General features: G+C 43.1%; 2 protein-coding genes across 4 annotated transcripts; both read right to left on the bottom strand.

Moving 5' to 3' along the window:
* Window positions 1-29,062: 29,062 nt before the first annotated feature.
* Window positions 29,063-74,098, bottom strand: PWWP2B (PWWP domain containing 2B). 3 transcript variants are annotated; one of them, XM_063132841.1, is made up of 4 exons: window positions 73,982-74,098; window positions 69,964-70,388; window positions 44,715-46,371; window positions 29,063-29,613 (listed from the first exon to the last, which is right to left on the bottom strand). In XM_063132841.1, the coding sequence occupies exons 2-3, from the start codon at window positions 70,113-70,115 to the stop codon at window positions 44,733-44,735; spliced, it is 1,791 nt and encodes a 596-aa protein (XP_062988911.1). In that variant the 5' UTR covers window positions 70,116-70,388; window positions 73,982-74,098; the 3' UTR covers window positions 29,063-29,613; window positions 44,715-44,732. The 3 variants fall into 3 exon arrangements, with proteins under 3 accessions (XP_062988911.1, XP_062988913.1, XP_062988912.1); XM_063132843.1 differs by lacking the exon at window positions 73,982-74,098 and adding an exon at window positions 71,775-71,808; XM_063132842.1 differs by lacking the exon at window positions 73,982-74,098 and adding an exon at window positions 70,753-70,830.
* Window positions 74,099-92,960: 18,862 nt separating this feature from the next.
* On the bottom strand, window positions 92,961-143,082 carry LRRC27 (leucine rich repeat containing 27). Its single transcript, XM_063131602.1, has 11 exons — window positions 142,867-143,082; window positions 142,429-142,559; window positions 141,680-141,738; window positions 135,366-135,512; window positions 131,482-131,604; window positions 125,570-125,810; window positions 121,276-121,407; window positions 118,931-119,030; window positions 100,897-101,036; window positions 94,702-94,828; window positions 92,961-93,113 (listed from the first exon to the last, which is right to left on the bottom strand). The coding sequence occupies exons 1-11, from the start codon at window positions 143,080-143,082 to the stop codon at window positions 92,961-92,963; spliced, it is 1,569 nt and encodes a 522-aa protein (XP_062987672.1).
* Between the last annotated feature and the right edge of the window lie 1,097 nt (window positions 143,083-144,179).

Below are 144,179 nucleotides of genomic sequence, written 5' to 3'. Positions count from 1 at the left end.
CATTCCTGGAGGTTGTTCCCAGGATTACCGGAATGGCCAGATATCTTTGGAATACACAGGATATAGACTGTGCCTATTTTTGCAGAGCATTTCCAAGAAATGTACATATCTGCAGAACCTGAGAAGGATGCAGATTCCTCTGTCAGCCCCTGCTTTTTCAACTCTGCCACCTGGCGTTCAGAGGTGCTACATCCTGGCGGGGCTGTCGCTCAGTGGAAGAGCACGCCCTTGGCATGCTGAAGGTCCCAGGTTCGATCCTTGACATTCCCAGGTAGGGCTGGCAAAGATCTCTGTCTGATACCCTAGAGCTGGTGTCCTCCAGGTGCTTTGATTGGAACTCCCAGCATTCCTGACCATTGGCCATGCAAGCCAGGGCTGATGGAAGCCCAAAACATCTGGAGGACACCAAGTTGGGGAGGCCTGCCCTAGACATCAGGTACTAAACAGGGTAGACAGTACTGAGTTAGATGGGCCAATGGGATGACTTGGCATAAGGCAGTGTTGTGTTCCTATGTTAGTCCTGCTGGTACAATTAGCTCGAAGAGACCCATGATGGGCTATGCGATTCTTCCTGCTGGTTTATCATGTCACTGTGGAGATATTCTGAGGGGGAAAGAAAGCTGCCTTAGATGGCAGTGGACCTGTAACACTCCCAGTATTATAGTGGTGGGTAAGAGACCAGAACTGGGCTGTCCCCTGCTTTCAGTAAGTTTTTTCTCCAATAAAATTTCCCCCCACGCTTTCCCTGACATGCTAACTATGGTTAAAGCAAACAGGCAGTGCTGGATTGAGGAACAAGCCAAGTAAGCCATGGCTTAGGGCCTCATATTATGAGGGGCTCCTGAACATTTTAGAGATAATTAAGATTTATTATAATTGAAATCGCTTCAGCTTAAATAACTTCTCATATAAAATCCGCCAGCAAAACTCTGAACCCTGACCCTCCCCATCCCAATCCACACTCAATCCAGCAATTTCCCTTCCAGTATTAATTTTTCATTACAAGCTGCATTGCTACTTCCATTAACTAAGTTCTGATCTCTGAATTTGCTCCTATGTTTCCATAAATTAAAAGTCTTCGGTTTCATATTTGGTAATTAAGAAATCATAAGACAATAATCCAAATAAAGCTTTTGCAAGAAGTCTCTTATATTTAGTTGCTTCTCATTGCATCTTTGCCTGTGTGGATTTGCAAATAGAATGTTTTACCTTCCATTATAATGTTTTTCTCTTTACCTTTTATGGTATGGGGCCGCTGAATGTTGACATAGCTTAGGGCACAGAGCAAGACAAGATGCATGCAGATGGGATGTTAGGAACATAAGGAAACTGCCTTAGGTCCCTCTAGCCCAGTATAGTCGACACTGACTGGCAGCGGCTCTCCAGGGATTCAGGCAGGATCCCTTTCCTTGTTATACCTGGAGACGCTGGGAATAGAACCTGGGGCCTTCTGCACGCGAAGCACGTGCTTTGTCACACTGAGCTATGGACCCACTGTTGTTTTGTAGAAGCTCTGTTGCCTCTTTGAACTTGGATTTAGGAAAAGGGGATATTTTCCAAAACCAGCCAGGAATAATCATCAATGTTTGCTGAATGTCAGTTTCATTTACAAGTATTTTATGCCATTTCTATATCGTGGAATTCAGAATGTGATGCATGGGGATTTTTACTTGAAAAATTCTGCAGTTGCTAAAATAATGTTAAAATTGAACATTTAAAATAATAGCTTAGACAAAGACAACACAATATACAACTATTGCTATTCTCCCTCTTACTTGATTTTTTTCTTTAACAAGGAAAAGGTGGATTGTGCATTCTAACAGTGTATTTCATGCTTGTTCTTCTGAAAAAGAAAAGCATTGTGTTGGCCCAGAGACAGAGGGAAGGAGAGATGTTCTTTTTGAACTACTAGGACCAGCAGATTCATTTTTTTCCTAGCGAGGGGGAAAGGGGAGGTGGGTGGTGAAAGACGATTAAGACGACATACAACAACATAATCCAGTAAGAAGATGCAACGGAATATCAAGAAACTGCCACCTTCTGATGTGGGGAAGACTAATCTCCTGGAACTTTATCTTTGACAGGCCAGCCCTGCTAAGACAAATTGGAAAATAATGCATTGCTGTACAACCTTCCAGCTGTGGAAAAGCAGGCATATAAACTGTTATTTGGAAACATTGGTTGTTGTTGTTATTGTTGTTGTTGTCTTTAAAAAATGTTGCACAGAATCTAGAAAAACCTTCTCCAATCTGGCACCCTCCAAATGTGTTGGATTACAATTCACATCATCCCCAGCCAGGAGTGATTGGAGAGGTAGTCCAACTCATCTGGAAGAACCCAGGTTAGGGAAGGCTGGTCTAGAACAATACAAACAACAGTTAGGCAATTTATGCCACCTGGACTCCTCCATCCTTCTAACATAATAAAACTGTCTTTTAAATATTTAGATCATTCATAAAAGATTATTGCCCTGCTCAGAGCCTCTGGCAACAGTCTGTTTAGGGCTTTAAAGGTCAAATTGGTAACTGCTGAATTGAGCCTGGAAATGAATTAGAAACCAGAAAGCAAACTGGTAACCAATGCGTCTGATTACCTTCTCAAAGCTGATCTGGGTGGAAATTTATTATCTTGTTCTACGTAGCAATTACAGTAGCCTTTGAATAACTCATTTAAAAGAGAAATGTTAAATTTTATTCTCCACATTAAAGGTGCAATCCTATGCATGTTTAGACAGAGAAAAGGCCTAAACTCCTAGCAAGCCCCGCTCTTGACCATTGTCACCACCTGGACATCTAGGAGTAGGGCCAGTTCCAGAGGTTCCCCCAGCTATGAATCTGCTGCTTCAGAGGAAGTGCAAGCCTGGCAAAGCCAAGCTGAACTCCTTTGTAAGGCCGCCTTGTGTCCATTTGTTCAATCTCATCAAATCCAAAACAGTCACCAGACATGGATTCAGGCCTTCCACTGCCTTCATGGGATTAGTATATGGAAATGAGAGACAGAAAGGAGGAAATGCATCACTCCAAAAGAGGATGCACCATTTCACATAAATTACATGCATAGGTGCAAATTTAGAAGTAATGATTACAGCTGAAACAGTAATACAATATATCTCACCATAGCGGATGTCCACTTCAAGACCCCTGTTGCTCTCCATCCTTATGGTTCTTTGATTTGAACTAGACACCTCTTCAAATAGAGGACACCTTCAGCTAGAGGACTGTCACCTGACAACTCTCTAAAATAGAAGTAGGGCATGTAGCTACAAGAGCTGGGTGTCATCAACATAGTAGTACTGACACCCAAGCTCAGAAATCTCTGAGCTTGAATGTCACTACTATGTCGATGACACCCAGTGTATCTAGGTGACCTACCTGCCCCAGGGGTTTCATATACATGTTAAAAACAAGATAGATTCCTGTGGCATCATATTTGCCAAAGACCATAGCTTGGAGCAACAATCCCCCAGCAGCACATTTTGGGGTGTGTTCACCAGAAAGGACTAAAGTAACCTTAACATGACACTCCAGCCCCATCTCTGCAAGGCACCCAAAAGTAGACCATGTCCAAAGTATTGAAATATGCTGAGAGGCCAAAGAGAACCAAGAGGATTGCACTCCCCTGTCTACCCCGGTACATGCCAAAACAATTTCAGTTCCAAATGGAAAAGTCTGAATAACCAGCATGCTAAAAAAAGAAACATTTGCACAAGGGAGATCTTTAACTACAAGGTATTCTTGATTAGGCAAAAACAGTCAGGAACCTTGTTGCACCTTAAATACTAATAATTTATGATGGCACAAGCCACTCCATTCCATCCTGAAAACTGAGTCTAGTCCATGAAGGCGTATGCCCAAAGAAGTGTGTTAGTCTTTAAGATACAAGATTTGTTTTTGCAAAACAGACTAACAATTACCCCTCTGGAAGTGGATCATGGCAATTACTTATTAATTTGTTCTGTGTAACAACTGCAGTAGTATTTGAACTACTCATTTAAAATAGAAACATAAAAAAAAATCCCCACATTAAGGCTCAGGGTGAGCAATATTCATTATGAAGCCTTTCTTTAATTATTTAAAAATAATTGAAAATAAATAAAATAAATGTAAAAATATAGAAAAGGGTTAATTAAAGCACAAATAGAGATCTCTCTATCTCTCTTACACAGATGGACACACAGACACACACACAGTCATGAAATGTGACTATTCCACATCCACTAAAACCTCCAAGAAGATATACAGCCTGAAGTGTAATCATGCAAACGCTGGTGCTGTTCTGTAATAAGGACTAATCAATACGAGTCAATGAAGGGTGTTTGCCCATTGTTTTTGGAATTACCCAGGGGAGAGCAGACCAAGGCAGATGTAGTGCCTGAATGGTAGTCCTGTTGCTGACACACAACAATGAAAGGTAGAAGGCAAGGCAAGCTATTGATTTATTGCCACCTCTTACGGTTACTCTGCCAGCTGTGCTGCAAAGTAAGAGAACAGAACAAAGAGGGTGGATTTTTTAGTAGGCCACGTATCCTATAATAACCACTCCTCAATTTGCTTCAGCATCTTTTTCCTTTTTTAAAAAACAACAAGATAACCTTCCTCCCTTCCTTTTGAACGCCATCAGGGACCCCCTTGCAGGACTGTGTGTAAAGCAAGCAGAAATGGAAAAACAGTTTATGGGTAGTCACATTTTCCCCCAAGGGCTATTGTCTTTTCAGGGTAGCTCTCCGTGGAGCTAGTTCTAAAGTCAATATCTCAAATGGGCCTCAGGGCGCAAACGATGCAGATTGTCCAGGAGAGCTGAGGGCTGGGCAGGGGGTAGGATTCAAACTGGAGATGGAGAAGAGACTCTGCACTTCGACACAGGGCCCTGTTGCCATGCTGAGATGATGTTTTCTGCTGCCTGGGATTTACTGTTTCACTGGTGCCGTTTAACTGCCATTTAAAAACTACGCAGGCACAGAATCATGAGTCAGAGAGAGCCAAAGAATATTGCAAAGGAAAGAGGGGTGGGGTGGAGAAGCTGCCAGCCAGGGGGCAGTCCAATAAATTTTGCAGCCTCAGGCAGACCAGCAATAGCGCCCTTCTCCCCCCGCCCAACCCCCCAAGTCAAGGCGCACAGTACACAAAGTTGGTCATTATTTCTGCACCTGAGGCAGAACATCCCAAAACTATCTCTTCCCTTTCCTGGCAGTATAACAAACAAATAGCAACAATACTAATACATTAAATAACTACCGATTTGCTGCCCTTTCGTAAGTCCCAAAACCAATTGACTCAGGCATCCAGCTAATGGTAGGACTGGCCCAGTTGCCAGCAGTTGCATGCAGACTGGAGTTTCATTTACTCCCAGTTAAGGCCTATTTGGGTCTATCTGAAACATTCTACATATTAGCAAGCAATAGCATTTTGCACCCAGATAATGGGGAAAAATGGGTGTGTCCACTCCATGGATTACTATGCCCTGTTTTAGATGTAATGCTAAACCATATGCAAGTGCTTTGTGAAAAACAGAAGCAAGAATTGATTTCCCCTCACCTCCTTGGACACAACCGCCAAGAATCTGGAAGCATCCAATTCCTGTTTTGAAGTAATTGTTATTTATCATTACATCTGAACTGGGGAAACTCTGGTTAGTAAACTCTGGTTTGTTAAGCCAAGACCATAAATCGTTTTTAATCCTGGCTTGTTTTAAAAACACACACTGTAGTTTTAAACTAACCAGAGTTCCCTCCATTTTGGACATAATGGGAGTTAGTTTAAAAGAGGAAGTGGATACTTGTGATCTCCTCCTCATGGCCATGCTGGAGGAAGAAAGGGTAGTGGGGTGCGGTGGGGTGGGTGAGATGGAGAATGACTGAGCCTAAGGCTTGTTGCAGCTCATAACACTAAACCATGGTATCTGTGTATGTGTAAAGAAAACCAGTGTGGGTTCATTGATTTGGGAATACAAACCTGAATTTATGACCAGTATCCCTACATCATGCAAACAAAAGAAGGTAAATATTAGCGTTTTGCAGAAAGCCTAGCTAAACGTCTCTGAGAGACAGTCAATCTAGGTTTCTAACTGTCTAGAAAAAAATAGCCTCATCCTGTTTGTTTGGTTTCAAAACAGTTGCCTGAAATGTAAGGGGCAAGGCTCCCCCCACCCTCACAACCAAACGTTTATTTAGCAGTACACCCTTAGGTGTACTTTTGTGCTCAGCTTTGCCTCCAGGCCTGCCAATAAAGGCTGGGCCTGCGCTCCACCACCAGCACTTCTCTGGGCTTCCGAGCCTGAATTCCAGCAGCATACTTTTTCCTTGTTTGCAGGCTGCACACACCAGTGTGGATGCATCAACACACACATGCTTGCTTTGCCGAAGGAAAGAACCGGAGACGAAGCATAGATTAACAGAAACCACCAATGAGTCAGGTGGGTTATCAGAACACAGGGTACTTTTGCTGAACTGTACAATCTGCTTTGTAGAAGAGCGGAGATAGCATGATGTCAGAGCAGCTAACCCAATGGGGATGGGACACCTCTCTCTGCCAGACAAGACTCACAGCCTTCAAGCTGTGACTGTTCTGGTAGTTTGTTTGTTTGTTTTTCTATACCGCCCAATAGCCGGAGCTCTCTGGGCGGTTCACAAGTTACATAGCAATTGTTAAGCAAATACAAATAATATTGAATTTGTAGGGTCTCCCCCACCCTGCCCAAATGTATTAATCCACCACAGCAGAATGGGTTAACTGGATTAGGAACTTTAGTCAGCCGTGAAAGAGCATATCCCTGTTAGAAAAACCACATTCCTCTCCCATATAAAAGCATTAGGGCACTTAGGTTACAACCATATCCCACTTATCTTGGAGTAAGCTTCTCTAAAATTCCTGGGGCTTACTTCTGTGTAGAAATACATAGAATTGGCCATGTGAATAAAGTTCTCTAATGATTTAAAACTTTTAGGATATTAAAGTTTCTTTAGGTTTTGTGGAAATGTTCCTTTTTATATTGGGCAAAATATCTAGCTTTCTATTTTCTAGCATTTATCAAAAACAGAGAAATTGTATCATTAGCTAATTTGTGTTAAAGGGGACTTTAATAAGACCTCAAGGTCAAAGACAAAGCAAACGCTAATTCAGAAGATTAATTTTTGAAATCATCTTTCTATAACATCCACAACCCAGTGTAACCCACAGTTCCTGAACAAAGAGTGTAAAAAGGCATAATCAATCATATAATCCACTGATAAATCACTAATGCTATGAATACCATCACAATTTGTAATGGAAAACTTAAACTATTACTTTTTAATAAAGATCAGAGTATACACTACACTAGTACAGCAAAACAGGTTGGTGTAGTTTCTGCTGGTCCCACCAACGGAATGCTTCCATCGACAGAATTGGGGTAGGGGTGGGGATATTGAGAGGGAGGGTCTCCCTTCTCCAGCCCCCCCCCCATTGCCTCAAAATCTGCTCTAGAGGGTTGGGGGAGTGCTTGCACCATCCTGGATTGTTCCCTAAATCTTAAATTGTATTCGTTGGGATTTCTAAAGGCGTTATCTAAAATAAGAATAGTATTTGGACATTCTTAAACTAAAGAAACTGGAATGCTTCTGAATTCGCCCTCTGAAGCCCAACATTGTGTCAAATAGTGAAGACAAAGCTGTCAGCCACTGCATTCATTGGTGATAGGAGGGAAAGACAAATTGCTCCTCTCACTGCTGCCATTGACAATACGACCAATCTGATACATTTTAATTGGCACAGTTAATTTATACATTCAGAGCACAATCCTATGCATGTTTAGACAGGATAAAAAAAGTCCTACGGCTCCCAGCATGCCCCAGCCAGACATCATCAATAGTATGGCTGGCTAAGGAATGCTGGGAGCTGTAGGACTTTTTCCTGTCTAAACAAGCATAGGCTTGCACCCTGAATTTATCATTTGTCATTATTTATATCATTAACTTATCCTTACATAATCTATTATTTAATTAATTATACATTATACCTTTCTTCAGCACCTTGGATGCCTTCTTTAGAGTCCTGGCTGGTTCTGACTGAAAGCCAGGATGGAATCCTAGCCCCACTGAAATTAGAGCCACCAGCCTCCATTGCTCAGTGGTCTGCAGTTTATGCTTCTGGGAGAAAAATGTTTCACAGGGGGTATTTGAGCCATGTTTCTTTCCTAAAGAGATTACATTAGTCTAACTGATGCAGGCACCCTTTGTCCCCCATTACATCCAATAGGGTTTGGTAGTGTACACCTCCCACTGGTGGGAAATCAAAGGCAGAGCCCCATTTTTCAATCTGCTGAAAACACGGCAACCTAACGGCGCAAATCTTTGGCAGCAATGGGTTTGTTTGCACCTGTTAATACTCCAGCTTTCAAACAATCCAAAGCATCAAATCTAGGGAGAGTCGTGCCACTGGCCCGTGTCATCTCCTCGGGTCATCTTGGAAATACATCAGCAGGAAAGCTTCAAATATTCCTAGTTAACAAATGAAAGTGCTAATGGCAGCTGCCTCTCCATTCCTGTGGCCTCCGGTTCTTGGGCTGGCTGCTGTGGACACATCACATCACAGGACAGTGGAAGTGTTGAGTAAAAGCCCTGCTTAAAATTCCTACTTTGCTGCGAAGCATGATGGATGCATTATCTGGGGAAATAAGAAAGCTGGAAGGGGGAAAAAAGAGGGATTAGCAGGCCAGCTCCTTTATTAGAAAGCATTCAGATCATAAGAGCCAAATAAGTGAATTATGGGAGAAGAAAAGCAAAACTAGAGAAAAGAAGAGAGAACAGTGAACAGTCTGGTTTTCCCCCATTTTATCACTTTTTCTTTTTTCAGACTTCATACTGAAACGGTAACACATTTTTTTCTTTCACAGAAAAACAACCAGAGAAGAGATCCTCAATAGTCAAATCTTAAGAGTTTAAAATTTAAACAAACATGTATGCTCTGGTTAATAACACTTTAGGAAAAGAGCAACGTATCTGCTGATCCACGGATTCGTAGTGCAAGCGTTTAATAACATGTCTAATCTTATGTATAAAGGTTTTAAAATGTGTGTTTTTTAATGGCAAACACAACCCTGACATTTAATAACTGACTCAATTCAGAATTTCAGTTTTCCTAAGACCCCAGTACACATGCAGAGTAATGAGATTTATGGCAACTCCAAAAGCTGTCTTTTTATAATCATCAGCACATCATGACAAAAACATGTTTTAATATTTAGCTCTGGCTAGAATGCTCTGGACTAAATCCTTCTTCATTCTTCCCCATCCATTTATTTTAATGAAAATTAGATTCTTTATATTTGCATACACTCCAAAATCCAGTTTCCTCCAAATCCACTTAGTTCAGTACTGAAGTGTCCAGTACAGAGATTAGGAACATCTATCCATGCCATCTATGTTATTGGTTACATAATGCAGGACAGATCTGCTTTGGAATTCTAAATAGTGGTTAATTATGTTGGAAATTCAGACTTACTGGTAGCTATTTATGTAATTTAACTTTCTACCTTCTAACATTTCACAGATGAAAAAAAGTTTTCTTGTAACACCCCTATCTGCACATCAGAGATCATTGGTGCCTGAGCATACCCATTGCTAAAGACTCTTCTCTGCAGGCTGTACACTGTATTCATTTATTCTGCAACAGGCTGTCCTGCAATGACTCCAGAAACAGGGTGTGTTAGTAAACTGACCATAACATTCTTTTAAACTTAAGGATGTTTAACAGGATAAATGTTTGCAGTCTGCATGTTGACTCAGAAATGTACCTAAGATTTCAGCCCTTGGTAAAACAGTGGGCGTTGTCTCATCTCTTTCATGCCAGGGTAGGTAAGCAATCATGACTGCATTCTTATGCACTTACTTTGGAGTAAGTCCCACTGAACTTGTTAACTTGCTTCTCCCCAAAAAGCCAAAATGCGGGGCTGTTGCTTTAACAATGGGAGGTATTAGAACAGCATTTTTCCAACCCGATGTGTTCGAATATGACCTTCATCATTTCCAGCCAGGTGTTGATAAGAGTAATAGTCCAAAACATCTGGAGAGCACCAGATTGGGGAAGGCTGAACCACAAAAAAGGGTTGTCAATGGCAAACAGAAGCAGGTAGTTTTATTTAAATATGGTATATTCTGTTATCATTACCTTGTAGTACAGTCAAGGCATGACTCCTAATATTGAAAATAGGCTCCAGGTTTAAACTGTGAACAAATCTGATATTTTACTTTACTAAATAATTTGATGACAGTTCTACTAGGAATTCCCAATTTATGCAAAAGTTTCCCTAACACAGCTGATTATTTTACCCTACATCTTAGTTTTCTGATGACAAAGAAGTGATTCAGGTGAAAAAGCTGGATAGACATACCCACAGATGTGAGGGACATAATTAGGGAAGGTTATAGAGGTTCCCCGGGGTTTTCTAGTCTACAGTCACATGGCACGTACTAAACCCATCCAAGATCAAGCAGCTGGTCTGAGCCAAACTCTAGATGAGGCATAATCCTTAATCCCTATTTACAGCTGCTTTTTCAATTCTTGGGAGACTTAGGGAAGGCGGATTGAAGCAGTGGTTCCCAGACTTAGGTCTCCAGACGCTGGACAGCTCCTCCCATCAGTGCTGACCATTGGCCATGCTGGCTGATAATGATGGGGCTTGTCTTCTAATATTCATCTAATTACCCAAAGTTGAGAACCACTGGATTAAAAACTGCAGAAGTGAGCAAGTGGTATGATTTCCTTTTAGGATCTTTGTGGATCTTCCACAAAACCCTGAGAGCACCCTTCTTAGGAAGTAATAGGCTATTTCTACACCTGCCTTTTCCCCCCGGGATCATCCCTGTGCATGCAAATGACACACAGGGGATCCTGGGAGCAGGGAGGGATGATCCCTCTATTTTCCTGGGATAATCCTTAGGTGTAGAAAGGGCCATAGCTGTGGATTTCAGTGGAACTCCTGACTGGTTTACATTCTCAAATTCTTTCACATGATCACATGCATGGGTATATGACCATGTGGAGAATGTTAGTGAGTACTGTGATGTACATGTTGTGAGCCATGATCCCAGCTTGATCCTAAAGTTCTTCTCTCTTGCTTTCTAAGAGCCTATCCAGCAATAACTTTATGCTACTAAATTTGAAATATAAAATGTATGTACATCAGGGCCAGCCTTGAGTAGTGATGCTGCTGAGTTGGCTCGTTGTTCAAAACTTGTCCAATTAGTTTCCGGGTGAAGTATAAAGTGTTGGTCATCACCTTTAAAGCCCTACATGGTTTGGGTTCAGGCTACCTGCAGGATCGCCTTCTCCCATACAATCTGCCCCACACACTCAGGTCCTCTGGGAAGAATCTACTTCAGTCAGCCAAATCTAGGCTGACCTTCTCTTCTGCTGCTCCCAGACTGTGGAATGGCCTGCCAGAGGAGACTCATCAACTTAAAAGGCTTTTAGCATTTAAGAAAGCTATTAAGACTGATCTCTTCCAGCAGGCCTACCCAGTGGAATTTTAGGATGTTTTTAGGATGTTTTAATAAAGTGTACTATGTTTTTAATAAATTTTATGTATTTAAACTTATTGTTGTTCCCCGCCTCGATCCAAACGGAGAGGTGGGTAAGAAATAATAATAATAATAATAATAATAATAATAATAATAATAATAATAATAATAATTATTATTATTATTATTATTATTATTATTATTATTATTATTTAGAATGCTCCCCTTGGTAGGAAATCTTGCTCAATGATTACGAATTCACTATTAAGTTCAGAACTGATTGCGAGCTTTGGAGCATGAGCTGTGAAGTAGTACACAGACTCCCCTCCTAAATTTTCAGTTGTCCCACCACCTACACCCTCCACACCTCCAAATTACTTGAAACAGTCTCATTAGGTCTATCCTCACATACCAGTGATCAGCGATGGCAGGTAAACTAGGGCTGTGTCTACACCAGGCATTTATTCTAGAATAATATCGGTGTCGTCCCTACCAGGCCACATGACACACAGCTGATCCCGCCGTGATCTCAGCTCCACCACTCAGTTATTCAGAAATATTGCTGACTGCTTTCGTCACGGTTTATCGGCTCTTTCGCTATAATCCCAAAGTCTGCAGCTGTTGCTGCTTGGCCCGAGCTGTGAGCTCAGTGAACAGCCAAGCTGCTGTTGGGGACGTGTGCATGGGCATCAGTGTGTTTCATCGCTGAGTGTTTTTTTAAAAAACACAAATCTATCTCTGCAGAGCAGCACATTTTTGACACAGTACCTATCCCCCCCTTGTGTTGCTACGTTTCTGTGCTGGTGCACATCTCTCAGGAGTTATTAAAAATAGATATATTCCTTACCCTGTACCCATCTGCGTAGTCCCGCCCACTTCTGCCGATACATATTCGGAACCGCCATAATGAGGCACATGTTCTCCTGCAACAGCTCTCCTTTACTTGTGGGAAACATCGCTCACGTGTGCCCCATGAGTGCCAATCATGGAAGCAGGGAACCATTGCAATTATCCCTCCTCCATTGTGAAAGGGTTGTAGGTGTAGATTAGGCCTAGGACACTGTTCAGGCAGCACACTAAGCCATTGTGGTTAAGCATTTGGAGCCAAATATCGGGCCTGTTCAGACGACACAATAAGCCATGGTTAGGCCACTAACCCTATTGCAGCAAACAGTTAGTGAGCATGGCAGGATCTACACTACTGCTTTAAAGCACTTTAGAACAGTCTTGAGAATTGTTGGGGCCCAGGACACACTCCATATACCATTTTCAAAACTGTTATAAAGCGCTTTAAAGTGGTAGTGTAGATCCAGCCCTAGTGTTTGAATTTGAATGAACGCGCTCAGAGTAAGTTTGCCAATCAGTAGCCTTCACATGAATCCTTACGGTAGGGCTTGCCTTCTGTTGCTGTCTTTTGTAGTACCACGTCAAGCTAGACAAACCATGACAATGTCAGAGCAATCCTATGCACATCTACTCAAAGGTAAGCCCCATTGAATTAAATGGGCTTACCTGGGCTTGCTCCCGAGTAAGTGTGCAGGACTGCAGCCCAAGATGCTCAATTAACAACCCATAGAAGCAGAATCACAAAATATATCAGCTTCCTGGGAATCTGTGAGCAGGCATTTCCCTTTCATCATTTTGGTATGCTTTGTTCATTTATTATTCTTTCACTGGCAGACTGCAATTTTGCAGCAAGTAGATTATGGATATTGTTTTTAGCCATTCTTTCTCAACCCTTTATTTGGAATTTTAAGAATGCCTGTCTGTGGACCACAAAAGTCACAAGGGAGAAACTATCATAAAAGTTAGCCAAAATAGATCTGATTTAGGAGTACATTCCTTTGACAGGAAGTGACCTAATGACCAAGAATGTGTTACACACTTGCCATCTGATTTCATACGAGTCACTTTAGTCTATAATTCTCTGAACCATGATGATATACAGTAGCAGGAATAAGACCAATTTCTTGGGTATAATAAGGAAAATGCTAATGATAGCCTCAGGAGGTATAGAAGCAGCACAAATAAATTGAAATGCAGTGTGTTCCCATTGTGTGAGCAGCAGCTCATAACTCACTGCTCATGACTAGTCCACATATCTGTAAACAGAAGAGGGAAATAATTGCAGTTTATAATTATTTTCTGCAGTAGGGTGGTGGTGGGAAATGGTTTATTAGTTAAACAAAGCTGAATCAGTTTTACGGCCCTAGTTGCTTTTAGCAAGAGCTGGGCTAGCAAATCTTGTCATTCTGAATCCTTTCACAGACAATGACTCTTGGGTGGGGACAGAATTAAGAAATCATAAGAATGAATATGAAGGGAAATATTTAATTCAGCTGTGTAAGGCTCAGTCCCTGAGTTTTCAGTGGTATGTGCTTTTTTGCCAGGGAGAGCCAAGTCCATTTAGAAGATTATCATCATCATCATCTGTTACATTTCTATACCGGCCCATAGCCGAAGCTCCCTGGGCGGTTTACGAAGATAATATGCATGTTTAGACAGAAAACGCCCTACAACTCCCAGAGATTCTTAATAGCATGGCTGTCTCAGGGAATCCTGGGAGCTGTAGGACTTTTTTCTGTCTAAACATGCATAGGATTGTGCCCGAAGTTCTTCTGCACAGGCCTCACAGACATGGATAGGAGCTATAGAAAAGAAAATGCCATGCTGACCCGGATATTTTTCTCCCTCTCCCATGTTAGAAACTGGGGTCATCGCATTTAGCTCATTGTTCAGAGATTCAGGACAGATAGAAGGAAGTAGTTCTTCACACAGCGGATAGTTAAACTAAGGAATTTGCTACTGCAAGGTGTAATGGGTGGCTTTAAAAGGGGGGCTTTAAAAAGGGATTGGACAAATTCCTGGAGGAGGCTATCAATGGCTACTACTCCTGATGGTTAAGTTGCTACCTCCAGTATCAGAGGCAGTAAGCCTATATATAAACCACCTACTGGGGAACATGGGTGGGAGGGTGCTATTGCACCGAGTCCTGCTTGTGAGTCCCTGGTTGACACACTGTGTGAACAGAGTGCTGGACTAGATGGACCCTTGGTTTGATCCAGTATGGCTCTTCTTATGGTCGTTTTTCTGAGTGGCTCTCTGAGGATGTTGTCTGCGTTTTTCCAAGACACAGAAACTTCTGGGACATGAGAAGTAGGTCTCCGATCAGCTATGTACACTTGTAGGGCACAGTCCAGATTCACAGCTTGTTTGCCTGTTAGGACTGACCTTTTTTTACACAAGCATGCAACTCTGAGAATTCAAGGTGTGCTGCAATGTACTCAGTGATGCAGGAAAATGCAAATATTTATGGTGGGGCATACATACCATACCTGGAAGCTGCATATGCGTTAACATCCTAATATCATATACATAGACAGAAAAATAGGAATCAAGCTGCTTGTGCATATTATGATGTACTGCTTAATCATATAATTTAATTTCTCAAATGATTTGAAAAAACAAACTAGCTCATCTTATATAAAGAAATAGGGCAAGGTGTGTTTCTCTAGCTCAGTCTTCCCCAACCTGGTGCTATCCAGTTGTGTTGGACTACATTTTCCATTATCCTCAGTCATTGCCTATTCTGGCTGGGGACTGATGGGAGTTGTAGTCCAGTACATCTGGAGGGCACCAGGTTGAGGAAGGCTGAGCTATCTTCTATAGCAAGGTAGAACTCCTTAAAAGGTGTTGGGATGGCACCTGCCTTTTGGGAGAAGTGTGCAGAGGGTGTGGCTGAGCCGTACAATTCCCAGTGTGGGGCAAGAAAGTGACTGGCATTGAGCTAGGAAAAGTTACAATTCAGCATGTTGTGGCAATGACTCTTTCCTGTCTGCCTAATGTACATATGCATGTATGAATGCCTCCTGCTCTTACACCCTGGACTGGGGTGCTTTTGTTGCTCGACAACAATCACAGTTAAAGGGGAAGGGTTGTGTCTCAGTGGCAGGGTGCATGCTTTGTACGTTCAATGCCCCCAGATTTTCCAATTACAGCTAGGAAAAGTTCCTGCTTGAAATCCTGTAGTGCTGCTGCCAGTTGGTGTGGACAGTACTGAGCTAGATGGACCAATGGTCTGATTCAGTATAAAGCAGCTTCCTATGATCCTATGAAGTATGAAGTATTCCCAAGCTTGGTACCCTCCAGATGTGTTGAATTGCAACTCCCACCATCCCCAGCCATGGTTGTGGGAATATGTCCTTTTCTTTCACTGAATTTGGTCTGTCCCAAGGGAGGAAGATGGTCCTCCAAAAAAGGAAAGAGAAACACAGCTCTCCAATACACTTTATAAGGTTATAAATAGTTTTGAGATAAGGCAAATTAAGCAGAAGATGAGTAACAGAGCCAGGGCAATTAACATATGCATGAGGTGTGCAATGAAGCAGGAAGCAAAACCAATTGCTTCCATTGCAGATGGGACACTGGGTTAATTAGCAATTGATACATCGTCTAGATAGAGTTACTCACTGCCATTATAAGTGGGTATTTTAAAACATAATTACTATCATTTTAAGCATGTTGTTGGTGTATTTGTGGTGCAATGTAACTCAGGCACACCTGGCTTGTGATCCAACAACTTGCAGCTTTGAAATAACTGAGAGTGGTTGAAAAAGAAATACAGTGTAAAACCAAGGAATTAATGCATATATTAAGGAAAGGGAGGGGCAGAGGAATAGGCTTACGGTGATTTCTCAAAGTTCGGTGGCTATTAGGGGTGTGCCCTCGACACCGAAAATCCAAGGGTCCGACAGTGCTCTGAACTTTCAGTGTGGTTAGGGGAGGGTTTTTAAAAACTGGCAGATACCCGTGGCGCAGAGCAAAGGTTGTTCAGAGCTCCATCCCATTTTCAGAAAACTGCTTCATTATAGGCTATAGCAATTAACCAAAATGCTTACATCTGTCATTTTTAAAGCTAAAGAGATGAAACTTAGCAGCATGGTAGCTCTTAAGGAGTGCTTTAGGCATGCCAAGTTTGAAGCAGATGCCTTCATCCCTTGCCTTCTTAGGATTTTTTTTTAAATTTCCCCTCTCAAACCCACACCTGATTCTGCATTAATTCACCCCTGCACATTCATGGAGGGAGTAAAGGATAAAAATAAAAATAAAGGATAAAACTCCCTCCATAAATGTGCAGGGGTGGTGGCGGCAGCAGAGAAAGCTGGCATTCGCTCGCCTTGGAAGGAGAATTCAGCTTGCAGGCCTGATCACTTTCAGTAGTTCAAAAGAATGTTTTTCATATTTTTTTTCACCAAGATGCAAACAAAATTAAACAATGACAGGGAAAAGGCAGGGTTAAGAAATAAAACCATTGAAGGAGGAAGAGGTTGAGGAGAAAAACATTCCAGGAAAGCAATAAGCAAGGGTTCAGAGATCAATAATACACCACCCACTTTGCCTTTTTAGGTGGATGAACATTACGAGTTTGAACAGCGCACTCCATTCAGTGCTGCATGGAACCACAGCTGCAATTCTGCTTCCAGATTATTGCAGAAAAGCAACATCTTAGCAATGGTGAAGGGGTCTAACAGGGAGAGGGCCAATTTCTTGGGAACCTGCCATGGGCATTACAAATGTTGCAGACATTTTCAAGCAGGGATTTTCCTCTTTTACTCCGTAATAGCAGAACATAGGACAGAAGATACCAGAAAATCTTTAACAAACTTTTCTTGCAATAACCATTTTAAGTGGTTGTATTTTAAAGCTGGTGCCTTAAAAAAAATGGGTAGAGGTGATTGTTAATATAAAGTACGACGCAGTAAATGTTAGGCATGCTTAATCCCATTAAATCAGCCCTGCCCAGCCAGGTGCTTTCCAGATGTGTTGGACTATAACTTCCATCATTCTCAGCCACTGATCATGCTTTCTAGGGATGATGGGAATTGTAGTTAATGCCTCTGTTGGACATTGGGTTGTGGAAGGCTGTAATAATTTAGCATTGGGGAAGATCACAGCAAGAGGAAATTGTGATGATAGGAGCAGTCCTTCATCTTGCTAAATAAAAGGTTTTGTGCTTTATTAGCCATAACAGTATAAATGATCATTTTGCAAACTTTTTCTGACAGAGCGTTTTACTTTCATCCTGTAATAGCAGAAAACAGAGCAAAAGAAAACAGATGCATGCAAGTGTTCAACACGAATATGCCAATAAGGAGGACAAACCAACCCTAAGCCTTAGAATTGACAATGAAAAATAGCAAGCCAAAACCTAAATATAGGGTTAAATTGCTTGCCACATTGTCATCTGACTAGTGATCAAAAGCGTCATCATCCCACAGAGAAATCTGAGTGTGAAAGATGACTTTGTTTTCTAAATAAACCTCAGTAGATGCATTGCCTATGACGTAAATAAAGGGAGGGGGAATGAGAAATGATGGTTCAGATTATAGTCAAGTCGCTGCACTCACAAAACCCTTCTGGCAGCCATGGGACTCTAAGCAATTTCAACTTGGCTGCAGGCACATTCCAGCACTGCTATCTGTGGTTTTGTGTTCTGTCCACACACACACACACGCCCCCAAAATGCTGGCCATATTTCACAGGCTCTAAGAAAACACCAAATAATCAGCAATTGGGGGAAAGGGGCGGGGGGAGGGATCTCGGAAATACCAAAGCCAGATTTGGAATCCAGGATGGCCAGATTTGGCCTGCGGATCACCACTTCTGCAACAAAGGAACATTGTGTAGTTGGCTTCCTTATTCAATTTGCTCTTCTGTTCTTCAAATACATGCAGTTTTCATCTCTGCGAAATGTTCCAGAAAATGTCTTGAGATCTAGTTTCATTGATCCTGTTGGTCTTCTAGAACTGCCTTCCCCAATGTGGTGCCATCCTGATATTTTTGACTACCACTCCCATCAGCTCTAGCCAGTATTGCTAATGGTCATGGATGATGTTAGTAGTAGTAGTAGTGCAAGAGTTTGGGAGGACACCAGGTGGGTGGAAAGCTGGAATACAATCGGCATTGAGCTTAAGGGTATGCAGCAAGAATGGCATAATGTTCAGATAATATTTTAAGTTTACAGACAGTGGGACCAAGCGACAACATGCATGTATAGACAAGCCACCCTAGTCCAAGATATCCAGAGAGAACTTTGGAACCATCTCACTTCAGGGACAATGCTTTTCAATACAGTTCATTGAAATGTCAAAATCCAGTGTTAGAGGATCAAGTGAAGTACACGGCTGTAGGTAGAGCTATGCATTGAAAGGTTGCTCTCTGAAATAGTGGGATGTTACTTCAGTAGTTTGCAGGAAAAGAGATGGAAAACATGCAGGGGGATACCCTGGGATGTGGCAGGGTGGCCGGCCACCTTTTTACCATGTGAGAATTAATTTATGCAAAAGTATACAAACTTGCTCGGAATTGCCCAATGTATACTGGTTGCAGTAGTCACCTTTTCTTGGCGAAGAATTTAGATTGCGGCAGAATGCAGTTTGGTTTGGTTTTGTCACAAACTACACAGAGCCCTGTCTCAAATTAATCCCGGTCTATGTGGAGGTCATGCCTTCAACACCCTAATTGAAACTGTCCTACCCATTTCACATCTGTGTAAGCTAGAAGCTTTTACAACTTCAACAGTAGCTGGGACTTGCTTCTGCTTGTTATGTTTTTAAACCTACAAATATTACTTTCTAGATACCTTTCTCTTTCTCTGTATTTGGGTCTTAGAAGGAAGATTGCCTGTTAAATTCCCAGGATGCGTCCTTATTTATTTAAAATCAGCTCCTGGGCTGACCCCAACCTCTATCACTATTAAACCATTTTAAGAAAAAGCAATCCCACCCCAGTCAAGTTAAAATTAGAGATGACTAAGTCTCAATTGAGTAAAACCAGAAGTAGCAGCCAGAAGACCTGGGAGGCTGGGGTGAAAGTCCTGCTACCATTGCCAATTCCCATTTACTTCTGCTAGTCACCACTGAAGGAGAGATTAGGGAGCCAGTTGTGAAATATCTAGTTTTGTGAGAAGACACACACCTCTGCTTTGGGATGAGGGTGGTCTACTCACCAGGTGGCTGCATCCCTTTAGGTGTGAAGCAAGACCAACACCTAGGAGTGTGGATTCTCTTTATTTCTTATGTATTTTCATGGAATGAGCTCCCTAGAGAGATTTGCCTGGTGCCCAGGTTGAACTCCTTTCGGTGCCAGGTGAAGACCTTATTATTTTCCCAGTATTTTGGTATCCTAGGGCTTGTCTATACACCCTATTTAGCCCATGGTGGCTGAGAGTTGGCGCTCTGTTGTTTATATGATGCAGCCGCCAACTTGCAGCCACCACGGGCTTTCCCCTCAAAACTGTTTTTTTAAAAAAGTCGCTGACTTACCACCTAGTCTCTATAGCTCTGCTGTTTTAAATCTGTATTTTAACTCTGCATTGCTGCTAGGTTTTATTCTGGGCTGGTCTTATAAATTGTGGCCTTAAACTTCCATATTTTATATTTTATTCTGTACCTTGTGGTTTTAATTTCTGTGAACCAAAATTCAGCTAATGGGTGGTATAGAAATGAAATAAATAAATATTTTGATTTTGCTCTGTACTTGTTATTTCAGTCTTGTTGAATTTATTCAACAATGTGCTCTACATGGGGCTACCTCTCTGCCTGGAAACTTCAATTAGTCCAAAATATGGCAGCCAGGTCAGATCACGCATTGTTAAGTTTAGAGTTTACAGTTAGAAAGAATTATACAAAATATGGCAGCCAGGCTGGTCACTGGTACACCTAGAGGTGACCACATTACACCAGTTTTGAAATCTCTTCACTGGCTGCCAATTAGTTTCCAGGCGAAGTACAAAGTGTTGGTTATTACCTTTAAAGCCCCACATGGTTTGGGTCCAGGCCACCTGCGGGATCGCCTTCTGCCGTAGAATCCACCCCGCACACTCAAGTCCTCTGGGAAGAATCTACTTCAGCTAGTACAAACTAGATTAACAACTGTTACCCAGGCCACAGCTAGACCTAAGGTTTATCCTGGGATAATCCAGGGTTCGCCCCTGCCTGAGCACTGGATCCCCTGTGTGTCACTTGGGGCCTTGCTAGACGAGGCCTTAGCGCGCCTTGAGAGCCGGTTTCCCTGCTGTGCTTCCACATGACACACAGGGGAATCCGGCCCCAGGCCGCACTGAAGCCTCCTCTAACGCGCCATAAGCGAAGTCGCTTATGGCGCGCCTTTTCCGCAGCTCCGGCCTGAGGCCGGAGCTGCAGAACGTCTAGAGACTTCAGTGGCTTTTAGCGGCTACTTGCTTACTCGCGAGTAGCCGCAAAAAGCTGCGGACTGGGCACAGCGCTCAGCACTGTGCCCATCGGCCTGGGGGGGGGACGGGACACACGGAGAGAGAAGGGAGCACAGACGACACGGGACACATGGAGGGAGAAGGGAGTAGGGTGACCATATTTGGGAAACCAAAAAAGAGGACACCTAGTGTGTGTGTGGGGGAAGCAGCTTTCTGAGTCCTGCAGAAAGTACGTTATTCCCCCGCCACCTTAAAGAACCCGATTGGAGTGGAGGAGGGGAAAGGATTTCATTCTGCACCACCACCATCCACTCCAATTGGGGCCTTTTCTATAATGTCCACGAATGACCCACTTTCCCCTTTAAGACCTCAATTGGAGCTCGGGGTGGGGGAATGACGTGCCTCAAGAAAGCATGTCATTCCCTCCTGCCATGCTAATGGCAGCCTTAAAGGGGAAGGTGTGTCATTCCAGGACATTATTGAAAATTATAGAAAATCCCCCCTGACACCATGGAAAGAACAAAAACCAGGACAAATCCGGGGAAATCCTGACAGTTGGTCACCCTAGAAGGGAGCACAGACGACACGGGACACACGTAGGAAGAAGGGAGCACAGACGACATGGGACACACGGAGGGAGAAGGGAGCACAGACGACACGGGACACACGGAGGGAGAAGGCATGGGTAGGGATCAGGACCGGATGGGGGGGTTTAAGTAAAAAAAAAACAGCTTACCTTCTCCGGAGTCTTCGGGCCGCACGTGGCCCCTTTAACAAACAAACAAAAATGGCCGACGCTGCAGGGCTTCCGTCATCCCTGCGCCTCGGCAGTCTAGGAGGCTGGGCGGCGCGCGTTAAAGTTAGCATGCCATCGCCCCGCCTCCCTGCCGGCTTATCCCGGCAGGTCTAGCAACGCCCCTAGATGAACAGGTTTGACCCCTGGATGATCTAGGGATAAACCTTAGGTCTAGTTATGGCCCCAGAGGACCTTCTCTTCTGCTGCTCCCAGACTGTGGAATGGCCTGCTGGAGGAAATTCATCAACTTGACGGTCTTTTAGAATTTAAAAAAGCAATAAAGACTGATCTATTCCAGCAGGCTTATCCAGTGAAATTTTAGAATGTTTTAAAGATGTTTTAATGTTTTAAAGATGTTTTAATGATGTATGGTATGTTTTTAATCAATTTTTAATGTGTATTTTATATCATGTTTTTATACTGTTTGTTTTGTACTTTGAGTGGGTTTGGTTTTTGTGAACTGCCCAGGGAGCTTCGGCTGTTGGGCGGTATAAAAATGCAATTAATAATAATAATAATAATAATAATAATAATAATAATAATAAATATTCTGTTGATTGCTTTATATATTTTTTGGTCTCATTTGAATTATTGGTATGGTCTGTAACAAATGGTTTTTTTCTTGTCTTCAAACATTACATATTTACGTTATATATTTTGATATGCTCAAGTTCACTGTGAGCAAAGTATACTGTGCAAAACTGGCATAGAATTAAACTGAACTTAAAAATGGGACTTGTTCATCATGACTAATTGGTTTCAAGTCAGACTTAGTTAAGTCTAGCTTTAAGTGGAGCGGCCCCTTCCATTTACAAAAGAACAGCAGAAAACAACAGAAAAACTTGTCCCTAATAAAGGTATTGCCCAATTGTGGATCTTGGAAAAACCTAAGCCATTTAAAACCCTTCATCAACCCATCAAACCCTCCAGTAGCTGATCTAAATGCCTCTACAAATAAATACACGTTGTCTTTTATTCCCCCACCCCACCCCAAGAGATGTGCATTAATGCACGTAGAGGTCATTCTGCAGCCCCAGGGCTAGAGCTGTAAAAGTCTGGCTCCTTCTTGCACTCTTTAATCTCTCTGGAAGAGGGAATACAGAGCAGCATTCCCCACCAGATTATCTTGTGGCTGTTGCTGTTGCTTCCAATGTGAAGAGGCACTATCTAAGCATAAGGTATACAGGCCCCAGGCTCTGAGGGGTGCAAAAAGTTCAGAATCAGCAGCTTGAATGGGCCAGAGGTTAATGAGCAGCAGTGCCGTTGCTGCAAAATTGGCAGAATATGTCCCTCCCCTGCCTGTCAGGACTGGAGTGGCAGAATTCTGCACCAACGGTAGCCTCCAAACGGAGGCCAAGCACTTGGATTGGCTTAGAGAAGAGCTTCCTGGACTTAATGAAGCAGTGGTGAAGTCAAAGCTAAGCATCTGATTTTCTATGATGTGTGAAATGACCCGTTTCCCCGGGTTCAGCCAAAACAAGCTACTGATCCTTCCAACACGCAGAGAGACTTGCCGAAATACAGCAAGGAGGACATTAAAAAGGACACACCTTAAGGAGGCAAGCCGAAATAATTTTAAGAAACGCTGTGCCTAACGGTTTTTGCCCTGTCTTAAGTTTCTCTATGAAAATGGCACAGCTTCTCTTAGAAATAATCTGTTTACATTGAACAACAGCTATAGGTAGGTACGAGTCAACAGATATGGCTTTTTTTTTTGCCTTGGATAGGGTGACCATATGAAAAGGAGGACAGGGCTCCTGTATCTTTAACAGCTGCATCAAAAAAGGAATTTCAGCAGGTGTCATTTGTATGCATGCAGCACCAGCTGAAATTCCCTCTTCATCACAACAGTTAAAGCTGCAGGAGCCCTGCCCTCTTTTGTATCTGGTCACTCTAGTATAGCTGCAGGAGCCCTGTCCTCTTTTGTATCTGGAGTGACCAGATACAAAAGAGGGCAGGGCTCTTTTCTTTACAACTAAAGATGCAGGAGCCCTGTCCTCCTTTCCATAAGGTCACCCTAGCCCTTGGAACTTTTCTCTCTTTATACAGACAAACAAATCCTTCTGCTCTAAACAGAGGTCATGGGGTGTGCTGCAGCTTCTCTAGCTCTAAAAACTTGTCAGGCAAGCAGTTGAGTCATCTTAGGAGTCAGTGCAGTGATTACAAAGTGTCAAATGAAGGATCAAACACGTTCTGTGCATAGTAACTGCACGTGTTCCCAATTTGGATTGGGACCAGCACGCAACAGGAGGGGAGGATTAAACTTTCCCTTCCCATCCAATTGGTTCCTGAAATTCCACACGTCATGTGTCGATTTTAAAAAGTAGGAACAGAAAAACCAAAAAGAAGGGGGGGGGAAAAGCCTCCATTGACTCCAGCGGAAGCTTATTCTCTTTTCTTTTTAAAATCTCTACGCAAGGGACGGGGGTAAAGAAGATAAGGAAGCAAATGTATTGGAGGAGAAGGTTTGATCACTCCCTTCCTGTGTGTGCTAGTCCCAATCTGAATTAGGTTTAATGTTAAGATATTCAGGTCAAAATCCTTCAAACAGGTTGTTGTTATTCATCAGCAACAAGGTGGGGATAACTGAAGTTTGCACAATCACCATTGCATGCTGGGAGCATTGCATGCCTGGGTGTGGCTTGATGTGCCATCTGAACCTGGGCAGCATGGCTTGTTGGATGGTTAAACAACCCTCATATAACCTAACATCAGTCCATGGGTTATCTGAGGGCTGTTTAACCCTCCAACAAGCCATGCCGCCTGGGTTTGGGCAACACAAGCCATGCCCAGATGGTGATTATTCAAATTGCACCCAGCACATGCTATAGTGGCTTGTTTATTTATTAATTACACTTACATCGTACCTTTTTTCCTCCTTAAGGAACCCAAGGCGATGCACATAATACTCCTCCTCTGTATTTTATCTTCACAACAGCAACCCTGTGAGGTAGGTTGGGCTGAGAGTCTGTGACTGGCCTATAAGTTACCCAGTGAGTTTTCTTGGAGACTAGAACCTGGACCTCCTGACTCCCAACACTCTAAAATCTATACCACATTGGCTACACCACACCACTGGTTTAAGCCAGGTCACTGTAGGAAATTCACCCACTCACCTTGTGTGTTTTCTTTCACTTCCCACCCCCATATTCCATTTTATTGGGACCAATAAAACATAAGACTAATGTATAGCATCCACCATGTTAACAACCAACAATATTTTTCCCATTGAGAAACATAAGCAAAAATAAAACAACTTACAATATAGTCCAAGACATTTTAAACATTTTTTTTTAACAGGGATTACTTTGGACCATATGCAACTTTCTCAAAAAGCATCCTGACCATTCCTGGCCATTCATGGGGAAAATGTGAATCACAGTCAATGGATATCAGCAGCAACATTTCCTGCAATGATGTCCATTTTTCCAACTACAAAGACCATGGGAATTGATGGCAGTCCAAATATTATATTTTTCTATGCTCCAGAGATCCTACCTTGGGGAAGTGCGAAATGTGTATTGTGTAAAGTGGTTCCCTGAGGTCTGGTTCATTCCTAAGCAATCGAAGGGCTACTTGAATAAACACCATGTCAAGTTGCATAAACTTTTTCTGGGCTTATTAACAGGTCAGAAAAGGCATTTCTTTAAAAGCTTCTGATATAGAATTGCCTTTAAACCCTTGAAGACTTCACACACAGTAGTCTGTTGCAATCCTCACCCCCCTCACCCAAAGAGACAACTTCAATTGGTAAGAACTTGTACAGTTGTGAAAGTTTGCTCAGCTGAGCAAATATTTCTGCAGTCTGTTTGTGTAGCAGTCAGCTCCAATGCTTCTGCAAGTTGACATTTAACCTAACTTGTAAAGGATGTCTTCGCATTCAGGTTAGATCTTACTGGACACCGCAGAATGTATCATCACTCAAGATGGGCGTATAAGTACATTTTGCACCATTTGCCAAAATGGGGCAGTGATAGATGTTCAAATATACAATGGATCTGAGCTGATTTCTTTCCTATTCCTCAGTCTTAAAGTTGACCTTTCGCTGGAGTAGTATTCGGAAAGACCAGTTTATTCACTCATGACTGACGCCCTGCCAGCAAGAGGATAGCAGGCCCTGAAAACATAATACAAACAACTGCTGAATTCCAAGAATTCAGAAGCTGCTTAATAAGAACCAAAGAAAGAAAGAAACACTTCATTCCTAGCATTACCCATGTGTTGTTAACATATGATCCATCACTTGTTCTACAACACATGGAGTCTTCATTTGCTCATTTGGTATGTTAAACAATATATACCTGCCACAAGTGTTATGCTATTGCACTGCTATTCTATTAACTGTACATCTTACCTTTTTTATTAATTGATGGTGTTCCAGACATTTAGGCATTCTCTTTCTTTGGCTTGATAATTCTGGCCTGGACAACTCTTCCCCAACCCCATCAGTATGACTGCTGTCTTGTTGGAAAGTGGTCCAGTCAAGATTCCTTTGACTGAAAATCCATGTGCTATTTCACTCCATTAACCACCACCACCCACGCCACTCCTCTGTGCTTCTGCCAAACATTCACTTTCTATATTGAGTTGGATCTTTCTTGAATCAGTTCTATCCCATGTTTCAGACTAATTAATGAGCTATGGAATTGCAAGTTGTATTTCTTGTTTTGATGATCCTATTTATTTGGGTTATCTGCCCACCGAAAACTGGTTTGTTTGTTTTTAAGATACATTCTTATGAAGCATTTTTAGGAAGTGATACATTTCAAGCCTTGCAAGCAGATTCCAGCTGGTCGATTTTAAATTAACCCCACCATCTGCATGTATGGGTGGAGATAGTGGATTGCATCTTAACTGGTGTTCCTATGCTGAAGAAGGATCACTGATCCAGTAGAGGTTTCTGTCAGCGGAACAAGGAGGGAGGCAATTTTAGTCTATTCCCCCTCTGACTGCAGAGGCAAACCTGTTCCCGAGATGCAAAAGGGACGTGAGTGTACACGCTACCTGCAGTGATCCCTCTTTTCAGGTCACTTTCAGTTCTCTGAGAAAATTATCACTTGTCTCAAGGCTTATGCTTTGTCTTAGACATTGTTATAGGTTGCTCTTCTGTCCAAAGGCCTCCCAAAGCAATTTACAGAACAAACAAAAGTCGTAACAATAGATACATGAATCTATAGATTAAAAACAGGAGTGTTGAACCTGTTTCAGCCTGGAGGTTGAATTCCATTTTGGAGAAGGTCTCAAGGGCCAGAGGCAAAAAGAAACAGGGTCAAAAACACCCCAAATACCAGCATGTGTTAGCTGAAATCTCTTACTGCCACTAATGAAGTCTTAGGAAAGGCATTTCAACCTTTCAGAAAGGAGGAAAAACGAGAAAACCATCAAACGACCAGGGGTTGGAGGAAAGGGTTCATGGCCATGTGGGGAACCCCAGAAGCCTAGACTGAGACCCTAGGTGGGCATGACTCATGACCTGAGGTTTGACACCCATGGATTACAAACACAGGGTACCAAAGTGCAACCACAAACCCAAAACAGCAAGGCTTACCCAAGTCAGAAGAAAGGGCCTGGCAGAATAAATCAGTTTTCACAGCTTGACAGAAGACCTGTAATGTGGGATGGAGGAAGCATACGACTCTTCAGGAGGAAGGAGTTCCACAGTCTTGAGTGCCAATGCAGAAAAGGCCCTGTTCCTGGTCACTGATAACCAAGCCTACCAATGGTGGTGGGATGCAAAGTAAGGCCTTAGCGGAAGATGCTTACCAACAGGCAGGTGCATACGGGAGAAGCTGGTTTTTAAGATACCCAGTGCCTAAACCATATAGGACTTGAACAGACAATATCTAGCACTTTGAATTATAGCAGAAATGAACTGAGAGCCAGTGCAGATTAACTAGTAAGAATAACCCAATCCATGGAATGGGCACCCAATCACACCCTGGCCACAGCATTCTGAAATTTCTGAACACTTTTTAGAAACAGCCCATGGAGAGAGTGTTACCTTCATTTGACCAAGGCACGTTTGACACCTCTAGACAAATGAGCATGGCCCACTTTTCCCCTTATACCACAGTGGACTAGTAAATAGACTATTTCTGCATTCAAAACTCCTTTTGAGAGATAAAGCTATCACCCACAGTTCTCCAAGATGCCAATTCTTAGCTTTTCAACTATTTTAATTCTTGGTATTTGTGTTTACTCTTTCAATTCTTTCCCTACCACTCTCCAAACAAACATCAAACAAGTTTCAGGTTTTCCCTCTGTAGTTATTTTGGTTCACCTCAGGCAAATAATGTAAAATCACACCCCATCTTAAAAAAAAAAAAAGTTGAATAGAATGTGGACTGTCCCTGAAGTGAATATTTGTGCTCTTTCACTTCTTCGTATAATGTGTTTATCCTTTTGCTTCTCTGCTGTGTTTTACTTTTATTTATTAATTTAAATATCCCCCCTCTCTCCCTCACACACACAACCTAGTCCTCTCTTGTTTTGGAACCTTCAGACCAACAGCTTTCAATCTGCCATGAAAGCTGCCAGTACGCAATGAAAAATAAACAAGTTAAATAACTGATAACTCAATCTGACACATATCTACTCTGAAACCCCACTGAATTTAACAAGGCTAGGCTCTTCTCTGCCCAAAACACCCATTCACAATGGTTGATCTACTCTGAGGGGAAGCAGTTCTGGTGCTTCTCTACGTCAACTGTGACTGGATCATTCAACCCCTCCTGGCAGAAACACATAAGAAATACTCCTTCATGAGAGGGCCAGTTGCTGCATTTCTGTGCAAGTCACCGATGTGGACTTGTCTCCTTCCTAACTCAGAAGACCGAGTTGTGCATTAAGACCTGGGGCAGATTGGCCACTCTTATTCTTTCAAGGGTAAATGCAGACCTCTTCAGAGGCAAGAATGAAATGAAAGGGGGTGTAGGGGAGAGGGGAGATGTGTGCCTCCGCTTTCAGAGGTCCTGGGATAAACTGGCTTCTCTTGTGAAGCTTCTCTCCACAATCATGAAGGCAAGAAGCTTTTTTTCTACAAGACGAAAGGACGGAACGCCCACAGCTTCTGCCTCTGTAGAAGACACCTGGTCCTTTATATTTCCAGGTATTGCAAGGAATACAGTGCCCAGGTTAAGGCAAACAACAGGAGTAGACCAGAAGGTTCTGTGGCTGGAAGTTTGCCTACATTGTGGAGAAGACAGTGCTGCTGAGCTATGACATAAAACCTCTACAGAGCAAACTGCACCTGGGCAAAGCCACAATCCAAGGAGTGTCAGGCACATACAAATTAGGAAAAAGTAGAACTTTGAATTATTATGTATCTGGGCTTTTAAAAATACACACTAAATCTATTTCTCTACATCCCCGCTATGGTTGTGGTTGACATACTTGGTGCCTACCCTTAAGAGTTTGCTTTTCTTTGGGGATGGGGGTGGGAGTGGTGAGAAAGGGGGCTTGGCAGGATCCCACGAGCTAAGGCACACAAACAAGGTTTTGGCCTTATAATTTTGAATAAAAGCCATCCAGGGATGATGTGTTGCACATTTTCCAAATTTTAATAGACACAAAAGTGAGTCCATTTTACCTTAAGACTACACTGATTCCATTCTGTTGCATGTTCCTTCTCAAGAGTGTACATAACTGGAGTAAACAATTTTTGCAGCGTTAAAATTAAACACGAGTGTGCGAGAGACCTTGTTAAGTAAAAGCAGCAGCAATGTGTGTGTAAGTGTGGGTGGAGAGGAGGAGGAAGAGGGGGAATTATCAAGAGTAGCTAACATGTGATATGTAATAAATACATTCCAAGACGTAGTATTTCCTTATGTCTCAAGTCCATTGAAATATTACTCGCCCATTTGCTTCTCTTGTGTTAAGTAGCCTTATGACTTTTGGTCAGACTAGCCTCTGGAGGGCCTCCTAAGCAGGCCAGGTGCCTGTTATCTTTCACAGATGATGAGCAGGGCCAGTCTGAAAACTAAATCCTGCTGCCATGTGCATTGAAACCGTACAATTCTCCTAGGGAAGCGTGTCAGGATGTTTACAGACTTCGTGAAACTCTAGGACAGCTGTGCTCTTATCTTCTGTTACCTTGAAGAAAGTGAAAGACAGAGAGAGAGAGAGATTATTGAGAGTGGCACCGTGCAGTCCCACACTGACTACAAAAAGCGCACACACAGCCCTCCATCTAAATATAGCACAAAACTTCACAGTCTAAATCTGTCACAGCAAAAGTGGAGAGTCACAGAGATGGTTTTATTAAATCACAGACTCAATCGAGTTGCACATTCCGAAGAAGGGCCATAGTTAAAAACACTACATGGTACACAACTGAAAAATAGCTAGCAACCTGCCTTAAACAAGGCAAAAGCTACAACTTTTATATAATCTTTTCCTATTGGGCACAGAAAAACTAAGTTGATACTTTTTTTTTATTCGAAGTTTCTGTTTTCCTTTTTAGGCAATATATGAAAAGAAGTTTATTTAATCCCTTCCTATATCCAAACTGGGATGGAGCTGGGGGAATGATTTGATAGTTGCTTTTGTAGTACAAATGCCCTAAAATGCAAATTTACTATCGTGGGGGCAACTGCATAGCTTCTTTCCTATTAAATCACGTGGAAATTAAGCACAGACACCCAACACACACCAACCATATTTTATCATGGATTGTATCCAGTGGTGGCTTTGCCTTCACAGAAAAAGTTTCCACTTGCTTAGGTTGGCACACCATTTTCACCGACCCCCCTCTACCTACTGCAGCCTTCCATACCACATCCCATTCTGTTCCAGAGGGTCCCCCAACTCTCAGAAGCAGCTTTAGGGTGGGAGGGCATAAGAGGATGGGGGGGGGTTGCCAGTGAATATTGGCTGCCCCAACTTGCTGAATGGAAACAAGCATGGCTGCCCATCTGTCAATCCAACCATATTGGAACACACCTTGGCCCTTAGCTTTTCATATCACATGGTGTATCACCTCCAATCCCGTCGACTCCCTCTAGGCTTCCACTGTCAGGTTAGTACACAGACCTTTGGAGTTGTTTTACCAAGCAATGCTTAACATGTTCTTCCATATACCACATCAGAAAAAAACTTGTAACCCTATACACACTTTCTTGGGAGTAAGCTCTATGGTACACAGTCAGACTTGCTTCCGAGTAGGCATGTACAGGATTGCATCATAAAATCAGTAACAAAAAAAAAAAAAATACATACTAATGTTTTACATTGGGGGTGCAGAAGCTCTATTTTGGAGAAACCTTCGGGGGGTGCATTCCAGTAGTTAGTAGATCCAGGCAAAAAGGCCCCAAATACCAGCCCCAGGAGATATGTTTCTGCCTTTTAGAATGGGAAAAAACTACACAAAAGCCCATTAATCACTAAATGATCAATAGTTGGGGAGGGGGGCAAAAGGTATGGCCATCTAGGGAGCCCTGGAGAGATGGACTGGGGCCTTAAGAGAGCTGGACTTGTTTCCCCAGGTCTGAGGTTCTACACCCCCGTTTACATGCTAAACATCCAAGTGTTCCCCAATGTTATCTAATTGGAAAAGAATTAACAAAAATATATTCTTGTTTTCTTGTCCAAAAGCTATAAAGGGGGAGGAACACCCTAGAATATACTGTAAAGAAATAATGGGGCTATTCACATGACATGGTGAAGCTGTGGCATGTGTAGCCACCATTCTGAATATGCAAACACTGCATGAAGGATATCATGTTGTGCAAACGTGGGTTATGCGAAGGTTAAATAAACAATATGGGTTGTTTAACCCTTGTATAACCCATGCTTGCCAGGTTCGTATGACATACGCATTGCGCAACCTGGTGCTTATGGGCAAAGCAGCTTCTCATGGGTTGAATAACACACGAAGAGCCACAGTCTGTCGTCCGAACCTGGCCAATGACTATTAAGTTGAAACCCTTCAGACAGATGGAAGATTTATTTTATAATACAATTTCTCTGAACAAGACTTTATTAAAACACCTTTAGTACACCTTTACTACAAGAGAGCCCTGGCTATGGGAGCAGTATATAAGTGCAATAAATAAATAAATAAGAACAAATTCTGCCTTTTGAAGAGTTATTTTTTATTGCCCTATGCTTCCTGTATTTCCTGTCCTCATCCCCTAAATGACAAATCCATATATTACAGAACCAAAAAAGGCAGCATGCTATTTGGGTAGTGGTGGAGGAAGGATGCAGTTTTTCAACATTTGTGTTCTTAAAAGACTGCTCCCTCTCCAAACAGGAATGTGGAATATTCCCAAAATTAGGTTCCTTAAAATATGTCACTTGATGAAGCAGCAGGAAGTGTAAAAAGAAAAAATGAATTAACTATACTTGGCATTTGGAATGTTAAGGCTTCTCCACCTTGGGAGGTATAGACAAAGCAATGGTCTACAAGGTATTCAGGTGTCCTAGCATTTGGGACTTAAACCAAAATCTAAGGGCCGATTGATAGATGCAAGTACATCGTTGGGACACTGTGAATCTTGAATCTTCAAGATTTACAGCTGAAGATGTGAACAGACACCAAGGATATTTGTAGACGGAGGGGTCCTAGTGCTAGCAATTGGAAGGCATTGTGCAGTTGTTTGGTCTTTTTTAAAAAAACCAAAACTTAATGGCTTTTCTGCATTAAGGAAAAAGTCAGAAGCAGCAGCAAGGAAACACAGGAGGGTCACTTGTAGAAGACAATGTCATCTGGCCAAATGAGGCAGGGCAATGGCACCATAAAAGCCTCATCTGGAAGCATCCCAAGGGGAAAAAAAGCTCCATCTATGTTACATCTGTGATGGCTGTTTCACATATTGAACATGCCTATGTGAAGACTCCATCAATTCTGACTCAATTCGATATTTACCGCTTTTTATGAAATCCTGACTGTCTTGCACTTCTCTTGAAACTAGCGGCCATTAATGTTTTATTTTGCCTTTGTTGCTGTTGTTTAATATTAAAATATACTTTGATGTTAACTAAAGGAGGATCAAATGAATTCATGGAGAATAAGGCTATCAATGGCTACTAGTCATGATAGCTATATATTACCAGGTATGCCTCTGAATATCAGTTGCTAGGGAATATGAGTGGGAAGGTGTCAAATTGTACTCATGTTCAGCTGTGGGCTTCCCGTAGACATCCAGATGGCAATTACACTGGACTAGAAAGGCCTTTGGTCTGATCCAGCACGGCCCTTCTAATATTCTTACTTCAAGGGTACGACAACTGCATTTTAAGGTTTTCAAAAGCATTCGAACATAATAAAATACCATAATTTTTTTTGATGCCTTAAGGGCCAGATCTACAAGTTTGAAAACGGTATATATAATGTGTCCTGGGCCGGAACAGTTGTCAAAAGTATTAAAACTGTTATAAAGCAGTAGCATAGATCAGACACTCCCTGAGACAAATGTCTCTTTCATAAATTCACTGAGATTGAAAGAGTCCAAATATTACAATCTAATGCCAATCAAAAGCTAAAGATCATTGCTCCCCGCAACCAAGATAAACTTGTTTTTGGATCTCACGCTCTACGAGACAACCCCTGGAGCTGCAAAGATGCATCAGATTACACATTACTATATATATAAAAAAGCCCCACCCATAAACACACGTTTTTAAAAACCCTTCTCCAGATTTCATGGTTCATTTTAGTTTATAATAAAAAGCAAGAAATTTAATTATTGTACTAAATCAGAGCTTAAGTGTGGTGGGACGAGAGGAGAGACACAAGGTAGGCACACGAGACTTCCTAGATCTCTGGACGACTTGCAGTAGATCAGCAAGAGTTGAGTACTCACAATGGTTTAACAAAAGCAACAACAAAAAGGAAGCCCTCCATCCAAACTAGGCTGATGAAACTTCAGGAAAACAAGGAGTGGGTTTGTGTGTGAAAAGACTGCAAGTTCAGTTCTGGTACTGAAACCAAATTTCTTGGGCTGAGCATGTGCTCAGAGGCACCCTATTCCTTAATTCTATGCATATTCTGCCATGTGAGTTATTAATTTTGTACCTGTGAGTTAATTATTATTAATTTTGAGTTATTAATTTTGATCGGAGGACAATGTTAATTATGCATGCAAATCAAATTAGATCCAACGACTTAAAGTCGGCCCACCTGCAGCCTCACATACACAAAAGAATTATTCAAGGCTGGGCCAAGTACATAAAGAGAAGAAGTTTGTGCATATTTATACACCATGCAAGTCATCACATGTGATGTGATTCTCCAAGGCTGTGTTTTCCAATATGGCAGTTTTTAAACTGCGTTCCAAAGAACTCTAAATTAGGTTAACGTAGGTCACTCAGTTTGAAGATCAGCAACAGCAGGGAAGCGACTTTTACCGATAGCTTGATCACTTTTAGCAATATTTTCATGCAATGTGAAGAAACACCTGGGTGCCCTCTTGGTCACACTCCCTGCGCTCTCTCGATTGTGCCTCCAGTTCGAAGCACAAGGGCACAAAGTGGAGAGATCTTGGTGGCCGCTCCCATCTTTTGGAATTTCCTCTCAAGTTCTGCCAAAGGTTGAACAGCTTCTGGAAGGCTGAAGGTTGTAAATCTCTTTGTGTGTTCAAACCTGTTTTTAGAGGAGCCACTAACTGCCCCAAGCCTATGTTGAAAGTGTAGGGAATATCATTTATTTATTTATTTATAATACTTCGACATCACTTAATGTAATAAAATCGCTAAGTAGTTGTACGCGTGCACCAGCCTACAGAAGTGATCTGCGGATAAAGGAAGTCATGACACTTATGGAATCCCTCATTACGAGGGAATTTGGGTGACCCACCAAGATCTTGCAAGATGTTGGTGGATGTGGCGAAAGCTAAAAGTAGGTAGGGCCAACCTTATCCCTCTTTCTCTCTCCCCACCATCCCCTTCTTTCTTCCTCACTTACTCCCTGCCTATCAAGCTTCAGGGGAGGGGCAGGTCACTCCTGCCTTTATTAGACCAATCCTATCACTTGCAGAGGGCTTCCCCCTCCTTCTATCACTCCCCTCCTGTCTCTCCCTCCCCCCCATCCTCCTCTCCCTCTGGGCTCCCCTTATCTGAATGAAATTAGGCCAAGGCCCATCGGTTCCTTACCTGTGCTCTACATGCTAGTAGCATGGGAACTACTTTTGGCAAACGGTTATGGTGTGTGCCTGGGATAAAAAATGATCCAACCACCACATTCTAAAGGATAAACTGATAGTGATCAACCCTTGCCCATGTGGCTAGATCTTCTTGATTGGGGAGTATTAAACAGAATTAGAGGCACTCCCAGGTGCTGCAATTCAATGGTGGGCGGGACTGGCAGAAAAAGGGGGCAGAGCCAAAAATATCAAGATTACCAGCATACTTTATCTAAAAGCTCTTGCGGCCAGTAACTAAGCCTTAGGAAACCTTTTAGAATAGGGAGAAAACTATACAAAAGCCAGGCTGGGCAAAAGAGGGTGGAACCAGGAAAGGGGGAGTGGCCCTCTGGAAAACCCCGGATGGTCAGATTGAGACGCCAGATGGGCCTGAGGTTCAACACTCAATTCAGATGATCAGCCTTTAATTAAAGCCACAATCCTATGCATCTTTCATCAGAAAAAAAGTCCTACAACTCCTAACATGCCTCAGCCAGCTGTTCTGTCTAAACATGCATAGAATTGCACCCAAGGAGAGCAATCCTATGGCCCATAAACAGGGTCAGAGGAGCACAGGATAGTTCAGATTCCTGGGTGAGAGACAGAGCTTCGATCTCAGACCCCAGAGTCTGCGCTCCTGGCCTCCTCCTCCTTGCAGCCAGCGCAGAGGCAGGAGACTGGGGACGATTCCTGCTTACGGGGAATCCTCCTGGCCTTCCCAGCATCCTTCCCTTCTCTTCCCTGACTCCTCAGCTAGAAGGGTGAAAAAGCCCGTTTAGCTGAAATGCAGAACAGGAGGCGCTTGGAGGCAAGGATCGCCTCCGCCACACCTCCCGCTCTGCACTGGATGGCTGTAAGCCTCCAAGTTTGGAGAGTTATGGCCATCCCCATAGGACTGCACCCTTAGAGGAGCTAAAGTTTGGGTAGCCTCTAGTCTCTTAGCCCACATCCACCAGCCCATTATTTGCAATATGGAGTGAGCTGTACTGGCACACATTACCAGGTTGTTGTAAGGAAAATGAGAAGCACATTTGAAAAATGAACAAAATGTGCCAGATCACTATTTATTGTTATTTCTACTACAATTATTCTTTCATATTAAGAGTCTTTAATGTCTATCCTAAATTTAGAAATCGCATCAATATGGAATGCTTTTAAAACAAACAACTAGCTTATTTGAATCATCGATCCAGTACCGCATATTCCAAGGTCACTCAAGAGAAGTCTACATTTCCACCTTTTAGAAGTTAGCAGGTGTGTTACTTGTCCCCAAACTGACTGCCTCATAAATCACTTTGTCCTCAGACAGGTTTATAAGGTCAGAGGATAAGCTATAGTGGGTCTCTCCAAATTCTGTTACTTCTCATCCATAAAGAAACATCCTGCACAATAAAGGTATCACCGATTACACTCAACCCCTTTGAAGATGGCTGTCTTTCTCTCTTAACAACGGCAGTTTCATCCATGTGACTTGTTTTTCACTTCTCAGGATCTCCAAAGCTTGACAGGATCTGCAAAAAACGCCCCGCCTGGCAACTATGAACACTCTTGAGTGCAATCCTGTACGCGTCTACTTAGAAGAAAGCCCCACTGAGCTCAATTGAACTTACTCCCAGATAACCAAATACAGGATTGCATCCTTAAGAATCCCTTGATATATAAAAGCAAGACAAGATACCCGGACAACCAAAAAAGAAAAGAAACATCATAATGATTTACAGGGAAAGCTTGTAATTCTTGCAAACATTATTTGCATTCCTGCAGGACTGCAACCCTTCCACACCCCTAAAACCCTATCAAATCCTGTTCATTGTACCATTGGCTAAAACACTAATTGCCTTTTTTCACAACAGAGCCCTGCATTCTTATTAGCCCCTGACAGTTGGACATTGCATTTCGAGGCTGCTTAACAGTAGGGCTCCTCATATATCAGAGTGCAGCTGGTCATCATAGAATCTTCTCTTTCTAGGTCAGATGACAGCCATTATTACCCTTGCTTCCCAACCCAGCATTTTCTTTCCAGTCTGATCACGTGGGCCGGTTTGTACTGACCGTAGCTGATCCCTACAGCTCCAGGCCTCTACAGAATATATCACATTAGCACTTCCATTTTAGAATCGTAATACCGCCTGCAGCTTGAATAATCCCTAACGGTATGACAAGTGGTCAGAGGCCCAGCCGTTACCAACAGGAGAAGCCCTTCAGTTTGCATAGAGTGATCCTCAAGATCACTCCTACTGTAAGTTGCTTTGCACTCATCCAGCTGAGCTGCTCATAACAGGCACCAGTTTTCTCATCTAATTCCAAACCATCTTTTGTAGCCCTGACAACAATTTTTATTGGATGGTTTTTACAGTTGACTCATTTGGCTTAACAACGAGTTAACCAGCATTTTTTTGGGGGGAGGGTGGGGGTGGGGAAGGATTTGAATGAACTCATAATAAGGATCTCTGGAGAACAATGGGAGAAGCACTGTGGAAGAAAGCACATGAACACGGTTCCCTTTGGCTGTGTTTAGTAATAGGATAGATTTCAATCTCTCAGCAGCCTTAGTAGCAGACTTTTTTAAAAAAACAAAACAAAAAACAACAACATAAGGCTACAACCTTATGCATATTCCTATTTAATTTATTTTAAATATTTCTAGGACACCTTTCAGGGCAGCTGACAACAATAAAATCCCACACAGTAAAAGCTGATACAGTGATAAAATAGAAACAATTCATAAAAACAGCAAGCACATCTGACCTAGACAACACTACAATCTACAATACAATTACAGCTACAAAACAGAACAGCCCAGTAAAACAGGATCAGGGGAATGCCAGAGAAACAAGTAAGTCTTCAGGGCCTTCCTAAACGCTTGCAATGATGGGGTAGATAAAACCCCAGTGGCAACCCATTCCAGTGGTGTGGGGCCACTGCACAAAAGGCCCTCTCTCCTGTACTTGCCCACCTTCAAGGCTAGATAGGTGGACATGTGAGAAGAGCCTCTGATGCTGATACAGGTGAAGATGGTAATGTTTTCTTATATTACATGCTAAACCCTTTTCCTTGAAGGGCTAGACTTAATACCATTCATGCTTTAAAAATACTGATTAAAAAAGACGTTCTGGCTGAGGCTGGGAGGAAGATATCTAAAGCAGCTTTCACCAACTAGTGCTCTCCAGATGTATTTAACTACAACTCCCATCTGCCCCAGCCAGCATGGCTTTCTATTCCTTCTTGTTTTGACTGCCTCCCCAGAGTTGGAATGACTGGCTTCTGATGAGACACAGTGGGAAAGTAAAATATTTGTGATTGCTTTATCAAATTCATTATTGTTTCTCAACAATCCAAGTCTGGCACTTTGGAGAACAGTCTAAAAAAAGATGGTTTCCAGAATTAATATTAAACTAAACACAAATGAATTATCTTTATGCTGAAGAAACTATGAAGAGCACATTAAGCCAGGATAGTTCTTTCACCATCTTCTCTGTGGCAAACCCCACCCCCCACTCTAACATTATAATTTTTCATAGGACATTTTAGTGTGCAAAATGCTTTAAAGCAAGGGTTTGTGTGCATGCAGAGAGTCAACAGCAGAGGCGTTTGGGGGGGGGGGGGAGAGTAAGATCTCCAAAAATCTCAGCTCCCACTTCTTTCTTTTTAAAAGTGAGTTTCTAGTCCTTATGACTGCAAATAAGCACAGAAATAGCTGCCTGCTGCCAAGTCAGACCATTGGTCCATCTAGCTCAGTATTGTCTACCCACTGACTGGAAGCAGCTCTCCAGGGTTTCAGAGAGGGGTCACTCTCTAATCCGATGCCAGGCATTGAACCTGAGATGGGACTTTGTGCATGCAAGACATGCTCTACCACTGAACTAGAGTCCCTGCTCAAAGCGCTAGATGATGCCCAATATACCAAAGTGCAATGGAAAATGAACACCTAGGTATCTGGCTGAAATGATGTAGGAAGATCTTTCACACAAAATTCCACTCCTGGCTTTCTTCCCAGCATCCTTTATTACAAGAGCCTAATTTAGACACACACACACACACCAAAAGAAAGAAGGCCTTTTTGTTGTTGATATTGTCAGAAACTCTTGCAGTTCTACTTATAATCACCCAGAGATCTACCAATATATCTTTGTCTGTGTTCTGCCTGCTCCCGCACTACCCCACACTGGCCTGGTTCAGATGTCATGGAAAGCCAGAATGGCTAAGAGTTCTGGCTTACTGTGAAAGCCGTGGAGGCTGTTGGCTGCAATGTTGGTGGGGTGGTGAATCTGCTCTGGGTTTCAGTCAGAACTCTAGAGGAACTATCCAAGATGTTTAGTACCTTGGATAGCTCCTTTAGCATTTTGACTGAAACCCGGAGCGGATTCACTGCCCCACTGACATCGGAGCCACTGGCTTCCACTACATGTAAGTGCACACTGCTTGACCATTCCCGCACAGCTTGACTCCTGCAGAAGCAGAACCTCTGTCCGTGGTTTGTCTACCATTATCTCCAAACCAGGATTCCTATCTTGACCCTCTCCTAATAAGCCAGAATCATAAGACAGGTTTGTTCTTGATTTAGGATTCTGGCTTATTGGGAGAGGAATAAGGCAGAGATCCCAGTTTGAACATAAAGGTAGACAAACCACAGATGGAGGTTCCCTGGCCTGTTTAGCTGCTCCTACTGGCAAGAGGAGCCAAGTAGGAGAGATTGAGCAGTGTGCACTAGCACTTTTGCTCCTTCACAATAAGCCAGAACTCGCTACAAGTCTGGCTTACCGTGACACGCGGACATGGCCCGTGGCTCTAGGCTCATTCAAGGACCATACAGTAGCCTTGGGGACTTGTTGCCAATTTTCAGAAGTTGGAACAGGTTCCAATCAACTTGCTGTAATCCTCGGCTACATCCAAAGCGGTGTTCCAGTGAATAATGCGAGCTTACCCGTCCTTTACGTTCATTTTGCTCAAAGAGCTCCTCCTCAAATGACACATAGCAAAGCGATTTAAATAGTGAGAGAAGATATCTGCTATTAAAATGGGAGGTGGGGAGCGGTGGCGACAAGAGGAAAGAGTAAAACCACTGGATGAGCTCAAGCCTTTGGACCACCATTAAACAGCTCCTGAACCTTCTCAGCAATTGTAGAACCCAGAGGTTAACAACTCTTCTAATACAAGTTCATGTTATCTTGGGTTTTGCTGCACATCACTTCTTATTTAACTAACGTAGCCTGGGGCCATCAAGCTGAACCAGCAGAGCTCCTCGGCTCGTTGCTCCGCAGCTAGCATGTCAACAAGACACAAAACTGGGCTTGTATGTTAAATGGAAGGGGACAGAAAAGTGGAGCGACCCACACAGGGCTTAGAATAGGATTGCAGCTGCCTACAGGTAAGTTCAGCTACCAAAGGATTAATGCCTACATATGCATGATCTCCATCTATTGCAGCAAAGCTCCTTATAGGTTTGCACAATACTTTAAGTATCTGTGTGTACGTTTGGAGGAAATCTTCAAATATATTCACTTAAAAATAACAGTGACTTAAGTTCCCTTATCTAAAAAAATATTTTGGGAAGGCAAGCTGAAAGAACACAAAGAGAAGAAGCTTCTTGTGCAGGTTACGTCATACATTAAGATCTCCATTTTGGCAAGTGACACTATATTATAGCAGCTGGTTTTGGTAGCCATTCGGGAGAATGAGGAAGTGCACACTCAAACGCAAACAAACCATTTTGCTTTTAAAGTAACTGAAGCTTGCAGAGGCAAGTTCTCCATTAGCAATTTAAATGACAAATGATAACCACAACCATACACTGTTGCCCATAGGTTAAGTGTGTACAGCGGACTGTATGTACAGTCTATATATTTGGGCCATTTCACTCCATATTCTCCATTAAGGATGATACAAATTAGTATATTTCCAGACGGGTGCTGTTTATTTTGCATAGGTTTACTCAATTCGTTTGGTACAATTTATTCTAAACTCGCCACCTGGATTCTGGCAAAATTTGATGACAGTTGATGAAGACAAACATGGCAGCAGCAGGATAGATATGAAGGTGGAGAGCAGTAGAAGGTGAGCAGAAAGAGGAACATGACCAGAGGCTATGACAGAAATCCAAGGATCAAACATGGTCATAGTCATCTCTTGTTTTCATTACCAGGGCCAAGTTCTGGAACATGTGAAGCACTAGCGAAGAAAAGAGCTCTGAGCATGTGCAAAGTGTCTTCCATTCATCATGGCACAACCACTGTCTGCTCCCACACTTTCAGGATTTACATGCAGTGCTTCCAGGGTAGATGACATTGTTTCCAAGCAGGCCTGGCTTCCAGAAATTAGAAATCAAGCCCTTCCTATAATGTTCAAATGTTCAAATATTACATCCATAACACATGCCCTTTCAAAAACAAATCTGAAAGTTGGGATTCACAGGGAACACATCGTATTACATCCACAAATCACTCAATGTTTCACAAGCTGGAAGAAATGGGAACGGAGTGGTATGTGCAAAGTTGATGGCTTTTTGGCAATAGGCCTATGAACAGTTCATGTTCAAGGTTTGCTAAAGCAGCAGTGCGCAACCTTTTCATCCCCAAGGGCCACAGTAGGTGTCTGCTAGGAGTGTCAGGGGCAAATCACTCACCCCAGCAGCCACAGATCTTGGTCTGCAGCAACAACCCCTGTTCCACATCACAGTATGAAGGTGTTGAAGCCGCCTCCCACCCACAGCCAAAAATGTAGAAAAACACTCTAGGAACGCACTGTATAGTTACTACCATAGAAGCCTCCTTCCCAGAGCATCCCCAATACATCTTAGGAAGCTGGAAAGAACTTCCAAGTACTGCTTCCTAGGATGTTCCTAGAGTGCCCATGGAATAGTGTTTCTATGGTAAGAACCATAGAACCTGTTCCTAGAGGGTTTTTCTTTCCCCCACATTTTTTTTCTTTTTGGCAGATATAGGGGGCCTGGGGGCTGCCAGACAAGACTCGGGGGAGAGGTTGCCTGTGGCCCACACTTTTTGCACCCCTGACCATAGGCGTGCGCAGCACATTTCATTAGGGGGTTCAGCCAGGGGTTGTTTTTTTTAAGGTAAACATTGATTGAATATTCGGATCAGAATTCTGGCTATGATCTTCTGCCCTCAGTGACTCCAGGGTGCGAGGGCACATGCAGGGCACTCACAAGCACAACTCCATTCACCTGTCTACATTCCCCCAACATTTATGAAGGAAAATGGCTACGCCAGCAGCAAACAGAGGAAATGGCGAGGAGATTGTTAAGAATGTAAGAAGAGCCCTGCTAAAGACCCCAGCTAGTCATATCCGTGATCTTCCTCCCACTGTAGCCAATGGTGCCTCTGGGAAACCCACAAGCTGGACATGGAGGCCACCGCCCTCCTTCCGCTGTGGCCTGATCCCCAGGAACTGGTATTTGACAGCCTTTGGATTGCCTTTGAACATGGAGGCTCTGCATAGCCACCCTGACTAGTAGCTATCCATAGAATTCTTCTCCATTAAATTAAACAAACCGCACCAGGAAACTACTTCCATGAGATATTCAGAGATATTAAGACTAACTTTAAAAATAGGCACATACACTTAAATCCAAACATTATATTCTTGCATCTTGGATATTATAATTGCAAATTTTTTTGCTCTCACTCATACAATGTGGTTTTTCAACTTAGAAATAAAGCCCAATGAGTTGAATGGAGCTGACTAGTGTGCGCATAATTCTGACCAGAATTTCACACAGTGCAAGTCTAAGCATGTTTATTCAAATAATCCCCATTTAGTTCAATGCTTAGGATCACACCTTAAACCTGCAATCCAAATTAAATATGCATAGAATGGGATGGAGCTGCAAGACTCACACAAGCTATATTTAAGATTGAAGCCTTAACTACAGCTTTAAATAGTGAAGCTCAAAAATGTGAAAGTGCCTCCTCTTTCTTTCAGGTGGTCCAAAGAAAGTCAAACGGTGTTAATAGGGATATTCCTCCTACAATTATTATTATTATTATTATTATTATTATTATTATTATTATTATTATTATTATTTATATAGCACCATCAATGTACATGGTGCTGTACAAGCTCAAAGTAGATCACCTTGTGATCTGGGAAGATTTATATTCACTACTCATGGTGGGGTGGGGGTGAGGGCCCTACGCACGATTCCCTCCACCAGGGAGAAAAAAGTTTCTCATAAAAGGGGCCGGAGAGGGAGAGGAGCAAGAGGGTCGCCAAACAAGAAGTGGGATGGAACAAGGATGGGAAAGAGCCCAGGGCGAGGAGAGGCAGTGTTAGCAACCACCAAAGATATATTTTGGGGGGTGGGGGACTAAAGCAGCAGGGAAGGGGGAAATTTGGTGCAGAGGAGGCTACTAGGATCTGGGAAGGGAAGAAATTTGTGGTCGGGGAAGAGACCAAGCTTTAAAGCAAGGGCGAGTCTAGAAATTATCGACCTGGGTGGGGAAGGAAGAAGGCGAGTGGTCGGATGGGGAGGGAATGTGGGCAGGGAGGAAAAGCACAAACAAGCGGGAGGGAGCAGAGAAATCTGGGGGCGCATCAGGAAATGGAGAGCAGTGCCCCACGGACAGGAGAGCGGCGCCCGGCCCGGCCGGCGGCCCCCTCGCTTACCCAGAGCTCCGTGCCCCAGTCCATGCTGGCTGCGCCCTCGCTGCGCGCTCTGGCTTCCTCCCCGCAGGCCCACCCGAAGCCCGGTTCGCCGCTGCTGCCGCCGCGGTCCCAAGGAGTCCCACTCACTCCGCCGTCCGCACAACCTCCAGCGCCTGCCCGGGACACTCCCCGCTCCGCGCCCGACTGTGCTCCTTAAAGGCGCAGGCAGCCCGGGAAGAGTGGGCATGCCCCGGGCCTGGCGTGGGGGCGCCTGCCTCGCCTCGCCTTGCGCGCGCTCTTCCCGCTTCTTTCCCTCTCGGCTTCCAAGCGTTTATGGATGCAAATGCGGGCGGGGGCGCCCTGGTTTCCTCCCGGGATCAGCAGGCGGAGGGCGCCGGCCTGCGGGAACCAAACGCTGCCGCCGCCGCCCTCCTCCTCCTCCTCCTTCCAGAGCGCAACTTCCTAACTTCCACTCCTCTCCACCACCAAGCTGCCCTGCCAGGCGCGCCTCCTTGGGAGCAAGCCCAACGGAGCGGGACTTTCTGAGAAGAAACTGCCATAGGGGATGTGACGGGGGGCGGGGGGACATGGCGGCGGCAGCACATTAGGGGGTTCAGCGGAACCCTCTGAACCCCCTGTGCGCACGCCAATGCCCCTGACCTAAACAGTAGTGACCCTATTTGAAACACAAAAAAGAAAGGATGATGATACAAACACTGGCAAACTGTGGGATTAGTTACCCTTATGCCAGTGATGAAGTTGTACAGAAGGCAGTAGTGAAGGAGTGAGTCAGGCCAGGAAGATGATCTACATGAACATATCAGCTGGCTGTTTTTTTGATGCTGTAGGCAGGAAATCCATAATTTCCTTGATGAAATTTCATCAAGTGGGGAGCAGAAAACCCCTCAATTTTTTTTAAATTATAGAGAAGGAACAGACATACAAGTTTTCTAGATGGCCCTTTGCATGTAGCTTGATACCCAGTTTTCAAAAGGCACCAAAAACTAAACACTCCGGCAACACAGAGATACTTATTTCTTAAATTATGTCTTCTGCCATATGCATGGGATCAATACAAAGTAATGGCTGTTTAAAGGCATGCGAAATATGAGAGCAAAATCCCAGTTGACTTTCTAAAAGGTATTTAAGCAAGTGCCCCAATAAATGATGTATTTATTTTTAAAAGTTAAGCTATTATTTGAAAATATTTTTTTTTAAAAAAACAACATCTTGCAGCTTACATTTCTACAAGTGGCAAAGATGCTTTTGGATTGAGTCCAAGAGGAATCCTTATAACAAACTCCTTTTATATGAGACAGAGAGACGTGTACTGTACCTTTGATTAATTTTCTTTGAAGCAACTTGTCTGTCTCCCTTTTAAATGCTTTATAGAAGAATGCCCCCCCACCAAGATACAACATGTGTAAAACAGCTTCCGTACTGCATATAGCGTCCCCGATATACACTTACCTGTTACTGAAGCCAAAACTATGTTTCAAATTGTGTTAAGAGGTCTCTTATTTCTGGGGTCAGATGTTCCACTGCCTTGGCAGCTTCTGTAATAGCTTTCCGATACATCCCTTTCTTCTTACGATTAAACCGCAGTTTGAAATATTCAGAGAAAGGGGAGAGTTTTGACAGAGACAAGAAAGACGTTGTTGGAGAACCAAACCATGAAACTTTCGCTTCCTGCCAGGAAGGGTCTCCGTTTTCTTTCTGGCTAAGATTTATGTCAAGCACCCGGGCTGGCCACCAGGGGAAGCCATGGATTTTGCCCCAAACAACGTCCCCTACTGAAACAGTTCGTCCATCTTCAGTGACGCATTTGGAGACACTTTGCGTATGCAGTCGAACTGTTAACGGGGGCACAATCTTACGCTCCTCTTTTGAGGATGAAGAGACAGAAACATCATCACCAGGTAAAAAGTCACACATTTCTGGTGATGTTACTTCCGAGCTCGAAGATTTGGATTCATCTAGGCTGTCATTGCTACACACTGATAAGCTAGAAGAATCCGCTTTCCTCTTACGATAATTCATAAGAAAAGCCAAGTTATCATGTCCGTCTTTACCTTGAGGAAACCTTTTGAAGTCATCATCTTCACAGGAGCTGCCTGAAGACATCTCGGCTAAACTTCTGTCTGCAGACTCATCAGCATAAAAAGCAGCAGCAGCACGAGACTCCCCACTAGCAGGAAGGACATTCATCTCGTCAATAAGTTCTGCTTTATAAATTGAAACGTTATCCCCCTCGTTAATCCGATGGGGCTTCAGCCTGATTTTGGGAGGGGGCACGTCTGCGCTGGAATGCACAGGCCTGGTTAACTTTAACTTTGGAATAGAAGCGAGGTGGCCACTCGATGACTTGTCCATAAAACATTTGGTTTCCCGATACTGTTCTGAGTCTCTGGTCTCCTCTTGGTCCCCTCCATTCTGTAGCAGTCGCTGAGGACAAAATGGCTTCCCAGAGCCATGAACACGGGAGGGAATCTTCACCACTTCTCCTTTGCCTTGTGGGGTGCTGTAAGATATTTTTATGACTGGAGTCCGATGCAACAGCTCCCCAGAAAACTTCTCTTCCTCCCGCTTTTCTCTTTTGCTCCTTTTCTCTATGTAGTCAGATTCGCTGTGTCTTTTTTGCTCCTTATCCTGAAGGCTTAACCGCCTCCTGGTTTTTGCGTTTTGCCTGGCTTTGTTACCCTCCTCCGGATTCAGAGTATTTTTACACTTTTCACAAAGCACTCGCCTGGGTCTCAGCCTAATGGTGCTCATGATGAGCCTACCGGGATCTCTATTTCGGGACAAGCGCCTCTTTGTCCTTTTTATAGTTCTTGGCGGTGGCTGAGGTACCCATTGATTATATGTACGCCTTAACCATAACGGAGGGGGGAAAGGGGCTCCCTCAAAATAGGGAGGATAAGGAAGAACATTGCCCGACGATGGTGGGGGCAACAGGGGAGGGACTTGTTCATCGCCATTGGCCTTTGAGGTTTTTTCTTCTGAAGACCACCGTTCAGTCTCTGGCTGTACAGGCTGTCGGTCTTCCGATGTCCCGTTAGTGCAAGTTTTACCAGAAAGGTCATCTGTCTTTGGTAATGAAGCTGGTGGAATACAAAACAATCCAGACCTAGAACAAGGTGAGAAGGGGGAAAGCACAAGATCAGAATAGATTTTTACTGTGCCTCCCACTAAAATTGTATAGATAATGAAAAAAAACCCTCTTATTGTAGAACAGCAAAAGCTAACTTCTTTTCCTACAGTTCTGAAACAGCAATCCAACTTTGGAAAGGTAGTTTACTCTTTTTATGGAAAGCCCAATCCAGGCTGTATGCTATAGATACTTTTAACAACATAGGTAGGCCAACCCATATGTTCCAAACAGAATGTGGGAATGCTAACTTGCATACCCATCAATTTCTCGAGAAGAGATTTAATTCTTTGGGTACTTCCCCAGTTTTTGCCAAGCAAGGCTCTTCTCAAGGAAAATCTGCCCTTCTCTAGGGCTGGCTGAATCTGTCTGCTTCGCTTTCTCACACATTTGAAAGTTTTAAATCTCATATCCTTTATGTCCAGTTCATGAAGAAATGTGCAATGATTCGATAAATTCTTAAATGCAAGTAGCAAAGCTATTCCCAGCATGGAAAGACCATGTTGCAGCTGCCTGACATGTAGCTGTTAAAGATGTGGAGCCTCCCAGAAAAAAAGGTGATAAACCCAATACAGTGCTACAAACATGGTCAAATACATTTAAGAGCGGAGGACTCAAAAGGCAAGTCTGCACATTTCACCAAGCACCCTGAGAGTAAGGCCTTAGCTAGACCAGGCTTTATCCTGGGGCGAACCCCGGGATCATCCCTGTGCATTCCCATGATGCACAGGGGATCCCGTGATCAGGGAGGGATCATCTCTCCCTTGCCCCGGGATACAGCCCTCCCCTCTGGGCCTGCTCCCCTCTGGGCTGAGCCCGAGACCGCAGAGCGTGTGGCCCATTTCCACAGGTTTACTCACGCAGAGCCATGAGGAGTGCTGTGCCCATCAGGGGTAGGGTGGGGAAAGTAGTTTTTTTTTAAAAAAAACCAAACAAACACCTTACCTTTGCGCATGACCATTCATGCGCTCTGTCTCCTTTAAAAAATAAAAAAATGGCAGGCGTGATGCCTCTATTCCTGAGGTCGTCGCGCCTTATGTGTAAACGGGGGAGGGATCTCACGTTAATCACAATGCGAGATCTGCCCTCCTCCGTCCCGGACTTTCAGGTAGGTCTAGCTAAGGCCTAAGTCATGGTGAGTGAGTGTCTGGGTGGCTTGTCCAGAGAAAAGAGGCAGATTGCTAAAAAATAAATAAAAAATTGCACCATTTTCATGGCATAGCAGTAAAACAGACAGAAACAATTACACAACATTCCTAGTAGTGGACATTGGGTGGTATTCAATAGGGGCTGTGTGTGCATAGAAAGCCTACGCCCACACATGACTGCGACACAGTGCTTCTGGGGACAAGCCGATGTGAGCAAAAACACGGTTTCCTGGAATTGGCACTCCTTTCAAAAACTAGTGTTTACATTCACTTCTGGGCTCACCCCTGGAAGTGTCATATTCACTGGTCTGAAATCTTTTGGATGGGGAGTGATATAAATATTGTAAATAAATAAATACTGTTATCACATGCAGACTTGGGCTGGTGCCACTCCCAGACTGTGGAATGGCCTACTGGGAGAGATTTGCCAACTTAACAGTCTTTCTGAATTTAAAAAAAAGCTATAAAGACTGATCTCTTCCAGCAGGCCTATCCAGTCAAATTTTAAGATGTCTGGCTGTTATTTTAATAATATATTAGTTTTTATACATTTTTAATCAGTTTCATGTATTTATGTATTTTACAATATTTTTGTATTTAGTGTTGTTTCCTACCTCGATCCAGAGGGAGAGGCATTTAAGATTTTTTTATTATGGTTGTTGTTGTTGTTAATATTATTATTATATGTGCACAGCCCCTTTTGGATAATACCTATTCACTCCAACACAGTTGAGCAGCAGTGGGCTTTGCTGCTCTTGCTGGTCATTTCTCTAGCCGATCCCATGGTAAAATCGCTTGGCTGGATTCAAACAACACAGCAAGCCACCCAAACATGGCTACTACAACCCAGTGGCTTCTCAGGCTAGCTTGCTTGCGAAAAAACAACCCTGGGTTGGGACATCATGGTAAGTCACCCTGCAACCATCCACAACAACCCACTGTAGCTTAGCGTGATGTGCAAACCAGGTCAGAGCCTTCTGCCTGGGTGGACGAATCTATCGGTTTCTCACACTCAAATTGATTTTTTTAAATCTCAAGTTTTTTCTGTCACATTTATGAAGAAACTTACAAATCCGGGTTTATTCTTCTCAAAGAAGGAACTGAACAATTTTTTTACCCATCCCTATCCTTCTCATATCGGCTCTGCAACAGGGGCTGGTTGATTCAGTTACTTCTTCCACCATATGAGCAACCCCAACCTATGATGATGCACACACAACCAAGAGGGGAAACAGAAGAAAGGGCCACGCTGAGTCTGGATACAGTCACTGTGATTTTGACGATCACAGTAGCAGGAAAGTGTGGTGGTGCAAGTGATGCTGGCTGGCAGTATCCCTATATACCGTATTTCTTCGATTCTAAGACACACTTTTTTCCCCATATAAACATCTCTAAAAACGGGGTGCGTCTTAGAATCGCGGGTGCGTTTATTATTTCTTAGAATCAAAGCTTTTTTTCTGTTGGTGGTACTGAAATTAGTGTGCGTCTTACAAATCGATGGTGTCTTAGAATCGAAAAAATACGGTAACCCAATCCAGGCTTCTGTTTCCTGTGTGTTTGTGTTATTCATTCCACTTGTTTGTAAGTAATACTTACATACCACTTAATAAAATCTCTAAGTGATGTACATTAAGTGATGTGTAATTAAATTCACAGTTAAAAGTACAGATATAATATAACACTGGAAAAATGTCATCTTACAACAACAAAGGTAAGATAAACAATAGAAATGATAAAATGGAGCAGCAGCATGAAGATCAATTATAAGCTAGGAAAGCTTGCATGAATGGCTATGTTTTCACATCACATTTTCCACCCCCCAAACCGTATGGGGGAGGGTGTTCCAGACAGTGGGTGGCACTGCTGCTGAGAAGACCCATTTTGAAATGTTATGTTGCATCCTTCTGTTGCTTGCTGAATGGCCAACAAGGCCTCCTCTGAAGGTCTTATAGGTTGGCTGGTTGTAAATAGAGGGCGATGGTCCACTAGATATACTGGTCCTGATTATAGCCATCTGCATGCAGAGGACCTCTTGGGAGAAATCCCGTAAGGATATTGACACAGCACCTTCTTCCTTACCAATCTGCCCAGTCCCTGAGGTCATCACATGAGCTGCTCTTGATTGGTCAACATGGGCCTGCAGTCTATTTGAAGTCCATTCAGACAAGAGCCTTCAGTGTACTGGCTCTGCTCCCTCTCTATGGAACACCCTTCCTGTTGACATCAATAGGAAGGCTGATGGCAGGCAGGCACCAATGTTGTTTTCTTTTCAGGGCCTGCTATAGACATTTTTGTTTAAACAAGCCTTCCCTGACTGACCAGCCATTTTATTAGCGTATTCTGCTTTAAAATATTTTAATTCTGTATCATGATTCTTTCTTATTTCTTTTTATTATTCACCACCCGGAAACCTTGACAGATAATGAATGGGTAGTATCCTATTGCACCTAGGGTTGCCTCAAAACCAAACCGTTCTTGTGAAGGTTAGGGCAGATTCCCGCTGGCATTAGCTAACCCTAAGCTCCTTGGAGAAGGAAGAGCAGGATACAAATGCAATTTGCCAGGCCCCAAACATGGTATTTTTCAATGGAGCACTCCACGTATTCAGCAGTCAGTAGTCAACTGTGGAATAATCAAATATGTTCTCGTTAGTGCAAAGCGCTGGAATTTTATAGTACAGCCTTGCAAAAAAGCTCACAAAAATTACTAAAGCCACAATCCTATGCATGTTTATACAGAAAAAGGCCCTACAATTCCCAGCATGGCTGGCTGGGGAAACCTGGGAGTTGTAGGACCTTTTTCTATCTAAAAATGCATAGGACTGTCCCTTAGGTTGAAAATGTATTTATTAGCTTGCTGGGGGCTGGAAGAGGAAGGATTGAGAGCTCTGCCTTTCTTGCAGAAGGCTGATGGATGCAGATGAGAAATGGAAGGCTCCATTTGCCAGCCTGCTCACTTGCCTGCATGCTAATCCTTGTCATCTGTGGCTACCAGGGTAGGGCGTAAATACAAGGGTATATAATTACATAGGTTCACACAGACCTAAAGCTCTGCAGCAGTCTTCTCCAACCTGGTGCCCTCCAGACTTTTTGGACTACAACTCCCAGCATTCCTGACCATTGGCCAAGCTGGCCAGAAATATCTGGAGGGCACCAGGTTGGGGAAGGCTGCTATACAGCAAAGACAACACGCACTGCGGAACTTTAGGAAAAACAACAGCACTGTTTATTAGAGCTTTAATTGACAACAGCCTTCTGCATCAAACATAAATCTGTTGCTAACCAAAGCTTATGCCACAATAAACCAGTCGATCTCCCAGGTGGCATAGCACTTCCAGTTGGCCAGTTGCCAAGTTATATCATATATTACTGACTGTTTTCCTGTCATTCAGCTTATATGAGAAACCCCACTGACATGGTGAGTTATGTTGCAACAGAGGGAATTGAATCTCTCACTCCATATTTGTCCTCTAGTGACTCATAGGCTAAAAAATCCACGCAGGGTGGGGTAGGGGTAAGAGGAGAGAAAATCTTCCACAGATTATTGGCCCTTGTCAAAGATGCTGAGCATACTCTTGCTGCTAGGACAACAGTCCTACTTTTCTTGCTCCCCTATTAATCCACAAGGCCACATCAAACTGAGGGCAGGAAGCATACCCTCACTTCGATTTGGCTTTAGAAATCATTACATAGCCTGATCTTGTTGCCTACGTTGCATCATCACAAAGCCACATCCGAGCAAAGACAATGCTTTCTGCCTACACTTTGGCATCATGTTGTGGGGCGGGGAAGCAAGCAACAGTGACCATTATATGTGGAGTGAGTGCCATTTCTGAACAGCGTGCAAAAGTCGGGGAAAAGAGTAGTTTCTGCTCAGCCCTGCTCTGAATTCAGGATATCTGGCCTTTTAAAATGTAAATGTCAATTGCTTGCGCAATCGTCTCCCCAAATATATGACAGACAACAAACACTGTCAGTTATTATAACCAGTTCCAATAAATTGAAAACATCCTTTTGTCTGTTTGATGTTACTCACTCCCCCCTCCCCTGCATTTAGACTAGATTAGCTTACAGGAAGTAGCGCTTGACTGTAGAAAATAAGGCCTATAAAATAAACCTTTTTGATATAATCTTCTTTCAAGTAAAGCTCTTAATGGCAAGAACAGCTTGAAGCAACCAATACTGCTCGATATTTGTTGTGAAGCAACAAGAATGTATATACCTGCATGCGGGCTTTTAAACAAAGCCAGCATAATGTTAAAAGCAGTGAGGCCACATGAAAAACTAGTCAATTTAGACACATCCAAAATAAAAAATAAATTAAAAAAAAAAACCCAATTGGGGCGAAAATATGCAATTTTCGGTATTAAATCGTAAGTGAAATATGGCCCTTTGGTAGGAACTGTTGACTGCGAGTTGGATCCAAAGATTGAGCAAGTGGAAAATAATAATAATAATAATAATAATAATAATAATAATAATAATATTTCTTACCCACCTCGCCTTCTGAATCGAGGCAGGGAACAACATTAAATACAATATAATACATAAAACTGGTTAAAAGAGCATATAAAACCAATACAATATCAAAATAACAATCATAACATCTTAAAATTCTTAGGTTTGCAGCTGATCTTTCCCCTTCCCTCCCTGCAGCCCCCTTCAGCCCATGAAAAACCTATCTAGATGATCAGGGCCTCCTCCCGAACAGCATTCTGAGTCATGGAGGACACAGCAGTAGAAGGGGGGAAATGCCCCCAAATAGGGAAATAAATGTTATGCCTTTCCCTTGGCAAAAGGTGAAACAGTGAGAGTTTTAAGAAATATTCAATTGCAGAGCTACTACTTATTTCCCAGGAGAAATGACATACTTATATTTAATTATTTAAAGTATTTATAAATCGCTTTTGTCCTCAAAGGTATTTACAACTTAAAACAATAATGCAATAAAATCACAACAAAAAAAAAGCATGAACAAACCATGCTTTTTTTTAAAAAGCCAGAATAGTAAAATCCATCAAAGCCAGTGTAGTTGGTTCAAGACTGATGAGGCCTGGTCTCTGAAGGACATACCAGACAATAGTCTGGCCACCATATTTTGCAATAGCTGCAATTTCTGCATACTTTTCAAGGGCAGCACATTAAAGCACTCTGAACAAGAGATAATCAAGGCACAGATCACTGTGGCCAGAATCTGGAGAAAGGGATGTAGCTTGCGCACCAACAAAAACTAGGCAAAGGCATTCCTTGCCACAGTAACCATCCGGCCCGCCAGGACTGTCACGTCTAGCCCTGCTCCCCCTGTTTTGGAAGAAGGTGTTTCAGGTAATCAATCAGAATCAGACTCTGAAGTAGAGGAGTTGGCGCCAGACATAGGCCAGCCTGTACCAGTGGGGGACAGAGCTCTCATGCTTTCTCCTCCAGCTGGTCCTGATCTCTCTCCAGAGCTTATCTCTTCAAAGGCAAATCATACACAGGCAGTGAGAAGCCAACATTCTTCTGAGGGAGAGGCCACCGACAGGCTAACTGATCCACGGAGTGGAAGGAAGGCAAGAGGAAGTTGGCCTGGATCGCATTGCATCTGAAGCGCATCTGAACTAACCTCTCTGAAGTTAACGCCTTTTGGGAAAAGGCTTTCTGTTCTCCTTGAAAATGACAATTGTCTCGCTTAGTTTGCATAGTTTTGCCTAGGGAGAAGTTTCCAAGAGATTAGACCCTCTTCAGGTGGGAAGATATGTTTATAGCTTAAATAAAGCTTTGTGGATTACTTAGCAGGCCTCGTTTTTTTGTCTCCTAAGAAGGTAGGTTTTTCTAAGAAACATGACAAGGACCAACATTGGATTCATGAGCACCCCCAAGCTGTGAACTTGGTTCTTCAGAGGGAGTGCAACCCTATTCAGAGCAGGCTGTACAACCAATCCAAGAGTGACTCGTCAATTTATCAAGCCTCAATTTCTTCACCTATGTCCAGTCCCTTAATGTGTCCAGACAAAGGTTCAGGTATTCCACAGCCTCTTTGGCATTAGTTGAGAGAGACAGAGCTGGGCATCATCAGCATAGCAATGAGACCTTAAAATTCCAGATAACCTTTCCAGCAGCTTCATGAAGATGTTAAGAAGCATAGGAGACAATACAGAGCCCTAAGAAAGCTCATAAACCAATGAGGGGTGTGTGAATTCATTCATGCCAGGCTTGGGGAATGTGTGATTTCTCGAGGCTCTGGAAATTGCGCATTTCACCTTTTTGTGCCAATGGCGGACATCATTAACACTGAAGGGAGATGTGTGTGATTTCATGAGTGGCTGTGGGCAGCTGCGGAGCCCCTGCCGAGACCTCGTGAACACTTGCCGGCGGTCTGCACTTGCGGTTGGAGGCGCCCGCCTGGACATGGGGGTGGAGGCTCATGACAACCTTAAAGCCAATGGACATGAAGCTGAATAATAATCCCCAGCACTACCGTCTGGGTATATTAAGCCAATAAGGACTGGAGACACTGTAAATGGTACCCCCAAACCCCATATCAGCCAAACATCCCAGAAGGATCCCATGATCAATGATACAGAATAACCTTGAGAAGTCCAGCAGAACCAATTGAAATGCACTCTCTTTGTCCAGTTCCTGGCGTAGGCCATCCACCAATTTATCATCATCATCATCATCATCATCTCTACACCACCCCATAGCCAAATCACTCTGGGCCGTTTACAGAAGATTAAAACATTAAAAATGATATACGAAATTTAAAAACATACAACAGACAGTATACACAAAGACAACACATCTAAAAACAACTTTGAACAATCAACCAAATCTTAAAAAATAGATCTGGAATCGATTAAAATATCATCACATGCTGCTCAATGTCTGAGAAAAGACAAAAGATAGCAATGTTGGTACTAGGCGGGACTCATCTGGGAGCTCATTCCGCAATTGGGGGGGGGGGCACCACCAAGATGACCAAAACCTTTTTCTCCCAAAACAAGGCCTGAACCCAGATTAGAACAGATGCAAATAATAATATAATAAACTTTGGATTTCTACTGGCCAGGTGGAAATCTCTGTATTGCCATTTTGGTGTAGCATGGATACGAAGGGACTTCATTGGGATAAGAAAGAGTCTATGGCTCTCACCAATTAAGAGCTCTATTGAGCCAATTAACCTTAAAATTATCAATATAAATGAGCCTAATCATTTACATGTACTTAAGCAGTCATAGCATGGGTGATTTCCAATTACTCCAAACCTTTTAATTCTCTTGTCAATCCAAAACCATGTGGCTCCAAAAGTCCCTCTACTGAAAGTCAGGTCAATGGTTCTAGTCATATGCGTCATCCAAGGCTGGTTGTGCCATTGTAAATGTAGTCAAAGTGCAATGTGCTTGAATGCAGCCTCCAAGTGTAACAGACTAATTTTCTTTAGGTAGGTGAGTCATCCTATTCTAAACCATTGACATGGGAACTCCTTGATTAAGCATAGTGTACATACCTTCTTTCTTCTTCTACCTTTGTTTGAAATCATTTTTTAAATGGCTGCTGCCCTGTCTTAACTGCCAAAATGACTATCACCAATCTCAACATACTGCTGGCACTTTCCAGATGTCTGAATGTTAAGGAGGCAGTTTAAGATGATTAGTCAGGGGTACTTAATAGCTGCAAGGTTCAAGCAATTTGCAAGTCAAGAGGTAGCCTATGCTGGAAAAACTGTGGCTAAAATACTTTTTAAAAAGTCTGGTGAAACTTCCCATAGATTCAAATCTCCTGGCAACATGTGAAATCTTACAACCAAAACAAACCGTACCCAATTCTAAATAGACCAAAACATTTACTGCTCAATTCAGCACATGGCCATAATTTTAATTGGTCTATTTTGACTCTTCTTTTGTATTTGCTATCTTTTTATGATGAATGATGTGTTTTTGGTGTTTTTACTGTACTATTCGACAATGCCCTCCCAATCCCCTTTCCTTTCGTGTCATGTCTTTTAGATTGTAAGCCTGTGGGCAGGGATTTTTCAAGAAATACTTTTGAAAGCCGCCGTGAGAGCCTTTTTTGGCTGAATGGCGGCATAAAAATGCTTAAATAAATAAATTCACAAAGATGAATGGCAGTTCAAACATTAAATAAAATAATTTGCTCGCAAGATATAGAGAACTGGAGGGTGGAAAAAAAATCAAGATTAAAATTGCTATTCCCACTCCTGGTCTCTGCTCTTTTATCTGATAGTCTATACATTACCTGTGTGTGTGTGTGTGTGTGTGTGTGTGTGTGTGTGTGTGTAAACAAACTTATATATGCAGCTGTATCCACATGATCTAGAATCCTGAGGTGGTGGTGGAGGGGATACAGATTACGGAGCGTATGGAGACAGCCTACACATGTGTAAATTCTATATGCTTCTGTGGAGTAAGGCTGAAGTCGATGGCTGAGTCCGCATGTAGCTAGAAGCCACGGGTGAATTTCTCCAACAGGCTTCTCGACGTGGTGGTGGCCATTCTCATTATGTGCTAACTCAGAGAGGGTGGGATGTTGGGGTGGTTGATAAACAACCCTAAAATGGCCCATCGGTTCTGGATGGCTTTCAACCATCCCAAGCTGGGCAGCCATCTGTCAGGGATGCTTTAAGGTGGATTCCTGCTTTATAGGCTCCTTCCAACTCTACTATTCTATGATTCTATGATTGTAAGAACTCACTCTCGCCAGGTTCACACATAACAAGAAGACAAGTGTGGGAAGGGTGAGAGAAATACCAAGGCAGAGAGAGAAAGAGAGAGTGAGGAGAGGGATTGTGGAAGATAAAGAGTGAGGCTAGAGGCTGAGAGTGGGTGGGGAGGGAGGGAGGGAGGGAGGGAGGGAGAGAGAGGGAGAGAGAGAGAGCGCAAAGGGGAACAGTCTGTGTAAGCAGTCAGTACACATGACAATGCTTTCACCTACTTTCCTACAGAAAAGTACTTTCTGTATGCAAAAATGGTAATGTCTTTGTAAACCATTTTTGTAAACCACCCAGAGAGCTTTGGCTATAAATGCAATAAAATAAATAAATAAATAAATAAGAAGATTGGGGCAGGATCAGGAATCAACTCTCTCCTCTTCCTATTTGCCAAACACCTGATCAGTGGCAGGTTCAGGAACGGGAAGGAGAACATGGAACTCTAACTTTTTTCAAAAATATTTTTTATTAAAAATATTTTTTTTGAGGAAGCATGGAATGGAAAGCTTCATGGGCATTGTTGGAGGTCCCTGCAGGCAACATGTTGGAGACCACCCCCCAGGCCCAGAGTGTAGGACCAGAACAATAGGTTCAAATTGCAAAGGCCTTTGATTAAACATTAGAAAGAACTTCCTGGTATGCGAGTTGTTTGTCCGTGAAACAGATGCCTTGGGGTGCGATGGACTTGCCTTCATTAAAGGTTGTTAGGGAGAAGATGGATAGATACCTGCTCTGCTAGTGGCCTTTGAGAACCCTTCCTACTCTGATTGTTTCAGAATCAGAAAACTTGTCTTTACCCCAATGCAAAATTTAGCTGAAAAGCGTAATCAATTAACTGCCCAAAACATAGTTTAGCCTATCAAAATCTCTTTGAACAATGTGTCCTATGCAAATGAGAAGGAAGCAGGGGTCTGAACCAGTACATTTACAGGAAGAAGGAAGTTACACAGCAGAACTCACAGGCTGTCACAATGCTAGCAGGACACCAAGAAAGCAGCTGACACGTCATTTGGCTGACCGAAGCCTGGCGTAAGGGAGAATGAAGTAATATTGGCAGCTCAGCTCTCTTGGTTGAGAGAATGTGCCAACCCCTTTGTCCTCAGGTCTGCAATTTAGGGGTCAGATTCAGGCAGCAACAGCACTCAAGAGTGCCATTTCTGTGCCTGGGGAAAAGATTTGTATGCAACATGGGTCACAAGTCTCCATAAAAGTGTCACCTTGAAATTAGTCTACTAAGATACATTATATGGCCTCAACTGGAAAGTCATTTAGAGAACTTACACTCACACCGTAGGTTCTTTTCAAAACAATTATACCTGGCCTCCATGAACCCACTGGGGATACACAGCTGCTAAAAGTTTACTTTTATCAGTGCCCATCAAGCTCGGGTGGAAAACTTACAATAGCAGAAGAGTAGAAAAATTAGAATATACCAGCAAAAACATGGAAACCATATTTGACTAGTTTTGAACCATAATGGCATCCAAATTTTAATTAAGCTTAATAAAAATAACTATCTAAAATTGCATTCCTGGGCCTTGACTAGTTGGGTTAAATGTCTATTTCTGATTGGCCTGAGCAGAACAATATTTAATTCCTCCAGTCTGCACATGTTCAAAAGCTCACAAAGACACATGCAGGCTGCTCCACTTGTTTCAATGGAAGGCTGTGATTTGTCCATCTATTCCTTGGCATTCACAAACTGGACAGTTTGCACGGTCACCATGGGTTAAACAAACCATAGTGGCTTAATTAAACTGTGGTGTGTGCCAGGCGTCATTTGCTTAATCACCCGCCCGGCCACAGCTTTTTAGATTGTCTGAACCTGGGCAACATGGCTTGCTGGAGTGAGGGAAAAAACCTCAAATAACTCAAGAACAGACCATAGGTTATTTTGGGTTGTTTCCTCCTCCAACAAGCTATGCTGCCCACATTCAGACAACATGACAAGCTACGCCTCGGTAGATGATGAGGCAAATGTTTACTGGCATTCTATTTGTTCACCACTCCAAAATCTTTGGATAGGGAGCGGTATATAAATATTGTAAATAAATACACAAAAACCCACTATGGCTTGTTTAACCCACAGTGATCATGCGAACCAGAACAACATGTGTTTTCTTGGTTCAGAAACTGTTCCTGGTCTTCCTCCTGGTGCAGCGTTGTAATCCTTGACTGTGCATATGGTACAGAAAGTAAATGTTAAGACAGCAATTGTACTCTACTCTGTAGTGTGCTGATCTGCTTCTGAAGGCATTAGCAGTATAATATTGTCTAACACAAGGGAACAATACTCTCAATTGTGTCGTCGCTTGCAAAAAAAAATACTTGTGAACAATTTTCAGAGCAAGGAATGTATTGCTGTTGCCTTCAGAAAAGTTGCCTGAACACACACACACACACACACACACACACACACACACACACACACACACGGTTTCTCCTCAAAACATCTGGGCCACAAACTTGGATTTGTCCTCTCTGTAGGCATTCTTTGTTTCCTCTTGATTTTCCAATGTACTTTAAGATATTGTCTGAAGCAGGGGTCTTTCATATCATGCTACTTGCTATTTGATCTTTTCAATTAGATATACCAGGGAATGAACCCGGGATCTTCCAAACACATACTCTGCTGCTCTCCCATTTGTGTACACTATGCTACGGTTAGGATAGGCAATGCATCCCTTCGGTCCTTTCTGTGTGGACCTGTAGTGATGGGTAGACACCTAAGCTATTCCACATTTGCAAAGACCCAAAGCCAGTTCACACTAATCAAATATGAAAATAGCCACTCACACACACCACCATATGAAAAATGAGGAGAAAAACACACACCTATGTAATCCTTCTCCCTCAAAACAGGAAATTAAGCGACAGCACACTAACCAGATTGCCACCTCATTGGATTAAAGGTGTAAATGGGCCTTAACTTTCTGCAAAGATTTAAGTGACACTAACTTTCTGCAAAGATTTAAGTGATTTAAGTGATACTAAAGCAGTGACAGGGAATTGTGTCGCCTACCAGTTGTTGTAAGATTGCAACTCCCAGCATTCCTCACTTTAGCTATGCTGACTAAGGCTAGTGAGAGTTGCAGGCCAGTAACATCTAGAAGGCCACACCCTAGCCCTAAAGTAAAACATCAAGTCATCCAAATTCACTGTACAGAACTCTGAATTCTACAAATATAGGCTAATGGTCTTCAAAGCCATAAAGACGTTCCATCAATTGTGGCTTGGTGTATGTAAAATTCATGAAGATGTGCCTATTATGTGCTCGTGCTCTCTCTCTCTCTCTCTCTCTCTCTCTCTCTCTCTCTCTCTCTCTCTCTCTCTCTCTCTCTCATACACACACACACACCTACCTATGTCAGCTGGGGCCCAGCATCAAGGTAACAGATTTTCTATGTAGTCCTTAGTGCTGAGCAAATACGTCCTGATTTTACAGTTACATACATTTTACAGTTACGTACACAGTACAAGCAGGCTCAGTTCGGACGACACATTAGTCAATGGTGGACTATTTAATCAACCATTGCTTAAATAGTTCACTGTTGACTATTGTGTTGTCTGTAAGGCAAAAACCACGCCACAGTTGATAATTTCCAAAAAATAACCAACAGAGAAAACCAACGGTTTGCAGAGTTGTTTTTCTGCACAACTGTTGATCATCGTGTCGTGTGGCGGGCCCTGTTGATTACTTCCCCTGCCAACAGAGTCACGAGGCAAGAGCAGCAGAAACCCTGGCTGCTCTAGACCAGCGGTCGGCAGGGGAAACAATCCCATGTCGGCAAGCATTGGGGAGCCCTGATTGTGCCATCCCTTGGTGGGGCGGCACGAATCTCGGTTCCCCACGTGCTTCCTGGCACGGGCACATGCCGTCCCTGCATGGGGCACTGCCAATCGTGGTGCTCCCGATCACAGCGCCCCATGTGTTCCAAAGGATGTGCATGTCCCTTGCCCCCCAGCCCCCAATCCATCTGGAGATAGGTTTGAGGGGATGACCGTCAGCTCTCCCCGCTCTCTGCCTGGAGACTACATGGGGACTGAAGAGGTGCAGCCGAGACAACTGATGTCCTCTCAGCGGAGAAGTTCTCTTGGTGTCAGTGTGTCCTTCACTGGCAGGTGGAAACCTCTCATTGCATGACACGCGAGCAGACCACTCCGGACCTTCCTCCTTCTGCGGTAGGTGCAGGCTGACATTCCTCCTCACGCACCTCCCACAGAAGGAGGAAGCTCCAGACCGGTCTCCTTGTGTGTCATGCAGTGAGAGGCTTCCGCCGGTGAAGGACTGAATGGCACCCGCAGCGCCCCATCACCTGTCCTTCTGTGCTGGGTGCAGTGAGAATCAACGGGCACGTCACCTCCAATGACAAGGGAGGCAGTGCAGCCATTGCCGGAGCAACGGCCACAGGGGTGGATTAATCCCACCTCCTGTGATGAGGAGATGGTTCTGTCGGCACTTCTTTCTCCAGCAATGGCCACAGTGCATCTCCTCCCCCTCTGCCCCTTCCCACAGAACGGCAGCAACCCAATAAGGTAAGCCGTAACCAGTGCCGCCATTGGGCAGGGAGGGCCGGTGGGGGGGAGGAGAGACAACAACTCAATGGAGTGGGGATAGTCCACTCCATGGAGCAGCACTTCTGTGTCACCCAAGGGCGCCTCGCAAATAGCCATCTGTGGAGTGGACTATTCCCACTCCGGGGACTAGTGCCGTCCGAATGCACCCTCTTCCAATGACAGTGGGATCAGTACCTCCTTCCAGCACTGTCACAGCTTCATTTACTGGCACTACTGTGCTTGCATGTGAGGAACAGAGTAAACATGGCAGTAAACAAGTTAAAGGCTGACATGTAAAATGAGACATGTAGCTCGGTGCAATTTAAATTTTCAAGAAAATACTTTGGCTTTAGCAGAAAGGCCAGGGAAAGCAGCTTGCCAACTTATGAGGGCTCCAATCTCCCAAACGTATCACACACAATTCTGTTAGTGTGATATTTGGAAAGGAGGCCCATCAGCTTGTGTGTGTGTGTGAGACTGAGATACCACTTGAATAATGTAGCGTATGAACACTCTTTGGTGTCTGCTGGCATCACTTGGCAAGCTGAAGGGTGAACCTGTCAGCATTAGTCGCTTATCAGCTGGCATCACTTGGCAACTTGAAGGGTGAACCTGTCAGCATTAGTCGCTTATCAGGCAAACATCACAAAATATTTATTTATTACATTTCTCACAGGTTTGTTGTGAGGATAAAATGAAGAGGGTTATGTACACCGCTTTTGGTTCCCTGGAGGAAAAAAGTGAGATATAAATGCAACAAGTAAATAAACATTACAAATGCCCCCTACTTATTCGTTCACCCCATAACAGGTATTCACCAAGGTAACATGGAGTCCCACCCTCAGAAGCCTTCATCTTATGAAGGGATAAATGTTGTTCTAAAGAACGTTAGCTTCTCTGCCACAGGGCAGATGCAAATACCAGCTAAGTAGATACAGGGAAGACTTGAATAGGAACACATCTGAATTCCTACCTGTTCTATGACTAAGCCTTTCAAAACGCACATCCCTCTACTTGAGATAACATATATACTGTCAAGTATTAAAATTAAATAAACAAGTGTTAAAATACCTCCTGAAAATAGCAAACTTTCTCTTCTGTGACCTCTGCTTTCTCTTCTTGGACTGACCTCCATTTTCTGTGTTGTTCAGCACTTAGTGTCAAAAGCGAAAGGTGCCACAGACCAAGCCTACTTGGAGCGGGGCACCTTTTAACTTGGAAACAGGGATGGTAATTGTACAAAAAATTAAACTACGTTACACATCCAGGTTCACTCTTATCCTTACTACAAATGCTTCAGACTGGACCGTGGCATTCAGAACAGTTGAGGCCTTGGTTCTTCTCTCTTTCTCCATGCTACAAAGAGGCTTGGGCAATGCAGCTTCCCCCCCACCCCTGTCATGGTTCTGTAATGACAGGAGGATTGGCACAAACCATACTAAATGTCACATACTAGGAACACCCAGTTGCCTTACTGTGCCAGTTTGCTAATCACCAAAGCAAGGTTTCAGAAGTGCTGAAATTCCTACACTGACAAACTCACCAGTCCTTGTCGGATCCAATCGGAGAGGCGGGTAAGAAATAAATTTATATTATTATTATTATTATTATTATTATTATTATTATTATTATTATTATGTATTGATACTGGTGTGTACTTTGTGATATTTGCAGATATGTTATGCTGGATGAGATCCAGCCTAAGCACTGCTCACAGCAAGTTTTATACCCAGGCTTGTGTGCTGTCTGAACCTATTTATCACATTGTATCCTCCCTTACACTCAAAGAGCTCACAAAAGCAGTCACTGGACTATCCTATTTTATCTTCACAACAACCCTGTTTGTGTGTGCATTTGTATGTGTGGGGTAAAGGAGTAGGTTAGGCTGACACATACTGACCTGGTTCACACAACATGGTAAGCAGCCATGGGTTAATTTACCCACAGGGGCTCCGTGACACATGCTGGCTGCCTTTTTGCACATGCAAGCCATGGTGGGGGGTGCAAGGTGAGTTGTTGGTGTGGTTAACAAATCATCCACAACCCAGGTGGACTCCGTGGCACAGAGTACTTGGGGTCAGCTTCCGCTGATTCACCAGCTACGGCCTTTCCTGGACAGGGACAATCTAGCCATAGCAGAGCATGCACTGGTAACTTCCCAATTAGACTACTGCAATGCACTCTACGTGGGGCTGCCCTTGAAGTCGACTCAGAAATTGCAGCTAGTGCAAAATGCAGCAGCTAGACTGCTGGTGGGTACATCTTACAGAGAACACATAACACCGGTCTTAAAGGAATTGCACTGGCTGCCTATATGCTTCCGGTTAGAATTCTAGGTGTTGGTAATGACATTTTAAAGCCCTAAATGGCGTGGGACCTTGATACTTGAGGGAGCACCTATCCTGATATATGCCTGCCCGAGACTTGAGATCCGTTGGAGGAGCCCTTCTCCGCATCCCCACCAGCACAACACATTCGCTATGTTGGGACAAGGAAGAGGGCTTTCTCTGTTGTGGCACCCTGACTGTGGAATGCCCTCCCCTTGGAGGCCCAACTGGCGCCAACGCTGATTTTATTCTGGCACCAAGTGAAAACATGGCTTTTTAACAAAGCTTTTAATGGTTGAATTCATGAAGTTGGCACATTGTTTTGACTGTTTTGACTGTTTTAATAGTTTTACTGCTTTTAAATTATATATTGTTTTAACTTGGTTTATGGTTTAATTTGTTTTTAGCTGTGTATATTTACTGTTTTATACTGTATGCTTTTATCTGTACACCGCCCTGAGATCATATTGATATAGGGCGGGATATAAATGTTTTAAATAAATAAATATATGCAAAATAGTGAGTGGTGCACCTCAGGGAGCCCTGTGGGTGATTAACCCACCATGGCTTATCATAACATGTGAACAGGCTCTCTGACTCCCCCCCCCCCAAAAGCTACCCAGCATACTTCATGGCTGAGCAGGGATTTGAACTTGGAGCTCCCCGATCCACTCCTAACACCCTTTCCACAACACTAGATCTACCAGTTGCAAGCAATGCCCCATACCTCAGTGGTAGAGCATGGGACTTGCCTTCAGAGGTCCCCAACTTCAATCCTTAGTATCTCCAGTTTAAAAAGCATTGGACAGACAGTGGACTTCCTGAGCTTGGAAGTACAGAACTGGGCTCGATAGACCAAAGATCTGACTCAGTAGAAGGCCGCTTCATATCATCCAGGCCCAAGATGGAGGGGAAGAAAAAAAGAGAGCCTGTCAGCTTTGCCAATATTCTCCAGCTAAAAGGCATATGGAGTTCCTTTGGTCTGTCAAAAGGACAAAGAAAGGTGTTTCAGATAACTGGAAGTCCCACTAGTAGCCATTTGAAAGAGTGATCTTACAAGCCCTTTTCAGGCATTCAGGTCAGGCATTAGAATGGCTGTAAACGTACAGGAGACACTCGTCAGATGTTCTAATGCACACCTGTGTGGTGTGGTCCTGCTGCCATGATGTCAATTCTTCCTTCCAGCACATACACACTTTCTCATTGCACTCACTTCTGAAATCCTGAAAAGAGATTCAGTGATCATAACCACACAGGGAGGCAGTTCTCCATAGCCGTTTAACACAAGGATAAACTCCAAGCTCACTCCTCTGCAATGGCTTGGGAATCTGCAGAGGCTTTAACTGTGTGGCTGGAAGCTTCAGGCAACCGCCTTTCCACATGGTACGCTTTCAAGTGGCTACTATCCTTCCATGAATCCCTTCCAACTGGAGCAAGACGAACAGGTGCTATATGCCTTCACTGCTGCACATATTCCTGCACATGGCTGCCCAATGTTTCTTCTTATAATACAGTAAATGTTTCTTTTGTCTCCTCTCTTCTACTGCTGCCTTTCCTATCATCACTCATTTGGTTTTCTATCATCAGAGAAATACTACAATCGACTTCCTGTTAGAGCAGTACGAAAATGGAACCTGTTACCTAGGGAGGACATGGGCTCTCCCACACTAGAGGCAGTCAAGAGGCAGCTGGACAGCTGTCTGTCAGGTGTGCTTTAGGGTGGATTCCTGCATTGAGCAGGGGGTTGGACTCGATGGCCTTATAGGCCCCGTCTAACTCTACTATTCTATGATTCTATGACAAACCACAACAGAAAACCATACAGCTACAATCCTAAGCATCTTTACTTGGGAGTTAAGTACCACTGGGTTCAGTGGACCTTACTTCTAAGTAAATATGCATAGGATTGGCCTGCAAGTTTATTCACAGTAAAAGGATGTTAAAATGAGAAACAAATGAACAAAACGATAAGAAGGAGGGGAGCTACAAATATTTGCAGGCTGAAAGCTACTAGAAGTCCTGACCTATTGGCTAGCAGGTCAAATTTTGCAGAACACTTATTTAACTCAAGAACCAAAAGCAGGGGGAAGAGAGAAGGACTTCCCTATTGTCCCTACCCAGAATACTTCCTGAAACCGGTTAGACTACAATGAGGGTAGGACACAGAAGCTCATCTCCTCTGCTATTTTAATCCAAAATTAAATCTCACTAGAAAAATATCTGATGGTGCAATGAGAGTGGTGGGCAAAGAAGCCAGGAATGTTGTGTTGCAAAGCTGGCTTCACATACCTCCATATGCAGGCAAGTTACAATGAGTTGACCACAGAGCCCTTCTCCAGCTTGCCAGAGTACAGTGTTTTCGGGGCTTTTGATGAGCAGGACACATAGCAGCATACAGATCCCCGCCCCAGAAATTTCATCTGCACTGCAGCTTGGCGAAGGTAAGAAACGGCAGCTGTCTCTTCCACGTAGCAGGAGAAATGTTCGTTTCTTACCTTTGCCAGCAGCAGCACAAATGAGAGAAAGAAAAACCTTGCTGTTCCCCAAAGCCCTCTCTATGCACCAAAGGAGGGTGGTGACCATAAATAATAGCTGACTAAGAAGCCAACCCATCATTTGTGGACCCCTGCCTGTAATATAAGCAAAGACATATATAATTTTTAAATCATCATTAAGTATATAGGCAGCCAAAGACAGGATCTAACAATGTGGGAAAGTGGTAACAGAACATGCAAATTTGTCGGCCACAAGAGATCAAGAAGTCAAATGCTTGGTGGCTGGAAATCCAGCTGCTTTCCAAGGCCTACAGAAAAAGTTTCCTTTCAATATAAGCCACTCAATCAGTGCAATTTAGACGTTCCCATGTCTATCAGTCACTTGAAGCAGAAGGGTCTCTATCATATACAGTCATGTTGTAGCTTCTCCCTGCAGAGGTGAGAGTTTCCCTCTCCCTCCAAGATCTGTTCTTTATAAACATCTTTATAGCCTCCCAGATCTGTTCTTTAAAGCCTCACCATTCCCACGGCTTTTAATTTCCCTAGTATCTTGTTATTTCTTTTATTCAGATTTTGCTACACTTACTTGTTTCCAGTTGCATTAATTTCTACATACATCTCTCTTCCTCCCTGCACTTTCAGGGTGGTTTTACTCTCTGCTCTCTAGTGAGATATTTCAGCTTTTGTTTATTTTGGGTTTTGTCTTACCCTTACTCAGTCTCCCTTTTTCAGAGTTCAGGCAACCTTTAAGGATCTTGGCTTTGCCAGAGAATTTGTGAATGGGCAACATGTTAACAGGCCAACAGAATCAACTGGCAACATATGGCAGGGTAATTCTGGAAGTGCTTTAAACCCCGGGTAAGAAGTGTATTAAACGAAATGTGAAAGCATCTTAGTCCTACTGAAAAGGAAAATCAGAAAAAGGTTAGGAAAACCAAGGGGAGGAGGCATGCTTCAAGTGGGCAGGAACCAAGGTTTTGAACTGTCTGGGTGGTTTGGAAAAGAAAACAAGAGATAAAGCTATTTAAGCCTTCTACTAAATAGCAACCCAAAGATTTGGTTTACACTGCCTTTATCCGGGAAAGCCTGCTCAGGAGAAAAACAGTCAGACAGCCCAAGCCAAGAACATCAGCAGAGATGTTCTTTATTCCCCTCAAATTCTGCCCTGTTATTTGGGGGAATATTATTTATTCTTTAAATAAGTCAGATGAGCTCAAAAGCTAGCATATGCAATTATGTGGCATCTGCTAGCTCTCTCAAAATACTAAGAACCGGGGTCATCCCATGAAGCTGATTGGTGGGGGATACAGGACAGATAAAAGGAAGCACTTCTTCACACGGCGCGTAGTTAAATTATGGAACTCACTGCCACAAGATGTAGCAATGGCCACCAATTCAGATGGCTTTAAAAGGGGGTTGAAAAAATTCCTAGAGGAGAAGGCTAATAGTCCTGATGGTTATATGCTACCTCCAGTATCAGAGGCAGTAAGCCTGTGTGCACCAGTTGCTGAGGAACATGGGTGGGAGGGTGCTGTTGCACCAGGTCCTGCTTTGTTGGTCCCTGGTCAATAGCTGGTTGGCCACTGTGTGAACAGAGTGCTGGACCCTCGGTCTGATTCAGCAGGGCACTTATGTTCTTATGACTCATTTTAAAAAATCTGAAGTACAACCTTCCTTCTTATACAGAAGGAGGAAGGCATAGCTCAATGACAAGACATATGCTTCGTATGCAGAAGGTTGCAGGTTCAATCCCCAGTATCTCCAGTTAAAAGGGTCTGGTAGCAAGTGATGGGAAGAACTTCTGTCAGAATCCTGGAGAAATGCTGTCAGCCAGAGCAGACAAACCAATGGTCTAACTCCATTTAAGGCCACAGATACATGTTCATAAAGGAATAATCATCAAATCCTACAGTCCGTATGTTGTTCATATAGCCTATATGGGATGCAATATCTGTGGCATTTTGCACGTGCCTCTTTCACCACACAAAGAAAAATGGCAAGGTTCAATTCAGCGAGTCCCAAAAATGTTTCTACAGAACTCATATTAAGTGAAATGTGAAGAAATCTTAGAAACCATTCACATGAGTGAATTGCCTATAGAGGAGGAGGAAAGCTGGCATAAAAAGCAGCATGACTTATGTTGACCATCAAGCCTGTATGTGGATGTTAGAAGCTTTATACACAAAGGGGAAACAGCGAAGTTTAATCTTCCTTCTGTCTCAATCTAGGGCTGGTGCACTCATGTCCTACTTGTGGGTTTCCCACAGGCAGCTGGCTGGTCAGTGTGTGCACAAAATGCTGGACATGATGGGCCTCTGGTCTGATTCAGCATGGCTATTCTTATGTTCTCATACAACTGCCCTGTGAAAATTAGTAGGGCTTTTGAAAGAGCCTCCATTCTTGCACACTTCTGATTCGTTCTAACGGGGGCTTGCACACAAAGATTGCCCGTGCATTGTGCCCATGTTAATTTGCTTCGGAGTCTCAAGTGCCAGAAAGAAATCAATACAGCTGCAGCAACGGCTGACCACATAGTGGAAAGGCTATTTGACAATATCAGCGACATTAACTTAGCTGCCTGGACAATGGGAGGGCGGGGGAGGGTAAAAGAGGCACATCAACCCACAATTAGCAGAATAGATTGTTTAGCCTGGAGAAAACTGTACACACAGAAAATAATGATATCTATGTTCAAAATTCACATGAAGCCATTTGCTAAACTCACATGACTTTACTATTTATGGTTGCTGACACATCTAATTATGAGATAACGCCTGCAGGATGATTGTCAAAAGCTAATGGCTGCAGACTCCTGGGAAGGGGGTTGGATAAGGAAGCTGTCACCCAAGACTAAGTCCTCATTAAGAAAAATGAATTTGGGGTCTCCAAAACTGGCAGGCACTTATTTACAATTTCCACTCAGAAAATAAAATGTGTGTGTGTGTGGGAGTCCATATTTGTTGAGTACCTTCTGATCTTTGCCACAGACACTCTGGAATTCCGTTTTTGTGCAGTGGATATATTCCAAAGAAGTTTTAGCTATTTTAAGACAAAAGAAAAGGAGCGGGCGCATGAGGGAGAATGAATGCCATTTCAGGTTATTTAGGAAATAGCATTTGATCCAGTAAGACCTTGTTAAGTTTAGTTTTCTATTGCTGAAAGCTTTTCCAGGTTTGGTTTCCTTTATTAGACAGCCTTGAATGTATACTTTAAGTATTTTTTTTATTGCATATGCAAATCTTTCATTTTGATGATACGGCAAAGCAGGCAATTTTAGAAATATTACATGTGTATGAAACCACTCTGTATATTCACTAGCACATGCACCATTTTCAATAGGAGGCATTTCATTAAACATCATGTCCTAGATTGGATAGGAGGGAGGATTGAGTTTTGCTGTTCTCCTTTGTGTATAAGGTTTCCTACATACACACTCACTCTCAAGGGGGCACACACACACACACACCTCCCTCTCTCATCAAGGAGGCTAAATGCAAACCACCACCACCCCATCCCCAAAAGATCAAAATAGTAAGCCGGGGCAGTTTCAACCCAAGATAAAGATTTTTGAAGTGTGCAATATTTCTGAACAAAGAAGCCTGTAATTGTGGCAACATGTGACATCATGAGGTTATCGTTTTGCTGCACCAGCAACCACCCATATGCAGCACAAGTGGAACCTCATCAGGAAAAGAAAGGGGTGGAGGGAAGAACTCCTAGCAAAGTTACACTCTTTGCAGACAACGAGGTCGGCTGATCTTTTCTGCGCCCAGCATACAAGACGCAGAAGTTTGATAGTTTGATCAGTCAAAGATGAAGGTAATAATCCTTTCCTTCCGCCACCCCAAGACACACCTTTCCCTTTTAAAAAAGAAAAGACAAAAGATACTCTGCGCATAGAAAGTATGGCTCATTTCAACAGCCTTTTTAAAACGTCACTAAAAGAGGACTCGGTCGTGTTACTGCAGAAACTGACTTGTTTTCAGGGAGGAGGACATTTCTTCCACGCTGGATTCCGAACAGAAAATGAAACCACATATCTCCTGTTCCGAAGGGGGAAGGAAATTCACCCCCCGTCCCCCGGTTCAGGACTTTTCTCCCCTCCCCCACTGCAATGTGCCATGCAACTTTAACTCTTTAATCTGATTATGGCCTAATCCCGCCCTCTGCCCAGCTGCTCTGCCCTCGCCCTCCAGCAGGCCCCAGCGGAGACAACAAACTTCTTAGCTGCAATCCCCCCACCACTACCTTTGGGAGTATTTTGTAGTAGGGTAGGCGAATAAAAAATAATATATATTTATATATTATTATCCACATCAAAGCAATTCATGCTCCTACTTTTTAGTGCAATCCAGGAGGATCCCCGTGAAGCGCCTCTCCCCGCAGCTCAAGGTGACCACCAGGGTGTCGTTCACCATCTGCTCCACCAGCACGGGCAGCCAGGAGCCGACCTGCGGCTCCTTCGCGTCCTCTGCTGCTGCCGCCTCCATGCTTTTGCTGAGAAACTCGGCGGCGGCAGCCTCCGTTGCAGCTGGAGGGCGGCTGCGGGCTCGCAGTCGGCCTTGCTCGGGCCAGCTCCCCTCCCCCCACCGCCGTTGAAGCGGCGGCGGCTGCGGCGGCTGCTAGTGTTGCTCCTGCTCTCGGGATAGCTACAGTGGCCGCTGCGATGACCTCATGGCTCCAGGCTCCCCCTTAGCAGGCAGGATTAGTAGGTGCGCTGACGTCACAATGCTTCCCTCCCGGGAACGTTCCACGACGGAATCCTGAAACAATTGGCTCCATTAGGATTATTATAGAATGAGAGGGTGGTTTTGTTTCTCTCCCGCACCGGCCCCGTTCCTCCTTTCACTAAATGGGTTATCCCTAGAAAGAAGGTCTGCCCTCTGCCCCAACACTTGAGCTCAGAAGCAGCACGCAGACTCCTACGTGAAGGGTCAAGTGATTAGCCAGGCTGAACAGCTTCCGTCCATGTACTGTAACATCCCCAAATGATGAGACAAAGCAGAGATTAAATTCAACACATTTCTCCCCTTTCCCCAACCCCGCAAAATATAATTCTGTTGACCCCCAAATTATGGAGTGTCTTCCCTTAACCCCCACCCTCTTTGCTCCAAACTACGTATTTACCTGGAGTGGGTGGCTGCTGCAACACACACCACTCCGTAGATTTCTAGAGAAGCCCACAATGAAGTGAATTAGGTCTTCATCCCCCCCACATGGCTCTGTTAAATAAAGCACCGGTTGTCTCTGTATTCCTCCAACTAGCACTTGTGTCCAGCATGTTCAATTGCATTTAAAGTGGATCCCTTTAATATTTTCTGCCATAAATACAGAAAAACCACTTTCATGTTTTTGACAGCTAGATCCTAGGCATACATCCACGGAAGTTTATCAAATTCAATGGGGCTTACTCCCAAGTAAGCCTGCATTGGATTGTAGCTCTAGGCAGCTATGTGCTATCTGGTGTAGTTCAGCCAAATGCACTTTGAATGAAATGACCTGGGATAAGGGACTTGTGATCTGAAAACCCCCCACCCCAAAAGACTCAGCATAGTGGAACACAAATGTTTCCCTCTGAAACACAAATTCAAGTACTCAGATTTAGTACTTTGGTTTAGCTAGATTGTGGAAAGGGCTGAAGGTTTACTTTTGTACAAGGGAACAGTGGGCAGGCCAGAGGCTCAGCTCCTGTTAATCAATTTGTCTGCCAATAGTGGAGAGCACCTTGTTTCTTTTTGCGTTCTTTTTACAGAGTTTGAGGGTGAACAGAGCGTAACAGGAGGCTGATATGGGAAATTTCAAATGCCAACCGCAATACAAAAATTTTCATCTCAAGTACAACCTGTTCCCAAATGCTTTAAAAACTCATTTCAAAACAGATATATGATTTTAACTGAACAAGTCTGAATTTGATTTATGAATAGCTTTCTTCATCATAACATAAATTTTACCTAGCTCTCTTTCTTACTAGCAGCCCAGTTCTATGTATGCTTACTCAGAAATCAGTCCTATTGTGTTTAATTCACCTGGAAGTAAACACCATTGAATATAGTACAACTTTGGTCTGAATAAACATGCATAGAGTTGCACCATTAGTAATACATTTTTGTACAGGTAACTAAAACACAATCATATGCTTGTTTACTCACAAATAAGCTCCATGGGCTTCAATGGGCTTAATCCCTAGTAAGTGTGTTTAGGGTTGCAGCCAGAACCAGACTGTAGTCCACATGGTAGTTACTGTAAAGTACTCTTATTAAAAACAACCATCTGTTTTAGAGTAAGAAAACTGAAAATAGCAGGTGCAGGCTTTCATTGCAATTCTAAACATATTTACTTTGGAAACAAGTGTTGTTCAATGGAAATTAGTTCCAGATAAGGTGTGACAGAGCAATCTTACTCTGAAGTATGTCTCATTGAGTTCAGTGGGGTTTACTCCCAGACAAGTGGGTTCAGGATTGCAGCCTTAAAGTCAAACATGTTACTTTAAGGTGGGTTTTGTTTTTGTTTTTTGCAATATGAATATAATTTTTGCTTTAATTCTAAATGGGCAGTGTAGCAACAAAATCCTAAATTACAAGTTGGTGACATGCAACTTGCACGTTTACTCAAAAATATGTCCCATTGGCTGCAAACGGACTTAATCACAGCTTTTATATTACTGTAAAAATTGGGAAATTTCTACATTCAACTACAGCAGTAAATCTGCAAGAATGAAAGTGTCTGACACCCTGATCCTCACACATTACGTGGAAGTAAGGACCATGAATTTCTGCAAGGGTGGGGAGGTGTTAACCTTCCAAGTAACATCTTCAAGACAAGCACAAAAGTGCCCCCCTCAGATAACATCATAATCAAATAAACACTTTGAGAAACATGTTTAGAAGAGATTATGTTTATAACTCAGCATCAGACTTGCTTTTGGTCAGGAACAAAAAATGAAACAGGAAGCAGCTGGGAATCCCTTTCTGGGCTTGCTATGGTAAAGTAACAAGGAAGTCAAAGCATATTGATCTGGAAACATGAAGATTGAACTAATATAGTTGAAGGGTTAATGTTTCTCTCTAGATACATCTGAAGGGTTTCACTTGTGAGGGTGGTGGGGGAGAGATCCAGATCTTTCTTACAACTGAATGACACGATGCCACATGGTTTTGTGTAGAATTATTTTCTCAGGCCTTTACATAGTGCAACAAAGAGGAGAGGGCCACTGCCTCCCTTTGCATTCAATTGGGGTCCGAGGTCATCAGCTCTCCTTCCTGCTCCTGCCACTCTTGCATTAGCTCTTTAGATATAAATCTACAATGCTGTCAAAAATCTGTTCACTAGTGCAACATTTAATAAGGTTTATCCGATGAACAACAACTACGTAGGTGGCATAATTCGTTGAAATGTAGCATTTCAACTCCAACATATAGTACTCCATCTTTTGGAAAGAAAGAAAGACACATTCAAAAGGAATAATGAAAGGGAACCATGCCCACCCACCCCCACCCCAACTCAACAAGCCACCCTTCTTTTCATAGGTTTAAAGCAGCTTTCATTCCTTGAGCATGTTTGTTCAAAATACAAACTATTTAGCATGAAGGAGGGATCAGGAAAGAATAACGAAGTGCATGATAAGCATCACTTCGATTTAGATGAAATCAAAATGACCATTTGTAGTTCTCCAAACCCTGCCAAGATCTGCAATTTGTAGATTATTATTAGATAAAATCAAAATGACCATTTGTAGGCTTCTTAGTTGAACCTCTAATTTTCCTACCTGGGTCGCATAATTGTGGTTTTAGCCTAAAGCATTAAAATATAGTGAAGCAAATCTTGGAAAATGTGATTAAAATAAAATGTGGTGGGGATTTGAAACCCTAGTAGAGGCTTTTTTCTTCCCTCCTCCTCCTCTTTCCCAAAGCTCTGTTGTTCAGATACAATTTCTTAAACAGAGCCAAGCCAATGCAACACTAGTCAGATAAACCTTGCATTCCTCTGCTACATTTCAAGCCATTTATAAGTGTGACAGCCACATTCATTGCACTTTTTCGGCATATTATGCTCCTGCGGTCTCCGAACTTAAAATGCTCTGGCTCCAGTCTGCAAACAAGGCGATTTTTATGGTGTATCAAAGGAGGGTGGGAGGATTGCTTTGCTTTATGCGTTTGAAGTTATCCCACAATCTTGTGCAGCCTGGATCTGTTTTCTTTTTCTTTCTTTTGTTTAAAAAAAGAGCAGCCAGAAAGCATTTTTTTTTAAAAAAGGGTGGGGGAATCACCTAAGCCAGTATCCATTAAGCCCTAGCAAATGAGAATAATTCGGATGCACAGAAATAACGAGGAGAAGAAAGTCTTATGGCTCACATTACCTGAGCGATCAACTGCTCTCTCCCTTCTCCAGGCCTTTTAACCATGACAATGTTTGACAATTCCACGCAGGTTACTATGCGCGGCGTTTCGCTGCCACCACGCGCCCCCTCCCGGCCGCTTCCTGCACTCCCGGGCTTCGGCTGACCTCTCCGGCCGCTTCGAGCGAAGAAGCGCCGCCCCTCTGCCTGGGAGGCGGTTGCTGCGGTCGAGGCGGACAAGCTGCAGCGGCGCTTCTGAGCTGGCGGCAGGGGTGGGGAGCGGAGGAAGCGCCGCCGGGGCCCAAAACGTTCCGTCCCTCCTGGTTACCCCTGGAAGCGTCCCTGGCAGAGGCAGGCCGCACAGCCTTCGCAAAAGCTGCTTGCAAAAGCTCCTTCAGCAACGGTGCTCATGAGACCAGGCGCTGGCTTTCTCCCCGAGGCCTAGAGACTTTAAAGTCCAAGTTGTAGAAAAGCAGGAGAAAGTTAGAGGCCTTGTTTCAGATGTCACGTTGCCATCTGCTTTGCAACCTTCCTGGTTGGCTCCTGGAAACTAACGCTGCGGCCATCAAGAGGGGCTTGGGATTTGTAATGTAAAATTATGTGTGTTGGATGTGAGCCCCACCCGCCCAATGTCATTATGATTTCCTGGCAGGGGTGCAGAACCTCTAGCCCTGGGGGCCAAATCTGGCCCTCAGGAGTTCCCCAAGTGGCCATCTCCCCTTTCCCATAACCACCAATTGATTGGTGGTTTCCTGGCTTTTGTACAATTCTCACCCCCATTTTAAAAGGTTGAACCGCATCTCCTAAGGCTTAGTTATAAGAGCTTTGAACAGAAATAGGCTGGTATTTTTGGCTCTGCCCCTTTTGCTTTATGCCCCGCCCACTACTTGAATGGGGCCTATGAAAACTTCTCCGAAACGGAATCCAGCCCTCTGTGCCCCTGTCCTGCACAGTCATCGTAGTTTAAACAAACTTACAAATAGAATGTCACAGGAAAGAGATTGGCCCAGTTTAGACTTCCCAAAGTGGAACCTTCCAGATGTTTGGGACTACAACTCCCATCAGCCACATAGTTGGGCTGATGGGAGTTGTAGTCCCAACCCTCAGGAAGGTGCCAGCTTGGGGAAGGTTGCCCTAGAGCAAGCATCTTCTCCACAATTTATGCAGCCCTTGTTACAGCTGCGCTTTCCACGTTAAGCCTGTAAGATAGGAACAACCCGTGCCTCCCCAGGTATAAGCCCCAAATTGTCCTCCCTTGCAGCAAAAAAAAAAAAAAAGAGAGAGGCATTTTAAAAGGCAGTGGAGGATTTTTAAAAGCCTAACTGCTGTGCCAGGGGCAGTTTTTTTGCGGGGAGGGCAGTTGCAACACGTGGAGAGCCAGTTGGTCCCAATACAATTGGTGTTTTGCTAGTTTCTTGTACTATTCCGCGGAGGGAACTGTAACAAAGGGTCTCAATCGGTATCAGTGAGAAAAGGAGGCTGGGTGGGGTGGCCCCAAGGGCTTGCAACTGGGTCACAGCATTGCCAGCCCCAGGGTTTGGAGGAGCTTTGGGCCAAACACCCTCCATGGACCCTCTCCCTCAGTGAGTCCACCTTCTCATGGCCATTGTCACCAGCTGTTATCGCGCCTCCTCTTTCTCATCATTGCCACCAGTTGCTTGCTTGACAGGCAGAGAACCAGTGAGCAAGAAGGCCGTGGCATCTACTGCTGCTCCTCACCACCACCACCACCTTTGTTTGGACCAGAGCAAGAGACCCGAGAGCAAGCAGAGAGCAATGGTGAAAAGCAGGGGCAACTCCAGGGAGCTCTTGTCAATGAAGCCCCTGCTGGCAAGTGGGCCCTCATCAGGTGCCGAACCATGCCTATTCTTGACGCCGGCTCTGGCCTATGGACTGGAAGTTCCCCACCTCTAATCTAATTGATTGGACACACACACAGAGATGACCTTCAAAGGCCTTCTTCTGGGTATCCCCACAGACAGTCTGAAGTGAGGCATGTAGAAACTGGAGAGAAGGCTGCTGTCTTTTCGGTGGCCTGGAGAAGACCTTTTAATTTCTCCTGGCTTTGAAGTCTTGGATGGGGATTGTTTCAGTGCTGCTGGTCTCCTGCTGTTTTCGATGAATGTTTCATTGCTGGTTTGAGTCGTTCTTACCACTTCATTGGGAAATATTTTACACTGAGGAGCAGGATATGAAATGACTGCAAAGAAGAAGTGTGGAACTCCTCCCCCATTTTAAGGCATCTGTGTTGCATGCGCTGGGAGCATCACAAATAGCTACATCTGCCCCGCAGGTGTACATGCAGCCAAGTCAAAATGTGTGTGAGCATCCCACATAGTTCTCTACATGCAGTGCACATGTACAGGAAGTAGAAATTTTATACTGAAATGTTTCACATTTTAAAATCTTTATATATGTATGCGTTTTTAAAAAATTAAAACATTTTTTTTTAAATTACAAGTTTTAGAATTTCAAAATTTTTAAAAAATTATAAATTGGATGTGCTACTAGTGGTCATTTGTTTTGTTTGGAATGCAGTACCATGCACATTGCATCACCTGCTTATCAGTCGATTAGTAGCAGTTAGTTAGATTTATGAGATCACCTTAATAAGACAACTCATCCAAGGTCATAACATGTGTTCCTGCAAGTACATGTTACGTAGTCTTCTAGGATGCGATTCTGTGCATGTTAAGATACACACAAAAGGCCTTCAACTCCCAGCATGCTCCAGCCAGCCATGGGGCATGCTGAGAATTGTAGGACTTTCGTGTGTGTCTAAACATGCATAAGATTGCACCGTTAAGAAAATATTTTTTATTTATGGCATTTTTATGCCGCCTTTGAGGCCAACCAAAGCATTTTACGAAGATTTCAGAAAATAAAAACCATAATCAAATAAAACAACCTAGTAAAACATTAAAAACAACCTTTCAAAATCATAAGAAGCATAACAATCTAAAAATGCAGGCTAGAAAGATGCATCTTGATCCCCATCCATAACGTAGGAAGAGCCCCAAAGGAAGGGAGTGTTTTCCAGAAGTGACGAAGCAAAGGGACCCCTTGATACCAAGAGAGTGGTGAAGCCCAGGAAAATTATGGCACACAATCTCCTGGAATCAAAATTGAGCAAGATCGCAGCTGTGCTCTTGCTCAACTATTACAAGTCATTGAAGTTCAATGGGGCTTGTGGACGGGAAGTTCCTGATTTTTAAAATTTATTTATTATAGAATTTGTAAACCATTCCACATCAAAAGATGTCTACTGTAGTCAGGCAGCCCCCTCTGTTCAGAAGAAGATGGGAAGTTTGCTCTGGCTAAGCCACTCAGTCACACCTTCCCTTCTCTCGCTGCAGTGGGTTAACATTCCTTGCGAGTCTGTCCATGTTGCTGCACAGATATTTGGCAGGTCCTGTGCAGTTCACAGCAATAATAATCAGCCCTTCTGGGGTTGCTGTGCAGCAGCAGACATTCACGCTGCTCCATAGCAGCAGAAAACAAGACAAGGTGCCTGGACAACAGCACATTTCACCTTTACGAACTTAAAACTCAAATGATGTCTAAACACTGTTCCCAAGACACCATCAAAGGGACTTTAGGAATGTAGCTGAAGCTTAAGTTCCTCTAAAATCTATGGTCATGTTTGCTTCCCTCCTTGGATTCAACACAGAGATCACTTAACAAAATCCCTTGGAGAGTTGGAGGTTTATGGTTGACTTATTATATGAATACCCTCTCCATGGAGCACTGAGGAGGTAGAATGAATTACAATAAGCATGATTACTCAGAAGTAAGCCCCCCTGAGTTTTATGGGGCTTACTCACTAGTATGTGTGCTTATGATTCAGCCTTGGGTATTCAGGGCTGACCTTAGGATAAATAAGAGTGCCTTTGGTACCTACTCCTCCATGGTCATCTTTAAAGGCCTAAATACAGGTTTTACGGGGCCTGGTGCAGGTGTGATGTTGGTGCCCCCTCAGCTCTACATGGCACTCCCCTTAGCTTGGTGCCCCAGGTGACCGCCCAGCTTGCCGACCCCTAAGGGCAGCCCTGTGGGGATTGTCACTTGCTCCCCACTTCTCTGAGTGGTGAGAACACAGGATTGGCAGCATTACTTGGGTTGGCCGCCTTTTGGAGGAGGTGACACTGGAGACGTATCATACATGAAGGACTGGCCTAGGATATAAGATCAGCCTTTGCTTGTGGCGCCTTGAGAAATGTGGCCTGTGTGTGTGTGTGTGTAACAAACTAAGCAGAGCATTTTGGGGGTGGGGTGGGGTGGCGTTACACCCCACAAGTCAATTCCCAAAAGGTATGCCTGCAGTTTGTAAGTCTGTGGCTTTTAGAATGTTGGCCTGAGTGGGCGGAGTTAGAATGTCTTGGGAGGGGGGAGGAGTGATATATAAGGGAATGACTGAGGGGATTGGGAGAGCTTTTCAGTTCAGTTCTGTTCTTGTGCTTGTTCTTTCCAGGGAGACTTGTTAGGGACTCTTAGAGTCAGTAGTGCTCTCTGTATTTATGGTACTTAACTTCTAGGAAATTTGAGAGTCAGTGTAGTGAGTGGTGTCTTTAGAGTGTGGTGTGCACGTAGTGGAAGTATATCATTCAATACTGATAATAAAGTTCAAGAGTGATTGTGTGAGTGAAAGGAAAGCGCGAATGTGAGGGTGACAGGATTGTATGGATGGTTTCAAAAAGGTTTTTAAAGGTTGTTATTAGAAACAAAGCTTATGAACTTTTAAAAATAAATTTTGATTGTTTATTTTAAAAACTACCATGAAAATCCCACGTGTCTGTTTGGCGTTTATCATCTTAAGTTTACACATTCAGCACCCACTCTGACAATCATTCACCTCAGCAGATATAACTCACAGCGCATTATTATATATATTAAAATCCATTCTCCAATTTTAACCCCTTTCTCCACATAGTTTGGAGGAAGGTGGGCTTTATCCCTTGCCTCAGGCGTACCAAGCGGTGGTGCTTGGCTTGAGCAGGGAGTAGCCTCGGCCGGGTCTGGTGTTCAGAGCCTGTGTCGTGGCAGGTGGCACCGTTGATGGCGGAACTCTCTTCCAGGAGAGATTCAGCTGTCCCACATGCTGTTGTTATTCAGGTGCCAATTAAAGATGTATTTATTTGTACAAGCTTTTTCAGGGGAGTAGGCAATCGCTTTATCTGATTTTTGGTGTTGTAGTGATGGTTATATTGCATTTTGTATTTGTATTTTTAGAGTTATTTAGAGGTTTATATATTTAAACATTTTTGGGTGGTGGTGGGTAATATTTGGTTTATTTACAAATATATGCACTTAGAATATAAGTGGAGGCAAGCAGCATGCACACTCCTATCCAGCAGCAGATCACCTACTTCACATCAAATTCCTGGACAGAAGAATCTTTGATTCTGCCTCTCTCTCTTCCAAACAACTGTTTCCGCTTTCTTTCTCACACACCTAGTTCCCATCAGCTCCCATCCCCTTAGCTAGGATGAAAGGTGTGTCACCTCTCCTTCTCATGGGTTTGTCATTCCAGCCATTGCAGAGACGCCTCTGTCAATAAACTGCCTTCTAACAATTAGTTTCCATTAGGGGTGTGCACGGACCCCCCGCTCCGCTTCACTTGCAGATCCGTGATTTTCGGAGCGGGCCGCTTCGCCCCGCCCCGCTCTGCCCACTTCTGCTCCGCACCGCTCGGAGCTCCGGATCCAGATCGGAGCTCCGTTTTTTCCCCCCCATAGGGTTGCATTGAAAGCTAAAAAAGTAAACAACTTTTTTTCTGTTCAAGTTAGAAACCTCACGTTTGGCACCATGACACCTCATGGGGGTATACACATGCACGCCAAGTTTCAAGGGAATCCCATCATCCCCTGATTTTGGGGGAAATTTTGAAAATCGGGCACCCCATTCACACCCCTTTCCATAGCTCCGTCAATTTGCACACTAAAAATCTCAAACTCACCACCATGATAGCTTGTCCAGGGATACACACGCACGCCAAGTTTCAAGGCAATCCCATCATCCCCTGATTTTTGGGGAATTTTTGAAAATTGGGCACCCCATTCAGACCCCTTTCCATAGCTCTGTCAATTTGCACGTTAGAAACCTCAAACTCGCCACCATGAAAGCTTATCCAGGGATACATACGCATGCCGAGACTCAAGGCAGTCCCATCATCCCCTGTTTTTTGGCGGGGCTTAAACCTGCAAAATTTGGAACTTCCAAAACTCCAAGTGAGCGCAGGAAGGACTTCTCCCCTGAGTCAAAGCCAGACACACACAACATCCCTGCGAGGTGGGCAGGGGAGGAGGGAGGGAAGGCAGGCAGGCAGCTGGCATTTCTGGGGGCATAAGGAAGTGAGCCAAGGATAAGCCAGTAATGCATATAAAATGGAATAAATAAATAAATAAACAAAGGAGGGGTGGAATTAAAAGCAGCAGTGTTGCTGAATAAACTACAAGAAGAACTTTTTTAAAAAGGCTATATCTGTCTTTTACCAGTAATAGGGGGACGTGCCCGGGGGAGAGGGAAGCAGCTGCCAGTTCAGCTCAAGAAAGCCATTGCTTCACCAAGAGCTCTGAGAAGTAAACGCTCACTTCAGCTCATAATAGGCATTGCTCCACCACTAAGAGAAGTAGAACGCTCACTTCGACTCATGATAGGCATTGCTCCACCGGGTTACTCTCTTTGGAAGGCTCTGATGGCCTTCCAGTACAGGAGAGAGTGGGGGCACGTCCACAATGAGATGCCCTAGGGGAGCTCATCCCCTTGCACCACATCTTTTCAGTTGTTCCCCAAAGTAAGGGTGGGTAGCAGTGCTGTGTTTCTATCTCTTATTATTGGCTTAGTATATGATTTCAGGTTGTGTTTGTGCATTTGGTGGGGCTACTGTGTTAAAAAACACGGGGAAAAGTCCGTTCAGATTAAGAAAGAGAAGTTTCCCAGAATCCCAAGTTACCCATTTTGCCTATGCCCTCCTCCAACTTTGGGATCATCATGACCGGGAGCTGACTCTGCCCCTCAGCCCTTTGAAAAAGGTATTTTTCCCACTGATTTTTAAAAAAATTCTAGCGCGCGACCCGCACCACGCAGAGAGGTGAGAGTAGTCTCAAAATGACCCCCATCCACGACTCTCTGTGCACAAGAATTTTCAGAACGATAGCTTAAAAAACAACCCAGTTATCCCCAATTCTTTTCCTCAATGCAATCCTATCGGCGAAAACCGCCGTTTGACCTGCGCTGTCCGTTTGTTTACCCGATTTTTTAAAAATTCTAGCACGCGACCCGCACGACGCAGAGAGGTGAGAGTAGTCTCAAAATGACCCCCATCCACGACTCTCTGTGCACAAGAATTTCCAGAACGATAGCTTCAAAAACAACCCAGTTATCTGCGATTATTTCCCGCAATGCAATCCTATGGGCAAAATGTTTTCAAGATGGCGATCGGAGCGCTCCGCCTGAAAGAGGAGCTCCAAAAAATGGTCGCTTCTCTTTGCCTTGCTTCTAGGAGTCCGCGGTCCGCTTCTACTCCGCCTCTGGGTAAGGCGGAGCAGGCCAATTCGCTACTGCTTCTCCGCTCCTAATCGGAGCGGAGCACATGCCTAGTTTCCATAAAGAGACATTCACAGATCTATTAAGAAATATTAACGTTCTCTCTCTCTCTCTCTCTCTCTCTCTGGTGGTCAAATCCCAGACAGATCAGGCATTGCTTTTAAGGTAAACCCAGAGTGACAGAGGTACCCACAGCCATCAGACAGTGATCTTGGAACAATGGGACAGAAATCAATATTCTGAATCAGCATTCAGATAGTAATTCATGCCTCAGTACTGTCATGAGTTTTATTCCTTGTGTCAGAAAATGAGTAGGTCATAGAATTTCACTACTTTTAAATTAAAATATGAGTTGGATCCAGACTTAGTCATAGTCTGATTAAGATATGCCAGGGATTGAACCTTATGGTCCCTTCTCTATAACCTGGGACATCCCACATGTGAAAAAGGTAGACTTTGAAGCAATGCTATAATTGTCAATAGGACAAGCTTCTGTCATGCTCTCTGGCCAAGCCGGTTTTGCAGATTTTCATAGTGTTTCAGGATGCATGCTGCAAAAGTCAAGACTAGCTTCCAGTAGTACACCAAATAATTCAGTAATTAGAAATGTTGCTGAAGTTTGTAATACAAATTTGTCCAGCTCTTAATGCTCAGATGTGTTAGGAATTGAGCATTATTGTCCTTCCTGCTCTCAAGTTCTTCTTCAGCTTGGAATGTAAAATGAGATTCTTCACATGCGCCATCAGTGCTCAGGCTGACCAGACTACTTTGTAGGTATATGTCCAGATCTTCTTTCATATAATTCCCTTGCTTTCAACTAAATCAGAGCTGATTGTGATGAACTACAATGCAGTTACTACATGAACAAACCCACCCACCCAATCAGCTATTTATCGGACAGTATCTTCCTTCTGTTTGGTTCAGTCCTTTCAGTTGTTTCTTACAGGTTTTTTTTTTAAAGGGGATGCTATCCCCATTTGAGATCTAAAACACTGCCTTGTCGCCTGGTATGTTTGTTTTGGCAGGAAAATGAGAAGTTAAATTCTCAAGTGGCTCTCATGCATTGCTGAGTAGATGGGGAGGGAGCCTAGTTCCATGGTGGAGCACATGCTTTGCTTTTAGGGGGTCCTGATTTTAATCTGTGGCATCCCAGTTAAAAGGATCAGGGAGCAGATGTTGAGAAAGACCCCTGCCTGAGACCCTGTGTAGTCAGAGTAACCACTATAGTGGGCTAGACGGACAAATATTCTGACCTGATGTAGAGTGTCATTACTGGGGGAAATCACATTTGCTTACTGCCACTTCATCTGTGTGTTTGTCCCTCATTACTTCCTCTTTTGAAAGAGGAAGTAAACAACTTGCACACAGCAGGAGATAGTGGCAACTTCCGTCTTTAAAAATAAGTCAGACTTACTGGAGTGTTGTTTTTTGTTGTGCAAAGAAGGCTAGAAGGAGACAGACATAGTCATGAGAGGAACCTGTGAAAATTTGTGAATGTCCAATAATGAGCGTGCAATAAAATGCTCATCTGATGTTGCTTGTAATATAGGAACATAGGAAGCTGCCTTAGACTGAGGGCCTTGCTAGATGAGGCCTTAGCGCGCCTTGAGAGCCGGTTTCTCTGCTGTGCGTCCAGATGACGCACAGGGTAATCTGGCCCCAGGCCGCACTGAAGCCTCCTCTAATGCGTCATAAGCGAAGTCGCTTATGGCGCGCCTTTTCCGCAGCTCCAGCCTGAGGCCGGGGCTGCGGAACGTCTAGGAAGGTCTGTGGCGTTTTGTGGCTACTCGCTTACTTTCGAGTAGCCGCAAAAAGCCACGGACTTGGCACAGCGCTCATATGAGCGCTGTGCCCATCGCGCCGGGGGTTTTTTTGATCCGGGGGGGGAGATGGGGGAGGGAAGGCCGGACCGGCAGGAGATGGGGATGGCGGAGGGCGACACACGGGAGACGGCGAGGGGATGGCGGAGGGCGACGACGGGGACAGCGAGGGGATGGCGGAGGGCGACGACGGGGACAGCGAGGGGATGGCAGAGGGTGACACACGGGAGATGGCGAGGGGATGGCGGAGGGCAACGACGGGGACAGCGAGGGAGGGCGGATGGGGGGGCTTAAGTAAAAAAAAAACTTACCTTCTCCGGCGGCTTCGGGGCGCACGTGGCCCCTTTAAAACAAAAAAAAATGGCTGACGCTGCAGGGCTTCCGTTGTCCCTGCGCCTCGGCCGTCTAGGAGGCTGGGCGGCGCGCGTTAAAGTTAGCGTGCTGTTGCCCCGCCTCCAGGTCGGCTCAGCCGGCCTGGTCTAGCAAGGCCCTGAGTCACACTGGTGTATCTAGCCCAGTATTGTTGATACTGGCAGCAGCTCTCCAGGGCTTCAAGCATGAGAGTTTTTTTTCAGCTGTTCCTGGAGATGCAAGAGATCAAACCCAGGACCTTCTCCATGTAAAGTAGGTGCCCTGGCATTGAGCTACAGGCCCTCCTCGACCCCTAACACAGCTTGCTATGCTGGTACCAGAAATTGCAATTCCCAAGGCAGGTGGCAATATAAAAAGGTACCTGTGCATAGCAGCATCAGTGTAGATGAACCAAAATTACAAGCCAAGAGGGAACTTTCAGAAACAGATGAGCTTTCTTCCAAATGCTCGTTGAGAAAGCTGATAAATTCTAAGCGGACTATGATCTGAGCCAAGGGGAGTTCTCCCATCCCTAGCTGCCGGCGATAGATGTGCATACATTTTTCTGTGACTGTTGTAAGTACCTACTATGGATAGTGTCCATCTCCATGCCTTAAGCAGTTTAGGAACTCTAGAGGTCTTTTTTAAAAATTAAATGAAAATTTAATATGTGAAAGAATGCATACTTGGTCCCCACTCCATCCCTCAGGGATGCCCTTACCCAAATACAAGAATGTTTTCTCTTCTCTCCCCATTCAGAGCTTCCTCTTAAGAGTAATTGTGACACTGATTAGATCAGAAGCAGCTTCCAGCCTGATCTAGTCAATTTCACAACTCCAGTGACTTATATGGCACAGGGGGGAGCAGCTGTAATAAGGAATTAGGAAAATACAGGCTTTCCCCTCCATGGCAACGCTCCCCCTCTTCCACTGCCTTTGGATGTTCTCAAAGCTTCCAGTGCCCCAGTTGGTAAAGCATAATGGTTTCCCTGATTGCACAACAGAGATAATAATATGTATAGCTCCTTCCTTTCGTTGGCTGTTTTCAAACAAACAAATGTGGCATTTAAAAGCCATGCTTGCTAATATCGTAAGGCTGCAATCTTATACACACTTACATGGGAGTAAGTCTCATTGAGCTCAATGGGGTTTACCTCTGAAAAGACATGTATAGGACTGAGCCATCAGATGACATAAATACAGGGGGAGTGTTTGTCATTGGCAAAACAGTGATGGGTTGTATTTTATATCTTGTATATCTTACAAGCAGAGGAGACTTGCCTTCAAGGGCTAGCCAATTCATTCCAGTAGATGCAGCAGATCTGTATATGCAAAGTAATGCACTTGCAGATCTGGTGCTTGGGTTTAAATTAATGGGGTAACCTGCACATACAAGAGCTTTGTGGATGCCCCAGAGTATGTGGGAAGAGCAGCCCCTGGACATTAAATTCAAACGTACTTACTGCCAAGTAAATGGTGCTCTGCAAGGTTAAAATGTTTCTAATAAGTTTACTTACTATAACACATTGATCTTTATCATGACACATAATAGGGACATATATACTGGGATATATTTCCAGGCCCAATTCAAGGTGCTGGTGTGTTAACCTATAAAGTCCTTCAGGGCTTGGGGCCATGGTATCTAAGGGACTACTTCTTCCCATATGTTCTTGCTCAGGAACTGAGACCATTATCTGAGGCCCTGCTCTGAATGACCCCATAATCTGAGACTAGGTGGGTGGCTACTCATGAGCGGGCCTTTTCTGCGGTGGCCCCCAAATTAGAGAATACTCTCCCTTGAGAGGTCCATTTGTCACCTACTTAATTGACTCTTCAGTGTCAGGCAAAGACCTTTTTATTCTCCCAGGCCTCTTAAAAGAATATTTAAAGTGCTACTTGCTTTATTTTTAACAAGATGTTTAATGCTGCAATTTAAAATAATCTTTCTGCATGTTTTCACTGCTTCGTTATTTCTTTTAAATCTTTCTGAATTATTGTTTCAGTATTATACAGTATTTCAATATGTTTTATCATTGGTATTACTGTATTTACCTTCATTGACCCAGATCGCATATAATGGCAGCAAATCATGGGTTATTTAATCCACGATTTGCCAGATTGCATACCACTGTCTCTTTAAATATGCAACCTGCAATTGGCCCAATTATAGGTTGCTCTGTGATGTGTGAACCTGGGCATTATGGGTTATTTTGGGATTTTTTGGTTAACTTTGAATAGTTTAACCCATGAATAATTTGTATGTCACCCTGAGAACTTCGGCTATAGGGCGACCCATAAATTGAATAAATAAATATTTCATATTACATGGTCTAGATTTATATGGTCTCATCCTAGCCTTCCTCCTCTGAATGAGCCAACCATTAGAGATGCTGTACTTTTCTGAGAAATACATAATGATTTGGACACAATGGTTGTGTAAGTGAAAGGTTGGTTATACAATACCTTCCCCACCAAAGCGTCTCTGGAGGATCAGCGTGGGCTCTATCATAGAGAAGAGGGCTGGCAGTGGAGGGGGGTAGTAGCCAAAAAAATGGATGGAGGCACCTTGCTTGAATGGGAACTCTGCTCACATAAGGCATCTCTGCCCAGCTTTTTGGCCATTCTTCCTCCCAATGTAGCCCTCATGACGCAGCCCACGTTGCACAATGGCAAGGAAAGATTGAAGAAGTCTGTAGTGCAAGTGACCTTCCACTCAGACGGCCTTTGGATCCAACTGTACAGCTCCAGAGAGTGCCAGTGCAGTGCAGTAGTTAGAGAGCTGGTCTGGGACGTGGAAGATCCAGGTTCTATTCTGCACTTGGCAATGAAGCTCACTGTGTGACTATGGGGCAGTCGCTTACTCTCAGCCTAACCTACCTCACAGGGTTGTTGTGGTGATAAAATGAAGAAGAGACTATATAAGCTGTCTTGAGTTCCTTGAAAAACGAAAAAAGGTGAGATATAAGTGTAAGAAATAAAAAAGCAAAGTATTCCTTAAATTCGTCTTCAAAAACAAGCTGTCAACAATGTATAAGCATAATCAAACATTGGAGTGTACTAATGTAATCCAAAATGGAAGCTACCCAAGAAAATAAGAGTACAGGAGAAGAATGTAGACGCTTAGAAGACAAGTTGGTTAATATTTACCTCCAACGATTTCTTTTGTACCCCCACAAGGTGTTGGAATGTAGCTCCTTGAACTATTTCTGGCAGTACATCACAGTTTAGAGAGATTAATTATTTAAGGGACAAAACGAAATAAGCAACTTATTAGAAATGTGATCATAGAACTGAGATATCAATGAAAGCCCTACTACCTGCAAAATTGATAATGTGCCAAATTTAAGTTGTCTTTACTTGACATTTGTGAATGTACATGCATTTCTATTTATTTAATACATATATAGCTTTATATGGCAAAGAGTCCTTTCAGTCAATGCTCTCTGGGAGAAAAAACAATTAGAGTTTATTATTTATTTCTTACATTTATATTCCACTTTTCCTTCAAGGAGTCCAAGGAGGTGTTCATCTTCCTCCTTCTCTTCATTTTTACCCTCACAACAACCCTGTGAGGTAGGTTAGAACATCAGTGACTGGCCCCAAATCACCCAGTGAGCTTCATGACTGGGTACAGATTAGAACCGGGCCTCCCAAGTCTCAGTCCAACACCTTAACCACTATACTACACTGGCTCACTCAGAAGTTATACAGTTGCAGAATAAATTCTAAATTAACAAATCCACATCTGTGCTATTCACATACCTTGAATGCATCAAGAGTGCTGCTGGTCTCTTTAACTGCCTCCAACTTCAGATCTTTTCTCAATATAGGTCAAATTCTCAATGAGGTAATAAACCTGTTCTGTACCATTTCAGGTTGCAGATAGGAACTCCTACAGTGGAATGCCCCCCATCATCATCATCATCATCATCATCATCATTATTATCATCTCCATCTCTCTCTCTCTCTCTCTTACACACACACACACACACACACACACACACACACAGCATGTCAAGGGTGAAGGCTAGGCTAGAATTGTTTTCTATAAACTCTTTAATTGCATGGATGTCAGTGATGTCAACTCACACCCTCTGTCTGAAGCTGCTTAGCCCAGACACAGATTTTGTACCTCAATGAGAAGTAGTCCTCAGTATGTGGAAGCTATATTATTATTATTATTATTATTATTATTATTATTATTATTATTATTATTATTATTATTATTTATTTATATAGCACCATCAATGTACATGGTGCTGTACAGATAATTATACAGATAATTGTACAGATATTATACTTCTTGGAATGATGGGATAGTATTACTTTTATTTATATTATTTAGATCTGGCATTTTGGGATATAAGATCTTCCAAGGCAGTTTGCATATGTCCTGGAATCTTTCCCATAGGGTAGTTAATGGTAGATAACCTATAATAGACACAAAAGAGAGAAATTCCGTACAGTTACAGTTGTGAGTGTTGTGGATGGTTGTTCTACCTGGAACCTACAAAGAGACCCTCTATGCTGATTTCTTGGCAGGGCCACCCCTACTATGAAGCATAATGAATCAGCTGCTTCAGGCAGCAATGTTGGTGTGGGGGCAACAAGATGTTGAAGGACAGAACTGTGTGTTACACAAAGCCTGCCCTGTGCCCCCCTATGCTAGCCTGCTGCTGTTCAGTGCAGTGGTGGACACTGTCCCCTCAACAGTGAGAAGTAATATTTATCTGCCAGTCTAAGAACATAAGAAGAGCCATGCTGGATTAGACTAAGGGTCCATCTAATCCAGCACTCTGTTCACACAGTGGCCAACCAGCTGTTCACCAGGAACCAACAAGCAGGACATAGGTGCAACAGCACCCTCCCACCCATGATCCCCAGCAACTGGTGTGTATAGGCTTACTGCCTTGGATATTGGAGGTAGCACCTAGCCATTGATAGCCTTCTCCAAGAATTCATTCAACCCCCTTTTAAAGCCACCAAATTGGTGGCCATCACTACATCTCATGGTAGTGAATTCCATTGTTTACGGGAAGAAGTAGTCAGCACCTAGTCAGCTCCTGTACATGAAAGGGGAGGGGGCACCATCTTGTTGTTTGCCGCAGATCACAAACTATCTTGGGCTGGCTCTGTTTCATGGTGTTGAAGTACTCTGGAAACAGAAGAAACTGGAGCCTTCATCTTCTAGGACACTTACCCCATTCAGACTTGGGCACTGCATGCAAAATTTCCCACATTAGGCACATGTCTAGTTGTGGATATAAGTCTCAGGGCAGATGAGAAAACGTCCACAGCACCCTCTCTGGAGTCTTTTAAAGTTCTCATATTTTACCACAATCCAACTGCTCAGCTGAGCAGGCTTAAGCATGCAATTTGCAAACTCATTCAGGAACCCAAGGATATTGTATGAAATTCAATAGATCAGGGATAACTCCAGGCTACCCCAAATCCTCCCCCAGTGCATTTGCTATTCAGGTGCATTGGTCTGTTCTGCCAGTGCTGGGATGGGGGCAGGATGGCCTTCTGAACATAGATTCCATCTGCTCACATTTAACAAGAAAGGAGGTGAGGAGATCACAAACTGTTCACTGCAACACCAGCGTCTGGTGATTAAACTATTTTGTTCATTTGTATGTTTTAAAATTGCTTTATTGTGACTCTAGCATTTACCCCACCAGGCTGGGTGCTGATGCAACAAGCTCATTACTGCACCGTGTAATGGATAGAGCAACAAGTCTATTACTGCACTGTGCTATGGGGTGCTTCCATTGAAGAATCTGGAATATAGACCTATTGAGCTGGTGTGGTGCAGAGGGTGCATATAGAGGTGTCAGATAAATCTGCAATGGAATCAAATGAGTTTGTTTTCTATAAATCCGACCCATGGATTTCACAGAGGACCGGCTTTTCACAAATCACATGGATTTTATGCAAATTTAGTCATAGAAAAATACATTAATTAATTAAAAAAAAACATACACCAGCTGAAAATGCACATTTTCCCCAGCGGCTAGAGCATGAAAATGTGCGTTTGGAACGGTTTTGAACATTTTTTGTAAGTGTGAAGTCGCACAAGTGCGAATTTGTGCAAATTCAGGAAATTCGGGGGGGAAATCCGATTCTGCCAATGAGCGAATGATGGAAAAAAGGCACCTGACAATCTGTGACACACAGACAGAATGGATTTTACAAAAAATCATACATCCCTTGGTGCATGTGCACGGAGAGCCCCTTGCTACATTTCGTATAGTGTGCATGTGTGTACACCCACACATCAGGAAGGCTATGCAATCCAACTGAACGAGCCAAGCATGCTAAACAAGCCGCAAGGTGTTGCCCCAGCAAGCACTCCAACTGGGGAGAATCAATGCCAATCATACCTCTATCTGGTGTGGCAGCTAACGAGTGATTCCTGTTCCCCTAAATGTCACTGTTGCACATACTTTTAGAGCAAGGAATATGGCTCTCCTGGCATCATGAAAATCTGCTGGATGTTGTCTGTGACATTAGCAGGAGCCCACCCCCATCTTACCTGTACCCTTTTGAAAGACTTGCCACTTGAAATCTATCCCACCACCACCACCACCCCCTGCTGCCTTTTGCCCCATCCTTCATTCTCTGGAAGTTCCATACTCATCCTATGCTGCATTAAAAATGTTTTAAAACTAAAAATTTCTCCCTTCCCGCAAGGCTGGCAGCACTCATTCTTTTCATTATGTGGGTATGAAGATGCAGCTACAGATGGCTAATATTAGTTGCAGTCCTGATAGAAAAGTGCTCTCCCATCTGGAAGTGCTCCCTTGCCCCCAAGCTAAATAATAGAGGGAGGATGCAGAAATAGGGATGAAACACCATCTGTTCGCAGGATCAGGAGAAAAACAGCTGATATAGCCACAACCTGAATTGAACTATTTGTCTGATCAAATAAGGCTGTATTTAAATCTCAGGGATCAAACACCTTTCCTCAATCACAGACTCTGTTCCTGGTTCCTGGAAACCTCATCAAAAACACTCTTATTTCTAAAATGGTTTTGAACAGAATATATCTGGGGAGGCTGGCAATGGCTCCCTGCTAAAATTATCTGTTCCATCTTCCTATTTGTTTAAGGACACAATCCTATGAATGCTTAGGCCCGAAGGAGGATTTACCTGCTTCCTGAATCATCCCTGGGTGTCTAAACAGAAGCACGATGTCCTGGAAGTGATGTCGCGCCCGCCATATTTTTTTAAAAAAACAAAAGAAACGAGCTGAAGCACACTAGCGCTCCAGCAAAGTAGTACGTTAAAAAAAGGGAAAGCCCTGACCCCCCTCCACAATGTGCCTGGACTCCCCCCAGCCTGGCTCCTTCCCTGGGCTGACCCCTGCTACTCATGGGGAGGAGGGAAGAAGGTGGGATGGGCGCCCACACCGCCTGCGGTCCTCAGGATCTTCCCGGGACCGTGGGTAAAACTGGGATAACTGAGGTTACTCAGTTATCCCAGGAAAATGGAGGGATCATCCCTGTTTGCTCCTGGGATCCCCTGTGCAGAGGGAAGATCCAGGGACGATCCTGGGGAAAATCCAAGGTGTAGAAAGGGCCTTAGACAGAAAAAAAGTCTTACAACTCCCAACATTCTCCAGCCAGCCATGCATCGGGTGAATCGTTGCTTAAGCATGAAGGTTCATTTTTATAGCCATGTTTTTTCAAGTTCAGCCTGTAGTTTTCTAGCAGCCTTGACTTTCCCATAATCACAAAAACCTTGAACATCACAACTCAAGGAAGAGGTTTTATCTGCGGACTTGGAAATCAAAATTGCAGACTGATCCATAATGGGTACTCTGAAGTAAAACTTTGTGACACTTTACAAAACGGAAGACAGGTCTTCCTAAAGCAACAGAGAGCTGCCAGTTGAATCACATGCTGATTCTTAAACCTTCCAAATCAGTTTGTGCATTCTGATTGGTCTAGAGGGGGCAGAATGCCAACCTGATTATCTCTTCCAACAGAATATTATTAAGAAAGGATGATGTGGTGACGCAATTAAGTGTAATAAATAAATAATCACCCACATGTTTAGCTTTTTTATGGTTTTTAATGCTTTATGTGTGTATGTTCTGTGTTTTAGAGTTTTAAATTTTGTATACTTGTTTTTAACTCAATTTTAGAATTTCTGTAAACCGCCCAGAGAGCCCTGGCTATGGGAGCAGTATATAAGTGTAATAAATAAATAAATAAATAAATAAATAAATAATTTTCTTGATCAATGATATTGGCAATCACCATAACTAATTTTCTTTAGGAAACGTGTGAATAAATTCACAGAATCTCTGATTTGGGACAGACATTTCTGCCACCATTGGGCATTAATAGGTGACTAGCCCTAACTGCTAATCCTGATGGCTATGTGCAGCCTCCAGTATCAGAGGCAGTAAGCCTATATACACTGTTTATTGAGGAACATAGGCCATAGGGTGCTGGTTCACTGTGTCCTGCTTGTGGATGACTGGTCAACAGCTGGTTGACCACTGTATGAACAGAATGCTGGACAAGACGAATCCTTGGTCTGATCCAGCAGGGCTCTTCTTATGTTCTTATGATTGAAATTTGCAACTTACATCTATAAAGTTCATCTCTAAATTAGGGTTGCAGGTGGAAATCTGTGAAAACCAAATTGTAGGTTGAATCACTGGACAACAACTAAAGGCACTTCAGAACCTTGAGACCTGGAGGGAATCTACACGTCGTACTGAAGGCGCTTGTGTGCGCCTCCAGTGCGTCCTCAAAACGATGGTGTAGACGGAGAAAGAAGAGGCGGTGGAGGAGGCGGCTGGGGAACTGGCCGCATCCTTGCCGCCACCGCCTCCCCGCCGGCCTCTTGCTGCCGGGGTAAGAGCCACCTGGGTCGGAGAGCTCGGCTTCCGCTTCCGCCAAGCTCTCCGACCTGGGTGGCTCTTACCCCGGCAGCAGGAGGCCGGCGGGGAGGCGGAGGCGGCAACGGCGGCAAGGACGCGGCCAGTTCCCCAGCCTCCTCCTCCTCTGCCTCTTCTTTCTCCGTCTACACCATCGTTTTGAAGACGCACTGGAGGCGCACGCAAGCACCTTCAGTACCACGTGTAGATTCCCTCCTGTATTAAAATTTGGGAAATGTAAAAGATAGTAAGATTCTGATACTGAATAAAATACAGACAAACAAGAATAAAGAAGGGAAGAATTTTTTTTAATGAAGTTTGGTTAAAAGAAGATCCTCTGAAATGTGTGTAGAAGCAGGTGGCTGCTGCCTGAGAAATATACTTTTATATAATTAAAATGTCATGTTCGAAAATATATTTTGAGGCTTGGGTATTGGTAGCGGATTCTCTGCTGGAGGTGGCAGCTCTCCTGTGAAGGCAGTGAAGCGATATTCCTTGTGAAGGTCTTTTCTCATGTCAGCTAGCTCCTCCTCAAGGTTTTCAGCCTGTGTGGGGAAATGTTAAGTTATGAATAGAAACACAGCCATTATTATCACATTAACACAACAGAGTTAAAAGGAAGTCACTGCATTATTACTTGTGCGGTTAACAACCATCTGTTTTTGCATTTGTGAATCTGGATTCATAAACAACCCATTGCCACACCGATTCCGAAGTAAAAAACTGGATTTACAATTGCCTTCAGGCAAGAAAGCTTCAAATATGAGTTCTGCACAGCTCAAAAAGGAAACAGTCATGAGAACACTTATTAGTACAATTAGTTGGACTAATACAAATTTCAGACGGCTAGCTATGTTAGGCTGCAGTTTCCTGGGTGTAAGCCCCATTGAACTCAGTGGGACGTACTTTTGAGTAGACATTAAAGGATTGTGCTGTTAGTCTGTTGCAGAAGAAACAGCACAGAATCTGGTGGCACCATAAAGAGTTACACATTTATTAGGCCATGAACATTCCTGGGTTGGAGCCCACTTTGCCAGAGGCATGGAAATGTTAACCTCAATCGGTAGTTATCTTCAAAGAGTTTTGGCTTAATGAAGCAGGTCTTGCAAAGCTTCTCTTGTTTCTTGCAGCTTCTCTACACGAGTCATTTATTGCATGCTCATGACTGGCTGCTCATGAAGTTTGCGGGCCCTTTACATGACCTCATCAACCCCCAAGATGTCTCCCACACCTTCCCCGGTAATTTCACTTTTATAAATATCTGAGATAATGCATTATTTTAAATTATCATGGGATATTGCGGGCCACTAGATGGTGTTTCATTTAACTTTATGGAGCAATGCAAGAGGGGAAGGTTTCCATTACAAATCATATGGTTGTTGATGGTTGCCATCTAAAGGAGCCATAGTCAATGCAGAAAGACTGCAGAAGAAGAAAAAAGGCTAAGGGTGTAGGTTCTTTCCTTAATGTAGACACGTTCTTGTGCAGTCCAATTCTATTGATGTCTAATTGGAAGTAAGTTCCACTGAGTTCAAGAGAATTTACTTCCAAGTAAAGGTGCATTCAGTAGTGTCTTTAGACTCAATCCTAAGCACAATGATCAAGAAGTAGGTATTGATACCTATATAACCAACATACTGTTAATATTTAGGATACACTAATTTTTGGCAGCACTTGAGATTAAACTGACAATAATAGTAACAACAGCAACAATCTGAAGTACCACTGTGGCTCAGTTCAGACAATGCCAAACCTGGTGAACCATTTCCCTCCATTTTGTCCTTGCATTCTTCAGTTCCCTTCCTTATTTCTGTGATAACAGCAAACCATAGTTTTCCATTAGTTTTCTACAAATCGGAATTGCAAACCATAGTTTGAAAGTGGTGTGGTTCCAATAAAACATAGTTTATCCAGCTCAGATATAACAGCAAAATGTGATTTTCTGTTAACCCAAAAGGGTCACATATTCTATCCAATGTTAGTCCTATTTAGAGTAGACCTACTGAAATGAGTGGGATTCATTAGATTTAATATTGGATACAACCCACTGGATTTTCCAAATCATGGTTTGGCCTATCAGGAACATTATATCTGAACCAATTCTATATTTCAAAAGGAATAAATGTAACCTACGGTTTCAAAATCTTCATTTGCTCTCTCCATAGCTTCTTGGGGTATCCCTGTTAATTTTTTCCGTCTTTCTTTCATCATTTGTGTGTGCTGTTTAATGCGGTTTTCCACTTCCTTGTATTTGGCAGCTCTAAAAGAAATAGAGGATAATATTTTTTTTTCAATTTGTCATTGTCTCCATTTGTGGATGGACTTAAGACATCTACTGCATTTCTAACAAATACCATTGTAGTAATTAAAAAGCCATGTAATTATGCAGAAAGACTGATATTTCAAAGGGGATTTCAATCTCCTAATTTGTATATTTGGGGGAAGCATTTTTTTAAAACTGCAGAAACACATAAATGTGTTAATATGCTGACCCCATAGGATGAAATTCTATACCAACTCACCTAGAAGTAAGACCTACTGAACCCAATGAGACTTACTTCTGAGTAGACATATCTAGGATTGCACAGCGCTGCACAATGTATAAGCTGCAGGTTTGAACACACTTACCAGAGAGTAAGCCCTATTGCTCTGTAAGTCTTGTTGATTTCAACTGGATTTAAGTGTGACTAAATTTTCTGGTGTTACTGCATGACCTTGTTCACATGGGCATGAACTTGTATCTTTTACATGTGCGAATGCAGAAATACAGGGTTCGTTCCCAAAGGTGTGATGTGTACACAGTATATTATGCACTGTACAGCAGCGAGATTGTCAACATGAACTGGCCAACGTGATCATATTATGCCATCTGCACAGCTTCTACTCCATTTCCAGGTCCAGTTCAAAGTGCTGATATTCAAAGCCCTAAACAGCGAGGGACCAGGTTACGCGAAGGATCATCTGTTCCCATATATACCTACCAAGCCCTAATATCATCTTCAGCAGCCCTTCACTGGGAATGTCTACCAAATGAGGCAAGATGGGAGGCTACTAAGAAGAGGGCCTTTTCTGTTCTCAAGAAGAAATTGTCATTTCCTGAGCTTGTGTTTGCATTCAAAAGTGCAGACTTGTACACCCAAAAAGTGCACACACACACACACACACACACACAAATGCATTTTCAGCCTCTGGAAAAAGGTGTGCATGCGTGGAAATGTGGGGATTTTTTGAACTAAAAACAAACAAACATAGTTTTCTTGTTCATGAAAAAAATTGATCCTTGCATTTTATTTATTTATATATTTATTTATTTATTACACTTATATACTGCCCCCATATCCAGGGCTCTCTGGGCGGTTTACAGAAATTCTAAAAAATTAAGATAAAAACGAGTATACAAAATTTTAAATTCTAAAACACAGAACATACACACATAAAGCATTAAAAGCCATTAAAAACTAAACATGTGGGTAATTAAGATGTGCCGCTATATGCCTGGGCAAAGAGGAAAGTCTTAACCTGGCACCGGAAAGATAGCAGCGTTGGCGCCAGGTGAGCCTCATCAAGGAGATCGTTCCACAGTCTGGGGGCCACCACCGAAAAGGCCCTATCTCTCGTTGCCACACTCCGAGCCTCTCTCGGAGTAGGCACCTGGAGGAGGACCTTAGATGTTGAACGTAGTGACCGGGTATATTCACGTCGGGAGAGGCGTTCCATCAGGTATTGTGGTCCCAAGCCGTGTAAGGCTTTATAGGTCAAAACCAGCACCTTGAATTGGGCTCGGAAACATACAGGCAGCCAGTGCAAGCGGACCAAGGCAGGTGTTATATGGTTGAACCTTCTGGTTCCCGAAATCAATCTGGCCGCTGCATTTTGCACGAGCTGCAGCTTCCGAACTGTTTTCAAAGGCAGCCCTACGTAGAGTACATTGCAGTAATCTAACTTGGAGGTTACCAGAGCATGGACAACTGAAGCCAGGTTATCCCTGTCCAAATAGGGGCGTAGCTGGGCCACCAACCGGAGTTTGTAAAAGGCACTCCGTGCCGCCGAGGTCACCTGAGCCTCAAGTGACAATGATGGATCTAAAAGAACCCCCAAGCTACGAACCTGCTCCTTCAGGGTGAGTGCAATCCCATCCAGAACCGGTAGAACACCCCCATCCTGTCAGCGGAATCACCTACTAACATTTATGAGTGAGTATCGAGGTGAATAACAGCTGTGCCATTTAGGTAGAGGTTTTCAGAACAAAAGCATACCACAAGTGGTGCCCAAGTGATGCTTTGCCCTGAAATTATCTATCTTGGGGTGAGGACGCTTCAGGATTTGGCCATGTTTCCCATCCAGGCCCTGGACTGGCCAATTTACAGGTTGGACAGTCATCTGGGTTGTCTGACTGGGAAGGTGTATTCGGACATCCCATGGGTGGGTTGCTGGGGGCAATGCCTTTGAATTTAATAAGTAGAGGATGCACATAGAAAACGGAGCAAATAGCTTCCCTACTACCATCTGAAGTCCTCATATTCCCGGTGTTCTTAAAGTCTCCTGCTCTTTGCTCCCTTTTCCCAGAACCAAATGGATACATTGATCAAGGTGCCAGGGTGATGGCAACAATAATGCAAACCACAACCGTGGGGCTGCCTATACGGTGCTGGGTTGCCATTGCGTTAACAACCAACCCCCACTTTCTTTGCTGCAGGGTGGTGGCGGCTAATCCCAACACAGAGGGAGGGTGCAGGGTTTCTGGAAGCCATTTGGCTCTCCCCCTGCCCTCTGCCCCAGTGGACGGTGAGCAATTAGGGGTCACCTTCCTCCCAGGAAACACCTCCACCGTGACGCTGGTGCAAGAATACATGGCAGATGCGCCATATTCACCGCGCTCTGGCGAAAAAGTCAGGGTAAGTCCCCAACTTTTTAAAACCGCAGTTTCGCAGGAAAGCCTCAGGATGGCTGCAAGGTGGCTGCTGCGTCGTATAACCGACACACCACCACCACACACCGCTGCAGGGTTTTTGGAGCATCTAGGCAGCCCCCTGTACATAAAGCCATCGTGGCTCAGATTCTCTGAAACACTGGACTGGGGCCTTTGATTCTGAGTTTTAAATCCATGATATAGTGAATGGAAGGATGATGATCCATTGATTTGCACAGCACCCATGTAAGAAAAACATTCATATTCCATCATCTATTTCATTTCATTTCATTTATTTATTTAAAAAATACATCCCATCTTTCCTTAGACAATTCAAGGCAGCACATCGTGTTTTAAATGCATGGAAGTTGCACAGCAGGTTAACACTTTCTTACTGCTTCTCTGCATGTTTCTTCAAAATACAAGCATAGATTTACTTGTATACAAATGGAATGTCTGAAAAGCAGATGTGGTCCTTTGCAAAATATTGAAAGAACTGAACCGTCTGAAAACTCAGAGATCATTTCCTTTCAATCTGTACACAGAGGAGAAACAGAGAGGGGAAATGACTGTGCCATTGTTTTAGATTGCAAGAGAAATATTACCACATAGCTCCTTCTCTCTGATCACTGGGTATCAATTGCTTTGTTATCGGCTGCTGTTGAAGGAGAAGGTAGTTTAAGCTGATTAAACACAAAGGATCTAGCTGCTCTCTTCCAGCTCTTAGAAGTCTTGGGGCAATTAAAAGTTTTTATTTTCCTGAAGGCATCTAAACACGAATATGAAGTTTCAGAAGAACAAACTTATGTAGAAAAATATAGTCCACAGGGGAGGACTACATTAGTCTGCTGCAGCAAAACAAGTCCTATGACACCTTAAAGACAAATAGATTTATAAGCTTTCACAGACTTCACACATGTATAAAGGGGGGCTGGGGGGGTGATGGCAAAAATTAACCACGAAATGTACGCAGTACAGTTTGTAACATTTCTATGCAAAGCTTAAATGTACGCTGGGTAAGTTCATTGGACATTTACAACAGCACTAATAGGTAAATAGTAATTGTACTTACTTCATACACATTTAAGTTTTGCATAGAAAATGCTTACATAGCAGAAATGTAGTCATTCTGAAGGACTCCATCTCCATCAACAGATTGGTTTGGATGTAACCCTAAACCACAGTGCAGCGTTACAACAAGCCAAGCAAGACTTGGGATCATACACCTCCCCATCCTGTGCAGCCATGAGGAGTTTGGAAACATTCACTTCCAGATTAACCAGTGTGTCATGTCATCCAGACCCATACAAACTATAGATAATCTTAACTATGGTACATTGAAACAAGCCAACATGAAATCATAGTTTATGAAGCTGGCTTAATAAACCATAGTTAAGATTAATTACAGTTTAGGGTTTAGAAAACACACTAAATTGTGGTAAATCTAAAGCAAAAGCATCTAATCTCCTTAGAGTTACACCAGAGAATAGGAGAGGGGAGTGGGGAGTGTGTGACTCACCCTCGTAATATTAAACCATGGTTAAGTGTTTTGTGCAAACCAGGCTACTTTCTCTGTTTCCAAGTGGAACTATAGAGTACAATAAGGTACACAAGGAGTGTGCAAGTGATTAGGAAGGAACACCCAACCTTGGAAGTGAGAATTAAGGGGGTGGGGTTTGCAGGGGCTGCAGTGGTGTGTGTATTTGTTCCTCCTCTCTTGAGGTAAAGGAATGTAGAGCAGAGAGGACCTCTCTCCTACGCTGTTCCCCCCAGGTTTGGTATGCTGCACAGTGCTAATGGAAGGGGTACAAGAACAAATTAGCATAGAGTAGTTAGGATGTTGAATGTAGACAGGAGTGATCTTGGTTCAAATCCCTGCTCACCCATGGAGCTCACAAGGGTGACCTTGGGTACCACTCTCTCTCAGTCTAACCAATCTCATGAAGTATTCAGGGGAAGGGGCATGAGAAAGACCTCTGTACAGAGGTATGCATCCCTTGGAGGATGTGTGAGATACAAATGCAATAAGTTCAACATTTGGAAGACGGGAATTTCCTGTTTGTTCCCCCACCCCCTGCCCAAGATTTGAAAATGTGGGGAACATCTGCCTCCGCACCGATGGCAGAGATGGAATTACCTTAACTTGTTTTGCCTGATCGTAATCACTGTCATTTGCCCAGGTTGTTCAAACAAGTATATACCACAGTGGTGTTCAATTATGGTGTTGTTGTTCAGTCATCTACGTGGAATTCTGTCGAATTCCTAGATAAGATTACACTTCTCTGGGGAAAGCAGCATCAAAGCTTTTAGATCTTTTTGATTGCCAGCTCGAAACCGCTATGCCTTTGGTTGAATCCATGACTTCTCTTATGTCCCCACAAAACCTATAATCAGTTGTACTGCCCTTTTACGGCAGCCGTATATGATATAGTGGTGACAATATACTGATATCTTTTCTTCAGGCTCAGTATATTTATTTATTTCAGAATAGAACTGGCATCTATGCATCAGCATGAAACTTGAGGGTTGCAGTGTGGTGCTGTTTTAGCGCATTTGTTATAAAGATGTGAATGAGGTATCAAATTGGAAAACAGAATATGAATTTGCCTCAGGACCTCAAAAAAAGAAGAAAAAGAGGTAAAGATTGATTGGCTGCTAATTGTTACTGATAAGTCTGAAAAGGCAAGTGGGTCTAGAATGTGAGAGCAATGCAATTCAGGTTCCTTAATGAGAACATGTTTGCAATGCATCCCTTAACATTTAGTACACAAAGTAAACTAATAGTGGACATGGAAGGAATACTTGTACGATTTAGAAACAAAAGCAGCAAAAAAAGAAAGCAAACCCCAAATAGCAAGGGGGAAATAGCCAAAGGCAAGGGGTGGAACCAAAGATATGTTTTAGAAAATATTTATTGTATTGCCAACGCGTTTCGGACTTTTGAAGTCCTTCTTTAGGGCAATTCCAATAAGAGTATAATTTCAAATTTCTCTAGAGCAAAATGATCGGAGAATCCAAAACGCGTTGGCAATATGAGATCATTTTGCTCTAGAGAAAATTGAAATTATACTCTTATTTGAATTGCCCTGAAGGACTTCAAAAGTCCGAAATGCGTTGGCAATACAATAAATATTTTCTATGATATATCTTTGGTTCCACCACTTGCTTTGGCTTCCCCCCCCCCCCTTTGCGATTTAGAAACAAGCCTGTAGTTATGTCATAGGCCTAGGGAGCGTCAGACTGCAAGATGGGTGTGGGAAATGTAATTAAAATATTACTCATCTAAGCCATCGTAGGGCAACTTTGGACATAACACGGGAACAGAAAGAGAGACGGTAGGAGTGAGAGGGGGCGTGGTGCTCTATTACCGGGGCATCTCCATTCCTTCAAAGCCAGTTCACTTGCATCTTTATTCTCACCTTAAATCATCCATCGTCTTCACAGAGTTTATATTTAGTGCCGCCTCCGTGTGTTCATCTTGTTTGGTTGGTTCTTTCCAGCCTTCTAACTTGTCATGATATTTGATATTATCAGTAGCATAAGGTGCTTTCTGTGAAACCTAGGAAAAATGCAGTGTATCATAGCATTAGAACATCTCAGGAAAAGTATTGTATGATTGATTGCATTGGACAGGATGGCTAGAAGATTCGACGTCTGACAGGGTCAGGCTCCTATATCTAAAACCATCTCATATGGGGGTGAATTTTACCTAGTGTGATTTATCCCACTATTATTGAAGCTATATGTTGTTTTTTTGTTTTGTTTTAAAAAGGTTTCACTTACTGAAATCTTTCCTTCCTCTTTACAAAAGAGCAGAGGCCCAACTTTATACCAAATCCAGCAACTTTCAAGAACTATTGAAACGGGTCCCTAATCACTAAGTATGTGTCCAGTTTCAGTTGAAAAGTTCACTGCCTCATTCAGGTGGATGTCTGATCACACACACAGAGAGAGTGAAGAAAGCCATGCTTATATGATGTCAAGGGCTTAAGACAATCCCCACCCTCCTGTCATAGGGATCCCAAGCTAAACAGGGCAGGGACTCGAGCACAGCAGTAGAGCACCTACCTTGCATGCAGAAGGTCCCAGGTACAGGAAAGAAAGAACCCTGCCTGGAACCTGGGGAGCCGCTGCCATTTGACAATACTGACAGTCTGACTTAGTGACCCAATTTGCTCATTATAAAACAACTCATGGTTTGCTAACCATGGGTTGTCTTGAATGAGCGGGAGTGAGTGAGCAGGCTGGCTCTGGTCCACTCCTGCTGTGCTAAACAATTATTTATTTATTTATTTATTTATTTATTTATTTATTAATTACATTTCTATACCACCCAATAGCCGGAGCTCTCTGGGCGGTTCACAAAAATTAAAAACATTCAAAGTATAAAACAACAGTATAAAACCATAATATAAAATACAATGTAAAAGCTCAACCAGATAAAAACAGCAGCAATGCAAAATTACAAATTTAAAACACCAAGTTAAAATATTTTTATAGACTGCTAAAATACTGGGAGAATAAAAAGGTCTTCACCTGGCATCTAAAAGCATATAATGTAGGTGCCAAGCAAACCTCCTTAGGGACCTCATTCCACAGCTGGGGTGCCACAGCAGAGAAGGCCCTCCTGGTAGCCACCTGCCTCACTTCCTTTGGTAGGGGCTCACGGAGAAGGACCCCTGAGGATGACCTTAGGGTCCAGGCAGGTACATACGGGAGGAGGCGTTCCTTCAGATAACCTGGCTCCAAGCCGTTTAGGGCTTTAAATGTTAATACCAGTACTTTGAATTGGGCCTGGACCTGGACTGGCAGCCAACGAAGCTGGAAAAGGACTGGGGTAATGTGGTCTCGTCAGCCAGTCCCTGTTAGTAAACGTGCTGCCCTATTTTGTACCAGTTGAAGTTTCTGAACCGTTTTCAAAGGCAGCCCCACGTATAACGCATTGCAGTAATCCAAACGAGAAGTTATCAGAGCATGGATAACTGTAGCTAAGCTATCTCTGTCCAGATAAGGGCGCAGCTGGTATATCAGCCTGAGCTGATAAAAGGTGCTCTTTGCCACTGAGTTCACCTGTGCCTCAAGTGACAGCTCTGGATCCAAGAGCACCCCGAAACTACGGACCCGATCCTTCAGGGGGAGTGCAACCCCGTCCAGGACAGGGCAAACATCACCTCGCCGGACAGATGAACCACCCACTAACAGTACCTCCGTCTTGTCTGGATTGAGTTTCAGTTTATTAGCCCTCATCCAGTCCATTACCGTGCCCAGGCACTGGTTCAGTACAGCCACTGTCTCACCTGGGTTTGATGAAAAGGAAAGGTAGAGCTGGGTATCATCCGCATATTGATGACACCTCAGTCCACATCTCCGGATAACCTCCCCCAGCAGCTTCATGTATATGTTAAACAGCATAGGGGGTAAGATAGAGCCCTGTGGAAACCCATGGCTTAGGAGCCATGGCACAGAGCAATAATCCCCCAGCACCACCTTCTGGAATCGGCCATCAAAGTAGGAGCGGAACCACTGCAACGCAGTACCTCCAACTCCCAGCTCAGACAACCTATCCAGAAGGATACCATGGTCGATGATATCGAAGGTCGCTGAGAGGTCCAGGAGAACCAACAGGGTCGCATTCCCCCTGTCTCTCTCCCAACAGAGGTCATCCCACAGGGCGACCAAGGCAGTTTCCGTTCCAAATCCAGGCCTGAAACCCGATTGAAATGGATCTAGATAATCCATTTCATTCAGGAGTGCCTGGAGTTGTCCTGCAACCACCCGCTCAAGCACCTTGCCCAGGAAGGGGATATTAGCCACCGGCCTGTAGTTGTTAACGTCCTCCGGGTCCAGATTACCGCCTCTTTTAAAGAGGCCGGCACCGCTCCCTCTCTCAAGGAGGTATTTACAACCTCCTGGACCCAGCCGGCGATCCCCTCCTTCTTTGATGTAATGAGCCACGAGGGGCAAGGGTCAAGCACACAGGTGGTCAACCGGACTTGGCCAAGCACCTTGTCCACATCCTCGAGCCTCAATAACTGAAAGTCATCCAATAAAACTGAACCAGATGGCGCTCTGAACGCCTCTACTAGTGGAGCTGCATTAAGTGTGGTGTCCAATTCATGATGAATCTGAGCGACTTTATCTTCAAAGTGCCGTGCAAACTCGTCACAGCGTGCTACCGAGGGTTCAACTATCTCACGCTCTGGCCCAGAGTGTAACAGGCCGCGAACCACTCGGAAAAGCTCCGCTGGATGACAGTGAGAAGATGCAATGCTGGTGGAAAAGAACTGTCTCTTTGCCACCCTCACCACCACAGAGTAGGCTCGATAGTGAGCTCTAACCTGTGTTTGATCAGACCCAGCATGAGTTTTCCTCCACCTGCGTTCTAGCCGTCTCCCCTCTTGCTTCATTGCCCTCAGCTCAGGTGTATACCAAGGAGCTGGCCGGGCTCTGCTCAGAGGGAGAGGATGCTTGGGCGCGATCGTGTCAACCGCCCGAGTCATCTCTGCATTCCACAAAGCGACCTGGGCTTCGACAGGAGCACCATCCATACCAGCAGGAAAATCCCCCAGAGCCCTCTGGAATCCATCAGAGTCCATTAGCCTCTGGGGGCGGACCATTTTAATAGGCCCCCACCCTTGCAGAGGGGAAAGACCGCCAAAAGTCTAAACCTCAATAGAAAGTGATCTGACCATGACAAGGGGGTAGATGTTAATTCCCCCACTTTCAGATCACCATCCTCCTGTCCAGTCAAGAAAACCAGATCAAGCGTGTGTCCCTTTGCATGTGTTGGGCCGATGACATGTTGAGACAGCCCCATGGTTGTCATGGCAGCCATGAAGTTCTGAGCCACCCCGGATACAGGAGCCTCAGCATGGAAGTTGAGATCCCCCAGAACCATCATCCTGGGGGTCCTCAACACCAGATCCGAGACAACCTCCGTCAGCTCAGGCAGGGAGACTGTTGGGCAGCGGGGTGGACGGTACACCAGCAGAATCCCTAATCTGTCTCGAGTACCCAACACACAGTACAAACACTCAAACACTCAAAGTACAAACACTCAAATAAACCAGGGACAGGGTGTTCCTGACCTGTTTAGTACAGTGGCAGCAAGTGAGTGGTCGGGAACCAGAATGCTTGCTCACCCCCGAACAGTTTGTTTAACGGTGGGTTGTTGTGTTGTCCAGAGTGGGCTGGTATAATGCAAGTTCCTATGTTCCTGAGACTGCCAGATCCTATTTCCCAGCAGGATGCACAAATCTAATTGCCACAGCTCAGCCAGGCATGCTCCCTTATCTAGAAATGGAGCACCACCACTCACATTGCGTTTGCCGACCAGAGACAAGACCAATTGAGTTAGGCCACATGGCCATCTGATGGAGCCGTGAGTAAGGCACTAAGAGACTGGACAGACATCTGTTTTCTACCAGCAGCTCCCTCACGATTTCGGCATGTCCTTGGTGAGAGGCTTCAGGTGCTGGAGGATGCAGGAAGCAAAGCCCAGGTGCCTGCGTCACAGCTTTCCCCAACCGGGCTAGCTACAGGATGCTGGGAGTTGTAGTCCAGCACATCTGGAGGACACCAGGTTGGGGAAGGCTGCCTTATCATATGTGGTGTACCTGCTACAATAAACTTGCTTAGTGAACTATTATGGTCAAGAACAGGGTATTTCTATGCAAGCAGGCATTTCTTTCTGTACGTCCAGGACCATACAGGAGCTGGGCAATCCCTGCCTCTCCAATTTTTTATTATTACTGGAATAGCACAGAGCAACACGAGGAGCCACAGGGAGCCGACTGCCTCGTCTCCTACGCAACAGGCTGCAGCAAACCTGAAAACAAGCAACTGAACAAAAACGAAAAACAAAAGCCCCACCAGGAGCCATCTCGTCCAAAATCAAGAATGAAGGAGAGAGAGAATGCCCGGGAACTGAAAAAAGAAAAAAAGGAAAGAAAAAGACACTGCCAGAGTGTCTTCCTATCCTACCTGCAGTAAATTGTTGCTTGTAAGAAGAAAAACACTGCACCCACAGACATCCCCCAGATTAGAAGGAAGGGGAACACTGCTACTCTCTACCACCACCACCACCCTAGAACGTGATCTGCCAGGTTCTTTGCTTCACAACTGCTCTGTGAAATCGGTTACTAGGATTTCCCATTTTACAGACAAGCAACCATCCGGCGCTGAGATTGCGCAGGGGATGAGCCTCCAGGCCTCCCAGAACAAAGTCCAACCCTCGACCCAGGGCGTCACAAGGTGGCTTTTGAAATCAGCCAGCATCATATCTGCTGTGGCCCATCTGGCCATGTGTCCTATGTTAGCGAGGGCAGGGCTCTCTTTGAAACATTTATTTATTTATTTATTTTATTGCATTTGTATACTGCCCCATAGCCGAAGCTCTCTGGGTGGTCCACATTAGATAAAACATTTAAAAACAATATACAAAAATTAAAAAACACAAAGACATGCAAAATTCACATACATTTAAAACCACTATATCAACTCTAGAAACGATGAGCCAAAAAAACAGACCCAGGCTTATTACATATTGCTAAATGCCTGGGAGAAGAGAAAAGTCTTGACCTGGCGCCGAAAAGATGACAATGTCAGCGCCATTGGGCCTCGTCAGGGAGATTGCTCCACAGTTGGGGGGCCACCACAGAGAAGGCCCTCTCTCTTGTTGCCAGCTCTCTTGTTGTTCAGCTCAAGCCCAGTTTAAAGATAAAGAATCAGAAGAAGAGAGAGCAGCAGGGGCCATGAAGTTGTCCATCGACAACGATCACTTGAATAGCAGCCACAGCAGGCCCATGGGGCACCCAGTCGCAGTCTACTCCTTATGTGGAGATTTATTAGAATTTGTTTTAAGTTATAGTAATTATTTCTACATTTTCATGTACGCATATAAATTAGCATATGCACATTTTAAACCAAATGATGTTCTCTCTATTTTTTGGTGATGTGCCAGTGACCACTCTATATCCGCAACTTGTTTTTTTTTTTAATAGTATCAGTGCCCAAGGTGGTGGATCTGTCTTCCTCATCCCCCACTGGTCGAAATGCCATGTTCAGTAACAAGCCTATATAAGAACACTGCCTGTGCCACAACTTCTAATGCAGACTTTTAGGGTCAGGCCAGACAAAGCGAAGATACAGGGCTACATGGCTAATGAAAAGAACTAGAGCCGTTGCTCGTGAGCATCATCAGACAAGCGTTACTGGCCGCTCACGGTTTTTCACGGGTCCTTTTGATGATGCATTCCGCCTCCCACGTGTCTCCCACTCCTTCTGGTCTCTTTTCCGTCATAAAATAAGACAGAAAAAAACCGATTCTGGGGGCTATAGTGAAACTTGCCGCCATTTCCTGCTGTGTGCAGGAAAAACAGTGTGATAAAAAAGGCCCACTGATGGGTCACATGATTGTTGCTGGCTTCCTCTTTCTTCCCTGTGTGAAGACCCAAAGGGGAAGCTGTTCGTCGCTATTGTGGGAAAGCAAGAGACAGCCAAAGTGACAGTAGGGAAACGCAACATATTTGTTCATTTACCCAGTATTGCAGTAATAAAAACAGAACCTTCAGCTGTGACATTGACTTGCAAAATCATTTCTAAAGGGAAGTCCTTGGTCCTTCCAATTTGCCATAAAGTAGTAAATCACTTTTTTTGGCGGGGGGGGGGAGAAATAACCTTAAAAAGCGTGCCAACGATGCCCAGTGTAAAAGCTTTTGATGAAACCCAATCCATTTCAGACCTTATCAGATCTGGAAGACTTCTCAAAGAATCCAAGTGTGTTTATTTTCACAGAAACATGTTGCGTGATAGCAGTGATATGAACACATTTCAATAGGCGAAGGCTAACAACCACAGCAAAAACCTTTACAAAAAGAAAGGTTTTTATTTCAAAAATCATCATCACCATCATCATAATCTCTATACTGCCTTATTCACTAAAAAGCCATCCAAGACGGATGGCATTCTGGCAAGGTCTAAATGCTTTAATAAAGTGGGAAATGTTAAACAATCCTTTTGTTATAAGTCTGAATGGCTGTTAGTAAACACTGAAAACGCAGAGTATAAACACATCTGTTTTGTGCTCTACATTTAGGATTTTGTCTTACAAGAGATTGGAAATGAAAGGCTTTCCCATGCAATCAAAGAAAAGCGAGCCCCAGTTGCATTTCAACCTTAGTGTGATACTTCTGCCCATCTCTTTCCAGCGATAGTTACACCATATCTTGTCCCCATACAATGAGTGAATGGATCAGATAGGCTTCCTGGCAGGGCAATCCACTGCATGTTTACTTGCATGTAAGTCCCACTGAATTCAATGTGACTTACTCTAAAGTAAGTGCCTCTACTGTGTGTGTTTTGTATGTGTGCTCCTTTGTATATGAGATTATGTTTAGTGGTTTATAAACAGAACAAAGGGGTGTGAACTCTAGTACTGGAGAGGAAGCGCACATACCCCGCAAAGAACTAAAAACAAACAAAATAAATAAAAAAGCCGGCTCCAAGAAATGGCAGGCATAGTAGAGGGAAGAAAGGGTGGCTTCGCTGGTGCTCTTTATTCAACCCACCCAATTTTTAAAAGGGCTACATGAGCACCACTACAATGCAGATGATCCAGATGGGTGTACTGCTTTTAAAGGTTTTTTAAAGTAATCAAATGAAATTTCATTATCACCATCATGTGTTAGCTTAGCTATAAGTCGCAACAATCAGATTAGGTTTTTTTTAAAGCAGCAGTTTCTGCAGCTGAAACTCTCCCCACGGCGTGAGTTCGATCCCAGCGGAAGCTGGTTTCAGGCAGCCGGCTCGGGTCGACTCAGCCTTCCATCCTCCCGAGGTCGGTAAAATGAGTACCCAGTTAGCTGGGGGAAAGGTAATAACGGCCAGGGAAGGCAACAGCAAACCACCCCGCTATAAGGCCTGCCAAGGAAACATCAGCCAAAGCTGGTGTCCCTCCAAGAGTCAGTAATGACTCAGTGCTTGCATGAGAGGTTCCTTTCCTTTCCTTTTCCTTTGTACCCTGCTTTTTTAGTTCTGAAATGGAAGAGCTCAAACCGACCTACATAAATAAAACAATTACATAAAACTATTAACAATAAAATCAGTAATTGTGTGTGTTTTAAATGCAGTAGGCAGCAGATGAAAAATAAATGGTGCATCAGACTCAAAAAGAAAAACATCATTAAGCAGCAGATAAATCCAAAGCTTATTTGGAACAGCAAGGTCTTCAATCAGTGGTGAAACAGTGGTAGAGAAGGGGACGAAGGAACATCCTGAGGCAAGGAGTTCCACATTTTAGGTGCCATCACAGAAAAGATCGTTTTGTACATTCCCCCCAACCATATTTACATTCATATGTTTTAGCCTTTTAAGGTAATAACCCAGCACTTTGAATTGCATCTGGCAACAGAGCAGTAACCAGTGCAGCTTGTACAATAATGGAATCGTATGTTCCCATGACCTGGCCCTGATCAAAACTATTGCAGCAGTGTTTTATACTGCTGAAATTTCTGACCGGTCTTCAAAAGCAACCCCACAGTAATCCAGTCTAGATAGCACTAGGACAAGTTTGACTATGGCCAAGTCTGCCTATCCAGAAAAGGGGACAGTTGGTACACCAGCTGATACACTAAGCAAAAACACTCATGGCCACCACAGCCATCACCTGGACCAGCTTTGGGGGCACTCCCTAACTGCATAACTGATCTTATGGAAACATGTACAAAAAGGCCTTCTTGTCTGGCAATCTATTACATTGGTTTTGATGCAGTTAATTAAACTGTGAAAACCTCCTTCACTGATAAGACTCATCAAAGTCAATTTAGCAACTCTGACCTTGGCCTAGGGAAGCTAACACTTCACAAAGGTCAAAGCTTTTCCTCTGCATCCTCCCCAGCTCAACAAATCTGTCTCATAGCACCAGTCTCCTGGAAAACAAAACTTCTCTTGGTCATCGCCAGTCTCCACAACTTGGACTCCCAGCTCTCGCTCTTCTTCCCTGACTCTATCTCTCCCACTGCTTCTATAGCAGATTCTGTGGTTTAGACTCACTACTAGTCTCTGGCAGCACAGCCCCACTCATTTCTGGAACACCACAAACATCTGTAGGAGGAGCAACATTGGGAGCCAGCCCAGCTTGGTCTCTGCCCCAGTACAATGTCTCACACAAATCCACCTTAAAAAAAAGTCAATCAGTGGTTCAGGCATGATATTGGGGTGGGGGACAGGGAGGGGCAGGGGTTGTGTCACACCTTAGTCTGGTTTGCACAATTGCTGCAGCCCACTTTGGTTTATTTAAGCCATGCAGAGTTGCAGTACGTGCAGGAAACCATTTTGAATATTCAAGCTATAGCAGGTGCTCATTGTACCTTATCATGTCATGTGAGGGTGGCTTATGTGAGGGTTAAACATCCTTAAAACAGCCTATGGGTTATGCAAGGGTTGTTTAACCCTCGCCACATTTCCACGACCCAAAAAGCCACCGGTGGGCTGCAATGATCATGCAAACCCAGTCAAAGTCTAAGAGCTCTTCGTGTCACTCAAGCCACCTACTCTCTAAACAACACTCCCAACTGTAATTGTGCCATTACCTGTGATGATGTTTTTCCTCACAGAGGCAACACTATTAGAGGGAGAGGGAAAGGAAGCAGCTGCTGAACTTTGCAACTAAGAATCTAGTGCCTGAATTTGCTTCTTCTTTCCTCCCTCCCAATCCCCTTTCCTTTTGTGTCATGTTTTTTAGATTGTAAACCTGTGGGCAGGGACTGTCTTAAGAAATATTTCTGTAAGCTGCCTCGAGAGCCTATTTGGCTAAAGGATGGGATAAAAGTGCTATAATCAATCAATCAATCAATCAATCAAAAGTAAGTAAGATCTTTGCTCTTGGACTGCTCAGCAAATGCAATACCTCCCTGTCAGAATTGAGCCATCAAGTTTGGGTGGATTGGTGGGGCTAAAGTCCCAGCCTGAACAAAAAGCCCTCATAGTCCTTTGAGGTCAAGGGGAACCAATGTTTAGCCTGCTCTGGACGGTCTTAGTCACTCCAGTCTATGGGAGCCCTTTACTGCTTAGGAAGATTCCCAACCTGCAGACTGTAGAGGGCATCTCTGCACAGTCATGTGTGGTCCCAGTTCTAGGCCAAGCAGCTGCTGACCCCAGAAATGCTTTCTGGGTCTTACAACAAATAAGTTATAATTATGCCTTTATAAATAGAACAACACATCTTAACTACAAAAATCCTAAACAACAAAGAACCTTGTGGCACCTTAAAGACTAACACATTTATTCTGGCACAAGCTTTCATGGACAACTGCCCACTTCCTGAGATACATGAAGTGTTAATCTGAAATGGGCAGGTTTATATACACCTGCCAGTAGAGTGGGGAGATGTAAACTGTATTGTCAGAGGGAACTGAAATGGAAAAAAAGTTCACACAGTGATGATAACCTTAACTGCTGCCATTCGCAAGACATTGTTGGGTGATGAAAACTTTGTGAATGACTACGATTGAGGTGTCCAGGAAAGCTTGTGGCAGAATAAACGTGTTAGTCTTTAAGGTGCCAGGGACACTTTGTCGTGTTTTCTGCAACAGACTTAACATGCCTACGCCTCTGGAAATTTTACTTTTGTTCATTTCATCTTTTCTGCTCTGTCTTCCTAAAAAAATACTCAAAACAGCACCTCCCACTGAACACACAAAGACGGAGAACATGGCCGGCACGAGCAATCCTGCCCACTTCCCTCCATGCATTTAATGAATGCTCACATTGAAGGTGAGAACAAACTGTCATCCAGTTTACATGGATCCTGTCTGGTTGCCTAGAGGTGAGTCTTCCCCATAGGCAACCAGAAGAGTGGCTATTTATAAGCTTATTCTAATCCTGGATTTTCCAATGAAGCTTCATGGGAAATAGAGAATGATTCTTTCATCTGTCCCCCCCCCCCCCCCGGCTGCAGTTGCTGTGACTAAACCCTTTGTATAGTTAAAAAAAGGAGTATCACTAGAATTGAGACGTGTCTTTCCTGAAAACAGAACGGAAATCTTTTTTTAAAGTCAATTTTCTCTTGCTCTCTCTCTTCCCCCAATTAATGAAACAGTAGCATTTTTGTTTAGTTATAAGACATAGTAGTCACCTTTCCAATACCTGCTCAGGGTAATTTTATTTGTTTATTTAAAAAGATTTTTAGGCTGCCTTTCAAGGTAGAACCCTCTCAATATGGCATACAAGTTTATAACAATACAAAAATATGCAAAAAGATAGAAAAGCAATAAATATTCAATAAAATACTACAGATACCATAAAAACACCTAAGGCCACTAAACCTGCTGCCCACAGATTATGGGAAGGCCAACGAAAACAAGTGGGTCTTCAGAACCTTCCTGAAGAGATGCAAAGAAAGGGGCCTGACAACCCCCTGATGGAAGCTGATTCCAGAGGTTTTGGGCCACCACCAAAAAGGCTCTTTCCCTTGTAATTGTCAGCCTAACTGCCCTTAGTGGCAGGCAGGAGAGAAGGGCTGCTGCTGCTGATCTCAGAATGTGGGTAGCCTGGTACAGGAGAAGGCGGCCCTTCAAGTAAATTGGACCCGAACCATTTAAGGTGTTAAATGTTAAAATCATCTCTTTAAATTGGGCTTGGAAACACATTGGCAACCAATGCAGCTGGAACACTATTGGTGTCACACGAACAAATCACCCAGCCAAGTGTACAATGGACAAGCACAATTGATAATTACAACCTACTTCCAAGAAATCTAATGTGAACTCTGCTCCCTTATTCCCAACCCATGTTGCATATTTCAGCTGGTGATCCCCACCAAAGACAAGAAGAAATGTCAGGCATTCTGGGCTACATGATTCTTTTAAGCATTACCATTTTTAAGTTGTTCTGCCAATTTTATGGAAACATTTGTTAAGAGGCTATGATGAACCACCTTTCCCTCAGATATATTTTTGAAGCCACCATGCATGTTAGTCTTAGCTGCAGGTCATCCATGCTCAGTGCATGGCCATTGGGGAGGAGGGTGGGGCAGGGCCTAGAAGGCAGGTGACCTTGGGGGCCAGGGCCAGGGCCAGGGGTGCAGCCTCGTGGCCCCTTCAGTCACAATTAATGTGCGAAGGGGCCGACGGTTTCTCAGCCTTAGTTCTCTCCCCGCCCCACCCCACCTGCTCAATAGGAGTAATGCTGACCTCTCTTACAGGGATATTGTAAAGATTAGTCAGATAATATAGGCAGTGCTTATTAGTATAAATTAGGCATGTGCTCCGCTCCGATTAGGAGCGGAGAAACAGTAGCGGATTGGCCTGCTCCGCCTTACCCAGAGGCGGAGTAGAAGCGGACCGCGGACCCCTAGAAGCAAGGCGAAGAGAAGCGGCCATTTTTCGGAGCTCCTATTTCAGGCGGAGCGCTCCGATCGCCATCTTGAAAACATTTCGCCATAGGATTGCATTGCGGGAAATAATCGCGGATAACTGGGTTGTTTTTGAAGCTATCGTTCTGGAAATTCTTGTGCACAGAGAGTCGTGGATGGGGGTCATTTTGAGACTACTCTCACCTCTCTGCGTCGTGCTGGTCGCGTGCTATATTTTTTTAAAAATCGGGTCAACAAACAGGGACAGCGCGGCTCAAACGGCGGTTTTCGGCTTTTCGCCCATAGGATTGCATTGTGGGAAAGAATCGGGGATAACTGGGTTGTTTTTTAAGCTATCGTTCTGAAAATTCTTGTGCACAGAGAGACGTGGATGGGGGTCATTTTGAGACTACTCTCACCTCTCTACGTCGTGCGGGTCGCATGCTAGAATTTTTTAAAAATTGGGTCAACAAACGGTTTGGGTTTTTTTTTTTTTTTGAAGCGATGACAGGCACATTCAACTCCCAATCCTGATGAGAATTGATCTCCTCATGAAGCATCCTCCAATCCCAGCATTCGAGGGGGGGGACTAAGGCAGAGTCATCCTGAGATCTTTGAGCTCTCAGCGTCTTGTGGGTTTAGCGTTCGTTGGGAGAGGGTCTACTTAGCTAGCTGCTGCTGTGTACTTTGGAGATAGATTAGGATTTTAGCTTGGCGCGTGTGTTTGTTTACTTCTTTCTGACTTTTTGCTTAGTTTGCTCTGTGTTTTTCCCTTACTTTGATTTAATATAAACTTTATTTTTAAATTTTGGAGTGTGTGTTTGTTTGGTTGGTTCGTTTCCCCCCTCCCCTCTCTTAAACCCTGATTGCGTGCACTGCTTTTGTGAAGTGCAACAGCCACAGATTGAGCATTTTGGGGAAAGCATACACACACTTCTTGTCCCATTTCCCTACATTTAGTAATATTCTTAAACATATTATTATATTCTTATACATGGACACATGGATAAGCTATCATGGTGCCGAGTTTGAGGTTTCTAACGTGCAAATTGACGGAGCTATCGAAAGGGGTGTGAATTAAGGTTATGGGTGGTGCGTTAGAGGTTAGAGCCGCGCCAAAAATCAGGGGATGATGGGACTGCCTTGAGTCTGGGCGTCCATGTGGACACATGGATAAGCTGTCCTGGTGCCGAGTTTGAGGTTTCTAACGTGCAAATTGACGGAGCTATCCCAAGGGGTCTGAATGGGGTGCCCGATTTTCAAAAATTCGCCAAAAATCAGGGGATGATGGGATTTGCTTGAAACTCGGCGTGCGTGTGGACAAATGGATAAGCTTTCATGGTGCCGAGTTTGAGGTTTCTAACTTGAACAGAAAAAACGTTGTATAATTTTTTAGCTTTCAATGCAACCCTATGGGGGGAAAAACAGAGCTCCGATCCGGATCCGGAGCTCCAAGCGGAGCGGAAGTGGGCGAAGCGGGGGCGGGGCGAAGCGGCCCGCTTCGAAAATGGCGGATCTGCAAGTGAAGCGGAGCGGGGGGTCCGTGCACACCCCTAGTATAAATATGATCTTATATAAACAATACTGCCTGGATGTTTTGGATGTCTTCCCCCTGTCCCAATTGAGATACATGAAACTGAAAAAGTCATTATTAAGGCTAGCTAATGATTAAGCTGACAAAACTGAAATCAAGAAAGCACGATCATACTTGTTCCCCCAGGACTCGCAAGAGCATTTGCATTCTCTACTGTCTGACAGTGCAAGTCGGCAGTCTCGTTGCAGCTGAATACGTAGTGCTCCAGCGCCCTCTTGTGTTTCATATTATTCCAATTGTACCACAATGTATTTCAGCTTTGTGTGTGTGCGTGTGCGTGTGGAGGGGGACTAAGCAAATTAAGCAACTTTTTAAAAAATAAATAAATGGAAGAACAAAGCTTGAAAATGCCGGAAACATGTGTTTTTGAGCTATCCAGAAATCTTATTCAGCTACAAGTGGTCAGGGTAAAAAAATAATGATGGTATGAAGTGGGTGACATTAAGCTAGTGCACTAGAGTGTTCTTCAAAAAAAAAAGATCAGTAGGCCTGAATGGGAAGTATGCGCAAGGCCAGCACTACCGTTAGGCATAGTCAGGCAGTTGCCTCAGGCAGCAGATGCTGACCCTGTTCAGATGACGCACTAAGCCACGGTGGTTAAGTATTTTGAGCTAAACATTATGGCTTAGCATGTCATGTGAACCACGACTTAGCGTGTTGTGTGAACCATTCCTAACCATGGTGGCTACATAACCATGGTTTAACATGCTCACTAACGATTGCCTGCAAAAGGGTTTGCAGCCTACCGTGGCTTAGCGTGTTGCCTGAACAGGCCCACTGGGAGACGACAGCAAAGCATTGGAGGAGAGAGCTGTGGGCCATATGTTAACCTGCTGCTTTCAGGTGTAGTGAAGGATGACATCCCCACTACTGAAAAGAGATTCAGCTGCTAGTCCAGTCAGCTTTTGTACATGGAATGGGAGGGACACCATAGTGGGCCAGTCCTGTCTATGCTTGCTGTGTTACAAACCGTTTGGCCATGGTGGAAAGATCTGGTTAAATCCTGAGTAGGATTCAATACTCAGATCATTGCAAAGCATGTGTAGAAGATAACCACACAAGCGCCACTGTGATAAGCTGAACTCATTTATTTACAGCCCAGATTTGCAGTAGGTACTAACCTCTGGCATGGCATCCATTTTGTAGTAAAAGAACTCACTGCTTTGTGAAGAGCCTTATCCCTACCCTTATTTCCAAGCATAAGAATTTAGGGTTTCACTGGGCAGCAGCCTGAGGCTTTTACAACCTTTCTGTGACTCCAGCTATGTGGAGATCCAGGAACGAAGAACCTAGAACTTGACCTATATCACCAACTGTCAGGGGCCTGAAGATTCTGAAGATTAACGGAAGGGCTGCTGCCATCTTCCTAACCACTAGCCAGCTTTGGGGTTGATCTGCAGTTCCTTCTCCCCTGTTCCCTCTATAGGGAAGAGCCTGGAAACTGGACGGCATCATCAGAAGAGGCTGCCCCACCCCCTCTTCACGCCAATGGATCTTTAATTATATTGAACCTTGGTATGGATTTAAATTGTGTACTGCTTTGAGAGCCAATCTTGGCTGGATAAGGTAGCTGGGTATAAAATCAACAAAACAAACAAACAAACAAACAAACAAGAAACATCCTAAAAGAATGCAAACAAAGTGCTTGCCTGGATCGTCTTTGCCCTGTCCCTCAAAGAGGTTCTTCTTAGTGAAAGCTCACAAGGGACAGCTTGGGGAACCTGTTGGGGAAGGATGATGCTGGCTCATTGGCACAGCTCATTGGCATAGCATGGGATGTGTGCGAAAGAGGCTTAATTTTAGGGCATGTGATAAGCCCTAGGGCAGTGCAGGATTAGAGGTGGCTGCAGGATTTAAGAGTTCTAAGACCCACTATGGGGAAGAGAAGGGAGGATGTGGCCATTGCAATATGTTGAGTTCTAACAGGATCTGAATTCCGTATGTCTTCCGGTATAGCATAGCCTGCTTATATGCCACATCTTCCAAGCATTCCTTCCCAGGCCTACTTGTCTTAGAAGTGTCTCTTTTCTTGGCACAAACTCTTTTCTCTTTGACAGCCAATCATGTGTGTAAAATACTATGTAAAGGGAACGAGTACATTTATAGGGCCTTCTTACAAAATAAAGAGTCTCTCTCTCCCTCGGGACCACGATGACAGATTTCTCTCTCTCTCTTGGATTCATTGTAACATCCAGCCTACATCAACTTCAATTTGGCAGAGGCAAAACCTCAGGAGGCATCCATCAATTTCAGCAATCCTATTTTAAATGAAGGCCCTTCTGTTTCAACGCCTCCAAACAGCTTGGACAGCCACAGCTTTGGAATAGCTGTGTGCCGGATGATTCGACACCTACAGCACACATGGGCCCCGACTGCCCCACCATGAAGAGCTAGTGTAAGTATTTACTTACATCTCCACCTGCTTCCTCCAAAAGGCTAGGAGTGGGCAGCATTAATTTAAGACAAACAGCCCACGGAAGAAAAGTTCTACAGTCAGGATTAACCTGAAGGGGGCTAAACTGATCAGTAAAGGATTCTGCCTATTGCTCTTTTACCTGGATTACAGCAAAGTGATTTGCCCATGGAGGGGAAAAAATGCAAATATCTGAAAGCATACCCTGCGCCCCAATAACCCAAAATGCTCTGAGCCCAGATCTGTCAAATTATGGACCGCTAAACAGCATACCCACATTGAGTTACATGAATCACGTATTTTACCTGCACTATTTGGCGTTTCACAGAAGTAGAAATGATTTCTCACACAGGCAATGATAATATGGATGAAGGATAGAAAGAGGGTCAGTAAAATCCAGAGGTAGAGGGCGAATAGATGATCTAAGACCACCACTCCTAATCCTCAGACATTTTGCTGAGCTCCTCATTTCTGTGTTTTTAGCAGATACTGCCTACACATTTTCAAGCTGAACATTAAAATTAGAAACGCCTTTTCTTTTCTTTTTCTTCTTCTTTTCCATGGAGTCTGAAAACCTCAAGGATTCCTTGGTACAGGATCACCCTGCCAATACAGATTTGAAATTCCAGCTGAAAAAAAACATCTGTAGGGAGGGGGGAAGTCCCAAGGAAAAACAGGCAGGCAGGGGGTGGTGGAAGCACCTTCCTCCTACCCACCATTTGTCTGCTGAAAATCATCCCCTCCTGGTGCCACTTTGCAGAGAAGAGTCATCCAGAGGTTTGGGTACATAATGCAGCCAGGTAACATCTCGGCAGAGTGACTTATTGTATAATGGTCACTCGGATCAGTGCTATATTCCAGTGCTTTTTTGTTGTCTCTTTTTCCTTTTCCTTTTTGGTTTTACCAGAAATTAACCAACTAAGCCTTTCTCCTAACGACAACAACAACAACAACAACAACAACAACGATAAAAACCATTTGAGTGAGTGAGTGAGTGAGTGAGTGACAGAGATGGGCAGAGTCAGAAAAGGAAAGAAATCTAAGGCTGTTTCTACACCGGCCTTTCCCCCCGGGATCATCCCTGTGCATCCAAATGACACACGGGGATCCCGGGAGCAGGCAGGGATGATCCCTCCATTTTCCTGGGATAATCCTTAGGTGTAGAAAGGGCCAAAGAATGAGCTGGGGCTGGAAGAAATCTGGAAGTCCAGGCTCCCTCTGGGAATCTGATATTGAACATTGGATCTTCTGCTTGGAGATGTGCTTATTTATTCTGTTTGCCTTCACCTATATTCAATTTGTATATTTGTAAATAAACACCAATCTTACAATATTCATATAAGGCACATACCTTAAATCATCCCTTAGGCCCCCCCAGTGATCTGAATTCTGCATATTGAAACAGTAAGTGACGGGTGTTATCCAACAAACATTGGCGTCAAAATAGCAGCTTACCAGATCATATAGAACAGTTCCCATTGTGGTGTGAGGACAGAAATAGCATCTTTTCACTATTATTGGGAACCGAGCAGTCTGAATGTTTTGTTTAGCAATGTCTAGCAGCACTTTGCCTGTATCCCAGACAGCAGTGCCCTGGTAGGATTGGTAATATTCACCCTGGGCCATCACCCACTTTCACCCAGGGTCTGTGACTCAGATAGCAGAGTTCTGGGGCCCAAAATACAAAAAATACCAGCACGTTTTACCTTAAAGCTCTTACTGCCAGCATTTCAATCTTTTAGAATGGGGAAACAACTTCACAAAAGCTGGCAAACCACCAAATGATTAGTGGTTGGGGGGCAGAGGATGGGGCTAGGGGAAGGCCGTGTGGCCATCTGGGGAACCCTGGAGGTCTGGGTTGGGAGCCTGGACCTATCATTTCCTACCCCAGGCCTAAAGTAAGATGCTCCTTAGCTGTAGAACACAAACCTTAGAATGGGACTTCAAGAAAACTGGTGCAGTGAACAAGGAGCCAAGAGTTGTGGGGAAACAATTACGCAGAAAAATAGCGTAGCTTAGCCAAGGTTACATCAGTGTCAAAGATGAGAAGCAATTCCAGGTCTCTACAGGAGAACACTGCCTGCTGTTACATACCGTCATGTCTCCCTTTTCAGGTGAAAATGTGTACAATATTCCTTTCTTCTCTCTCATAATCTTGGCCTGTCTCCTCCATTTCTGAAGCACTTCTCTATCTCTAAAACACAAAACAAAACAACACATAAAATCACCAACTATCTGAAAACATTTTATACAGGGCATGCCAGCATATGTCACTAACACTTTACTGCGAAATCACATGATAGATATTGAAAGCAACATGTATGTGCTACAGAAGCATTGAAACTTGAACGTCACATTGGACATTGATTCTGAGGCACAGGACCACATCCAATTTGTGTATGTTAATATATCGATAATATATACATCATAACAAAATGTGATGTCGAGGCACAACAAATTAAAGTGATCACACTTATTCCTAAACCACTCACACTGCCACTCATATAAAATGACTATCCGTCGGACAGAAGTGTAGATGATTTATTTGACAGTTGGTGAGAAATCTCATGGCAAGTTAGATAATAATGGAGTTCTTTGCTTTCCCTTCTGACTGTCCATTTTGAAGATATGCTACCATCACTTTAGCTCTGTCATGGAAGCCACCCTCCCAGAACTGCTATTAGCTCTGCTGAAGAGACAAGAACAGCACCTGTACCTGCCTTCTGTCACACACACCCTCGCCCACCCCCATGGATTTATTAGCAGCTTGGGCAGAGAAAGCACCATTTCCCTGTTCTTTTAAGCAGCCCCATCGGATTCTAATTAGCAAAACACAAACAGTGATAGGCCCTAATTAAATCCAGTTTAACTCCTAGAAATCTAATTTGAAAAGAGAAAGCAAAAAACCCCACTTGCTCTGCAATTTCACTTGGAAAGCCTTCAATTATGCAGTTATGCATTCGGTCTCCCATATGAGCCTACGAAGCCTTAAGATCTTCTGGAGAGACCCTTTCTTTCAAGACTGCCACCATCAGAGGTGCGTATGATGGCGATGCAAGAGAGGGTCTTTTTGGCGGCCGCTCCAAGGCTATAAAACTCCCTCCCAAGGGAAGCTAGGTACACTCCGCCTCTGCTGTCCTTTTGCTGGCAGACAAAGATCTCTTTATTCAAGAAGCCCTTTGGTCTGTAAGTAGGTCTTGTGGGTTGGGTGCTATTTTTATTCTGTAACTGTTTTTATTGTGTTTTATTGTTTTCATCTATTTGGAATTTTTTTTAAGCTGCCTTAAATGCCAATTTTTAAATGAAAAGGCAGGATAGAAATCAAATAAAAAATAGAATCAGCAAAAGTGGAGAGAACCCTATGTAATGTAGGAGCGATGCTCAAGAGACTATGAAAATGGGGGCTACGTAAAGGAATTGGAGCGCTTGTGCCACATCCTGCCCCTTTCTAAATGTCTTTCGGGTAGCCACAACCCCTAGCACTGGCATATATCTGGGCCAGCATGGCAGGAGGCTTGAGGCAAAGTGGGAGAGGGGTACAATAAGGTGGAATCCACGCTGTTTTCTCTGCTCAGAGCGGGGATTTCTCTCCCCATTAGCTCTGAAGGTGCAGTGCTTGGGGGTTGGACTCGATGGCCTTATAGGCCCCTTCCAACTCTACTATTCTATGGTTCTATGATTCTATGAAGGGGCAGGAGGAAGGGGGCGATGTTCAGGCCCAGTGGTCTGGATGGGCCAGACTGTTGGGCCAAATTGGCCCATGGCACAGAGATTCCCCATCCCTGTTTTAACTGAAGGTTGAAAAGGAGGTCTTCAGCATGCATGTAGAATGGGGCCTTGGAATACATGACAGTAGCAGACCTATGTCTTTGACAGCACAGATCACCACCCAAGAGCAATGAAGTAGAAGGTGGGGGGGGCGCAATTTCCAGCAGAGAGAGGTGATGGGGTGTTGAACTCTCCCTTCCATCTGCTGCCTCTGGCCTATCATCCTATTCCTAGAAACAGGCCAGCTGGGAGAAAAATGGAGGAGGGGAAGATTACAAGGAGGTGGAGAGGCAGGTGTGGAAGCCCCACCTTCCTGCTTGCTGTTTTTCTGCCCTGGAGGCCATGCTCTTCCCCACTGCTTCAAAGTCATAGATTGGCTGCTACTACATATAGCCCTGCCCTGAGTCATGCACAGCACAGACTTTGATTTAGATTCACTGTAAAGTAGTGCAAAGCATTGAAAAGCAGGGTAAAGCATATTGCTATCAGTAGTCAAATAATCTGTAAAGATGGCACATTTTTCTGTCAATAGCAAACTATCAATGCGGTGGTGGGAGGGCATGACAGTATTTAAACACTGCAGCACCATCACCACCCACTGGTACACATAATAATAATAATAATAATAATAATAATAATAATAATAATAATAATAATAATAAACAACTTGCTTTCTCCGCTGTTCAATTAAAGCCTGCTTCTCCTTCATTTCCTTTAGTGCTGCCAATCTGCACTCTTCAGCTCTCTTACTCTGAACGACCAGATCATGGGACGAAACTGCAGGAAATAGACTCTTCTTGCCCCTTTCGAAATAAACATGTTGGTATAAGCAATTAATTTATATATTAAAGGCCAAGCAAAACAAACATTTAACATCAATGGCTGGAAAGAAAGAGGCTTAGATGTATTAAATGTCTGTTCCGTTTTCCAGTATATTCCAACTTTATAAAATATAAACTAGACTTCTTGGTTCAGAATATAACAATCAATCTAATATCACAGTTGACTAGTATCCCTCACATTATAGAGCCATTCTAGATGAGGGTTTTATTGTCTGCTTGTGATTGCTCACTCATGGTAGCTTGTGGGTCCTTTACATGATGGCATCATCCTCCAGGGCCTCTTTCGTGCTTTGCAACTGTTATTGTGGGTTCCCTCCCAACGAGGAAAGTGTGGTATTTTTCTGAATGGTGCTATAGAAACCTTGTGTAATTGCACAATTGTGCTATATCACAGTGCTACCTAGTGGTTATATAAGGGGACATATAGAAAGGCTCTCGCCCACACTAGAGGCATTCAATATGCAGCTGGACAGCCATCTGCCAGGTATGCTTTAAGGTGGATTCCTGCATTGAAAAGGGGGTTGGTCTTGATGGCTTTATAGGTTCCTTCCAACTCTACTATTCTATTATTCTAGAATTTCGTGGTTGCTCATTTCAAAGAGTGTGTGGGGATCCTGTCATCTTCTTCAGGGTTTTCTTCAGGAAAGGGGGAAAATACAGGAATTATTTTTGTTATGCACTTCATTATGTGCCTGAGATGTAACCATGCAGATTAAGTGCCTGTTCTATGGTACTCCACTGTCCATAACTTTTAAGTGCCCATGTATATACTTTTACTGTGTCCTACTTCAAATGTGCCACAATCCATTTCTCACCTAAAAGAAAAGCAGGCAGCTGTTTAGCCCATCTAGCAATTTATATCTCTGAGTGAGCTGGAGGGTAGTTAGCTTGTATGCTGTTTTTTGTTCAACAAGCTCAAGCTAAATAAAATTATTCATTTTATCTTTAAAGAATTCTACTAGAGTGGCCAGAAAGAAAGAAGGAAGGAAGGAAGGAAGGAAGGAAGGAAGGAAGGAAAGAAAGAATGAATTTTCAATAGCCATTTCTGAGCCAATTTTATCCCTCAGTTATTTTTAATTGAAATGTGGCATGACGTGCCCTGTGTTTCAGAACATGAACACCTTACCCAGCTGACATAATGGTGTGGGGTGAAGGGAAACATTCTGATATTTGTATTATTATTCAAAGGACTCTACAATTGGTTTCAGATTCAATTTGTCAATAGATTCTAATACACATTGTACTGTAAACAGAGAGGAAGACTAGAAATGGGAGCAGAAAGAACCACAAAGCTGTGCACTGCACTGGTGATTAGAATCTTAGCATTGCTTCATCCCTACAACTGCCATTATTCATTCACACATTTGGGACATTCGTACAGCTGTTTTATTTATTTACAAGCGAAAGGATCCACTTCCACACAGGCTGTAACAACCATCAGTTTGATACAGTGCAGCCTTCAAACAATGTTATGCAGCTGTCAGAGTTGGACATATTGCATCCATCCTGAGTGAAGCCACACCCAATGGTACCCAATGGTAGCCCCAGCCATGTTGTACACCTATAGTGCCCCGAAGGGGGGGGGTGTCTGTCCACTCCATTTCCCTGAGTGTGGGGGGGTGCAGCAATATAACTCTGTCCCCCGGACTATTCCTCGCAGCATCAAACTGTGTCAAGTGCAACACTAGGCATTTGTTAGGGAAATTTGCCACACAGTGACTGAAGATGGTACTGCAGGTTTCAAATGTGGAGACACTTTTCGTTAAAAGTATTAATGCATTTCAAAAACCAAATAACCCTGAGTTGCACATCTCTAGGATCCCCTTAGTATATATGCCATGTTTCGGATATCTAGATTTCACAGTCTTGATGCTATGGTGTGGACAGACAGATTAGATCTATTTGATTTCCGCTCTGCTTTTCAATTCAGAAGGATCCCCAAGGGCTGCTTCTACCCCACTTTATGAGCAGGGTTTATGAAAGGGGAAGCCATGTACACCTGTTGCAGCAAAAAGAAGAATCCTGTTGCATCTTAAATATTATTCAGTTTATGGTGGCATCCAGTTGAACATCTGGTCAAGTTTTTTTTTTTTTTTAATGCTATGAATCTGTTCCTTCTTTTTTTGGTCTTGTCCAGGGCTTGCCAAAATTTTTGGGAAGTATGCCACAAGTCCACAGCTACTCCAGTGCACTAACTACAGTAAACATGCACCTCCACTCAGCCCTATGTCTCATGCTTGTTTTACCTCTGATCAACTGAATCAGGGCACAGGCAGTAACACCTCAAAGAGAGGTACACAGGAATGTGAGCTATGCAGTTGTCAGGCACAAAGGCCTTCCTATTCCTGTAACCAGAGTGCCACATATGCCTCCTACTCATGGTATTTCTGGTACTTGTCTTTGTGCTTGGACACTTATTCTTGAGGGCCATTAAAAAAGAGAAAGGAAGAGAGAAAGGAAGGAAGGAAGGAAGGATGGATGACAGCCCTAAAAAAAGTACTATGTCAAGACAGGTAGATTACTCAAGAGATAATGCAAAGGGTAATCTGCAGTGTGAATCAAATAAACTCAAAGTCAAAGCCTAAGAGCACTCATAATCCTCAGTAATTACAAGAGATTCTCTGGAGAGAATGAAGTTCCCTGTGAAGTATCTGTTCAGCAAGGAGGTCAAAAGAGAACTGAGAAGGCAGGTGGGAAGCCACTGAGACATGCACACTAGACGGTGGGGAAGGGTTTCTGCCAAAACCATTTTCCTCAGCTATAGAAGTTTCCTGAAATGAACTCTGTGCATGCACAGAGTCCATATGTGTGATGCACAAAGACCATGAAGAAGGACTCATGAGTGCAGGGTCATGGTTTCAAGCTGTGCGTTCCTTGGAATTTTAACAAGGTTCTTTGTTGTTTTATTAAGAGTTTTATTGGTGATAATATATAAGCAACCGAATTATTATTATTATTATTATTATTTATTTATATAGCACCATTAATGTACATGGTGCTGTACAGAGTAAAACAATAAATAGCAAGACCCTGCCGCATAGGCTTACATAACAGAGGCGACACACATTACTCACCCAACCAATTTTCTTAAACTAGCTGATTCAAAAGATGAGAAGATCAGAGATTGTCAGGATGAAAACTGGCACTAGTATGCCTGAGAAGGACCTGGCACACCACTACCAATCTTTCCATGCAATCCATAATTACAGAAAAGCATTAGCTATGTTTTATGGGCCATTCTTATTTCATGGGACAATGGTGAGGCACAGTAGAATAGGCCACCTCCCCTTTCCAACTGAGTGCGCACTACAGAACATTCTTCTCAGTTCTTTGCAACAGACCTGGCTTCTGTGTCAGATACTCAGAGGTTTTCCTTCAGCTCAAAAGGTTTCCTGAAAGCAGAATGGTTGAAAACCACTAATGGAGGAGATGGAGGAAGGCAGCAGACAATGACACAACGAAAGAAATGGAAAGCAGAGGAAAACAATGGAAGGAAAATTGGATTGAGGTGGAACAAGGGGTGTGTGTGTGTGTGTGTGTGTGTGTGTGTACGGTCAAATCAAAGAATTAAATATTACACTGAAAGGTTTGCAGGGATAGGGGTTGATCGTATATCCACCTTCATTCAGCAACATTTTAAAAAAATTATTTCATTTTTATACCGCCCAATAGCCGAAGCTCCCAGGACGGTTCACAATGATCTACACAGTCACAAGTGGCTGTTGGAAGACAGAAAGTGTTTGCCAAAAGCTGGCTGTACAGTTGTGTGTGTGATGGCATAGATAGATCTTCTTTGTCACAAGTGGTTTTCCTTAAATGGAAAACATCAAGTTGCACCCAGAGCACTGAAACGTTAAGGGTGCAATCCTATGCATGTTTAGATAGAAAAAAAGTCCTACAATTCCCAGCATTCCCCAGTCAGCCATTGTTTTCCTGTCTAATCATGCAAAGAATGTAGGTTGAAAAGTATGGGAGCGGTCAAGATTGCAGAATGAAGACATCAGAGAAGTATATGCTATTTATTGAACCATGAATTTCTGGCTTTTTAACAATACCCTCTAATGTAATAGAATGCAAGCTGTCACATAAGAAACATAAAACAAGGCAAGCTGCATCATATTACCTGGATGAAACCATGGATGATTTACGGGAGATGCTCTCTTTAGTCCTGGTTCTTCTTAGTGTAGGCATGGATTCATTGGCTGCCATTTTGTTAGCCAGGTACTCTTCTTTTTCATCTTGAATAAGTTCGTCCCTTAGCTTCTGAAATCGTATCATTTCCTCCTCATTAGGCCATCCATCTGATAAATCCAAACTGGATTTCATGAAGTCTGTCAAGTTTAACTTTTCAACAGGAGGCATTTCTATTGAAATCAAAAAGAGGTCACTGTATACTCGTCAGTGGAACCAACTGTGAAGGGGAAATGGCAAACAAGACCTAGTATATTTCTCTCTCTCTCTTTCTCTCTCCTTCCCTCTCTCCGGATAAAAACATAAAGACCAATGTGACTTTATACTTCAAAGCTTGCCTTGTTTTCCTCAGCCTCTGTCCCCATCAATATTATAGTACCATCATCATCTGAAAGAGGAGCATGAAAAAAGCCACCACAGTAAATAGAAACATTAGTGGTACAGAGAACAAATTATGATGAAAAGAAAAATAATACATTCTGTAGCTCTCTTCACTCTGCCATATGGCAGGATTATGCTTGCCCAGCTTCCTTCAACCCATGCTTTATGCTCCAAGTTTTAATAGAGGTTACAATTATTAATTGCTAGAATTAATTGGTGGAGTGTAAAAAAGACAATGGAATCAATTACCTAGGGAGGTTGTGGGCTCTCTCACACCACAGGCATTCAAGAGGCAACTGGACAGCCATCTGTCAGGTATGCTTTAAGGTAGATTCCTGCACTGAGTAGGGGGTTGGACTTGATAGCCTTATAGACCCCTTCTAACTTTACTATTCTATGATTCTAAGAATGGGAATGGGAACTGATAGGTCCAGGGACATGTGGGAGGAGTTAATTGGTGGTGGAACTTTTTCTTTTCTTTTTTTAGGAGGTGGGGGAAGAGATTTCCCAAAGATAGGAAATTTTTCTTGGAAAACTTCTCTCCTACTCCTAAAATAAAGGGGCCAGTTAATTACTCTCACATGTTTCTGGGTCCTATTAATTCCTATTCCCATTCTCTTTACACAGGGAGAGGATCAAGCTTTACTGATTTTTATTTGCTGGTTTGTCATCCCAGGCCACAATCTGGCTTGCAAGAAGGATCCGTAACCATTTGCTCTCCCGGTGAAAGATTCTAGAAACATTGCTGGGGACCTAGAAGAAGTAGACTCTGTATATCTCCCCCACATCCTTTACCATCTCAAGACCTCTGCCCTGAAGTTCTGTATATCTACCTGCTTTACATTTCATTCTATCTTAAGTACCACACTAACACAGCCAAATGTCATGTCTCCTGAAACATCTGGATGAAGAGCTATGGACTAAAGAACAACTTGGCATCTCACAATGCCTGAGAAGTCCATCTCATTTTGCCTAATAGTCATAATATTTAGAAACAGGAAGTCCGTCTCATTTTGCCTAATAGTAGGGCTGGCCCTGCCTACCAGTTGCACACCTTTATTGTTTTAAAGTGGAACTGGGCAAACATTTGTAGAGTTCTTCTCAGGTTTTCCACAACCTATGATGAATAAAAACAATTATGGTGTGTATTTTGAGGGGGAACAGTTGCAGAAGGGATATTCCCCACAAAGCACTAGGGGGAATAGTCCTTAATATCTGAGTATTTAACTGGACCTGGAAAAATTATGTGTAGTGCAATCACATGCTGGTTTGTACAGAATGCCCAATGTGCTCAGTGGACGTACTCCCTATAGTGTGTAGGACTGCAGCATAGGTCACTGACCTATGCTCCTGGAATGGTGCTGAACTTGAGCTTAAAGGACAGATAACAAAACGGATATATTTTTGTTCTCTGTAGACAACTGTCCGTGACTGTGAATTTTTATTAGCCCCACCAATTTCCTGTTAGGTGCCATTCAATAAGTGAACTTGATTTCATAAACAACTCCATTTGGTTTGGGTTCTTATATTCGGCAAAATTATTGATTTGTATGGAATGTATCTCTTGTAAACTGCCTTGGGCGTCATTTAGATTGAATTGACCTAACCCAGATAGATAGATATGTGGATGAATGAGACAGACAGTTGGCCCACTCTTACTTAATGTCTAAGAAGGAGTTTATGTAGGGAGATAAGACCTATGTTTGAATAACACTGTAGTTCTAAGAACAGGGCTAGCAACCATGAATAGGTTCCTCCTTCCAGGCTCTTCCAGTGTTTCATTTAGGGCACAATCTAATGCATGTTTAGACAGGAAAAAAACATCTACAACTCCCAGAATTCCTCAGGCAGCCATGCTGGCTGGGGAATGCTGGGAGTTGTAGGCCCTTTTTTTCTGTCTAAACATGCATAGGTTCACACCCAGAGTCGTGCAATCCTGGAATCTATAGCAAATAATGCAATAGAAAACTGGCATTAATTTCACATACTTTAGGACAGGGTCTTGCTGTTTAAGAGACAGGAACAGAAAATCTTAGCACTTGAAACATGTTTCAATTGACAATATTGCACTAGTTAAGAAAGTGTATGTAGGCAATCATGTAGAAAAAAAGCTAGGACATAATCCAGGCCCAGTAAAATGCATAGAGGGCATAATGCAGAGGCTACAAATTCCCTATGCAGCTTGAGAGCAACAATGTAACCCAATCCTAGGTGCATGCATGCCAACATACCACCCATGAACTATGTTCAGGCAAGAACCCATACAAAGTTGATACATGTGCATGTATCAACATGAAAGAATACTGTGTGCAATTCATTTAATGTAAAATAACTGCCAGAGAAAATATGCGTCAAGTAAAAGGGCAACAGACTCAACTCCCAAAGTGACAGGCATATTAAATGATTACAGCCCTGAGAAAGTCTCCTGACACATTCAGTCTGAACTTAAAATCTCCATACTTACGAAATGTCATCAAGGCTAGAAACATTTATGCATGGAACATGGAATCCCTGAAGGTTTAGCTTTCAGTCTAATTGGCCTCCTGGGTAGAAAACTGGCTATACTGTATTCATTGAAAGACATTTGTGCATATACATTAATGGAATACAGAGATACTTTTAAATATAAAAGGAGTAAGAATTTGACCAAACAGAACCTACATGCTTGATGTTACTAAAGACTTTGTGGCTTCAGCTCTTTATTCAGAGCTTCTTTGCTGTACTAACTAAATTAACTCCAGGGACATTTCCCAATAAGTTATGGAAGAGATCCCATATTTTTGTTTTTAACAAGTAGCAGTCCCATGTGACTGCTTTGAAGATCAGGGAAGTGGTGCTGGAAGAAGGGGTCAACCCTTTCCCTGATGCAATTTCCCTGATCTAAATTCATCCCAAAGCTGTTCTTAATTTGGGGCTGGGATGGGGAATGTACAGGTACCACCATACTAAATCATAAATGCATCAAGGAAGTCAATTAAACAAAGAGATTTACTGCAAATTTTAATGTATAATTTATTTTATACAAACAACTGTATTTATAATTTCAAGACACATAGCCATAACAAGAACTAAAAAAAAAAAAAGCATACAAGATTTTCACAAATGTTACATGTGTACAAATAGATTTTTCTTAGGATAAATATAAAGTACATCATCTGATATAAATGTTTCTGACTTTACATTCTTTCTTTCCTATACTTGATCATATAAGTGGGGTAACAATTAGTGTTATGAGCATCCCTAGAATAAAATAAAATAAACATCACTTGCTGCCTTTTGTACCAGCAGCACATTCTGCCCCCCCCCAAAAGGTTAACACTACCCCTAACAGCTGTATCAAACTAAGTTCAACAGATTTAAAAAATGTTTTGTGTTTTTTTAGGACAAAGAAATACATGCAGTAGTTTAAGAATCTTTTGCCTACAATAGAGAGATCGTGCCCTCAATCCTTACAACTGCCCCTAAATGAGTAGGCTTCCCATTCAGTTCAATGGCCAGACTGCTCTGCATGTACAATCTTCTGCATATGTGCAACTGACCTCTTCATAGAAGTGAATGGGAAACCTCATGAACACATTGGAACTGTGCACATCAAACACAAAATTACCTCACTATTTCTTTTTTTTAAGAATTCAATTTTTAAGAATATTATTTTGATCATTCACTTGCATATACACTTTGAATAGCATCTACAATGCATTTTTCCTATGTTAAGATACTTTCTTTTAAAGTCATTGTAAGCCTAAGAGGCAATCTTACAATGTTAGATGAGCATACAGATCCCAAATCTGCTTGAGATATTTGCAGAATATAGCTGCAATACTGGTTTTAAAACATATTTTGGGATGCTTCAGTGATACGGTATTCTGGTACATCCCTCCTGAAATGGCCATCCACTTATTAAAGAAACAGCAAGTTTAAGGATCAGACCATTATGCTTTATGCCATTATTTTTCTTGGAATACTCAAGTCTCTAAGGTAAACATAGCAGGAGTGCATTGCATTTCACAATAAACATTAACATTTTTTTTTAAAAAAAATACAAACTCCTTATTACAAGGACCTCAGTTCTACTTTAAATAGGCATTTCTTATATGCTTGTCTTGAAAAATGATCAAAACCATTAAATATCTATTAATCAATTAATAAGTACATCTTATTTAAATGTAATTTTAAAAATAAGGTAGTTCCTTATTTTCTACCTCTACTGTTAACACTATTTATACATAGCAATACTGAGCAAATGCTTCAAACATTCAGTTGTCTGTCCCAGGACTCTACGGTGCTTCTGGATTTAATTCGAATTAAATCTATAAATCACAAAATTATATTTAAAAATTATGTATGCAATTCAGGCTTTTCCAGGGATAATAAAAAGTGTTTGCTACTGTAAGTGTTAAATTATTGCTAGTTCTGATCCAGTTACCAATGGACTTATATCTCCTTTTCTATCTAATGGAAAGGAATGGAATTAGTTTTGCTTTGGGGAATCTGTGGTTTGTTTTTTTAACTTAGTGGATGAAAAGGTTTACTCTAATACTGAAGAGCTGGGTGAAACAGCAGCCAGAGTTGGTGGGGGGAGGGATCCAACAACAGCAAAGAAAAAGAAGAAACTGAATTGGCAGGACATTCAAAACAAGAGAAGGTTGAGGAAGGAGTTGCTCACAATATTTAAGGGTAGTGATGTTACAGGCACCATCCAATCGATACCATGGACATTAGCAAAACGACAGTACACAAAACACTTTTTACTTCAGTAAAATACTTTCCCCTGAGTTTAATATTGTAGTTTGACTATAAGGATAATACAACAGTCCAGGAATGGATCTGATAAACTTGGGGTAGGGTAAGACATTTTATGGACTATGCCCAGCCTATGGGTAACAACAACTGTGCAAAGCCACCTAGTCTTGCTTGATTTGCTAAATAAGTCCAAATATTTACCTATGATGGAACAGTATTTTCTTATACTGAATTGGTTCAGGCATCACAGCCAAATCTCTCTCTCTCTCTCTCTCTCTCAAAGTCATGATTTTGAATTGTGTGCTCCCTCCTTCTTCATCCTTTGGCATGTTCCAATTTCCTTCCTGACCTCCTAGTTTGTGATAACTACAATTGCCATAACGTTCAGATCGGACAAACCATGGTCAACTACACCAGAATTGGAAGCCCTGGTTTCAAGTTTAAATTTCAAGGCAAAATATGGTTTGCTGTACCATAGCTTCCTCCATTTAGATGTCATGGAAAATATGGTTGCTGTGAACCAAGAAGTGCAGGAGGAAAGTGGAGCAAAAGGGGAGATGTGAGGCACATGAGCTGTCAAGCACAGCCCTAATGTCCAAATCACAATTTGGCTGTGACATCTGAACCAGGCTACTTTATGATCTAAACTCAAAAAGTGGAATTAGGATATTAACATCAAAATGTTGTTGGCCTCTAACTGTAAGGTTCTACTAAACTCACTATGGAAGCTCATCTGTTTCCACAAATCGTTGAAAGCTTTCCTACGATCTGGTGGTCTGTCACATTTTCTCTTGTATTCTCTAACAATGGCCTTAGCTTCTTGTTCTAGCGGTGAAGGCAAGTCTGCGAAATACAGAATTTCAAGGTATATGCATGCTTGATAACTGACTAAATTGACATCAGATATATTTCCACAAAATATACTGAGATTATCATGCCCTATCAATAGTCTATTTCTGCGATCATCAATACAATACCAAAGGGTCCAAAATGCATACATTTCTTGAGAGACAGTATGATTACAGGTAGAATCACAAGTATATTTGCTTATTCAAAATGGAGCAATAACTGTTGAACAAGGAAACACAGATGGTTTAAGACTAAGCTGTATGGCAGGGGCATTGAGCCTCTTTCAGCTCGAGGGCTCATTTACATTTTGGAGAAGCTTTCAGGAGCCACACTCTAGAGGTGGGAAGGGCTGAAGGCAAAATAGAGCAGGGCCAAAGATTAAGGGCTTATGCCAGCATATTTTAGCCTAAAGCTCTTATTGCCAGTAACTAAGCCGTAGATGAAGCAATTCAACCTTTAAGAAGGGCGGGGGGAAGCTCCACAAAAGCTGAAAAATCACCAAATGATTGGTGGTCAGGAGAAAGGGGGCTTTTTGGGAATCCTGCAGCGCCAGATATAGCCCATGGGCCTGAGATTCTGCACTCCTGCTCTAAGACAAGGATTGAAAGGACAGTTTGTAAGCAGGCACTATTGATCCTTCTTCCAGCTGTTTCAATGCATCACCTCACTGATCTATAGTAACTTTTTGGTTTTTGCTGGAGGCCAAAAGGTTATGGTGGCAACTATTTGGGACAATTTGTGTCACTTTCATGAATGACAACATCTTTTTGTCTTGAATTCCCCCCCCCCCAAAACTTAATGTACCGTATGATGGAATGCAGAAAACAGCCATTTGGAATTGCAGTCCCAAGAAAAGTGGCTGTTTAATTTACTGATCTTAAAGATGTTCATTTTCCAGAATATTTTCATTATAGAAAATCTGCACAAGAAAATGGTGGATGTGGCATAAGATTGTTAGATTCAAATAGAATGGTGCTTCTGCATCTTGTATGATAGTACAGGGGGGAGAGGTTTGGTAGTCGGAATGTTTTAAAATACAGTGATGGGAGAATCTGCACTTGCTCAAATTTCTACACAGCCATTAATAGGAATTTTGCCCTGTCCTGAATTTGGGAACCCAAGCATAATTTCAACCACATCTGCGAAAATATTAAGACTGGAACATATAGAATGTGCAACATCAGGTAGATGCAGGTCATTAACAAATCAATTTAAAATGTATGTCATGAAAGCAGCCTTCATCTCCAGGTCTTGGAGCTCAATATATATACTGGAAGAGTTCATAATTTCTTGTAGCCAAGTAATTATTTTACAACAATGCAGAATCAGACCACTATCATCATCCCAGTCACCAACCCCCTTTTGCTTGTAAAACAACAAGAAGTTTATTGGTTTTTACCATACATTAAAAAAATCCACATTCTTCCAAGTCAGAATCTGTTATCAATTAAACATACATTTTTAAAAATCCACATTCTTCAACTCACAATCTATTATAATCAATCAATCATAAACGGGCATTGATCTACTATACACACATATTAGCTTTTGACTATAAGACGTAATTACTGATCTCTCTCAGGACTGGGAACTTTGGTTGTAAACTGGATACCATATCTCAATGTAGATGTCATATGTTCATAATGCATTGCTTTCAAAGGGAGACACATCTCAATCCAAATGCTGGTGAAACTAGCCACATGTAACTACATGCAACTAGAACTGAATCAGGATGCAATTTTAGAAGCTTATTGAATGCTCTTGATAGAATGTAATAATAATAATAGTAATAATAAATTTATTTCTTATCCGCCTCTCCGTTTGGATCGAGGTGGGGAACAACAATAAGTATAAATACGTAAAATTGATTAAAAACATAGTACATATTATTAAAACATCCTAAAATTCCACTGGGCAGGCCTGCCAGAAGAGATCAGTCTTAATAGCTTTCTTAAATGCTAAAAGACTTGAGTTGATGAGTCTCCTCCAGCAGGCCATTCCACAGTCTGGGAGCAGCAGAAGAGAAGGCCCTCTGGGTAATTTTGTCAGCCTAGTTTTGGCTGACTGAAGTAGATTCTTCCCAGAGGACCTGAGTGTGTGGGGCGGATTGTACGGGAGAAGGCGATCCTGCAGGTAGCCTGGACCCAAACCATGTAGGGCTTTAAAGGTAATAACCAACACTTTATACTTCGCCCGGAAACTAATTGGCAGCCAGTGAAGAGATTTTAAAACAGGTGTATCAGAGACACGTATTGGTACTGACAATTTGGAATGACACTTTCCTTATCATTTCTGAGCTACTGAACCAACAAAAGGCAGGAAGCAACATACTAGCAGTAGAAATTTTATATCAAATGTAATCCATGAGAACCACTTGCAACCATTAAAACCCAAATGATGCCTCTTTCAATTACTCTACAGAAGGCAGGTCACCTTCAGGCTAATGGGAAAACACTGGGGTGGTTTGTATGACTCAACAACCCACTTTATGAATAAGCTACACAGTGTGGGTTATTTTCTGAACAAACCACAGTGTGACTGACAGACGATCGGGCTCATGGCTTGCACTCCCCGTCCTTCTTCCTTGGACCTCCAGCCAGTATCCCAGTGTCCCCTGCAGCAGAAGCCATCTTGTCTGCCCATCCTGCCCCCTCCCTGCACCAATCACGACCTCTTTTTGTTCCCCGGCTTTAAAAACAACAACAGCCCCAGAAATTGTGCAAATGGGCCCTTAAAAAACACACATTTTTTGGTCCCAGGAATTTGCCCAAACGGGACTGTATGGTTGTTGTTGGGGAGGGGTTGTTGTTCGGTTGGACGTGTGCAAGTACACACTTATGGCTGTCCAATATGTATAGCCTTGCCTTGTCTATTGCCTTGTATGTTTCAGCTGTCAAAGGGAACCAAGTGTACTAGGAGACATACATGGAAATTGACAAGGCAAGCCTGTATATAGACTAATTTGTCAGTAACAGGTCAGAAAAGTGCACCCAAATGGGGTGGGAAGATTGGCCACTTAGCAAGGTGATCCTCAGGGTTTTAAGTGTTGAAATGACATTCTCAGTGTCATGCTTCCATTCAACACTTCAAGTCTCCAGCTACTCGGGAAAGGAAAGATCTAGGCTCCCCTTGCTCTTTGTGGCTCCCTTCTGTAGTAACTGCAGCAGTAAGTGATCCAAATGGGAGCTGCAAAAAGAAGGAGGGGGAGAACAACCCCAAGAACAAGCCACGGGTTATCAGGGTTAATGTTGCCCCCAAATAAGCCACCCTTCAGGAGAAGGTCCGGGTTGGGACAACCCACAGTGGCTTGTCACCCACAGTAGGTTGTCGTGTCATGCAAACCCAGTCACTATGACTCAAAGGATAATTGCGGTGGGAGCTTCTATATAAAGAAGGATACCAAATGGGTCAATGAATGCATCCTCAGGCCCTTCCCAGTACATATACCTGAATGAGATGTAATGAGGAAGTAGAGGGGACTAAACTGACTTCATAATAATCAGACTCCCCCCAAATAACTAAATGGATAATTAAATTGACCCTTCCTGTTTCTAAATATTAAGATGACAGCAGAGTCTCTTCAACAAATATATATAAAATAAAGCTTTTAACCCTGTGTGTAAAATTCAAATAAGTTAAGGTAATAAAATACTCCTGATACCTAACCTATATGTACAATGAAGAGTTCCTATCCATTTGCACCTATTGAGTTAGGTAAACACATGTTTTTAAAAAGTATATTAATATTACTATACCTGGAGTAACAGGTTTTGTATAGTCAACATTACTGCATTTTTGAAGGAAGGATAGAATAGCTGGAAGACCCTTCTGTATCACCTCAAGGGGTGGAAACTCCAGAGGACAATGCCTGAGATTCAAGGCTGTAAGTGAAGCTAAATTACCTGCCGAAAAAGAAAAAAGATTTCACTTAAAATATTTTGGAAGAAAGAGCACTCATCTGATTGTGGCCAGTGATAATTAAAAACAACAACACACCAATTACCTGGAAACATTAAAGACAGAAGAGGTCAATGTTCCTAAGCCTTAAAACCAAACACAAAAATGGTTATATAGTCAAGAAACATGAGCCATCACCACCAGGCTTTTCCCTTCTTAACTCTACCTACACTGGGGGTGCTTCTAGATGAGGGTTTTATTGTGCAAGTGCACGACTTCACAGAATTTTCCAAGCAGTCCAGACATAATCAGTTTGTGGCCTTCTCATATTTTTCCACCACTTTGTTCATCTTTTTTTAAAATCAGAAAACATTTGTTAAGGAAGAAAAGGCAAAATAACTGCACAATGTCTTTTGAGTGTTAGCACTTTTTGGAAGCACCCTCAGTCTCTATAGCTCCTTTTCCTTCCCATCCCAAAGTATTCTCCCTGTTTCTTCTTCCAGACATTCCCATGCTTCCCTCACTCTTTTTGCTGTTTTTTTCCTCCTCGTTCAATCAAATATATAATCACTATCTACCAAGACTCTCCATAGACAGTGGGCATGTCTACACCAGCCATTAAATCTGGGCTGGTCTCGTGTGAGTCCCTGTGCGTCCATATGACGCACAGGGAATCCAGGGGGCAAGCGGGGATGGCCGCAGGCTTTGCGTGGGACATCAGGAACTGTGGAAAACCTGGTTTACCACAGTCCTGGGAGCATCCCATGGACCACGGTTGGTGTGGCTGCTGCTCCTGCCTCTTCCTTTCCTCCCTGCGAGGCTCTGAAAACATGCACAGAGCTGTATGGGGAGGCTCCGTGCCCATGGGGTGTGGGAGGGAAAAGAGTTCGGGTTTTTCCCCCCACTTACTTTTCAGTGGAGTGCAATTGCATTCCATCTCCCCTTGTTTTTTAAAAAATAAAATATGGCAGCTGCGATGTCCCTCTTCCCTTCTGGGACGTTGCGCTGCTGTTTGGACATTGGGGGAGGATTGCGGAAGCAGGTAAGTCCATTTCCCCAGAATAGTAGTTAAAATGTTTGTCAAGCTGCCTTCACATATTGTTCAAGGTTCCTTTCAGATACTAGGGAATGATCCCAGATCAACCCTGTGTATATTATAAGGGCAAATGGAATTGCCGAATTTTGTATTACAGAAAGCATGGAGCAAGTTACTGGTGCCTCCACAAAATAAAATATAGCTATATTTGAACATAGAATAGCTGGGAATTCTGGCTTATTGTTCACAAGCTATCTGTTTGTGAATGGTATCCAGTTGCCCCTGCTTGACTCTTTCAACCAATGGGAGTGACTAAACTAACAGAAGACAAACTGGACACCATTCACATTTCTGGCTGGACATCAGGAAAAACTTCTTGACTGTTAGAACAGTACGGCAATGGTACCAATTACCTAGGGATGTCGTGAGCATTTCCACACTAGAGAAATTCAAGAGGCAGCTGGACAACCATCTGTCAGGTATGCTTTAAGGTAGATTCCTGCATTGAGTAGGGGGTTGGACTCAATGGCCTTATAGGCCCCTTCCAACTCTACTATTCTATGATTCTATGATTCAACTATTATGGCAGAACATGGCTGTAAAAATCAATTTCTACTGAGCAAAGTGTGAAAATGAAATCGTGTAATCTAAACATGTTTTTTAAATACTTAAACCATAACTGAATACATCTAAAGCTATGTTTTTATCAGACCGGGGGCGGGGGGGGGGGGGGCTAGCTTAGAAAACAATGGATACTTGCCATAATTCAATATTCAGCTGTAGGCACACACTAAGCCTACACTTCAGTTGTGAAGTATGGAAAACTTCCACTAGAAGTAGCTCCCGAAGTGGCATGTCTATCCAATCCAACAAACCATTAAATGCATATGTGTGCCCTGCAGTGTGTGAGTCATGTTTTCTCTTTTCTCAATGGTGCATGAACAAGGGCCTTCTTCATGCACACATCTAACACCTTGCCTATTTAGATTTATAGCACCACATCTTCCATATCAGAAGTGGGTAAAAGTATTATTTTATAAGTTATTAAAATGGCTCCTTTTCTAAAAGGCTGACAGTCTAAAATGCCAGCACATAAAATCTGTATTAATTTCTGCTAGACAAAAGTTTTTGACATTTTAGAGCCTGCATCTTTTCTATTCCCAAAATTTGTTCCAATAAAATACGTGATATTAACTTCTCTTTCTTCCACCAGAAAGAGAGTTTTAAACCAAGGTAGAACAATCTGTCTTGAAAAATATTTTTTAAAGTACTGTTGTCCCCACAACAGGAAAACCCAGGTGGAAGAAAGAACAGGCCACATATACTAAGCAAGGTACATATTACAAATAGGCTCAACTTATGCCATTGTATTTTGGCATAAAGTGAGCAGGAACATAGTGACATTCTGGCAGCCCAACTTCTGACAAAATTGGTAGGGTAATTTAAGGGTGGCAGGGAAGCCTAGGGAAGCAGGTAACATGAGCCGTTTGGGCTGCCCCCAAACCAGCAACTTGGGGGTGCAGTTGGTAGGCACCCAAACCTCTAAGGCCTCCCTAGAAATTTTGAAGGATGCCTTCACAGCTCTCCATAGTCCCTGCCACATGCTCAAGTTCCAAGAGAAGGGCAGCCTACTTCCCAGGACCATATAGTTTCCTCCATGGTCTGTGCCCAGTTAGTTGTCCTGCTCCCACTGGAGGAAGGCACTGAGGTCCATCCCAGTGTTTGGGAAGCTATGATCCACACCACCCACCATCCATTCTTGCTCTTCACAAGTGCATCTGTTGAAAGGGAGGAACTTCCCTCACCACTAATTGAAATAGGGGATATCTTAACTGTACTCAATTTTGTATGCAGTCTACTACCTATAAATGGCTGTCCCCTAACTCCCTAAAATCAATGAGAGTTTTATTATTTTAATGAGGTGAAGGCTGCATGCATTGTCTCCAGCAATGTGAAGAGAAAGGGAGGGAGTTGCCATATATTATGTTGGCTCCAGGCAACATCCACTATTGTACCTATGATTCTTTGTTTCCCCCAGCACTTCTCAAATTTGGATGAACAAAGATAACACAAATATTTGTTGACAGTTTGTTGAAATACCTTTGTTTGCATTGTATCTGGATTAAAAACACACTTCAGGAAGAGAAAATCTACGATTTTTTATTTATTTTTTGTAAAAGACACGTTCTCTCCACAAATTTGATTTGGGGTATTATTTACACAAAATACTTGGATAATTTAAGGTAAGAAGAGCTAACATCAGTTTGTGGAGAACAATATGAAAAGCGCCAAGATCCTAATGGCAGTCAATATTAGATTTTTCAGAATGCCCTGAAAATGGCATTTTAAAAAGTCCATTCACTGCTTGACTGAACACTTTTTTTCCACTTTACTTTCTGAGAGTGCAATACTTAATATTTTATATGAATCTGTACTTTATTCACCATTGTATTATGGATTATATTTGCACATAAAACCTTTCTGCAAAATCAGTCTTGGAAAACAAATATCTTTATAGTTTAGGTCTGTCTTATTCTAAATTAGTAGCAATTAAATGCTATTATGAATGTTGTAAAACAAATGTCCTGTAGCGGATGGTCCCCTAGCTGTAATAAAGAGCAGTAGTCTCGCTGTTTATAATGTTTATTATCTTCAGTGCCTCTCTTTTCCCCCTAAGCTCCCTCATCAACTCTCATGAGCACTCTACTCTTTTTGTATAAAATGAAAATCTCTTCACATGCACACCTCTGCGTGGCTATATAGTAAGGAATCTTTCCTTAGGAAAATACACACCTGGTACTATACCATGAACTTTTAGGTGTAGAACCCCTAATGTAGGAGGATGAAATATCTATAGGTTTCTTTACATTTAATATCTATGACTCTTGCATAGCAACAATGCAAGACGCTCCTTAATAAATAATACATGAAATGTATATATTACAAGCATTATAAATGTGAGCTGGATATTGTGTGACCTACTTAGGGTGAGGAGGGTCTATATTTGAGTAACAAATTGTAACAAGCAGGAGGAAGAGCTACAATGATTTTTGAAAGTTTGACTGTCGAGCCATCTGGGGATTGTTTATATTTCCTTATACAGCCCCAAATACACTGGCTCTTAAGAATTTGGGTGTTAGATGACTGTCCATAATATACATAGGTTGCTTAAGCTTCTTCAGCATGCAGTTAAACATTTGCTGGCATGGAACTCAGCACCTCTGAAAGAAACTAAAGTATCTTGACCAATCGTGTAAATAAGCCATTGGCTAGTACTCTGCTTATTAGAGACCAGTTCATTCCATCTAGTGTGGGAAAATATATGTTCCAGCCAGTGTGTTGATAGAAAGTTCTGTGACATTAAGGCAAGCCATTTCTTTTTTTATTATTATTTTCATATTTTAAAAATGTTTGTGACCTTGCTATTTATATTTATATTTATTATTATTATTATTATTATTATTATTAATAATAATAATAATAATAATAATAATAATAATAATTTGGTTTAAATCCAAGGAAAGTGTGAGAGGAGTCAGCATATCTTCACATTGTGTAAGATTTTAGAAAATTTGGGCATGAGCCTGAGATATTAAGTATTTTTATTAATTACACTTTTATCCCTTCCTTCTTTCAAGAAGTACAGGGCAGGGCACATAGCTCTTTAGCCCCTATTATATCCTTTCAACAATCCTGTGAGGTAGGTGTGAGAGATAGCAACTGGTCCAAGTTCACCCAGTGGGCTTCATGGCAAAATGGCAATTTGAACCAGGATTTCCCTGGTTTTAGTGCAATACTCTATCATCTCCTTCACGCTGGCTCTCACCAATTAAGCGTCACAATAATTAGTTAGTCCTCAACACACATATAGCATCCTCTACAAGTCCAGATAGTTGTGGATATGGTAGAAGCCAGGTAGCAAAGGTAACTCTTTGCAGTTAGCTTAGTCTAGGAAACAGGCTATTTCCACCAGAAGGTGGGGCTAATCCAAACAGGTCATCAGCATTCCAGGGGCAAGATTTAACCAGCAAATGGTTGCTCAGGATTAATTGCATAAATATTGTTGCAGCAAGCCTCTAAAGAAATGGTGTCAAGCTGGCTGGGCAAGCATGTCTTTTTGGAAGGGTCGTATCTACCCAGTCCCTTAGGCAATACTGCTCCCTGAGATCCAGAGGTGAATTTGGGGGCCAGAATCCAGAACTCTGGCAGTTAAGGGCCCCTCAAGGTTACTGAGCTCTAACTCCAATATTAAATCATCCAGATTTTCACTGGTGACCTGGCAGAGGTCCCTGCTGCTCTAGGCTTCTCTTTTCTGAGCTTTGTCACAGCTAGCATAGGGAGTAAGAAGTATGGAAAGGAGAACAGGGTTCCTGTATCTTTAACAGTTGTATAGAAAAGGGAATTTCAGCAGGTGTCATTGGTATACATGCAGCACCTGGTGTAATTCCCTCTTCAAGAGGGCAGGGCTCCTGCAGCTTTAACTGTTGTGATGATGAGGGAATTTCACCAGGTGCTGCATGCATACCAATGACACTTGCTGAAATTCCGTTTTCTATACAACTGTTAAAGATACAGGAGCCCCGTCCTCCTTTCCATATGGTCATCCTAGGTAGTAACGGAACAGAACTCCAGTCTCCCCCCCTGTTGATTTGAGAGAGAGTCCAAGGGTACTTCCAGATGAGGTTTATATAGTGCCATCACCCTGGCTTATTCACAGAATTTTATGGAGTGGAAACATTATTGGTTTCAACTCGTAAATGTCCCATGGTTTTCCACCACGTCTTCCTTTCCCCCCCTTATCACAGAAAATCCATTAAGAACGAAAAGATGGAATAGTTGCACAATGCCTTCTCATTGGTAACACTAGGAGCTCTCCAAATCAGCTTCTGAGGAACTCTTACTGAATTCAGCAGCAGATCAAGTCCTGATCCTAATAGTTATGGTCTTCTGGTCTGTCACTATTATATATTAATTAAATTGTGGCTATGCCACAGTGTGCCAAGTGGTAGATGCATTGTACCACAATGAGGCCTGTCCAAAGTTCCTTATTAGTCAAGAGAACATTCACAATAGAGGTTAATTACTAAAAATTGGTAGGTTTACTTAAGCATTTATTGTGAGGAGAAAGGTACTTACCAAGCTCAACAGGCAGTCTTTTAATAGGATTTCTTTCTAACAGCAGAGTTTTCAACTGCCTTTTCAATAAATAAGGAAATAACAAACATTGAAATATAAAATAAATCTTAATTATATGACAAAAAGGTTAATGCTCTAATTGATTTGCTTGACCAATGTTGTAATGGAATACAATTTCAAACAAACAGAAGTATGCAGCTAGATTTCAAAGGGGATCTAAATAATGAGGTTAATAAAAAATTAGAGAAATGTCATGTCTGTTGTGTGTTAGGTCTTATAACTGAGGGCCATCAGGGAATGGATGGAGATGCTAGTATGGTGCTGTTTTTCTATATCAGAAAATGTCTAAATTTGATTAATGACCAATTAGAAAATGCATTTACTCATATCATGGACCAGCCCTGTTTGGGGGGCAAATGGCAGCCCAGGAGGTGATTATCAGCAGGATTATCTCCATCCAGATTGAGAGCATGTCTTCGATTGGGAACCCATGGCTGCTTTTTCTTCAAAATAAAAGTGGCCAGCATAAATACTTTTTAAGTGTCCGAATAATGTATTGTATAGTTTGGCCCTTAGCCAACTACGTTAAACCTTTTTTTAAATACATTTTCTGAGATCAATTATACTTTCATTTTCTTCATTTTTTTAGATCAACTAGGGGCAATATGGAATAATACATAATTTCATAATAAATTCAACAAACAGAACAATTCTCAAAAATTGAACAACAAATAAAGTAGAAGACTTACTTGTGGCATCCAATTCCAGGGGGAAGCTCTTTAAATTGGTTGTACCGCAGATCCAGCCAAACAAGATTTGGCAGATGCTGAAAGAAATCTTCGGGAATTACAGACAGAGCATTTCCTTCCAAATGCAAATACTAAGAGAAAAATGTATATACATATATGATTATACCATTTTGTTGGATTGCTTGACATAACACTCATGCATCATGAATTCCTGAGAAATAGGCAAAATACGTAAAATATTTCCTCAGATTTATTCAAGTACATTTTTTCAGGATTATATAGAAATAATGAAATGTAAACTATACATTTAATTTGTCCATTCTATTTCAATTTTTTGAAAAGTGGGGAGAAAAAAAAGATTCTAGTTTTCACTTATAATACAGCTACAATTTTGTGATTAGATATTTTAACCAGTGTTATAATTTATGAGAAACTTACTTTAAGATTAAATAACTTGTATATATCATCAGTTAGATATTGTAGTTCCTTCCTACTCAAATCCAGAGAGACTGATGAATTAGACACAAGGTTCTCAAGAGTCTGATGGATGCATCTTGATGAACTAGAAGCAGAATTGCTCCTCCTTTTGTGTTCTGCATTTTGAAGGTTATCACCACCACCATCAATTTCTGTGGAAGTCCTCTGTTCATCCATCTGATGAGAAACCACTTGTACTAAAGTAGAAATCTACAAGCTCTTCATCAAAAGATAACAAGCTGAAAAACAACAGTTTTTAAAATTTGTTTAACAAAAGAAGAAGATACCAATACACAGCATACCAATACCCCACACAACATATTGCAACAAGAAAGTAGATAATACAGGCAAATCAAAAATCTAAATATATTTACAGGTTGTACAATCATTTTTTCAAGACCAAAGGGAACAACTTTGTCCTTTTCACCCACTCAAAGCATCTCTCACTATCAACTATAGCAAGAGTACATAACCATTTTGGTCCCGAGGGCCACATCCAGGGCCTGTGCTACCATTAGGCCAACTAGGCAGCCGCCTAGGGTGCAGACCTCAGAGGGGCGCAGTTTTGCCCTTTAGGGGTCACAGTTCTATACAAATTAGCTGTTTTAAGAAAAAAACATAATAGAAGGAAAATATTCTGAAATAGTTCAGAAACTCTTCTTGAACTGCTGAATCGAAGGTACAATTTTGGGTGTGTGTGTACAAGTAGCTTGCCTTGCCTAGGGTGCAAAATAGTCTGGCCTTGGCCCTGGCCATATCTGGGGTGAACAGGGGCCTCGGGGTCCACACACGCTTTAAGTATATTGCTGCTGCCTTTGCTTTGGGCTCCTTCAAACAATAAAAAAAATCCTACATGACCACTATTCCATGTAAGAATGAATGTGCAACCTGCCCATCAGGATGTTGTTGCATGGCATACATACATGCAACACTAGGGTGACCATATGAAAAGGAGGACAGGGCTCCTGTATCTTTAACAGTTGCATAGAAAAGGGAATTTCAGCAGGTGTCATTTGTATGCATGTCGCACCTGGTTAAATTTCCTCTTCATCACAACAGTTAAAGCTGCAGGAGCTATACTGCAGCTATATTGTGACCAGATTTAAAAGAGGGCAGGGCACCTGCAGCTTTAACTGTTGTGATGAAGAGGAAATTTCACCAGGTTCTCCATACAGGAGATACAGGAGCCCTGTCCTCCTTTTCATATGGTCACCCTATGCAACACAGTAAACACACTGGTGCAGTCATTAGGTTGGGCCATTTATAATTGACCC

This window comes from Elgaria multicarinata, chromosome 8, assembly GCF_023053635.1.
Source record: "Elgaria multicarinata webbii isolate HBS135686 ecotype San Diego chromosome 8, rElgMul1.1.pri, whole genome shotgun sequence".
Taxonomy (NCBI): Eukaryota; Metazoa; Chordata; class Lepidosauria; order Squamata; family Anguidae; genus Elgaria; species Elgaria multicarinata.
This window is presented reverse-complemented; position numbering and strand designations above follow the sequence as displayed.

What these genes read in the sequence shown, in the direction of transcription:
- LRRC27 (XM_063131602.1), bottom strand. Translation starts at nt 143,082, where the DNA reads ATGGATGAACAGAGGACTTCCACAGAAATTGATGGTGGTGGTGATAAC. An exon ending in CCTGGAATTGGATGCCACAA is followed by an intron (nt 141,739 to 142,428) that starts GTAAGTCTTCTA and finishes TTTATTGAAAAG; the next exon opens with GCAGTTGAAAACTCTGCTGT. An exon ending in AAGACGATGGATGATTTAAG is followed by an intron (nt 94,829 to 100,896) that starts GTGAGAATAAAG and finishes TATTTCTTTTAG; the next exon opens with AGCTGCCAAATACAAGGAAG.
- PWWP2B (XM_063132841.1), bottom strand. Translation starts at nt 70,115, where the DNA reads ATGGAGGCGGCAGCAGCAGAGGACGCGAAGGAGCCGCAGGTCGGCTCC. An exon ending in CTCCTGGATTGCACTAAAAA is followed by an intron (nt 46,372 to 69,963) that starts GTAGGAGCATGA and finishes ACCTTGTTCTAG; the next exon opens with GTCTGGATTGTTTTGTATTC.